The following is a 144,179-nucleotide window of genomic DNA, read 5'->3' on the forward strand; positions in this document are numbered from 1 at the left end:
ATATTATATATGTATGCATTTTAAATAATCTTGATATGTACTATTTGAAGTCTGCTTCATTAACTAAGATTTTTTCAAAAAAAGTTTATATCCATTCATTAGTGCTTTCCCCATATTATTCATATTTTATATAATATGAATAATATACAATATTATATATATTATATATATTATATTTTATATATATTATATATATGAATGTAACTCTAGAAACAAGAAAAACACCAGCTGATTCTGCATTACAACAGCTGTAAAAATATATGCAGGGTATCTTAAAAGATAACAGAAGGGGAAATAACATTAGGGAGTCTGCAAGTTTAATCTAGAAGATTCCTAGAAGTACATAATGAAATATCTGTAATGTTAAAGCAGTAAATTGAATGTAGAACATTAAATACTGAGATGTATTGAAATGCTGGGATCTCAGGGGGTGGTATAGTCTCAGTATGAAGAAATTGCAGAAGGTTTGGTGTAAGTTGGCTGTTGATGTTAAAATGATAGTATATAGGATAAACTGTGTGGCACAATATGGTGATAATATCCTCCCAGATGAATTAATATTGTTTTGTTCAAACTGAATATAAATACTTCTTGTGAATTCAATATAAATATTTTAAAAATCAAAGAAACAGTTCTGCAGGAAATTAAAAGGAAGATTTATTGTCTGTATTAAGAACTTTCCCATTGACATACGACAGATAAAAAAGCTTTAGTATATTTAAAACATATTGTTTAAAAAAACTATTATTGCCATAGTAAAGTTCCTCCTATTGTCATGTGGGCTGAAGTATGGAAGCAGCCTCTCAAGAGCACAGCAGGACCATAGGGCAGGAGCTGAGTTTATCATCTTCCAAGCCAGCCCCTTCCCCTGCAGGTTGAGCCCTTGGATTCTGGGGGTGAGCATGATTTTGTTACATTGGCTAAACATCATGGCTAGTTACTGCTGGAAGCTGGGCTGGTTTTCTGTCTAGCTAGCCCCCTGCTCCTCAGGTTGAGACCTTGGTTTCTGGAGAACAGTAAGGCTTAATTGGATAGGTTGGACAAGCTGAATAAGGCAGAATAGGTGGGATAGGCTGGAACTTGAGGTCAGACACAGGCTGGACATTGTGGAGAGAAACAGATTAGAAGCAGAGGTCTTGGTATTGGTACAGGGGAGAATGAGAGAACTAGATACTAAATAGGCTGAGGACTGGATACTAGAACAGACAAGGAACTGAGGACTGGTTACCGTAACAAGCAAAGAGCTAAGGACAGGATACTGGGACAGGCAAAGAGCTGAGGACGGGATACCGAAACAGGAAAGGAGCAAAGGACTGAATACCGGAACAGGCAAGTTGCTGAAGACCTGATACCGGGACAGGTAAGAAGCTAAGGACTAGATACTGTGAGAGGTAAGGAGCTGATACAAATGTAGGTTGGGCAGGATACAGGGCAGGGACTGGATACATAGACATAGGTTTGAGTAGGCTAAGCAGGGGATGGATACTGGAGGCTGGACTTGGCAGGACACAACAAGGCCAGACAAGGACTGGACTAAACCAGACTGAATAGGGCAGGACTTAGGTAAAGGTAGGAACAGACAAGGACAACATCAAACAGAAAACACTGAGGACCGAAGGCAGCAACACATAAGGTCCAAAAGCCACTAAAAATGAGTCCTGAAAGCCACTAGGTAAGGTAAGACCTGAATAGGCCATGGAGCAAGGTCCAAGAAGACAGAAGGCTCGGAGTTCACAAGGCAAGCTAAGACCTAGGTAGGCCGCAAAGCAAGGAGCAAGATACAGGAAGGCCCAGAAGCCACAAGGCATAGAACAAGGTAAGAGTGGCCAGGTCAGATAGCCAAGGGTGACTCCATGAAACAGCATCTAGTTACTGACATGGCAGGGTAAATAGGGTTGAAGCCTGGGTGTGGTGTGAGCAGCAAGGAAGAGCTTGGCAAGGCTGGCAATGAATGTCGCTGAGGAACCTTGGTGGTGGAGGCTGCACCACAGCCTGAGTCAGGTAGACAGTGAGGAGATGGCTCGGGTAGCTTGGAACAGTGCTCACTGGAGGCCTCTGCTGGTGGGAAGGTGTCATAGCAAACTCTGTCAGAACATGGTGAGGCTGCATGGCAGGCGAAACTGTGACACCTATTCACCAAGGATTTTTTTTCTATTGTAAATACTTTTTTCACCTCTTGTCATAAAGTAGTCCTTTGAAATAGGAAAACTTGATGCTGAAATGCAGAAAACACAAAATTAGTTAATGAGCCACCTATACATCTCACAAAAATACAGGTATGCATTACACTACTTACAGATGGGCTGACCCAGTGGCTCAGTGGCAGTGTTGTATGCTGCAATGTGATGGAACCCTGGTTCGGTTCCTCAAATGGGTCTTCCTTACTCCAGGTCTAGTGGGACTGAGGATACTGTAATGGCAGGATTCATAGGGAAGGCTCCATGGTCATCGAGCAAGCGTAACACCTAGTGACCAGGTTTGGAGCCGACTGCAGGGCTCTGGAAGGATTCCTAGTGCATGGCTCTGGCCTCAGGACTGTTGCTGTAATGACCAGACTATGAACAATGACTGGAAGTGGATCTACTAAAATACAAAAAAAAATCCTAGGGTAGTTGTAAATGAAGGTTCATGGTCCCAGATCCCAGCCCTGATTTCAATAAGCTGGAAGAACAAAGGAGCAGGAGGAATCTACTGGGCCAACATCCCTTTCCCCAACTCTCCCAAAAAACAAGATATACAGATAAACTGATCCTTCTATCCATATCCAGGGAAAATCAGTCTTGTTTTCCTTCAAGCAGAGATTATTGAGATGCAGGGGGACCTAGAAATGTCAATACTCCATTGTGCAGATGTGTGAGAGCCTAAAGCTATATTCTCTACTAATATTTGAGACCTAATTTGTATTCTGGGAGAACTATTAATAAGATTTACTATAATATTTGAAGTCTACATGGTAACAATCTCAGAAAATTGTGTATTAAATGCTGTCATCTTTTCAACTTGACCATGTTTTGACAGTCTGCCTTAGGGGAATTTTTCAAAAAGTTTTTTTTATAAAGTCATCAATGAAACCCAAGTAAATACAACATAGTCCAAATGAACTAGCTGTCATTCAGGCGATACAGTGCTCTCTGGTGGAGCACACTGTTAACCCGCGTTTGGACACGCGTTTTCGATGCGCTAGCTTCACCCTTATTCAGTAAGGGGTAATAGCGTGTCAAAAACGCGCGTCCAACCCCCCCCCCCCAAACTAATAGCGCACGCAACATGCAAATGCATGTTAATGGCCCTATTAGTTATTCCCGCGTGATTCAGTAAGTAAAATGTACAGCCAAGCCAAAGGTAGGCATTAATTTCTGCTTTTCTGTGCACCCCTCCGACTTAATATCATGGCGATATTAAGTCGGAGGTCCCAAAAGTTAAAAATAATCAAAAATTAAAAAAAAAAACAATTTAAAATCGGCCCGCAGCTCACAGGTTGAAAGCTGGACACTCAATTTTGCCGGCATCCGGTTTCCGAACCCATTGCTGTCAGCGGGTTTGAGAACTGACATCGGCAAAACTGAGTGTCGGCTGTCAAACTCGCCGCTGCTCCTGCCCATAAAGAGGTGCTAGGGATGCACTAGTGTCCCTAGCGCCTCTTTTTACCGTGGGCCCTAATTTGAATATTTTTTTTTCTGAAACGCGCGCACAGGAGAGTGGCCTGTACGCGCGCCGGGAGAGCGGGCGCTCGCCCGTTCTCCCGCATTTTTACTGTATTGGCCTGATTGAGAGAGGGCACCCACCACAGATCAGAGAATTTAATGATGAAATAGCTGGCAGTCTTCTTCGAAAACAAAATAAAAAATCTACTTATCCCGCTAACATCCTCCAACCCCATTCCTAACCTCATTCACAACTCCCAGCCTCCACCGGACCAAAACCACGCCCCATCGACACACAAATGGTCCCTAGAATCTTTTGATACCACATCATCCCTGGAAATAGAATCTATCATCAAGAAAATGAAGCCCTCATCGCACACAATAGACCAAATTCCGACCAAACTCCTTCTTACAATTCCTAACATCATCGCCAAACCTTTGGCCGACATTATAAACTGTTCACTCACAAACGGAACAGTCCCAGATGCCTTGAAAACAGCCTCGCTGAAACCTTTACTAAAAAAAACCAACCTGGACCCATCTAATCCCACAAATTTTCGCCCTATCGCTAACTTACCTTTCATAGCCAAGCTAATGGAAAAACTGGTCAATACTAGACTCACAGACTACCTCGAATCCCACGACATCCTATATCCATCGCAATTCGGTTTCAGGAAACGCAGAAATACAGAAACTCTCCTACTCTCATTAACTGACAACATCCTGTTGGGTCTCGACAAAGGTCAATCATACCTTCTAGCTCTGCTAGACATCTCGGCAGCGTTCGACACTGTGAACCACACAATCCTCATCAACCGTCTCATGGAAATAGGTATCTCAGGTGCTGCACTCCTCTGGTTAAAATCCTTTCTAAGCGACAGATACTACAAAGTAAAAATAACCAACAAAGAGTCGCACCTTGTAGCTGCCAAACAAGGAGTTCCCCAGGGTTCCTCGCTCTCGCCGACCCTATTCAACATATATCTTCTCCCCCTATGCCAACTCCTCGATAACCTCAACCTCACATACTTCATCTATGCGGACGACGTGCAGATCCTAATCCCCATCAAGGAACCCGTCTCCGACACGCTAAACTACTGGAATAGCTGCCTTCACGCCATCAACCTCCTTCTTACAAGTCTCTGCCTCGTTCTCAATACGTCCAAGACCGAACTGCTAATCATTTCCCCTAATGATAACAACATACTAGCCATCAATACTAGCATACCTCTAGTAAATCAAGTGAGAGACCTTGGAGCCTTCCTAGACTCCAGAATGAACTTTAAAAAGTTCATCAACAACACCACCAAAGAAGGCTTTTACAAACTACAGGTATTAAAACAACTAAGACCTCTCCTTCACTTTCATGACTACCGTTCGGTCCTTCAAGCCATACTATTCTCAAAGATAGACTATTGTAATGCGCTGTTACTTGGTCTCCCGGCCTCTTCTACCAAACCTCTTCAATTGCTGCAAAACGCCGCAGCCAGGATCCTCACAAACTCCCGCCGCATGGACCACATCACCCCGATTCTAAAAATACTTCACTGGCTACCCATTCGCTACAGAATTCTCTTCAAGACACTTACTATTATCCACAAAACCTTATTTCAAGAATCCTCGCTCCAACTTACCATACCCCTCAAACCACACTCCTCTGCAAGACCCACCAGATCTGCATATAGAGATTCCCTCCAAGTTCCCCCAAAAAAATCCGTTTTTCACAACGCTATTGAAAAACGGGCACTATCAATTGCTGGTCTGCATCACTGGAACTCCCTCCCGCCAGATCTCCGCCAGGAACATTGCCATATCACGTTCAGAAAAAAATTAAAAACTTGGCTGTTCGCCCAAGCTTACCCCTAAAAAAGCCTCAGGGTCACCCACACAGTCTCTTACCCCACGGATGCGTCCATTTCCGCAACTCAAAGGAACTGTTGTCCGACTAATTGCACTATCTTATAATTTGCTTAATTTCATATACACTATGTAAATTTGTACATAATTCTTATCCTGTAAGCACTCTCTCCTCCTTTTGCCCTTCTCTCCAGTTAGAATTTGTTTAACCTATCTTTTTCTCTAACAGCCTAGTTCCACATTCCCTGTTATAATGTAACTTTTGTTTTTGTTTGCTCTGTTAACTGGTTCCCCCTAGTTTACTGTAAACCGGTACGATAAGACCTGGTCTTGAGCATCGGTATATTAAAAGAATTCAAATACATACATACATACATAAATAAATAAATAAATAAATAAATAAATAAATAATATGAGGAATAGAGAGGCTTCCCAAGCCAAAAGTTCCTTCTTCAGTCACAGCCAGATTATACTTAAATCACAAATGAACAAATTAAATAAACCATAAAACTAAGAGATTGCCATTTTTTAATTATTTGTATTCCTTTCAGTTTCCCATTGCCACCACATCTTGTATTGTGACTCTTTACCCTTCTGCCTCTCTTGCTAGCTATCTTTTTTCAATATGCCAACATGTTTCTTAGCTTGGACAACCACTAACCTCTTAGGAGTGAATTTTCAAAATGTTTCACGCATTAGCCTATACATGTGTAAGTAGCCTCTACTCGTGTATTCTATATTTTATAAAAGTAAAAAAAATGCACTTATTTTTACTTTCACACACACATATACGCATTTAAAAACGGGGTGCTCTAGGGGTATTCTGGGGTGGGGCCAACACTCATGCAAGTTGCTATTTTATAAGACACACTTGTACATTTGCCACTTTACTCGTATATTTTTATAGCTGCTAATTATCTGGCATAAATGGTATTGAATGTGTTTATTTTGTAGTAGGGGTGTACATTCGTTTTTGATGAAATAGGAAATAGAGACGATATTTCCTATTTCTTTGCATTTCAGGGGGTGATGAAACGATAAGAAAACCCACAAAATTTTGTGTGGTTTTCATATCATTTTCGGGGGTGGGGGGGTGGGTGGAGAAAGGGCAGATTAAAAAAAAAAAAAACCAAACCTACCCCAACCCTTCAAATTTAATTAATTGCAAATTCCCCCCCTCCCGCCCCCCCCCAAAGATGTACCAAAAGTCCCTGGTGGTCCAGCGGGGTCCCAGGAGCAATCTCCCACTTTCGGGCCATCGGCTGCCACTAATCAAAATGGCGCTGATGGCCCTTTGCCCTTACCATGTGACAGGGGCTATTGGTGCCATTGGCCGGCCTCTGTCACATGGTAGGAGCAATGGATGACTGGCGCCATCTTAAAAAATGGTGCAGGCCATCCATTGCTTCTACCATCTGACAGAGGCTGACTAATGGTATGATAGCCCCTGTCATTGGCGCCATTTTGATTAGTGGCAGCCAACAGCCCAATAGGGGGAGATCACTCCTGGGACCCTGCTGGACCACCATGGACTTTCGGTGTGTCTTGTGGGGGGGGGGGGTCGGGGGTTACAATTAATTAAATTTGAAGGGTTGGGGTGGGTTTGGGGTTTGTTTTTTTTTACAACTCCCCGTTGGAATTCATTAAATCTGAAGGGTTGGGGCGGGTTTTGGGCTTCGTTTCAGGGGGTGGACGAAATAAAATCAGCCCGAACCGCAGGAAAACAAAATTTTCTACGGCGGGCCGATAACAAAGGCCGAACCAAAAGGTTCAGCCGAATCACATCTCTATTTTGTAGTTCTGACTAGTAGGGAGGTCTAGTTGAACTGGCGGAGTTCAGGCTCAAAACCCAGGAAGGTCTTGATGGCTTGGAGAAGGATGAGGCAAACTGGTGGATTAATTGGTGACCTATTAATTTAATTTACATGCGCATGCTTTAAAATTGGCCAACTTACGTAAGTAGGTCCTGCTTTACTATCACAAGTTAAATATACGTGATTATATTTTTTTTTAATAATTAGGAAAAGTACTAGCATTCAAGGTACTGCATGTATTCACATCTAATCCTACATATGCGCGTATGTTGCAGGTTAGAGATAAACATATTTTAATACTCATGGATATCACGTGCGAATTATAAAATACTTGCATGTATCTGCTCACGGCCATATGCGTGTGTGTATGCCATTGCACGCATTTGTTTGAAAGTTATCCTTGCTCAGTATATTATTAAATTTTCATGATATCTTTCATGTGGTGATTTCAAAATCTACTTCTAGCAAAAAAAAAAAAATCACACACAACATCAAAATGTGGTATTAAAATAGATAGAAGTATGTAGATATGTTATTATGGAATTACGATAAATTTGTTGTGGATGAAACAGAAAACTGAAAGATTTATTCTGAAATGCTAAACAAAGTCATCACAGCCTTGTCCCTGGCCTGTGTCCTATAAATCACACCAAAATATTCCAAATGACATCATCACATTAGAGATTTTTTGAGCAACGAACCATGAACACCTTGCAAATTATTATTTTGATCCATTTGTTGAAGAGAATCACAGCAAAAAATGGCACTTTCTACAGCTACTGAAGCAGTGACCCTTGCAGAGCACTCTTTTGTGCTGAACTTTTTATATCACTGAGCCTATTAGTCAGACAGCAGTTCAGACTGATATGCTTTATGTAGTTGATCCTAACCATCTCTTTAATTAGCCAGTATTAAATGATAATTAACACTTTTCACATTACAGTTTAATTTTAAAAATTAAATAGAAAATAGAAATTTTTCAGACAAGGCTACTAGATTTTACAGTGCTTCATTCTGGACACTGAGGATGCAGCAATTTACTATTGACAAGCACAAAAGTATGAGGTCATTTCACAAGCATAGTGTGGACAAAGGTGAACTGGGCAACTGATGAAATCTGTGGCCAAAGCGAAATTGCAATCTCTGAGCCAAACAGCAATAAAGTTACTGAAATGAAGCAATGCAGTTTTCAATGTGGAGTTAAATGGAGGATGTGGAGGCTTTAAACTGCATCCTCTGTAGTAATTAAAATACTGAAATATTTCTTGAAATGAATTGAAACTGCTGCCAGCATCACGGTTCTTGCATTCAAGCCTTCAGGGAACTGAAACAATCACACAAATAGTGAATAGAGTCATGTCAGTATCTGTAGACAAAAGAAGTATATGAAAATAATGCACTTTCTTCTAATGACAGATTCAGTCTATAAAACAAGCATGTAAAAAGCAGAATTCATTACTATTTACACCTCAACAGGAATTTGTAAAATCAATGAGGGTAATACCTGTCATATTATTTTGCATTAAAAAAGGGCACCATGTTTCAACTGTTACAAATATCCAACAATCATCAGTTATGGAATGCTAAACAATTTAAGGCTTGTTATCAACAAGACAAAAAAAAACTAAAGAGACAACTTTCTCTTTAGACCTCTGTGATCCTAGATTGCTATCATCCTTAAGGAACATATCGGATTTAAAATGACACCATCATGTCCAACTTTAGCAGGAACAAATCTATACTTTGGAAATTATAAGCAGATGGATAGACAATGGTAGAAATCCAGGGACAGTTTTTACTAGGAGTCAGTGTGAAGCAATTTCAGATTAAATTCAAGCCCCACCCAAACAAGGAAGGGGGATGGGATAATCAAAGTCAAACTAGGAAGGATTTCCAGCTATATACAGTATAGAATTGGACAGATTTGAGTGAATGTTCAAAGGAGTTCCATGCATAAAAATAGCATATACACTGTAAATGAATGTATGTTAGACCCTTCTTAAAAGCTCAGGACCAGCCTGGTCCAATTTAAGCCTCAGTCAGAAAGGGAACTCCACTCTGAGGGTGTTCGCCTTAAAAGAGGATAAGAAGCTAGGCCCAGGGAGAAAACAAGGGCCCCAGGAAAGAAAAGGAAGCCTAGGGAAGGCTAATACTGCTGAACTGTGAGTTATATTGTTGTCTTTATTTTGTGAACTGCGAGGGTAAGCAGAGCTGTTTCTTTTTTTGTTGTTGTTGTCATTAATAAAGATGTTTATGAGAGAACAGCCAGCCGGAGTCTGTTCTCTGGCTACCCAAAACATGCTTAAGAGGCATGCACATGCATATTTGCTATTTTATAAACCTTGAGTGTTAACACGTATTTTCAGTTTATTGGGCCAGATTTTAGTACCTACGCGCGGGCGTAGATTTGTGCGCGCAACAAATCTGCGCCCAAATAAATATGCATGTTATAAAATCCGGGATCGGCACACGCAAGGGGGTGCACACTTGTGCACCTTGCACGCGCTGAGCCCTAGGGGATCCCCGATGGCTTTCCCTGTTCCTTCCGAGGCTGCTCCGAAATCGAAGCGGCCTCGGAGGGAACTTTCCTTCCGCCGCCCCCCACCTTCCTCTCCCTTCCCCTACCTAACCCGCCCCCCAGCCCTATCTAAACTCCCCCCCTAACCTTTATTTTGGAAGTTGCGCCTGCCTCTGCACGGCCACTGTGCCGGAGGCCTCGGTCCCGCCCCCACCCCACCCCGCCCCTTTCACAAACGTGCGTCCTGGGGCTTGCGTGCGTCACTGGGCCTATGCAAAATAGGCCCAGTGACGCACGAAGGGCTTTTAAAATCTGCCCCAATGTGTATATTTTACTGGGAAAAGCAAAGGGTGGGCTAAGAGCTTTCTGAGGCAGGGTTCAGAAGTCTGCACCACTATACAGTTTATATAATTCTAGCATTAATCTACGCGTGTCTACCTATATGAGCAAATGTTGTACTCTAGATAGGTTTGAAACTTGGGTTCATTGTGAGTCATCTCTTTGGCTTTGCAATAGAGCTGTGGCAGGTCAGTTTATTTTCCAAGGGACCAGCAAGAATCAGGAATTTTGAAAGTGATGTGCTGATGCTCTGAGAAGGGTAGGAAGGTGACAGCTACTAGCTGTGATGGACCCTGCTGGTGTAAGAGTGACGCTGAAAGTTTCAGTCTTCAATAAAACCTTCCCCCAGCTCTCAACCACAGAGGGAATCTGAATTCCCCAGGGCTGGCTGGCTGGCTCATGAAAGAGGTGCAACATTTATCTACATATATGCCAGGTAGGGATTTTTTTTTTTTTTTACTTTCTGATGTGGATATTTTCATACATAGCAATATCTAAGAATAATTTAAATTTGAAACACTTTTCATGAAGCTAAACTGCATGTAAATCTAGCTATTTATTTTATTAACATAAGTTAAACTTAATGTTAGCTGTCCAAGTACACTTAAGTCGTATCTATAGATTCAAAGCTAGATTTCAATAAGGCTAGATATTTTCTCGTCCTCAGTGGAGGCAGTTTTCAGTCATATGCCCCAGAGGTAAGGAGGGCTTCCTGTCAACCTGCGACAGTAACATCTTCTTGCTGCAGCTGTGCAGGGAGGGAGCCACTTCGGGCCTCTCATTCATAGGAACGTTACTGGAACAGCTGGACTAGATGGGAGGGTGTTAAAAAGAGTGGGGGAACCCTAGGTAACTGAACATGAAGTCTTACGGTGTCAGAGTCCTGGCAGAAGCTCTGATTGAGATAGAAGAACCCCCCCCCCCACCCCCAAAAAAAAGAGCTGGAATAATAATACACTTTGATGCTGAAATGTATTTGACCGTGTTTATTTAAGATGCCATCTGAGAAAAAAAAAAAACCAAGATCCTCACTTTAAGAAAGCTTCTGATGCATGTAGATATCAAAGACTGCTCAGAGGATGCTCAGCATTATCTTCACAAGGCTTAAGCGGCATAGAAACTGATCTGAAGGCAGGTAAGGGCAGAAAAGAATGCAGATCTCAGCACTATATTACTCTGAAGATATTAGCATCCTGGACAACTTATTCAGATCGATGGCGGGCTGAGACAAACTTTGGCTACAGATAGGCTGCTGAATTAGTTCTAGCAGAAAAACACCATATACAAAAAGTGTTGATTATGTCAAATTTGTGTGCCCCTCTGGGAAATCCTGGTTCAAAACAGGAATATTGCTGCATCTTCATTTAAAGTAAAGGAGATATTATGTGCCTGTAAATTAATGGCCGACCATGAAAGAGCCAGGGATTACCTAAGTGAATCTTTATTATTTAAGCAAGTGACTTTGTGTATGTATGAATGTATTTATTAATTTATTACCTGCCAATGCTGAAGCTCTCGGCAGCAAACAACCTTACATACATAAAGGAGATTTTAAAAGTTCTACATGTGCTTGAATTGGGGGAGAGAGAGAGAGAACCTCTTTATAAGGCTCAGTCTGATACTCTTTATATGGACCATTCTAAGGGGGCACTTTGATTCGGGGTGAGTTTTCGGGAGGTGGAGTGGGGTTACAGACACATTCAGAGGTATCCATTGTAAAATTGACATCATTAAATAATTTTTGATATAATAAGTGATGAAAATTCTAAAAAGAGGAGTTGATTTGTATACTGCAGTCTCTGCTAGCTGCATTGTACTAATCAACTCCTTTTCATCACTTATAAGGACTAAAATTATTTAATGATGTCAGTTTTACAATGCGTACCTCTGATTGTGTCTGTAATACTACCCCCACCCCCACCCCCCCCAACCCTAACCCACCTCCTGAAAACTCACCCCAAATCAAAGTGCTCCCATACAACAGTCCACAGATAGAATATCAGACTGAGCCTTATAAAGAGGTTCTCTCTCTCTCTCTCCCAATATTCACTGGACCCCTGTGCCTAAGAAGGAGCTGTACCAAAGTGGCGTGCATACAGCTGCAGACATGCACATGTGAAGAGTATTTTATAACCTATGGGAGTAGGTTATGAAATAGCACATTTTTTGTGCATGGTGAGATATGTGCGTTCATGGGCGCAAGCGCGGCCCTTTTAAAATTAATAAATCAAGAGACAGAGCAAAAACAAAACAAGAAAAAAAACCAACTCTGCAAAACAAAACAATGGAGGCTCACTGTGAGATACCATTACAGAAATGCTTGCTTGAACAGATGAATTTTTAACACCTTAAAGCTTTTAGTGCAAGTATATGTAAGTGTATATATGTACACATATTGGGGGTTGTTTTCAAAGCCATTTATGCACTTGTTATAAAATTATGTGGGGACTGTGCACATAAATGTATGCATTAAACACAATTTCACATATACTTTTATGCGTACAAAAACCAGACATTCCATTCAGTAGAACTGGGAAGAAGTTGGTATTTACAAGCATAATTTTTATTTGAAAAATGTAAAAGAAGCTTCAAAGGGGTTTTGCACATTAAAATATGTACATACATTTTATAAATGTCAAGAGTATGCACATTCAGGTAAATTTTTAAAGAACATGCATATTTCAGTATGAGGAGGGAGAGAGAGAGAATCTGTATAGAGTCAGTTTGACACTCCCTCTATATATGTAGCATTCTGGTGGAGCACTTTAATCGGGGTGGGTTTTCAGGACGTGGCTTGGGATTAGGGGGGGTGTTGTTACAGACACATTCAGAGGTATTCATAGTACAATTGACATCAGTAAAGAATTGTAGTCCTTATACGTGACGAAAAGTCTAACAAGAGGAGTTGATTTGTATACTGCAATGCTAGCTGCATTGGTTAAACCTACTTCTTTTCATCACTTATAAGAGCTATAGGGGCAGATTTCCAAAGGGTTACGTGCGAAAGATACGCGCGTAATCCCCGAAAAGCTGCCCCTTCCACCCCCTGCGCACGCCGAGCCTCTCTTGCATAGGCTCGGCTGTGCGCGCAAGCCCCGGGACGTGCATAAGTCCCGGGGCTTTCCTGGAGGGGCGTGTCGGGGGCGTGTCGTGGCCGGTGCGTCATTGGGGGCGTTCTGGGGCGGGGTCGCGGGCGTGGTTCCAGCCCCCAGGCCTCCGGACCAGCCCCCGGCCTCCGGACCAGCCCCCAGACCGGAACATGTCGCGCCGGCAGCCGGCCTGCACGTGCAAGTTATGCCTACCTCGGGCAGGTGTAACTTGTAAAATAAAGGTAGGGGGGGAATTAGTTAGGGCTGGGGGTGAATTAGGGGAAGGTGGGGGGGGGGCAGAAGGAAAGTTCCCTCCAAGGCTGCTCCGATTTCGGAGCAGCCTTGGAGGGAACGGAGGAAGGCTGCGTGGCTCGGCACGCGCAGGCTACCGATTTTGCGCAGCCTTGCTGCTGTGCGCATATTATAAAATCGGGAGTAGATTTGTTTGCACCAGGTTGCGCGAACAAATCTACTCCCACACGCACCTTTTAAAATCTACCTCATAATTCTTTACTGTTGTCAGTCTAAATAGTGTCCCACACACCTTTTACAGCGTAAATATATCACTTAACAGAGAAGCTCTTACTGATACTGACAATACAGAGGAATTTTAAACACAAAAAAGCATGCCAAAAGAGAAATAATCATGTAATCCAAAACAGCCAATCAAAGACTGTAGTGAAGTGACCAATCAAAAAATAGGGGTTACAAAATCATAGAGTTTAAAACTTAAGAGCTCCAAAAGGAAAATAAGAATGTGATCCATACAGTTAATCACTAACAAGGGTTACAAAACCTTACATACAATGCTATGTATGAAAAGCAATGACAGTCTCCCTCGATATCCCAGTTTTAAACATCAGGGGATAAAGAGTGAAAAAGTAAGAAATATCACAAAAAATAGACCGGTCAATATCCCGATTCAGGCCATTGGGCAATAAAGAGTGGAGTTCGTGAATCCAATGTTATTCCCTGCGTGTCAGTAGTTCAGAAAAATTGCCTCCTCTAGAGGAAGGGAAAACCATGTCAATTACAAAAACTTCTAAATCTGCAAGGGAATGAGAGGCGTCTGAGCAGTGGAACAATAAAAAGTGAATTTTGAAAGCCTGGCGCATGCATTAATTAGGGAATATGTGAATGTCAGACTTGTGCGCACTGAGTCGATCTTAAAAGCCTGCGAGATATGTGTATATCTCCCGCAGCGCACACATCTAGAAAAGTTTTAGAAAAGGGTGTGGGCATTTCAGGGTGTGAACCTAAGAAGTGTGTATAAATACATGATCCGACATGTGCTGAGGCCCCCTGCTGCATAACTTTACACATCATCCATAGCAGAAGTAAATTAAGAAATAAAGAAAAAGGGGCTGATTTGCAGGGTTTTAAGAGTCGAGGCTTAATGGGGGGAGTGAAAGCTATTAAACTAGGGGGGTTTGGAGCAATCTTCTCTTAACTGGGCATAATGAGGATGAACTGGTGAAACTGGGAGTAGCGTCAATGTGTGCCCCTTTTAAAATCCTCCAATTTATGGGGTAGAAGAAGCATTTGCACACATATATACGACCCTCCTACAGTTTGATGCATATGTCTGCGTAGCCAGGCTATTTTATAACATGCATGCATATATGGGTGCAAGTTATAAAATAGCCACATCCCTGGGCACAGGCCAACGCACACGCACACGTATGTCCACGTCCCTGGGTACTTAAACATGGGCAAGATAGGTGTTGAAAAATACAAGTTTTAAGAGATCGTGAAATTTTTCCTATGTATAGCAGGGCACAGGAGCAGACAATAAAATGCACTACTCCATTTGAGGCCCAGATAGAAGAGTGCTTCAGAGGGTATACCTACCTGGAGGCAGGATGTGATAAGACAGTAATGGAAAGGAAAGAGGGACGTGCTGAAAAGTGACCACATGGCTGGTGCCATGAGAATGGGAGAGAATTCAGGGCAGTAGGGGAACGGAGTTCAGAGTGCACAAAATGATCCTGTACATTTTTACCCCAATGAAAAGCAAATTGAGGCATTTCACCAAAAACGGTATGTGGTATGCGATGTTTGATAACAGAGCAAACTTTTCCAACCCAATTGGAGAAGGGGAGGGGCATGTCATGCGTAAAAGGAGGAAAATAGCATCAGTGTATTATAACCAAATCAGTATCATCTGCTTGAAAGAAAAGGGATAAATAAAGGAGGATTAAAAATTGGCAACAAATAGGAAGGTTATGTTGGGGAGCCATGGTTGCACCAATGGTCGTACCCTTAATTTGCTGGTAAAAATTGACCTGAAATACAAAAACGTTTTCTGTCAAAGCAATAATTGTGAGATCTACCAGAAAAAGAGGTGGGAATAGATGGAAGAGGGGTAGATTGAGAAAGGACTGATTCTACCGGCTTCCCTCTGGGGGATGTTAAAATATAAAGAAATAATATCAAGGGTAACAAGAAAAAAATGGGGGATTAGATAAGGAAAGATCCTGAAAGAAGGTAATCAAATGACTTGAGTCTGGAGCCTAGAAAGGGCTGAGTGGGACAAAACTTTGAAGAAATTTGTCAACAAAAATGGGCAGAGGTTCTAAGAGGGAGCCAATCCCCGATACAATTGGCTGGTCAGGTGGGCTATTAATGGATTTGTGAATCTTGGATAAGGCAAAGAAGGTTGAGACTACCGGGTGTTTTTCAATGAGAAGTCTGCTTCCTGGGAAGTTAAAAAATGTCCCTGCTGGACCAAAGTCTGTATAAGGGCATACAATCATGGAGTAGGGTCAACAAGAAGAGTGTGGTAGAATTTGGTGTTGGACAGTTATTATTCAGCTTCAGAAATATTGCTGCAATCTTGTATAATGTCGGTGCCACCCTTATCGGCTAGTTTGATTATATCATTTGAATCTTTGGTTAAAGATGTAATAGCAGATCTTTCACCTTTTGTGAGGTTGTAAAGCATTCACTATGGAAAGGATTACAGGAGATCCAGATCATTGAAGTTAATCCACTGAGCTAGTGGATATCCATAGGGATTTGCGGGAAGCCCCAGAGTTATCAGAGACAAGAGGATGAAAAAGTAAAAAATAGTTTGATCTTCAGGAGATGAAAAAACTGGTGAAGATGTGTGTGTATCTCAAAAGAATCATATATTATTGAAGGAACAAATGAGACTCATTTTTATAACAGTCTTTCATCATTGATGGAGAGGGGTCTTGCAGATAAATTGAAGACTAGCCAAGGGGAATCCCTTGTGGTTACCAGAGGCTGGACATTGACTGTTGAGAGCTGAGGAAAAGATGATGAATAAGGTTATACATTCTAAAATTTTTTGGTTTGGTTCTCTCTCATTTCATGTTTTTGGTTTTTTTTTTTTGTTTGTTTACTGAATTTTTATGATTCAATTTATTTCCCCAAATTAAAAAAAAATGACGCCCCCCCCCCCCCTACAAATTTAGATCTGATTTTAAGGCATTCAAATTTTAAAAATTCCAATGCAACAAGTCTGATTATTCTAGAGGATTTGTGGATTTGTTTATCCCTGGATGCCAACAACCTTGTCTGATCTGCAAACAAGTCATCTATAAACATTCCTCATCTGATGTCTCTTCAGATGACAAATCATGCTTTTTGGCTCCAGCAACTCTTCCTTTGGAAGATTGACTTTTTCCTTCCAATGTTTTGTCATCTTCCTCTTCATCATTTTTTAGATTCACGCAGAAACATCAAGCCATCGGAATCTCAATACCCACAGAGCCGCTCAAATCCTTTGAGCCCACAGTTCTCTGCCAGGATCACTCACTCTCAACAGTCAATGTCCGGCCTTGGTAACCACAAGAGACTCCCCTTCGCTAGTCTTCAATTTATCTGCAAGACCCCACTCTGTTGATGATTAATGACTGTTCTAAAAAGGAGTCTCATTTGTTCTTTCAGTAATAAATAATTCTTTTGAGAAGCACACACATCTTCACTGTTGTTTTAGTCTTCTGAAGATCAAACTATTTTTTGCGTCTTCATCCTCTGTCTCTTGTGAAACATGCATTCAAATGTTCTATTTATGTAATCTAGGATCTTTTATTCACTTGGGCACCAATTTTCTCATCGGATCTCTTGACGTGTTTTCCCTTTCTCTAATTGGATTGGACAAGTTTGCTCTGTTATCAAAGATCATTGGTCAATCCTTCACCCACATACCATTTTCAGTGAAATGCCTCATTTGGGTTTTCATCAGGATAAAAATTTACAGGACCATTTAGTGCACTCTAATCTCCGACCCCCTACAGACTCACACTCCCTTCCATTCTCAGGGCACCAGCTGTGTCGTCACTGTTTAACATGTCCTCCTTCCCTTTCCATTACTGCCTTTTCATATCCTGCCACTGGGAAGGTATACCCCCTGAAGCACTCTTCCACCTGTGCCTCAACCGGAGTATGCTATAGTCTGCCTCTGTGCCCTGCTGTACATTGGAAAAACTACACAATATCTTAAAGCTCACATTTTTTAACACTTTTCTTGCATCTGAACTGCTTGTGTTGAAGCACCCCTAGTGTCTCACTGGTCAGATGCCTCTCATTCCCTTGCAGACTTACATTTTTTTTGCAATTGACATAGTTTTCCCTTCCTCTAGAGAAGGCAATTTTTCTGAACTACTGATATGCAACAACATTAGCTTCACTGACTCCAATCTTTACCTCCGAATGGCTTGAATCGGGATATTGAGTGACCCACCTTTTTATGATATTTCTTTCTTTTTCACTCTTTATCCCCTGTTATTTAAAACGGGAATATCAAGCGAGTCTTTCATGTCTTTTCATTCCTTTTCATTCATAGCATCATCCGTATAGTTTTATAACCCTTGTATTGATTGGCTGTTATGGGTTCCCATGCTTATTTTCCTTTTGGCACACTTTTTATTTCAAACTCTGTATGGTTTTGTAACCTCTGGTTTTTTTTTGGTCATTTCACTACAGTCTTTGAATGGCTGTTTTGAGTTACATGCTTATTTCTCTTTTGGCCTGCATTTTTGGTTTTAAAATGTATCTGTGTTGTCAGTATTAGTAAGAACTTCTCTGTTAAGTAATATGTATATGCTGTAAAAGGTACGTGTCACCGCTTAGCTTACTTACTTATTATGTCTAGTGTCCCCTTCTATAAATGTCTTCGCTATTAACATTTTGTATTTATCTTTATGTTCTAGCTTGAGCTGTTTGCCCTTCAGTCCTTTCTGTCACAGCCTCCGGGCAAAACATGGGTCCGTGTTAAGGGACTCACTGCTTTATGTCACTATTTTGAAACTTGCTTATTTGCAGTTCTTGAATAAACGTTGTATTCATGTCTAATCCACCTTTCTGACTGTGGTGGACACATCCATTTTATCAACTTGCCATTTGAGCAGCACAGTTTTTAAAATAGCAGCATAATCTTATGCATCTTGTTGCTCACACAAAGTCTGTATCACAAGAAGGTTTGAAAATTAGGCTCCCACTGCGTAAATGAACTTGAACAAGCTATACCCTACCCTACAAAGAGCAAGTGTAACTTTGCAGGTAATTTCAAAAGGAATAATGCGCATAAATGTAACATACTATTATGGCAATTTTTAAAAGCCATTTATGCACTTACAGGTAGAGATGTGATTCGGCCGAACCTTTTGGTTTGGCCTTCGTCATCGGCCCGCCGCGGGAAATTTCGTTTTCCCTAATTTTATTTCAGATGCCCATGAACCGAAGCCTGAAACCCACCCCAACCCTTCAAATTTAATTAATTGCAAACCCCCCACCCTCCCGACCGCCCCAAAACTTGCCAAAATTACCTGGTGGTCCAGCAGGGGTCCCGGGAGCGATTTCCTCCTCTCTGGCCGTCGGCTGCCAGTAATCAAAATGGTGCCGATGGCCCTTTGCCCTTACCGTGTGACAGGGGCTATCAGTGCCATTAGCCGGCCTCTGTCACATGGTAGGAGCAATGGACGGCCAGCGAGATCTTAAAAAATGGCACGGGCCATCCATTGCTCCTACCATGTGACAGAAGCCGACCAATGGTACCGATAGCCCCTGTCATACCTTAAGGGCAAAGGGCCATCGGTGCCATTTTGATTAGTGGCAGCCAATGGTCCGAGAGGGGGAGAACGCTCCCGGGATCCCGCTGGACTACCAAGGACTTTCGGTAAGTCTTGGGGGGGTGGGGTCAGCGGTTGCAATTAATTAAATTTGAAGGGTTGAGGTGGGTTTGGGGTATTTTTCTTTTTAATGTGCCCTTTCTCCCCCTCCAAAAAAAATGATAAAAAAACCACAGGAAATTTTGTGAGTTTTCTTATCGTTTCGTCATCCCCCCTGAAATGCGACGAAATAGGAAATATCGTTTCTATTTCCTATTTCGTCGCAAACTAATGCACATCCCTACTTACAGGTGAATTTTAAAAGCTTGACACTGCATCAATTAGGGGATGTGCAAATATGTCAAGCTAACAATTGTAAAGCAAATTTTAAAATCTGCCCAGATACGCGCATTTTTCCCACTGCGTGCACAAATTAAAAGTTTCCAGAAGAGGGTGGACCATGTGCTTGCTCTGGGCAGGGCATGGGCATTCCTAGATTTAAACCTGAAATTTGCATATAAATACTTACACACACTGATGCAAACCAGGCTCCCCTACCGTGTAATTTTACTTCTGTTATTGATGATGGCATGTAAGTCCTAAAACAAAAACAAAGGCTACTCAGCAGGGTTTTAAGTGTAAGGACTAACAGGGTAAAAGGTAGGCTAATTAATTAGGGGGTAGAAAGTCTTATCCTTGACTGGGGAAACTAGGAACGAACTGGGGAAACTGATAATCACTTTGATGCGCGTCTACTAAAATCCAAGAACTTACGAGATAGAGGCAAATTTTATATGCATGTGTTCATATAAAATTATGTGCACATGTACTTGCATACAGCCTATTTTGTACCATGCATGCATATATGCACATATGTTATAAAATGGCCACGTCCTTTGGTGACAGTCAGCATACGCGCGTGCATGTGCGCCCATTTAAAAGTTACCGCCCCTGCATACAAGTGGACTTTTGAAAATTTCTATGATATATGCTACTAAATTGTTAATGGGTTTTTTGAGTGTAAGTGGGCTTTTGAAAACTACTATGATATATGCTACCTTTATGTGCATAAATCCTTTTGCACAACTATCCTCTACAATTATAAAATTCAAACAAATGTGGGTGGCAGTCAAACACATTTAATATCAATTTCACCAGATAATTAGCAGATGTAAAAATTTGAAAGTTGGCAAATGTATGTGTGTGTCTTTTAAAATAGCAACTTACGTGTGCGAGCGCTGGCCCTGACCAGTGCCATCCCTAAATTGCCCCTTTTTTACATGCACAAATGTGCATGCAAAAGTGAACATATGTGTGTATTTTTGACTTTTATAAAATATGGGATACCCACATATATGCTAATTTTTATGTATGAACAGTTTTGAAAATTCATCCCCAAATTTAGGCTTGCAAGTCATTTACCTAGATTTATACACAGGGATGGCAACTTTCAAACAGGCGTGCGAGCACACATATACACATGTGCATCAGTAGACCCAGAGACGCAAAAAATGTATAACATGCGCGCACATATTATAAAACAGCCTAGGTGCGCATATCTGTGTGCCTATTTTTAAGCTTGTGAGTGCTCAGCAGAGTAAATCGGCTTATGGATGCACAACTGGCAATATTTATAACAGATGAGGGCTCAGCTGAGGATCAGTTTCCCCAGTTTGTCTACCAGTTGCCTGCTAGGTTCTCCCAATTCCCCTGGTTCTTTAACCTGCACTCCCCCCAGGTACCCAGATCCCTCCAGTACCTCACAGATGCCTATACATTTTTATTTTAAAATCTTACATTTGCTCCATAGCAGAAGTAAAGTTACGCAGCTCTGGACCTGGGCGCATGCCTAGACTCATAGGTACTTGTGCATACATCTCATGTATATATATGACATATATATATATATATATATATATATATATGTCATATATATATATATATATGACTAATATATATATATATATGACTAATATATATATATATATATATTATATATATTTTTTAATTATTTTTATACACCGACATTCATCTCAATTGAGATATCACACCGGTTTACATTCAGGTACTGTAGGTATTTCTCTATCCCCAGAGGGCTTACAATCTAAGTTTTTGTACCTGAGGCAATGTAGGGTAAAGTGACTTGCCCAAGGTCACAAGGAGCGACAGCGGGACTTGAACCTTGGTCTCCTGGTTCATAGTCCACTGCTCTAACCACTATAGTGCTATATGAATGTTAAGTAGTAGTAGTATACTAATAGTAGTAGTAGTAGTTGTAGAGTATACTACTAGTAGTAGTAGTAGTAGTAGTGCGCACATCTGGCGCACATCTGGCTAACAAAATCAGGTGGACATGCGCAATTGCCAGGCGTGCGCTCATCTCCCAAATTCGGCAACAGCCAGCTTTTAAAATTTACCTTTTAGAACTTTAAATCATTGCTAAGTCCCTAATTTATTTTCTACCCCCTGACTACATCCACCACAGAGGCCACTATTTAGGGTCCTAAATTTAAACACAGTGAAAATAAGACTCACAATTTCAGCATCAGCATTAATCGATTTTCAAAAGGCAGATTTAGTATCTTACTTCCAAAGGCATCTAAGCCCTTTGAAAACATTGACCATGTTATCTATCCATGCACAGAATTGGAAAAAATGGCCTACATCATCTGTAAGAGATAGAAGATCAGAGTCATTCATTAAATACTCCATGCCACTAATAAATTAGTCATCCTGGTCCTGATTTTGTGAAATGGGTAGGGAAAGAACATCAGGAGATAGAGGGGGATAAAAGAGAATGAATGAGAACAGAACCCCTCATTTATCAAAATGTGCAGAGGCATTTTTGCATGCATTAAGGGGTGGATTTTAAGAGCCCTGCTCGCGTAAATCCGCCTGGATTTATGCGAGCAGGGCCTTGCGCGCCGGTGCGCCTATTTTACATAGGCCTACCGGCGCGCGCAGAGCCCCGGGACTCGCCTAAGTTCCGGGGTTTTTCGAGGGGGGCGTGTTGGGGGCGTGTCGAGGCGGGGCCGATCGGCACGGCGTTTTTGGGGTGGGGCGTGGCGTTTCGGGGGCGGGCCCGGGGGCGTGGCCGCGCCCTCCGTAACCGCCCCAGGTCCCGTCTCGGCGCGCTAGAGGCCCGCTGGCGCGCGTGGATTTACTTCTCCCTCCGGGAGGCGTAAATCCCCCAACAAAGGTAAGGGGGGGTCTAGATAGGGCCGGAGGGTGGGTTAGATAGAGGAAGGGAGGGGAAGGCAAAAGCGAGTTCCCTCCGAGGCCGCTCCGATTTCGGAGCGGCCTCGGAGGGAACGGAGGTAGGCTGCGTGGCTCGGCACGCCGGCTACACGAAATCGGCAGCCTTGCGCGCGCCGATCCAGGATTTTAGCGGCTACGCGCGTATCTACTAAAATCCAGCGTACTTTTGTTTGTGCCTGATGCGCCTACAAAAGTACGCGAAGGCGCCCTTTTTTAAAATCTACCCCTAAGGGCTTATTGCATGTGAAAAGCCCTGTTAACGCATATGATAAGCCCTTAACACATGTGAAAACGCGTTTAACGCATGTGATAGCACCATATCGTATGGTGCGATGCAAGTCCGAAAAAGAGGAGGAGTTAGGGGTGGGGGTGGGCTGGGTTTACCATTTTGCTAAGCCCTATCACATGGCTTTAACGCCGATTTTAGCTACAACGTTTTCAGTAGTGTTATCAGGTAGAGAGTCCATCAAGCTAGCTTGAGAGAACATTGCACAAATCTCATCTTTGGGTGAGTGTCCTCACTCCGAGGGTCATCAAATCTTCACAAGAGAGCACTGTTCTGTTCGTATGTCTCATTTTGAATGTCAACGTGGCCCCTAACCCCTACATAATACCTAAACCTCACCTCAAGTTACTTGGTGGGCCTCTCTCTCACTCTCTCTCATCCCCCCAGAGGTTGTATGTAGGAAATACCACATTCTGGCACTTATCTGAAAATATGAAAAAGTTAATGCAATTTGCTGTAACTTAGCTCTTCACATAGCTATTAGTGCAAATTGAGATAAAGTGCCTATTACCATAAAACACACCATTTTGATAAATCCAGGCCAGAGTAAGCTAAAAAGGAAATGGAATAAGATATAGCTGATTGGGTGGGAGGAAGAAGAGCAAAAAAGAAGATTCAGAGGAAGGAGTACTGAATATACAGAAAATGGATAACATGAACACCCAGGACTGACCACCACACCACTTCACAATGCATTGCTAAACATCACACACCAAAAGACACAATAATTTGAATAAACAAGGACCACAACTTTATTTGAAGTAATGAATATATAATGTAACCACCTCCACCACAAAACAGGCCCTCTTCATATCATAAGCTGTGTCCCCCATCAGGTATGACTCCCTTGATCACACCCATCCTGCTGTTCTCAGTATTACAGCTCCCAAACTGCATTTCCATTTTATGAAGGGCTTAACGGAAACTGCTGACAGCTGGGCAAGAAAGCTCAACACTGCCCAAAATTAATAAACGCCTCAGGTAAACCACTTCAAACAGCTGAAAAGCTGTAACAGTGAAACAGAAATGTCATATACAATTAAAGAAAAAAGCATGGGTGGAAGAGCCACAAATCACTGCCATGTGCTAATATCCTTTATACCCTACAAGTAACATTGCCCACCCACTCTCAAATTTCCCCCCAAATCCCTACCAAGCAATGCAAGGAATTCTGTCTTGTATTTCAAAATAACTCACATTGGGTTGTAGGGTACCAAGTAATGCTCCCCGGCATCATCCCCCGCCCCCCCCCCCCCCCACACACACACACACACACCAATGCAAGTGATGGAGTAGCAAGCTGTGTATGATGGCAATCAGCATCGTGTTATGTATGGCAGTTCTAGAACCAACCATGCTGCCTCCCCAGAAAATGTGATAGATCAGAAAAAAAGCAATCAAAAGTTAAAGAAAGCAGACAAAAGAAATAACGAACGCATCGGGGATGAAGAAAAGAAGCTCGTAAAAGGCCATGTAAGTTTTGTTCTACAAGAAAAAGATTTAAAAAATCTAAAATAAGTTAATGCAGCTAATAACAGTCATCAAAATATTAGGGGGAAAAAAAGATCCAAGATACAATTCTGAGGCACACATTACATCATATGCAAGACTCTTCACATATGTAGACACACACGTACAAAATTCACTCTAAACAATAGAGGAAAAGATAAAAAGCAAACACTAAGCACTGCTACCACAGTCACTGCACCGTGCACTAACAAAAACCTAAAGAAACAAGAATCAGACCTAAACAGAATCAAGCCCAAATCAGGGATACTGGTCAGCTTTGGCTTTCTTTATTTTACTCTCTCTAAATGCCTTGTTCATAGCTGGAACATGAAGAAGATAATTCAGCACTATAGACGTTGATGCAGTACATTTGCCCACATGTTCCTTTCTCCATTACTGCATCTTTCACTCTTTCTGTCCTATGTATTTTAGAATAAATGAAGTCTACATCTACGTGTAAGACATCAAGACGAGTAAAACTTTTCATTAAGCTTAGCACTTAATGAAAAGCTCTGCAAAATGTTTCACTACCGTCTTGAGAATCAGAAATCCAACCCATGGACAACCTTTGGATAGGAATGATTTCTAGTTTCTTTGACAGCACAGATTCCCTAACTGATGTACATCACCAACATTAAAACTGTAATTATGTTTAATACTAGTTTCATGTTGCATCAAAGTACAAAATCAATACCATTTGCCGGCATACAGGAAAAATGGAATCTATAAATTGCTCTTATTGAGTAATTAAACACCTATTATTGTCATGAGCAGTGAAACAATGAATTTGATAAGATGCTTTTTTTCCCCAGGAACATACTGCAGTGATTAATACTTCCTTAGGTATTAAAATGACTGTCCTTTGTGCCGTGGTGCTGGCAGAAGAACAGGAATAAGAGAAGTAGTTGCCACGGTGCCACAATAACAGACTAACCTTGAACTGAACTCCCTTCCTCGAGAAATTAAATGCTATAGCAGGACTTTAAATCCCCTCATTTAGAGCTCATTTATGTTCCCAGTCACCTGCAGTTTCTTAAGCGAACTCATTATTCCTAAAAAGAAAAATCCTTGTATAATTTCTTTACAAATCTGAATTGTGTTTCTTCTTCTCTTCAAGGTATTTTGGTCTAAAAAGATGAGAGTAATAACATGGAAGACAAGGCAAAGACATAGAACCATTAAGGCAGTTTCTACTTTCCAGCTTTCAAATAAAGAATACAATCTGATATGAAAAGCTGAATATCTGAGTGAAATGTTATCAGTACCAAGGCATTTTTTTTTTTAATATGCTGATTGATATTAGAAAGCTTTGCTCTTTTTGTTGCTGTATCTATTTTTTTCCCCTCAGGTGGACCTTCTTTCCCTATTCTTATTTTTCTTTTCTACTTAGACCGAGGCTGTAGGAACAACTGGAGTACAAAAGATGAATCCATGGATGTGACACTTGTAAAGGGTAACCCTATTTTGCAGTTGAGATGGGACAAAAAAAAAGAAAGAAAAAAAAAAAAAGGCCACAGAAGCAATAACTGCTCACCGAATTACCATTAAATTGCAAGATTTACAATGCGAACTACAGTAAGCGCATATCTAATAGAGCTTGTCCTCTAAAAGAATATAAAGTAGATCATTGCAGCTCAAGATCTGTTCAGATTATCCGATTCTTCAAATTTCACTAAGAAAGTTATTTCCTAAAGAGCAGAATAGATGCAACATTGATCTAGCATTCAGAGAAATTAAGAAAAGTATCTATGTTTTATAAATATGGAGAATATATTTATACTAAGATTAAGGTGCACATATGCAGAATCATGCTGTCAGAGAGTATGTGTGTGTGTGCGCGTGTGTGTATGTATGTATCTCTCTCTCCCTCTATCTATCTATATATATATATATACATACATACATACATGCACTTTTCAAATAAAGAATTTAAAATATTTTGATAGGTAGTTATAGCCTACTTACCAAATAGAATATAAAAGAATACAATGCTGCGATTTTTGGGACCTAAATAATTTTAATAGTGGTACCATACTAGAGTATAATTGACAGATGCCTTAAAAAGCACACTTCATTTCCTCATTAATCTATAATTATTAAATAAGGGTTATATTGGTAAAAGGAACACATTTTTTATTGTGACTTCCTGATGTAAAATAGCAATTTATGTAGCTGCCTTTATTGTTTGCATTCTGTTCAATGGGATGTATTTACTAAGTCAGCTAAAACAGTCAAACAAATGCAGTCAAATCCTCCTAGGAAATCCCTTACATTTTTGGCTTACTGTGTACATTTGTCTTCTGCAATACTCATAACCAGTGTTTTCTGTCGCCTGAAGGCAAACTGTCACCTGGTTCAACACGTGATTGCTTGTGCACTCAGAGCTACAGTGATATATTAGTGAAAAAAAAAAAATGAAAGTTTACATTGGTCCACAAGATCCCAGTAGTTTGATTTATTTCTAAATGGAGCATTTAATTTACTTAGCCAAACTACAACATTTTCAGCATCAACAATATTAAGAACACTAACAAATATTCAGATTATTTTAAATTGTATCTTGTGAGATTACCCAGAACACTAGAGGGACAGATATGTCAGTGCGTCCTTTATACCCTCATGTTAGCCTGATTTACTAAGTCTTTTCTGCCGTTCTCTGTCTACGGGAAAAAAAAAAAAGCTTAGCAAATCAGGCCCTAACCTAAATCAAGTTCAGGAAAGGTGAAGAAGTAGAAATTATCAAGACAAGTGGTAAGTCATTCAAGTTTGCAGAGAGCTGCTGTGCAGACGTCTCTAAATAAACAGCAGAAGAAAACGTTGTTTCAATTTAAAATGTGATATGATGTGATATTTCCTTACTACATGAACATGCAAAAGTAATTATTTGTCTAGAAATAAATCATCTAAACCCCATGAATATGAAACTTTTCAACACGAGATCACAATCAATTGACCATTTGATAGTTTGACAGTGGGGTGATAAAATTAAAGAACTGTACTTTGTGCTGGAAGGATTATTTTCTATAGTTTGTACAAAAAAAAAACCAATCTTGGCATGCAGGAAAATATAATGAAGGTTACTATACTATTATATGTAACTGCAAGCTTATTCATGAAGATGAAAATCCAAAAATTGGCTTTACATACCATCATAGGGGTTGATCTTTTTCCACCTTGCTGCCGCACAAACAAGCTGTTTTGCTAACCAAGTGGTCAGCTTGGGCACTTCTACGGCTTCTCAGTAGGTCCACAGACGGCAGTTTCCCATGCAGAGAATCTCAAGCTCCATTTTCCAATCTGATTACATGGCTACTTATTCCAACAAGCCTTAAACCTTCATGGCAGTTTACCAACATTTTCATCACTTTTTCTTTTACAAAGCAAAAGAACTGATAAGCTTTCAGGTACCCAGGATTTTTAGAGTCGATGGCTGGCAGACAGCCAGCTTTCCTTAGCATACAACTGCACTGGGCCACAATGCAGAAAACACATAGTTTAACTGGCAGCAGAAAACTGTTTGAATTTTGTCACATATACAAGCAAGAGGTGGGTTTTTATCTTTGCAGATCAAAATTATTTTGTCTAGTCCCAGCTAGTACCTTCCTAGCATCTAGAGAAAACCAAAAGGTATATCTATTCAAAAACTAAATGAATGAATTGAATACTTGTCTATAAACTGAGTTTTACACAAACCTAAATGCCTAACAGGCAAATCACAGACAATCTACTAGTGCGATGGAACTCATTAACAATGAGACCCATCACTGTTGAGGACACATTAATACCCTACCACTAAATTTACCACAGGTAAATAAATTGCCTACTCCAACCACATCTGAAAGAGACTATACAATTAAAAATTTGCTCTAACAGCATTTCTGATAATTAGATTAACAGGATGTAGCCTAGATTTTTCAATGTATACTAAAAATCTCAAAGAAATAAAATAATGTCCATCAATAAACCACCGTCCATTTTAATAGATTTCTCCCTTCTTGTGCATCAATGACAAAAGCCTTTAGTGACCAGCAATTCAATTTATATTGCCACTAAATACAAATTCATAAACCACCTGAACAATTTTCTGCATGTTTTAGCTAATGTGAAACTTACACACTGTAGTGTATGCAAACAACAAATTCCAACTTTGAATTCTCCTTCGTTTCTACACACGCATTCTTGCAACATGATTCATAGCAGTCACAGATCAGTCCATAATAAGGAATTTTACATGTGAGACTGAAACAATTTGGGTTTTATTATAAAAGCACTGTCTCTTTTGCAAAAAACAAATAGTCTGTGCTAGGTCCTGAATTTTACTGAGCAATTTACAAAGCTACAATTGATGACAGAAAAAAAAAAAAAAGATAGCAAATTATGAAACAAGGGACCCAAACCGGTGCAATGGCTCAATAATCTAGATCACTGACCCTCGACATCTCCAAGTCTACAGATTGAGGGCTCTGAGCTCTCAAATACTGTTGCGGGGAGTTTCAGGATCTTGAGCATGCCAAACTGAAGGGTTATTTTCCTGTGTGAAGAGAACAATGGTCGCCCTCTGGGGGAGGGAAAACTGGATGAGTGGCTGTTGCACAATTCAAGCAGTGAACATGCTGCTGACTCAGGAAAGGACACAGGCAAACTCCACTGTTTCAAGTCCAGCCATTCCCAGTAGGAGTTGTTTTAGGTCACTAGTGACAACAGGTACAAGCAAAAAAAAGTTTGATAATGTGCATGTGTGAATGAAATGGCAAAAGAAAAAAAGTGTTTTGTTTTTCCAAGTCTATGTAATTTTTACCCTAGAATCAAATAGGCATTTTATGGAGGCTTATCATGGAAACATCCTCAAAATGGAAGAAAACATGATTGACAAGGGTGTAGCTACAGAATGAAAATATTTTAACCTATCAAAGTTACATTTGAAGTATAGCAGAAATGTTTTCCCCGTAATCGGATAACTGTAGGTCATATCTGTTTTCTGAAAATTTCAGCTAGTTCAGAGGCCTGTTCTCTCACTAGCATTTTATTAATTAATTTTTTTATCTGGATTTGTTACCTGCTTTTTTAAATACACAATTCACCCAAAACTGTTTACAGTATATTAGAATAGCAGCATATTACAAAGGTCATGTGTAGCTTTACAATATTACTTGTATAACAGTTTAAATAGTTATAACAGTTTAAATAGCAGCAATCACAATTTACTTCACAATTCAAGATGCACCTTGGGACTATCGTTTATAAAAGAAACATTAGCTAAACTCTACAACATAAAGGAGAAATAGCAATGATTTACTCGAGCTAACTACTGTGACAATAATATTTGTTCAGGAATGCATTTAAAGCATTTTAAATAGCATGAATGTAGAATAATTGAAAGTATTTTCATTTCAGGCTTGGTAGCAAAAGCTTGACAGAAGAGTCAGATCTTTAGCTTCTTTCTAAAATTTCTCAGAGCTATTCTGGGAGAGAGTTTCAGAGACTGGGTGCTACTTCTGAGAAGGATCTGTTTCGGGTATCAATTCTTATGATATCATTTGTTGATGGGATTGTCATAGAAGATCCAAGTGGGGATCTTAGTGCTCTGGATGGCTTATACATCATTAGTCTCTCACTCAGATAAATAGAACCTTTCCCTTTGAGCACCTTAAGCATTAATAGCAGCATTTTGAATTTTGTTCTGTATGGGATTTGTAACCAGTGTAGTTTTTGTAGGACAGGTATGAGGTAGGGAGTTTTTTTTTTTTTCATCTTTCTATCATTCGTGCAGCAGAGGTTTGTATTATCTACAGTGCAATACAATAGTCCAGCCATGTACTGTGGCATAAACTATTGTAAGTAGGTTAGTCTTCTCAATGAGATGGTGCACTTCCCCTAAGAGTCTCACAGGAAATACAAGCTAAAATTGGGGTAAAGTTGAGGCTGTTCCCAAAAGAGATGATCCATGTCAGTATGCAGCAAGTAAGTAAAAAACTCCCTTTCCTCTAAATATATTTGCAGTACTCTCCATACAGTCACATGGAGCTGAGGGAGAAACCAATTGTTATGGCAGTAATGAATATCTTAAAAGAAAATTAACAGCTCTCAAGGAAACCAGTCTGTTTTGCTATATGACTCCCTACAAACAACTATTACAGTGGGGAGTCTCAAAAGGCTCACTGTTATCTCCTCTTCTTTTTAATATCTACCTTCAAATGTTTGGAGATATTATTAATAGTTATGTGATACTATATTTTATATACACATATGATGTCCATTTGTAGCTTCTTCTGGCAGTGGACCATGGAGCTGTCACAAAAAAAGTAAACATTTGTTTGCAAGAACTATGTGTGGCTGCATATACACGCACATATGGCCTTGTGGATATCTACTACTGGATTTCATAACCTATGTGTATCAAGGAGGTGCAAATTATAAAATATGTGTATGTCTATCCCATATAATACTTGTGCATGTTTCCATATGCATGTATAACTGTAACACATTGAAAACATTGATTTTTAACTAATTTAAAAACATACTCCCATAAATTTTACACAAAAAAAATTGATTTGCATTCATAAAACCCTGTTTATGTACAAAAGTTGGTATATTTTTAAAAATGTGCAAGTAATTTAAATCACAGTTTGCCAAAACCTCCATCAGATCACCATCCTTCTCCAGGTCATCCAGACCCTCCAAGTTCTCCACTTTGAAGTCCCCCCAGTTCACCCATACCTGCCATCCAACCAAAAGTAAACAATAAACAAGTCTGATATCAATTGCATAAGGTAAAAAATAACATGAATAAGTTGCTAAATGTGTGCGTAAGTCTTTTAGAAAATAGCAACTTGCCTGTGTACCTGTTGGCTCTACCTCAAAACACCCCTAAACCACCACTTGTTTTCAAGGGTAAATGTGTGCACAAGACCAAAAATACACATGTACTTTTGATGTTTATAAAACAGCATGTATGCAAGTACAAGTGACATATGAGCAGATATGCTAGTTTTATGTGCATAGATGTTTTGAAAATTTACCCTTAGTTTTAACCTAGCAAAATAAGAGACCCTTTGGGTTGGACAAAACCCATTAACATATTCAGAAGTTATATTACTATTAGATTCTGAAGTTAGATTACTATTAGTATGCTCAGTTTAGGCATTATGTTAGACTACTCCCTTTCAATGGCGGTTGAATGTTGCGTTCGGACTCAGACGGCTTCGACCTCTGTGCCTCATCTTTCTTCCTTCTCTCTCCTTAAGCCTTGGGAGGATGGCTGCTGCCACGTCTTCATGCTGCTCTCTCCGGCGTCCCCGGATCAGCAATGGCGACTGTGTTTGCCATGATTTCCTGAGGGCCTCCTAGAGTGCGCGCGCGCACGCCACCCACGTCTATATCCACGTCATGGCAGGAACCTTGGGGACATCTCCTCCGAGTGACGTCATCACATCCTGGTATTTAGCCAGCACTTCGTTTCCTAACAAACTGAGTTAGCAAGGATCAGATCGGATTGGATTGGATAGGATTGGACTGCCTCCAGTCTAAGCTGCTCTGCCACTTCCAGCTGCTGCTGGAAGCTCTCTCTTTGCCCTTCGGGGTAATTCATCGCTAACCTGGGTACTCGCTCCTCGGGGACCCTTCTGCTCTCTTTCAGGTACCTACCTGGGAAACCGGGTACTCGCTCCTTGAGGACCTGCTCTCCCTACTCTGGTGCCTAGCCTAGTACTGCGGTTCCTCACGGGGCTCCTCCCCGTGCAGGGGGGTTACGCGCGCCAAGCCTATTTTGCATAGAGCTAGCGACGCGAGCAAGGCCCGGGACATGTGTATGTCTCGGGGCTTGAAAAAATGGGCAGGGTATGGGCGGTCCAGGGCGGGGCAGGGGCGTGACCAGTGGCCTTCGTAGGGCCGCTAGACCAGGGGATCGCGTGCAACCTACTTCTGCCTGGAGGCAGGCGCAATTTCTAAAATAAAGGTCGGGGGGGGGGTTAGGAAGGGCTGGGGGGCAGGTTAGGTAGAGGAAGGGAGGGGAAGGTGAGGGGTTGGAAGGCACAGGGGCGGCCTCGGAGGGCACAGGGAAAGCCATCGGGGCTCCCCTAGGGCTCAGCACGTGCAAGGTGCACAAGTCTGCACCCCCTTGCGTGTGCCGACCCCAGATTTTATAACATGCGCATGGCTGCACATGCATGTTATAAAATCGTGCGTATGTACTAAAATCTGGCCCTATGTGACAGTTTATCCCTTTTATTTTGAGACTGCACATTTCAAAACAAGTTATGCATGCATTTGTGCTTTCAAAGCTTGATACTAAAACATCCTTTATGTGAGGCTTCTAAAGAAATATTATATTAAAGCTTTAAATTATTCAAAATAATGCTGTTTGCATGATTTTAAAGTAAAAATCAGAGGGAGTTACTTCCATGTCTTTAGAATTACATTGGCTTCTGATTATATATTCAAATCAATTTAAGATCCTGTGCTTAATATTTAACGCCCTCTATGACATGAGCACTATTTACTTAAAGAAATGTTTGAACTCATATATTCAAAAAAGAACTTTAGAATGAGTTGATGGTTCCCTCTTTGTCTTGTATAACACTGATAAGTACCAGGTATCAATCATTTTCAGGTCTGGCTCTCCAACTAAGGAGAGCCTGTAGAAGCCATTTTGGAACCAAGTATTTTATTGTTTCTGTCATTGTATTAAGATATAGCTTTTTCAGATGGGTTTTAATTTTCAATTTCATTGCCTTTATATTTATGTTTTCACTGTTTTTTAATTATTTATTTGCTGATAATTCACGCAATCATTTTTTACAATTAAATATTTTAATCTGCTTATTTGCTTGCTATTTTATGTATTTGAAAGACTATTCTCTGATTTTATTCAACTTTTCTATTCTATTTATTTTAACAATGTGTGTGATGTAATATGTATTTTATTGCTTACCTATTAAGAGGTGGATTTTCAAAGGTGAGCGCACATGGACGTGCCAATTTTACAACGTGTGTGCGTCGCCACGCATGCATATTGGGACAGATTTTAAAAGCCCTACGCGCGTAAATCCAGGTGGATATACGCGCGTAGGGGGATTACGCGTGCCGGGCCTGTTTTCAAAGGGCCCGGCGATGCGCGTATGTCGCTTTTCTGAATGGGCGGGCAGGGGCCGGGACGAGGACTGGGCCAAGGACTCCGGCACAGCGGCCATTTGCCGCTGTGCCGGGTGATCACGCACCAGCACTCGGCCTCTGGCAGGTGTAATTTCCACAACAAAGGTACGGAGGGGCTGGGGGGCAGTACGGGGAGGGGAAGGTGTGGGGGGTGGGGAAGGAAAGTTCCCTCCGAGGCCGTTCCGATTTCGAAGCGGCCTTGGAGGGAATGGGGAAAGCCAGCGGGGCTCCTCGAGGGCTCGGCGCACGCAATTTGCACTAGTGTGCACCCCATTGCGCGCATTGACCCATGATTTTATAACATGCGCACAGCTGAGCACGCATGTTATAAAATTTGGCGTCATTTTATGCATGCCGGGTTGCGCGCACAAATGTACGCCTGCGCGTATTTTTTAAAATCTGCCCCATTATAAAATACGATACCTGCGCACATATGTGCACCCAATTTTATAACTGGTGCATGCATGTGTGGGCAGGTGATGTCATGCGTGCAAGGAGGGATTTAAAAAAAAAATATGCGCGGCGATGCAGGAAGGCTGTTCCCACTTCCCTCCCGGTCCACTCCACTAAAAGTGCGGAATAGGAAGGAACTTCCCTAACCTTAACCTTCCTCCCTCTTCCCTCTCCAACCCCTAACCTAACCCTACCTAGCCCCTAATTTTTTATTTTAATATTTACTGTTCCTCTGGAGTAGAAGCATCTTCCGCGTGTCAGCCGGATGCCAGCACAAGCTTCCCTGGGACCGCTTCTTATGGTGCAGTCCCGGCCCACCCCCGCCCTTCCCCTCCTCAACCAGACCAGGCCCCCAAGCTAGCCCCTTTTACTTGGCCTGGCAATTCTGTGTGTAACAGGGTTACGCACATGGCCGGGTCCTTTGTAAAATGTGCACAGTGTGCACAGGGCTCAGCCACGTATGTAACCCCCGATTTCTACATGTGCGGGCCTTTTAAAATTGGCACGTATATTGCTAGCGAAACGTTCCCACTACTGCTCAGGAAGTCTGGCCTTTAACAGCCTCTGTGGGGGGGGGGGGGGTCTGTGACTGTGTGCATGTGTGTGTATCCTCTGCCTGTTTGTTTAGATACCTGTGTGTGTGTGTGTTTTGGAGAGCCTGTGTGCATGTATACCTGTGTGTGTGGGATCATTTGCCTGTGTGCTTGTGTGTGGGTGTGTGTCTGCCTGTGACTATGTGTGTTTGCAGGTGCCTGCCTGGGCAAGTGTATGGGTGTGCAAGCCAACGTGCGCATATGTGGGAGCCTTGCATGCATTTATGAGGTTTGCTACACTCACTCAAGCTTGTGTGCACTTCTTCATGCATGAACAAGCTTGTGTTTTCCTCTGCATGCCTGTAATGCGCAAGCTTTATGGTAAACTTTAAAACATGCGTGGGGTCGTCCATGTGCATGCGGTTTCTGGCACGTGTGCATGTTAAAAAATCTGCTACCTTAGCGCACAAGTGCACGCGAATGCCAACGCACGCGTAAGAAGGGGACATTTCAATGCATGAGCATGGTGATGTGGCAGGCCCTAATCCCAGTTCTCTTCCAGACTGCTCCAATAAAGTAGTAGACCAGGTGGAAACTTCCTAAACCCCCTACCTAACCTGCCTTTCTTTCACCCTATCTGCCCTGACCCCTTAAACCCGGCTAACTAACCTATTTTTTTTTGTTTTAAAACTTACCTGCTCTCTCTTGCAGAAGCAGGTTGCGCAGGCCGGTGGGATCCCGACACATGCTTCAGCAGGACAGTGTCAATGGCATTGTCCTGGCCTGCCCATGCCCTACCCAGACCCCACCTTTTGTAAAAAATTATTTCTGGGCATACCGGGAAATATGCGTGTGGCCGCAGGCATTTGAAAATGCCCACAGTGCGCACGCAACCCAACCCAGCGCATATCTCCAGGTTTTCAAGCATGCCTGGTTTTTAAAAATCAACCTTTTGTGCGCCTGTGTGTGTGTGCCTTTCCCTGTATGTAAGAGAAAGAAAGATAGGGCTTCGCAGACAGCATAGTAGTGAACATTACCCACTGTTCAAATTGCCTGATCAATAACAGCCTGTGTGTTTGTGCGCTTGTCTGCATGCATCTGTTTGGGGGAGCATGTGCCTGTGTGAATGTGTCTGTGTGTGTGCGCTTGGGACAGCCACTATATGTGTGTGCTAGCCAGTCTGTGTCTATTTGCATGTGCATGTGCACCTGTCGATGTTTGCCTGTTTGTGTCAGTGCTTTACAGAGAGAATATATTCGGCTGGATTTTAAACCGGCCTCGCGCGCAAATATCACTACTTATGCATGTGGCTGGGCCCTGTGCTCGCTGCGCGCATTTTCAAAAGGGATTGGCTAGGCACGCCATGGTGATACGCACAAAGTGCTGGGCCCTGAGAAAGGGGTGGGCCAGGGGGCGAGGAGGGGAGGGATGGAGGCTGGCCGGGACAACAGCCATTAGCTACTGTCTCGGGGAAGCGGGCACCGGCAGCCGGCAAGCGCACGTAAATTACTTCTGCTCCTGAGGAGCAGCCGGTAATAAAATTAAAACATTCCTGCAAGGTAGGTTAAGCTTTAGGGGTTGGAGAGGAGAGGGGAAGGAAGGTTAGGCACGGGTTTAGGGTAGTTCCCTCCCAGTCTGCTCCTTAATTGGAGCGGACTGGGAGGGAACTGGGGAAGGCCCGATTGCAATTTCCACACAGCGACACAAAACTTCACCCTCCCTTGTGCGCGCCGCCCTCACATGTGTGTGCAGATTATAAAATCTGGTGCACATGTGCGCCCAGCCAATGACTCTTATAACATGCACACGCTGGCGCTGGTGCATGTTATAAAATCAGTGCTTATTTTGTTATACTGTGCTCTGGGCAGGTTGTTTGGTTTTTTTTTTGGGGGGGGGTAGAAAAAGCCAGTAGTTAAAGCTTGCACCAAAATAAATAAAATGTGCTGGCTATATTATACTTCAGCCAAAAATGCTGATGTTAGGAAGATATAGCACTGCACAGACATGAATAGCTCAGCAGTGCAAGAATATTTCCTCTGGTTTTAAATTAAGGAAAAACAGTGCAATATTAGCAGCTGATGCTAACTGGTGGAGGGGGGCATTTTTTTTGTCATACTGCAAATAGGGACAGTAACTTTGAAACAGGCACGTGTATGCTGGCTCGCACCAAAGGGTATGGCTATTTTTTATAACATATGTGTGTATCTGCATGCATGATATAAAATAGGCTGTATGTGTGTGCACAATTTTATGAAGATGCATGCATGTGCGCACAAATGCCCCCTCTACCACGTAAGGGAGGATTTTAGAAGACATGCTCATTGACACAATTACCAGCTTACCCAGTTTGTTTCCAATTCGCAAAGATAAAGGATAGGACTTCCTAACCCCCCTAGTTAATTAGCCACTAGCATCTACCCTTAAAACCCCCACTGACTAGCCTAGATTTTTATTTTAGGATGCCATCCATAGCAGAAATAAAGTTTCGTGGTAGGGGACCGCAGTGTTTGCTTTTGCGTTAGTTTATTCAAAAGTCCTGAAACACTCATGCCTTGCCTAGACCTCACCTGCAACCATCCCCTTTTTCAGAAAAAAAAAATGTGTGCGCATATCTGGAGTTAATCGCATACACGTGCACCTTTTAAAATCCATGAGGTGCACACTGGCCGGACTTCTGTACATATCTTCCACCTTTGGTGTGCGCCGGGCTTTTAAAACTCACCCTATACTGTATATCTCACTGAAAAGATATCATCTTGCAAAAACATTTGCATAACTATAGATACTTCTTCTCCTCTTGTTTTGATATTAAGGGTATTGGCAATATATCAACATTTTCTCTAAAGAGAAACTATTATGAAACAAGTAATTCCATGTAGAACTAATATCTATTTCCAAGATACAGGCACATCTGTGCATGTAAGGAGATCCAAAAAAACAACACTTATCAGGATTCCCTTGGACTGCCCGACATCTATTGAAAATTTGGCATGGATAGAACACTCAACACAAACGTTATTAGGACACACACACGCACAAAGATACGGTGATCTCATAAACCTTCTTCCCTTCAGAAAATAGGCTAAAATAAGCCAAAGTAAAAGTATCTTACATGGAAATCAGATCATTATCACATTGATGTGGATTCCTGCTAATGATAACTTTCAGGTTCAAGACAGAGCTTTTATTTTCAACATAGGGGTAAGCTTATGCAAATTGCATATTTATATTTTCCAACTGTAGCTTATTCTTAATCTCTCCTCATCACAATTGTCTAGAGGGTTTATTCTGCCGAATATAAAAATTTAAAGCTGCATAGGCAATACCTATTTACACACAGAAGTATTTTATGTATTAAAGCTGCAATTGCAAACTAGAAAATGTGTCCTATGAAAAAAAAAATCTCTCTACAAAAAAATGATACATGCCCAATATTTAACAAATATTTATTGCCTGCAAATAAACTGGCACTTTCAAATGTTGTGTGAGAAGCTGTATGTGAGACTAAAAATATTTCAGTGTTCAGGATTTCCTATTCCTTATCTCCACTTTTTTCCTTGGATGCGATTACAACAGTTCAGTTCGGTCTTGCAATGGGCTCTGACGAATGCACATCAAAGAGCTGTAATGAAAGGCAGGTCACAACAAACCATTTAAATATATATATATATTTTTTTTTTTAACTCTTTGCAGGGTCATTTTTTGCAGGTGGTACTTTTTGGGTGCTAATCTCCCTCCCCTGGGGCATATTTGCTCTGATAAAGCAATGCTGGCTATTTAATATATCCTGCTTCTTTTCCCCTCATTGCCAGTTGCTCTGCTTTCTTTGGAATATTCTCATAAAGGCACAGGGCAAGTGGTCACATTTTACCCTTCATTTCAGGAGTTATTTATTTATTTATTTATTTTATAATGCCAAGATGTATTTTATAACACCAGCTTTGTTAAAGTCTTCCTACATTTGCTGTTGCCATTTGCACCAAGGCCAAGACTTGATGCATCAAGCCCAATGTGAACACAAGTTTTTCGGAGAGATTTATAACCACATATTGTACATAAATCAGAAAAAAAAAAAAATCAAGACTCATTAGTATATATTCCCAGAGAAGGTGCAATATAATAAATCTGTATTTCAAGTAGCAAAATCCATACACAATGATTGCAGTCTCAATATAATAGTGCTATCTAGTAGAAAGAACGAAAAGGAAATCCAGAATTCTCTCTCTTTATACACTATAGGAGGCACAGTATGTGTGGAGTCTACTGTCTGTACAGTTTAATTACATCATATAAGAAATAAAGTATGGATGCCAAAACACTAGAGTTTTGTTTGTATTAGACATTTTTGAGTGAATGTGAATACTGGATGTGTTTTTCTGTTCGTATTTACATGCAGTACACTATAAATGACTGCTAAATTCAAATAATTACCTCTAATATGCATATTCTAACGCTACTAAAATAAAAATAAGAACATTTTAAGCATCTTATAGTCCTAGTACATTATCCTCTCGAACAATTTTAAATAAACTATAATGCTCATGCTAACTATGGGGATTTTTCACAAGTTACTGGATGTGAAACAGGCACACTTAAGCTATACTTGTCTGTATGAATCAGTAATTTTCATGTTTCTAATTAAAATGTAAACAGTGTAATAAAGACATCAGGTTTTAGGCAAATGTCTCTCCTACTGCCACTTGGGGTATGGTAATTACAGGATCAGATCTGTGGATGTTTCTGAATCCTCTAGAAGTCCAGATTAACAGCATTACTGCTAAACCTTGCCTTTTACACCAGGGAATTATGTAGTCTAACCTATTCCCAGTTTGCTTACAGATGCATATCTGCAATACCCTTCTTAACTGGTCATAAAAAAACAAAACAAAATGTAACTTTATTCGATTAATGAAGCAATTTGTTCTTAATGCAATAATAGGCAAGTTTTCTATTAGGATTATGCAAATGCATTTTTATATTAATGCAATGCTCAATAGCCACCATCCAAAGCAGGAAATAACAAAAATAATATTCACTGTTGAGCACACAAGATTTGATATTGCCAACTTCAACAAGTACTTTTCTCAGAAAGTTGTCATAACAGGTTTAGATCATAAAAATATGGATTTAAAAATATTTCTCAACATATTATTTAAATGCTTGTAACAATAAATTAAAGGAATAGTATTTTTAATTGAATTCTAACAAAATGTAAAAATTATTTTTATTGTAGATGTCCATCTTTAATAAACAACATTTATTTTGATATATTTCTTAGAATACTGATTACTATTAATCTAACCTACTACTAATTCTAGCTTCTCCACTGCAGCTTCTCCTAAATAGTCCACGTAAAGTACCATATTTCATCTACATATTTGTAGTTAAGTGCTTAAAGTGCCTTCTATTCCGAGCATGTGTGCTATTTTGCTGTTAATAACACATTCCCTTATGCTACAGCAGTGGTGTCTAAATCCGTCAGGAATAAGATGGGGTCTACAATAGTAGGTAAAGAAAGATCTTCTTTTTATGGTGTGAAAGTCCAGATTCTGGCTGGGCTGGCTAGTCTTGATTTTATTTTTACATAAATGCCAGACAAGCATGTCTGCTTAGCTAACCCGAACTGTGCAAAGAAGAATGTACAGGACATTTACAGAAAGGAGATGCTGTGTTACACCATGGTGTTCTCTTATCAAAGAGACACAGGCATAAAGGAATATTTCCTGACAGTAAAACAGTGTTAAGTTTGACCATCAAAATTCTCTCTCGTCTTCAGAATTTTGCAGGTAAAATTAAATTAGAGCAGAACATTACACTGATGCAATTGCATTGTGAAGCCTGAGCATTTAATAGCATTATTTCAAATGTGAAATATTTCTATAAATGGTACTACTGTACAATATTTGTAAAGGCTTTATTCTGAGATAGCTATTTGCTTAGACGGTGGTCAAGATTTCAAGGATATACCTCGCTGCCTTTGTTTTCAAGGCCATCATTTTAATAGGGGATACTACTTTTTAGTGAACAGTGGTGTCTCATGCTACTCAGGGAAAATATTTCATCCTAATGTTATGCACTTAAAACAAATGTTTCAATCATATCGTACGCTAACCTTTCTAAATATGCAAATTAATGGTTTAAATGAGATGGCTAATGAGGAAGGGGATGTTCCAGCCCTAAGCATGGCAAGCTATGTATTTTTAAATTTGTCTATGCCAGATGCTGTCAGTCAGAACAAAAAACTGTCCAAGCAGACAATCTGTGCGTCTGAATGTTGATCATGTTGGAAACTAAAGGGGGAGGGGGGAAGAGTATGTCAAGGATTCATGGTCCTTCATCTTTGCAGTAGAGCAAACACGTCTCTCAGTATAGCGACAGACAGCTGCTTCCACTTTCTAATGTGCCCTAACTTAGATCACTGAAAGAATTGTCAGCACTCAGAGAAACACACAAAGATAACACAGCCAGCTGCCATGAAGGGGGGAAAAGCACAGCTCAGAAGAAATGGGATTTGTTCCATTTGTACGATGCTGGCTCCCTTGGGCCTCCTTCCTTTCAAATCCAAAGCATAAAAGACAACACTTAACATATTTGCTTAAAGATGACAACCTCATGTTGATTTCATTTGGATGTAACAGTGTCAGGATTACAGATATAAGAATATATTATATCTCTAGCAGAGAGTGAGACTGACAAATGTACCCATCAGTGAAACTGTCTGATTCATCTGCTTATACAGCTATTTTACCATCCCAAGGGTACCATCTAAATAGTAACTTTAGAAGAATGAAGGTCTAATTTTATTGCACCACATTTCAACCTACTAAACAATATTATTTCTAAAATAGATCATTTTTATTGGAAGTCTCCCCAATGAAAAATCCACTAGACACTAGAGAATTTGTGAACTGCATGGGTCCTTTGAACTCAATATGCTGCCCATTTTAAGCAACTTCTTATATACTGTCAAAACCTAGGATCAAATAATAAAAACAGCACAAAAAAAACAAACAACATATCTCCTAATTTAATGTTACGTTTCAGCTATCACCAATTTGAATAGTCTTTGCTTTGCATTCTTTAACAGGTCACTTTTATGTTTTGCATGGAGTCCTTAAAAAGGAGGATCCAGAGTCAGTTTAGTGGCTCAATGGCAAACACTGTGCACAGCTATGTGAAAGACTTTGGTTTCATTCTGCATCCTCGCTTCTGCTTCCTAGGCTGTATGTGGCTGAGAATGCTGCACAAAGCTGTCCGGGGGAAAAATGTCGCAGCCATCGCTCAATGTGAATGGACTTAGGGTCCACATTAGCTAGGCTTCAGAGGGAGCTATGGCTTCTGGCCCCTGCAATGGTTGGACTATAAACATAGGGGGAAAATCTCTACATAGCTGTGAATGGAGGCTCATGACACCCCATACCAGCCTGGATTCTGATTGAGCTTGAAGTCCAAATGAGCAGGACAAAACTGATGGACCCAAAAAAAAAAAAAAAAGGTGGTGGAGGAGGGGGGGGGCGAGGTATCCTACAACTTATAATTCTCAATTAAGATTAAACAGAAAAACAAAAATGTAAAAGTAAAATAACCACTAAATATGCAAATAAAACTCTAAAACAGAAAGACACTGCAATACAAAAACAGACACTGCAATACAAAAACAGACACTGCAATACAAAAACAAATCTGCATGTTTTTAGGCTACTTGTGTCTGCATAATTTGATAGATTTGATGCATGTTAAAGTCAACAAATTTGGACTGTGTAACCATTTAGCCTGTATTTCGAAATGCATTACTTTGGTTTGTTGGAAAGGACCTCTCCCTATCCACTTCCCCCTCTCCAAGCAACTCTTCATAATGAAACACTGACTGTTTATGCTGCTTCATCCAGAAAAGCTCTAAACTACTTATTAGCTGCTAGTACAGAAGGACCGGACTGTAAACTCCATAGACTGTAGTTCTATAAAATAAAGAAGAGTTAACTGCTTGTATGTAAAATTTAAGCACAGCAAATGGCAGCCAATCAGTATTTTCAAATTATTTGTAAGTACCTCAAATGGAAGACAGTACAGAGTATGAGGTAAACGGCTTAGAATATTACTAGGGTTATTACTGATTTCCTAAATTACAGTAAATCTATACAAAAATAATTTGCTCTCACTGTATATTTTATACATACTGCATACACACTCACATGCATACATGCTTGGAAAAATATATCCATTAAGTGGTAATCCCCTAATTGTAAGATGTCAAATGCATTTGAAATATGGGAATTAATTGTAAATCTCTGTGTCAAATTATTGTCTAAATTCACATGTTTGCCATCATTCAAGCTGAAATCACTTTGCTTGCCTGTAAGTGGCTCAGTTGTCTGACTGGAAAAGGGAATGGAACCATTTATGGACAAGTGCACTCGCTCAGAAATTAAGCTGTAAATATCTGGGTAGGGCCATTATTGGAGCTTGGAAACATCTGGGGCTGCCGCCCAAACCCAGCCCCACTTCCACAATGTCGAGGTAATTGCTTATATGATTTACAGCTTGCTATTTCTATTAAAAATGGCCTTAAAAGAAACATTTGGAGGGTGAAGTCTGCAATAAAATAACCAAGGATATGAGGCAAACTGACTGTTCTAAGGGAAGAAATCAGCGTTTCTTGAAGGATGGAAATAATGTTTATAAATCCAGAGTAAAAGCGCCATATCATAAAAGTGACCGGTACTTCACAAACATACACACAGGGACAGTAATTTTCAAACTGGCACACATGTGCGCACATGCATCAACCCACGCTCAGGGACATGGCTATTTTATAACTTGCACGTTTATATGTGTGGTTATTAAAAAAAGCCAGGCTATGTGCACCAAATTTTAAGTGGGAATGCAAATCCCGCTTCTACTGCGTAAACCGGGGGGATTTTAAAAGGAGCAAGCGCAGATGCTAATCCCAGTTTTAACAGTTCATCCCCATTTCACCCAGTTAAGAGATAGATCCTCCAAACCCCCTTGATTTAACAGCCTTCACTGTTAGCCCCAACCCTTAAAACCCCGCAGATCTGCCTAGTTTTCTTTACATTTTAACTTACGCTGCATCTATAGCAGAAATAAAGTTTCGCAGCAGGGGGTCACAGCGCACACCAGATTGCACAAGTATGGTTCACGCCTCAAAATGCCCTAAACCACCCAGGCCACGCATTTTTTGAAAACTTTCTAGATGTGCGCGCTGAGGGATTTTTGCATGTAACTCACTGGATTTTCAATTCTACTCAGCATCTGCAAGCCTGACTTATTTGCACATCCCCAGACTAATATGTGTGCTAGGCTTTGAAAATTCACCTTAAAGAGGTTAATTTTCTAAAGGATGCATGCACTTAAAACTAGGTTTACAGATGGTAACTTTTAAACCGACACGTGAGCACATGTGTGTGCGTTCGTCGGCCTGCACCAGGGGATATTGCCATTTTATAACATACGTGTACATATGCACACATGGTATAAAATAGTCTGAACGCGCCTAAATGTGCATGCAATTTTAAGTGGACACATGCCTATCAGGTATATTTTATGAACCCTATGTGCATCAAAGCTGAGAGATATGCGCAGAAATCACGGCTGCGTGCGCTGCGCAGATTTTTAAAGGCACACGAGTCTACATGTATCTCCCAGTATGCACACAAACTCGGGAATTTTAAAAAAGGAGTGGGGTACCGGCAGAGTCTGGGCAGGGCATGAGTGGGACAGGGGCATTCCAGATTTTTAACTTGAGGTATGTGTGTAAGTATTTACATGCACAAGCACATGCCGGGGTCCCGTCTGTGTAACTTTACTTCTGCTATGGATGGTGTGTAATTATTAAAATAAAAAATACTCAGCGGGGTTTGAAGGATTGGGCTAATAAAGGTAAAAGGGAGGCTAACTAGGGGGGTTAGGAAGTCCTATCCTTTACCAGGGTGAACTGGGAATGAACTGGGGAAATTGGTAATTGCGTCAGTTCGTGGATCTACTAATATTTCCCCCACTTATGCGGTACAGGCAGCATTTGCACCCACATGCACATGTCCATATAAAATTGTGGCACATATATGTGCGTACAGCCGATTTTATAACATGCACGTATATTCATGCGTATGTTATAAAATGGCTATGTCCAATCACGTGAGCCAGTATATGCGCGTACATGTGGACCTGCGCGGCTGATTGTTACCATCCTCACGTGCAAATGCTGCTTCTACCACATAAGTGGGAGGATTTTGAAAGCCACGTCCATCAATGCCATTAGTTGTTTATCCATTTTGTTGCCATTTTGCCCAGCTAAGGGATAGGATTTCTAAACCTCCCTAGTTTAATAGCCTCCCATCTCCACTGTTAGACCAGCCTTTAAAACCCTGCTGATCTGACTAGATTTTTTTTTTTACAACTTACACATTCTCCATATCAGAAATAACGTTACAGATTGAAAAAATGGTTGTGGTAACTAATATTTATATATGCAGAAATTTAATAAAGACATTTATGTATTATTTTAGAAAATCAGATAGAGGGCCAACTCAGTAGTTGTGCTGAGTGTCACCATGTGAAAGGTCCCTGGTTCGACTCCCAAATCAAGTTAGCTGGGGTTGGGGATGCTGCAGAGGAAGCATTCACAGTTCCTGTGGAAGGGAGGAGTCATGGTCATCAGTGAGGGTGACTCTTGGTGTCTGGAATTAGTACTCATGATACAGGATTACAGAAGGAGCCCTAGTGCATTCCTTCTAGCCTCAGAACCACTGCTGCAACAAATGGGATAGGAGCAGTGGGAAAGAGAGTCTATTAAGGCAGGAGGAAAATCCCTGCGTAGTATCAAATGAAAACTCATGATACCAGAATCCCAGCAATGTGTTTGATCAAGCTGGAAGAAAAAAAGAAGAAAGGAAGAACCACAAGGCTAAAAATAAAAACAAAAGGCTGATGCAGCACATGGCACACATTTTTAGAAATATACAGAGAAGACACATTAGGCGTTATGGGGGTAATTTTCAAAAGGATTTACACGCATAAAAGTAGGATATATCGTAATAATTTTCGAAGATCATTTACATGCTTAAAGGTGATTTTTAAAATAGTTGTGCATGTAAAAAATAAGCCCATGAGTAAACAAATAGTGCATATTCGCACACATGCTATTTCATAAACCTCATGCATATATGTGTAAGTAATGGCGCACAAATACATTTGCTCATATAAAAAAGGGGTGGGCTGGGGCGTGGCCAACATTTACACATAAAAGGTGCTATTTTATAACCTGCGAAAGCGATGCACGTACAGCTGTTACCTGTGCAAATTTGCAACTGATAATTATCAGATGTAAGTCAGAATAGCAGTTAATGGACTTCTCCTCCAAGAACTTATCCAAACCTTTTTTGAACCCTGCTACACTAACTGCACTAATCACATCCTCTGGCAACAAATTCCAGAGCTTAATTGTACATTGAGTGAAAAAGAATTTTCTCCGATTAGTCTTAAATGTGCTACTTGCTAACTTCATGGAATGCCCCCTAGTCCTTCTAATATCCGAAAGTGTAAATAACCGAATCACATCTACCTCATTCAAGACCTCTCATGATCTTAAAGACCTCTATCATATCCCTCCTCAGCCGTCTCTTCTCCAAGCTGAACAGCCCTAACCTCTTCAGCCTTTCCTCATAAGGGAGCTGTTCCATCCCCTTTATCATTTTGGTTGCCCTTCTCTGAATCTTCTCCATCGCAACTATGTCTTTTTGAGATGCGGCGACCAGAATAAGGAAAATATACCCATTACATTTCCACGTGTAAGTGATTAAAATTAGGAGCACAAATATGCCATGAATATTTAATTAATTTATGTCATATTCCACAGTTCTAAGAAAATTCATTGCATGGCAGTTGGCTGCCACTTATCCAGATAAATTTTGACTTATCCAGCTAAATGGTGGCATTAGCTGGATAAGTCTTAAAAAGTGCAATTAGCCAGATAATTAAGATAGTTGAATAAGTCTTCAAACACTAGTTATCCATCTTATCTTACTTATCCAGCTAAGTAGTGTTTTTCTTTTACTTATCTGGCTATCAGGGACAGTAACTTTCAAACAGAGGCACATTTACATGGCTGCATCAGCGTGTTTTATAAGCACTTAAATGTGTATGTTATAAAACAGCCTAGGCATGCATATGTTTGCACCTAATTTTGCAGCTGAGTGTGCACAGCTGTATAAAGTTGGGTTTCAACCACATAAGTGGGGAAAATTTATAACAGGCACGCATCCATGCCGTAACCAGTTTCACCAGTTCATCCAATAGCGCGCCAACTTTATAGCTAGGCACTCTCAACCCCCCTGGTTCTTTAGCTTGCACTCCCCCAGTTACCTCAGACCCCTTAAACCTGTCAGGGTTGTCTCTATTTTGGTTTTGCTTAACTTACACCTCCTCTGCAGCAGAAGTTAATTTACTCTGCACTGGACCTGGACGTGCACCCAGTCATGTAGGTACTTGCATGCACATCTCTTGGCCATGCCCCGGAATGTCCATGCCCTGCCCACAACCACGACCCGTTTTTCTCCGATGCAAGATGTGCATGCATCGGCACATATGCACGCATCCCCTTGCTTTCTAAAATTGGGTGCACACTTGCATGTGCCAAATGCATGCCCATTCCCTGATTTTGATGCTCGTATCTCTTTTAAAATGCACATCTTACTTAGCCGATCAGCCTTAAACAGCGCTATTTAGCCAGACTTTTGTCGCAACTCAGCCAGATAAGTCTAAACTTATCCAGCTATGTTTAAAATACATATGTATTTTTTGATATACAAATATGTTGTTAGGTAGATTTACACATATTTTAAATAATATGTGCATTTGTGTGCAGGATATAAAATATGTGGGGCAGATTTTAAGAGCCCTGCTCGCGTAAATCCGGGCGGATTTACGCGAGCAGGGACTTGCGCGCCGGCGCGCCTTTTTTCCATAGGCCTGCTGGCGCGCGCAGAGCCCCGGGACTCGCGTAAGTCCCGGGGTTTTTCGAGGGGGGCGTGTCGGGGGCGGGGCCGATCAGCGTGACGTTTTCGGGGTGGGGCGCGGCTTTTTGGGGGCGGGCCCGGGGGCGTGGTTTCAGCCCGGGGGTGTGGCCGCGCCCTCCGTAACCACCCCCAGGTCGCGTCTTGGCGTGCTAGCGGCCCACTGGCGCGCGGGGATTTACTTCTCCCTCCGGGAAGCGTAAATCCCCCGACAAAGGTAGGGAGGGGTTTAGATAGGGCCGGGGGGGTGGGTTAGATAGAGGAAGGGAGGGGAAGGTGAGGGTAGGGCGAAAGCGAGTTCCCTCCGAGGCCGCTCCGATTTCGGAGCGGCCTTGGAGGGAACGGAGGCAGGCTGCGCGGCTTGGCGCGCGCCGGCTGCACAAAATCGGCAGCCTTGCGCTCGCCGATCCTGGATTTTAGCGGCTACGCACGTATCTACTAAAATCCAGCGTACTTTTGTTTGCGCCAACAAAAGTACGCGAAGGCGCACTTTTTTAAAATCTACCCCTGTGTGCGCTTGCATATCCATATAGCTGTTCTCATGTTTTAAAGTTATCCTCAAGCACACTTATGCACATAAAACCTATTGACAATTCAATAGAATATACTGTAGCAATTTTCAAAAGTGCACGTGCATACGTAAAGTGAATTTTAAAAGCCCTATGTGTGCCAAAGTCAGGAGATATGTGTGTGTCTTGGGCCGGAGCATGCCGTGCAGATTTGAAGAAGCACCCGAGGACATATGTTAAAAAAGGGGTGGGAAGTGAGCATGGACTGAGTGGAGCATGGGCGGGACATGGGCATTCTGAGAAGGTGACTTGAAATGTGCATGTATATATTTATGCACACAAGTGCACGCCAGGGGTCCCCTACTGCATATCTTTAATTTTGCTAGAGATGTCATGTAAGTATTAAAATTTAAAAAATCAGGGCTAATTGGCAGGGTTTGAAGGTTTGGAGCTAATAGGGTAAAAGGTATGAAGGTTAATTGGGGGGTTAGGAATTTGGAAGCTTTTACCTGGGCAAACTGGGAATGGACTGGAGAAACTGGCAATTGCATCACCTTGTGTATCGTATAAAATCCCCCCACTTACACGGTAGAGCCATTATTTGCGTGCACAAGCCCGTGTCCATACAAAACTGCATGCACATGTAGGCACATACAGCCGATTTTATATCATATGCGCATATGCCATAAAATGACCGTGTTCATTTGTGCAAGCTGCCTTATGTGCATACATGTACCCCTGCTCTGTTTAAAAGTTAACATTGTAAACTGCATTTACGTGCTTAAAGGTAAATTTTAAAAGCCCGGCATGCGCCAAAACCAGGAGATATGCAAATATGTCAGGCCGAACAGGTTTTTAAATGTGGCCATGTGCACAAATGAAAAGTTACGAAAAAGGGGCGTGTTATGTTTGGGCAGGGCAGGGCATGGGCATTCCTGGATTTTACATTGAAATTACCACATGAATACTTGCGTCTACAAGCTCACGCTGGGTCCCCTGCCACATAAACTCCCATATCTATATAATCTAGGGATGTACATTTGTTTTGGACAAATTAGACAATTTAAATGAAATTGTCTAATTTGTTCTGGTTCAGAGGACCCGAAAAACAAACTCAATTTTTCTGAAATTTTGGAAAAATTAATTTTTCAGGTTAGCGTGCGCTAACCCAAAAATCGTGGTCCCTGGGGAAAAAAAGCCCGAACCGCGGGAAAAATGAAATTTCCCATGGTGGGCTGAAAACGAAGCCCGAACCGAATGGTTTTACCACTGCACATCTCTAAATAATCAAACATATCCTAAAAGAAAAGATTTCAAAATACAGTTTTATGCAAACATGTTTAACTTATTTACTTGATAGAAAATGCCCAGATGCCATCCAGCCTGTTTCACAAAATCAGTACTATATCAGAAAACAAACCACTCCTGGGTGTTTATTCAGTAAATAGAAACTGGAGTGTGTCAAACTAGTGCCTGGCTCAGCCCGGGGAGAGAGAGTTCCCAACATAACATGCCACAATACCACCCTACTGGAGCAAATATAAGAATATGGCAGGATCTGTGTTTTAATGAAGAGAATAGAAGCATTGTTACTTCTCAAAAATGTTCTTCAAACTTAGTCCACAGATAGTTCTTGTTGTTCTAAAACAATCTTCTGACTTCTCAAGCACTTTTTCTCTGATTTACAAAGTGCTGTTTCTTCTTTGGAAGCAGATTAGAACAGGTTCATTGCTGAATTAATCTGCCATTTCAAGCAGCCAAGAAACAGAAACAGTACCAGTATCCTAGAATAGTTTGCATTCATTAGTATATTGTATTAGGCTAGGAATTCAACTGTTTGAAGTCTAGCTAGTCATTGTCTATGCTAGATAATCTGCCCAGAAAAGTTTATTTCATTTAAGAAGTAATTTCATTGCATAATGCAGCAGAGGGAAGAAAACTATATTTACAAAAAGCACATTTTAAAATTCTCCCTCAGATAATTATCCATTTTGAATGCAAATTTTTTTTTCTAAATAGAATGTATTACCATTCTATTCAATCATCTTTGCAAGGATCAACATCTACATGGCAACCTTGACATGAGGCAGGTGGCACCTTATAGACTAAAATATTTGAGTCATGAGCTTTCGAAGACAAACGTTTATGTTGACATATGCATGACAAAGTGGACTCTGTCCTTGAAAGCTCATGCCTCCATAAATTGGTTAGTCTATAAGGTGCCACCCACCTTGTATCATTATTGCGACACCAGACTAACATGGCTATCCCTCTGAATACAAGACAACCTATAAGCTTTGCTTACTTATAAGTTGGAAAGTGCTTCTATATGCATAGTACAAATTACATGAGGTTCTCTCTCTCATCCTCTCCTCCCTTCAAATCCTCCACTCTCTCACCTTATGTGGTGCAAGGCAGTATACCCTACTGATCCAAGTCTCATTCCAGCAGAATACCTTCAATGTGAAGAAAAAGCCAAGGTGGCCAAGGCTGCCAACAACAAACTGGCCCAAGCCCCACTAAGATCCAAGGAGCTGCTGCCAGCCAGACAATATCCACGTAGGGATGGTGAGACAGGAAATGCAGAACAGTGGCAGTTGAACAGGTGGAAGTGGAACCTTTGACCCCACCTCATCAAGTATCTCTGTCCTGTTTGTAAAAGGGTATGCTCATAATTTTGAAAATTCTAAATTAAGTGCAAATTTCCCCTCCCCATCACAACAACTCCGCTCCCAAAGATGCCTCCACTCAGCCCACACACACAAGTTTATCCTCATATCGAGCAGGCAACTTTTCTAAAAGGCCATTTCCATGAGTTTTACTGGCAGAAATGCCTTTGAAAATTACCCTCTAAATATCATTGCTCTCTTTCTGAATGTGTATGCAAAAGCTGATATCTGGAGTCACATCTTTTTCTCTTTCTCACATTCTGTATGGAACTCCTTTTTAATTAAACCTGGTCGTCATTGCCCTGGTCAAGTTGTACTATTTGAATGCCATCTTTTACCATGATGAGTAAATAACCAGACTAGAAATATTTACTTTCTCCTGGAATCCAAGAATTTTTCTAGTGAGTCATTTCTTGGTTTTCTCCAAATTCTGAATATTATGCTTTGTATTTTCTTTGGAAAATAAATAAGGTTCAGAAAAAAATGTAATTGAAGGCAAACACTTTAAAAATTCTTATTAAATTCAGTTATCTGATCAGTCTCATCTATATAATCCATAAAGTGAAAAATAATGTGTCTGTATACCTCCAATCAATTCCAGGAAACATCCCTATAATTTATGGTCCAATGAAAATTACTGACCCATAAAAGAAGCATGAGAGTAGGAAAAATAAAAGAGAACAATAGTTTTTAGAACGATAGCTTATATATATAATATTAATCGTAAGAAAGGTTTATCTACTTACATGTAGATTAATTATGGTACAAGTGTTTAAGAGCCAAGAAAAATGAAATACATCAAATAGATTTTATGATACTATATTTTGTAATCGGATTTTAAATTATTGGCACTTTTATAATTTTTTTTATCCATTTTAGATATTTAATGCTATTTTATGTGCCCTGATGTAAACCATTGTGATTGTAAATAACTTAACAATGGTATAGAAAAACTATTAAATAAATAAATAAATAAATAAATAAATCCCAAAACAATAGTGTTTCAATTAGAAGCAAAGTCTAGCTCTCAGGAAAATAAATCAGTGCAAAAAAAGCAAAAATTTGAACTAATGCAAAAGCTAACAAAAGCTCACATGCAAACACGGTCAGCATTCATCCAAACCTCTCCTCAATCGGACAGACACCTTCTCTCATCCATTCATCTCAGACTAAACTTCCTCCAGAACTCCACTCATCATGCACACTTACAACATCCCAATCATCCACTACCAAAGGAGAACCCCTTCAGTTAACACCATCAATGTCACACGAAAAAGAATTATCCCTATCATGACATCTCCATTGAACCAACTTCTAGGCCTCACGCTTCTCTCAGTAACCCTCTTCAATGCGCAATCCTTAACTAAGAAGACACACATTCTCAATGATTACCTTTTGGATTCCAACCCAGACATCTGTGCCATCACAGAAACCTGGTTAAAAAACTCGGACATCGCCTTAACCAACCAACTACCCATCCAGACCTATGACATCTTCACCTTCCATAGACACAAAAAAAGAGGAGGCGGACTTCTTCTAGCCACCAAGAAAGAACTCAGACTGACCGCACATTCAATCAAGACAGAGTCCAAACTGGAATTGGGCCTAGTCAAGTCAAAACATCTACAAATACTGTTAGTCTACGCTCCTCCAGGAGTTCTAGAAACGGACCCCTCACCCCTCATAGAATCCATTGTGAAACATATCAACTCAGACCTTCCAACAATGATCATGGGGGACTTCAACCTCCATACAAACGCAACACCTCGCTCTGCGAACTGTGAAGCCCTCCTCACCTCCCTTGGAGCTATGGGATTCACTCAGACCATCAACAGCCCCACTCATAAAGCTGGACACACGCTGGACCTAATATTCATCAACGCTAATTTCACCAGCACAGTAGAACCCACCTGTACTCCAATCCCCTGGTCAGACCATTTCCTGATAGAATCTTCCTTCTCCACACACAAACAAACACACACCTCCCCACACCTTTCTACCATCCAATTCAGGAAAGCATGTCCAGCTGATACACTCAGCGATCAACTCTCCAATGAACTCCCTAACTTAGACCTAACTAACCCTGACTCAGCCCTATCCTCTTGGCAAAAGATCACAGAAACAGTTGCAAATAAATGGTGCCCAATAGTCTCCAAATCAATCAACCCAACAAAAAAGGGAAATCAACCCTGGTTCAGCACTGAACTTAAACAGATGAAACAGGACTTATGACAAAAAGAAAATAGATGGCGCAAAACCCCTAACACAGCTACCCTTGCAACATACAAGGGATTCTTACATCACTACAGGACTGCCATTCTACAGCAAAAAAAGGAATACTATGCAAACAAAATACACCATTTCCAATATGATGCCCAGGCCCTATTCGCCTATGTAACACAAATCACTAAATCTACCCCCCCCCCACCTATCCCAGACGAACAAGCTCTTTCCAAGGCTAATGAGCTCGCTTCTTTCTTTCAACAGAAGATCTTAAATACCCTCACCCTCCTTCCTCCAAATACTACTCCTCCCAAGTCAGGCGAGAATCACCAGTCTCTTACTAGACCCAAATTTGACAGTTTTGAATCAATCTCCACTAAAGAGATTGAATCCCTTCTAAAAAGACAGAAACCATCTAGCCATCCAGCTGATAACATCCCATCGAGACTCCTGCTTCTCATCCCTGACACGATCTCAGGACCTCTGACCAGCATCATAAACAGCCTTCTAACACAAGGAAGCTACCCAGACAGCCTCAAAACCGCCTCACTCAAGCCCCTCCTCATGAAACACAACTTAGACCCGAATGTACTAGCTAATTTCAGACCCATCTCTAACCTCCCCTTCGTTGCCAAACTAACGGAGAAACTGGTAAACACCCAACTTTCTGAATATCTAGAAGACCACAAGATCCTATACCCTTCGCAATATGGTTTCCGTAAATCACGCAACACGGAAACCCTCCTCATTTCTCTTACAGACCATATTATTATGGGGTTAGACAAAGGACACTCCTTTTTACTAGTCCTGTTAGACATCTCGGCGGCATTCGACACCGTCAACCACACCATCCTGCTGGATCGCCTAGCAGATATCGGCATCTCCGGATCTGCCCACAACTGGTTCAAGTCCTTCCTCAACAATAGGACTTTCAAAGTCAAAATCAACAATAAAGAGTCACCCCTAACAAAATCAACTCTGGGTGTACCACAAGGCTCCTCCTTATCCCCTACCCTCTTTAATATATACCTCCTCCCCCTCTGCCAACTGTTAACAGATCTCAACCTAATTCATTATCTGTACGCAGACGACGTGCAGATTCTAATCCCTATAACAGAATCAATATCAAAAGCGCTCACTCACTGGAATAACTGCCTTCTTTCCATCACTAATCTACTCAACAGCTTAAACCTGGTTCTCAACGCCTCCAAGACAGAGCTGCTCCATATCTCCTCAAATGAAAACAATATCGCCCCACCATCACCACACTCTTCTCACATTACCTGCAAGCAGGTTAGAGACCTTGGGGTAATACTAGACAATCGACTAAACCTAAAGAAAATGGTCAACACAACTTCCAAAGACTGTTTCTACAGACTACAGGTTCTAAAACGACTTAAACCACTCTTATTCTTCCATGACTTCAGGACAGTCCTCCAAGCGCTACTATTCGCCAAAATAGACTACTGCAGTGCCCTTTTCCTAGGCCTCCCCAAATCCACTACCAAACCACTGCAGATGATTCAAAACGCGGCAGCAAGATTGCTGACCAGTACCAGCCGCGGCGAACACATCTCACCCATCCTCAGGAACCTACATTGGTTACCAGTTCATTTCAGAATTCTATACAAATCAATCACCTTAATTCATAAAACCATCCATCATCATCTTCAACTCAACCTGCAAATCCCATTCAAACTCCACTCCTCCAACAGACCAACTAGGGATATTCTCAAAGGCACTCTGAAATTTCCCCCCACTAAAGCCTCACGCCTCTCTACAACCAAAGACAGAGCTTTTTCGATAGCTGGCCCATCTATCTGGAATAGCATCCCATCAAATCTCAGACTGGAGCCCTGCCTTTTAACTTTTAGAAAAAGACTTAAAACCTGGCTCTTCCTCCAAGCCTTCACCGAACCACCAGACATTCACTAGTTTGACCTCACTCTTACCCGACCTGGCATTTACACTCAAGAATGGACTCTTCCAGGTTAAAGCACCTATTAAGCATTTAACCGTACACCCTACGGTAACACTTTATATTTCTCCTGCCTTATCTTCCTTCCAGCTTGTCGCAAGCTTCCAAGTTCTCTTTCCCTGTTGATTGTAACTTTGACTTATTCCCTCCTATTGTTTAGCTCTCGTTTACTTGAATTGTTACTCCAGTTATTCCCTGTTAAATGTAAACCGATCCGATATGGTTATTACTATGAAGGTCGGTATAAAAAACTGTTAAATAAATAAATAAATAAATCATACATCCAACAATCAAATATTGAACAAGAATTTACACCCAGATATGAAGAAGCTTCCTTTTGCGCCTATGCATGTGCAGTCTACAAATATACATGGATATGAAAAGAAAAAAAAACACCTAAGGACCATAAGAAATTGCCATGCTGGGTCAGACCAAGGGTCCATCAAGCCCAGCATCCTGTTTCCAACAGAGGCCAAACCAGGCACAAGAACCTGTCAATTACCCAAATACTAAGAAGATCCCATGCTACTGATGCAATTAATAGCAGTGGCTATTCACTAAGGGGCGGATTTTCAGAGCCCTGCTCGCGTAAATCCACCCAAAACCGGGCGGATTTACGCGAGCAGGGCCCTGCGCGCTGGGAAGCCTATTTTACATAGGCCTACCGGCGTGCGCAGAACCCCGGGACTCGCGTAAGTCCCGGGGTTTTCAGAGGGGGCGTGTCGGGGGGTGGGCCCGAACCGCGCGGCGTTTTCGGGGCGTGTCGGGAGCGTTCCGGGGGCGTGGCTACGGCCCGGGGGCGTGTCCGCGCCCTCCGGACCCGCCCCCAGGTCGCGTCCCGGCGCGCAGGAGGCCCGCTGACGCGCGGGGATTTACGCCTCCCTCTGGGAGGCGTAAATCCCCCGACAAAGGTAAGGGGGGGGTTTAGACAGGGCCGGGTGGGTGGGTTAGGTAGGGGAAGGGAGGGGAAGGTGAGGGGAGGGCAAAGGAAAGTTCCCTCCGAGGCCGCTCCGATTTCGGAGCGGCCTTGGAGGGAATGGGGGTAGGCTGCGCGGCTCGGCGCGTGCCGGCTATACGAAATCGATAGCCTTGCGCACGCCGATCCAGGATTTTAGCGGATACGCGCGGCTCCGCGCGTATCTACTAAAATCCAGCGTACCTTTGTTTGCGCCTGGAGCGCAAACAAAAGTAGGCTATTCGCGCTCGTTTTAAAATCCGCCCCTAAGTAAACTTGATTAATAGCCGTTCATGGACTTCTCCTCCAAGAACTTATCCAAACCTTTTTTGAACCCAGCTACACTAACTACACTAACCACATCCTCTGGCAACAAATTCCAGAGTTTTATTGTGCGTTGAGTGAAAAAGAATTTTCTACTATTAGTCTTAAATGTGCTACTTGCTAACTTCATGGTGTGCCCCCTAGTCCTTCTATTATTCGAAAGTGTAAATAACCGATTTACATCTACTCGTTCAAGACCTGTTATTATCTTAAATACCTTTATCATATCCCCACTCAGCCGTCTCTTCTCCAAGCTGAACAGCCCTAACTTCTTCAGCCTTTCCTCATAGGGGAGCTCTTCCATCCCCTTTATCATTTTGGTTGCCCTTCTCTGTACTTTCTCCATCGCAACTATATCTTTTTTGAGATGCGGCAACCAGAATTGTACACAGTGGGGTAGATTTTCAAAGGGTTGCGCACGTAAAACCAAAAACCAACCCCTGCCTCCCCATGCACATGCCGAACCTATCTTGCATAGGCTCATGGCGCGTGCAAGCCCCAGGACGTGCGTATGTCCCAGGGCTTGCAAAAAGGGGCGGGGCATGGGCAGTCCAGGGTGGGGTGGGGTGGGGGTGGGGCGCGGTATGGCCTGGGATCATGGACCGGCCGTTGGCCAGCAGGAGTAACTTCTGCAACAAAAGGTAAGGTGGGGTTCTAGGTAGGGCTGGGGAGTGGGTTAGGTAGGGGAAGGGAGGAGAAGGTGCGGGGGGGCGGAAGGAAAGTTCCCTCCGAGGCCGCTCCGATTTTAAAATCTGCCCCAGTATTCCAGGTACGGCCTCACCATGGAGCAATATAGAGGCTAGGGATGTGCAGCAGGGATGAATTTGCCCCATTCAGGATTTGGATTCGTAGGGGCCCAAATCCGTTGCACCTGTTCTCGGGTGCCCCCGATCCGTTCATATGTCAAAAATACATTTGTTCCCCCCAAAAAACCCCATCCCAACCCTTTAAAGTTATTTATCTACAACTCCCCACCCTCTGACCCCCCCAAGACTTGCCAAAAGTACCTGGTTGTCCAGCGGGGTTCCTGGAGCGATCTCATGCACTCGGGCTGTCAGCTGCCGGTATTCAAAATGGCGCCGATAGCCCCTGTGACATAGTAAGGGCAAAGGCTATCGGTGCCATTTTGAATATGGCATATATGTTACGGATTCACAATATGTCAAAAACGAATGCACACCCATAATAGAGGCATTATGACATTTTCTGTTTAATTAACCATTCCCTTCCTAATAATTCCTAACATTCTGTTTGCTTTTTTGACTGCTGCAGTACACTAAGCCGACGATTTTAAAGTATTATCCACTATGATGCCTAGATCTTTTTCTTGGGTGGTAGCTCCTAATATGGAACCTAACATCATGTAACTACAGCAAGGGTATTTTTCCCTATATGCAACACCTTGCACTTGTCCACATTAAATTTCATCTGCCATTTGGATGCCCAATCTTCCAGTCTTGTAAGGTCCTCCTGTAATGTATCACAATCCGCTTGTGATTTAACTACTCTGAATAATTTTGTATCATACACAAATTTGATAACCTCACTCGTTGTATTGCTTTCCAGATCATTTATATATATATATTGAAAAGCACCGGACCAAGTACAGATCCCTGAGGCACTCCACTGTTTACCCTTTTCCACTGAGAAAATTGACCATTTAATCCTACTCTCTGTTTCCTGTCTTCTAACCAGCTTGTAATCCACGAAAGGACATCGCCTCCTATCCCATGACTTTTTAATTTTCTTAGAAGCCTCTCATGAGGGACTTTGTCAAACGCCTTCTGAAAATCCAAATACACTACATCTTCCGGTTCACCTTTATCCACATGTTTATTAACCCCTTCAAAAAAATGAAGCAGATTTGTTAGGGTAAATCCATGTTGACTGTGTTCCATTAAACCATGTCTTTCTATATGCTCTATGATTTTGATCTTGAGAATAGTTTCCACTATTTTTCCCGGCACCTCTTTAAAATCTCATAAGCCTTCTTTCCCTTTGGGAAGTGGGCTAAAAACTGTTCTAAAAAATGACACTAGATAAAAAAAAACCCCATGAAGCATGTAGGAAGGTTACATAACAGAGTTAAGGGAAATTGCACATCAGAAAAGTTTCTTTTTAATGCAATGTCGACTATTGTTTCATATGAATTATAATTGCTAGTAACGAGCCAAGCAAGTCTGCAACCATAAGACTACTCCTGTTGACAAGTTCATCTTCACTTTACAACATCCTGAGCAGTATTACAAGGGAAAGCTAAAGGAAAATAAATTGTTACATTAAAACTTAACCTTTCATTTTACTTCCACTTACAGTATTTTGGAAATATAGCCATATAGCAATGTTTTGACGATTTCAGATTCAATGTTTTTAAGCATGTATTCACTACTTTATGCTACTGGCCATGCCCATTTTTGAGTATTCTAATCACAAGCACAATCCATCATAAAAAATATTGGAGCTCATTTACAACATGTGAGGGCCAGCAATAAGGGCGTAGTACTGGCTTCGGCCAGACACCATATTTACAAAGCAGTGCTAACGCTTTTAGCACTGAAAAGAAAAATACAGCACCAAGTCAAAATTAATAGCACTGTTTTACCAGCTAAATGCTAAATGAATTCATTTCCATACTTATTTATAATTCAAATTTGGATTACCTATTTCAAATCATGGACCCCCAAAATGAAAATGAAGGTATGCAAAGTGCCAAGCTTTCTATGTGAATTTTAACAAGAAAAATGTGCAACTTACCAAGGGCTTTTACACTCTAAATTTACTGCAGCTGGAAAGCAGGGCACCTTTGGTCCTATTCAAGCGATATTCAAAAGATCAGGTGCCCAATTTAAGGAGTCTGGAGCCTAAATCTCACTTAAATGAAAATGTTTCCCCAATGCGCCTCTAAATTTAAGTGCGTATTTTTTACTAGGCCCCTAAATTTGAACACTTAAAAAGTGGGTGAAGTAAAGGGGAAGAACTAGGTCAGGAGATGTAACAGGGTCATTCATCAAAATGCATTAGGACGTTATTGCGGGCATTAGGGCCCTAACGCCTGCGAAAATGCCATAACGCATGTGCTCTGCACCCAGGTAGAGAGTGCATCAAGCTAGGGTGAGAGTACATTGTAGAAATCTCATTTTTGTGTCCCTTTCCTCACTCCAAATCACATCAAATCTTCACTGATGTGTACTGTGCGCTTTTTACCTCTGATTGTGCCTGTAAAACTGCCCCCCAAACCCTAGACCACCACCAAAACCTCACCTTGAGTTACCAGATGACCCTCCTATAGTGATATAAATAGATGACTAATATGAGAGCCTTATGAAGAAAGAGTCTCTCGCTCTCTCTCATTATTCATAGCATTTTGATGAATCTAGGGGTAAGTTAGGCAGTCAGCGCTGATTTCAATTGCTAGATTCCCAACTTAGGAGCCTAAACACAGACAAATAAATAACAAGGCCCAATTTAAGTGCCTCAGAATTAAGCACCTAGGTTATGTGCTAAAAATAGGTACTTAGATCCCTAAAGTTAAGAGCTTAGGTTTTTGAATATTAGTCTGCTTATTTTTTTTTTTTGAGTGCCTCAGTTTTGAAGACATCTATAATTTCTTTTTTTATAGTTTAAAATTCCTTAGAAAACTGTTCAAATTGAGATAGTTTTGTTGGCTTCTAATCTGGTTAGAGAATAGTGGGCTGAGATTGAAGCTTGCACTATTTATGGAATCAGCATCAGATCCAGTTCTTTCTAAAGAGCACATAAACTGCTATGCAAATCATTATTTTACCTGTAAATACCTCTGGTGTAAGATATGCATGCTAGAGCAAGGCATTTTAGCCCTAATGTTGAACCAAATAGCACTCTATTCTGTAAATAAATCTCAATATACCACAAGAGCTAATTCTCCTTCATACTTTGGTATTATTTTTCTGCTACTCTAACAACTACAGTCCCCTCTCTTCATCTTAACATAGGAGGCGTTTCATAAATGCATAATTCATGCATAACTATTTAATCCAGTACACGTGATCTATCATAGTTAATTATCCTCTTCCAGACTATTAAGTCACTGTACTCAGTCCAATATGAAATTATCAAAGGCAGGGAACAATTGATTTGTGGTGATCAAAAATTTGGAATAAGATTTGCAGCTAATTTACATTTAAATAGACCCTATTTTATAGGTGTGCATGGCAAAACATTTTGTTTAGTTTTACTTTCATTTTGTATAATTTTCAAGTTTAAATTTAAGTTTTGTTTTAGTAGGCACTAAATCAAATTACTGTGCACTAACTTAAATAGAATGTACTAACTAGAAAGTTGATTTAGTGCACATTATTTGAGCTCGTGCACACTATACAGTGAATTTTCAAAGGGTTTAAGGTATAAAAATAGCATGTAGATGCATATATGCTATATTATAAATGTCAAGGTATGCATGTATTTTCACTTTCAGTTGAATATTTTTTCCGGGAAAAAAGGGAGCAGTCTGAGTTGGGATTCAGAACAAAAGTACAAACGATGGGCCGGATTTTAAGAGGTACACTCGGGCGTACATTTGTGCGCGCAACCCGGCACGCACAATTGTACGGCCGATTTTATAACATGTGAGCGCAGCCGCGCTCACATGTTATAAAATCCAGGGTCGGTGTGTGCAAGGGGGTACACACTTGTGCACGCCGAGCCCTAGGGGAGCCCCGATGGCTTTCCCCGTTGCCTCCGAGGCCGCTCCGATTTCCTTCCGCCCCCCCCCCACCTTCCCCTCCCCTCCCCTAATTAACCCGCCCCCAGTCCTATCTAAACCCTCCCCACCTTTGTTTAATAAGCTGCACCTGCCTCCGGGCAGGCGTAGGTTGCGCACACCGGCCGAGTGCCAGCGCGCGATCCCCCAGCACGGCCGCTGTGCTGGAGGCCTCGGTCCCGCTGTGCCCCACCCCTTTCACAAAGCCCCAGGACATACGAGCGTCCTATGCAAAATAGGCTCGGTACACTCAGGAGCAGTTACGCTTGTAAATCCTGAGGATATACGCGCATAACACTTTGAAAATCTGGACTGATATTTGATATGTTGTAAGAGATTGCATGTATACATAACCAAACCTATTCATAGACTTTTATACCTGCTAATCAACTCTCCCAATAGGAATTGGAAGATCTGGGTAAACTGGTGGAGGTTCAGAAGTGCTAGAGGCTCTAGAGATGAATTAGAGAAGGCCAGGGTGAGTTAGTGGTGGTATCAGCAAACCAGTGATTCCAAGTACATGCACAAGTAAATATGTTCAAAAACAGTACAGAAGTAATTTTCAAAGGCGTTACACATGTAAAAATAGCATGTATTGTAGCAATTTTCAAAAGTCAATTAACTTGCTTAAAGTCCATGTCCATGGCTAACATCTACTCCTAAAACCTTTTTGAAAATTCATTGAAATTTCAAAGGATTGCAAGCGTAAAAGTATCAATTTTCAAAAGTTGTTTTACGCAAATAAGACATTTTGAAAAGTATCTCCTATATGCACTTACTTTATGAAATACCTGGCTCGACATTTAATTCTTAGTTTTTATTTGTGCATTTTCATGATTATTTCACATGTAAAATATATGATCATATGTTTAGAAATGCGTAGAGAAATTATGCAGCTTCCTGCATTGAAAATATATATACACACTGAAACATACAGCCATACTTTCAGAGCAGAAATAGATGGTATTTTATATATTGTACAGCTCCCACTGAATAGTTTATAAAATACTAGCATCAATCACTTTACTTCCACTTACTCAAATACTGAACCACAGATAGGATTGAAAGTTGGGTTTTATTTGAGTTAGTGCACATTGGGGTAGAATTTATAATTCTACGCGCGCGCGTACTTTTGTGCAACTTGCGCACGCCAAGCCCTGCGCGCGCTGCCCGTTCCTTCCGAGGGAACTTTCCTTCCACCCCCCACCCCGCACCTTCCCCTCCCTTCCCCTACCTAATCCACCCTCCCAGCCCTATCTAGACACCCCCCCCCCACCTTTATCTGAAAAGTTACTACTGCCTCCGGGCAGTAGTAACTTACGCGCGCCGGTGCGGCAGGCCCAGACACAGGCCGCTGTGTCGGGGCACTCTGCCACGGCCCCGGACTGCCCACACGCCCCCGATCCGAAACCATGCCCCCCTGGCCACGCTCCCAACCGCTCCTTTTTGCAAGCCCTGGGACTAACGCGTGTCCCGGGGCTTGCGCGCGCCGCCGAGCCTATGCAAAATAGGCCTTTAAAAATCCGGCCCACTATGATGGTAACTTTTAAACCGTCGTGTGGTTGCACATGTATGTGCATTTGTCGGCCTGTACCCAGGGTCATGGCCATTTTATAACGTGCATATATGTGTGCATGTTATAAAATATCCTGACCGCACAAGCAGTTTTAAGTGGTCGTGTGCCTATGCATGCAAATGGTGATTCTACCACGTCAGTGGGGGAATATTAATAGATGCGAGGCAAAGCCATTACCAGTTTTCCCAATTTGTTCCCAGTTCACCCAGGTAAGGAATAGGACTTCCAAACCCCCCTAATATAACAGCCTCCCTTCTCCTCTGTTATCCCCGACCCTTAAAACCCCACCAATCTGTCTATTTATCTTTATTTTATAATTTACACGTCAACCATAGCAGAAGTAATGCTATATGGCAGAGGACCCTGGTGCAAGCCTGGGTGCATAAGTATTTATGTGCTAATTTGAAGTTGAAATCCAGGACCAACCATGCCCAACCCACACCCCGCCCCTTTTTGGACCTTTTCATTTATGCACACAGCAGGAGATATACACGCAATCTGGTGGGCACACGCTAGCCCAACTTGTGTGCATAACTCCCAATTTTGGTGCATGCCGGGCTTTTAAAATTCACCTTTTCGTTGGATTAATAGGCACATTTTGAATAGTGTAAACTAAAAATTAAAAAAAGAAATAAACAAGATGTTTTGAGACTTTTTGGTCATTTAGTTTAAAAAGATGATATGAACCAATATGGACAATGTCATAGACATTGTCTATGTTGTTTGAAGCAAATGCACATCCCTCTCCTATTTGCCAAACAGGGTTCCAGTACAGGCTGAAAAAAAATCTAAATTCTTAATCAACATACCTGAGGACACCTCCAGAGAAAGTGGCCTGGTAGCCAAAATTTTGAACTTGGCCTGCATAACAGCTTCTAAAGAAGAAAGGCAAGAAGGAACAATGATGTTAATTTTTATTGATGTGCCAATTAGATTTAAGAGAATCAAAGTGAACTAAAATGACTGGACCAGGACCACGTCAACTCTGTGCAAGAACAAGTATCAGACACCATTCAGTTCCCTGATAATTAACCACTGGACTACATCTTTATTTCCTTTCACAAAGTTAGGATTCTTGGTTTGTATTTCACTAACCTATTTTTTTTTTAATTGGCAGCTACTAATTCATTGTGGTTTGATTTCAAAATTTTGCAAGTCTGATTACTTAAGAACATAAGAACATGCCATACTGGGTCAGACCAAGGGTCCATCAAGCCCAGCATCCTGTTTCCAACAGTGGCCAATCCAGGCCATAAGAACCTGGCAAGTACCCAAACACTAAGTCCATTCCATGTTACCGTTGCTAGTAATAGCAGTGGCAGAAATCTGAAATATTCACAAACTGGTTAAAATATGCAAGGATGACACTTTTTTTTTCCCTTTCCTTTGTGTAATCATCTTAAGGGACTATTAATGGGCATGTAATACCCAAGAGCCTGTGCAAAGCGTGTTACCACACAATACTAAAATGTGCATTGTTACTGCTGGTTCCCTGGCAGTAACAATAAACTTCATGTAAATGACTCAAAAAATACATTTAAAATTACCTTTTGAGGTATTAATGCTGCATGCCCATTAAAAGGCTTGAATCAGTTTACTAATGCAGCTAAAGTAACTACAATTCAGGAGCTGAAGTTAAATAGAGCTGCCTTAGTAGGTTAATGTTAACATGGCTCTCTGCCCCCTCCCCCAACCTCTGGAATCCTCCTATCCTCCACTCACCCTATAATCAATATTAGAGTTCATGGCCCTCTCCTGCTAAATATTTTCGTAGGGGGGGGGGGGGGTCCATATATCAGCAAATATGTGGCTATCTTGGGGGTGGGTGGTTTTGGTGCCCTCTCACTCTCCAACAGATTGTGTTTGAGTGGGGAAGTGGGAGGGTGGGGATCTCAGAGGTCCAAGCATTTTCCAGGGTGGCTGGAGAATGACCTGCTGTTGTTCCAATCAAGGGGGTAAAGGAGGGCCTGGGTGCCCAAATATTTTCAAGGAGGAAGTAGGGGAGAAGGAGAGAAAGTTTTCTCTCCATAACCGGCTCTTTCATTTTGAGTTGTTTAGCATGGAGCATCCTCATGTGCATAAAACAGCCATGATTACCATGACCAAATTGTCTTTAATGCAACCATGGTAATGCTGCTACATTCTGCATATCATTACTTGCATACATCAAATGTTAAAACCCGATGTAATATCAGCATTCAAACTGGTATGAAACACTTTAGCATGCTGGAGTGCTTTAATATGTAGACCCCTCAGACTTTATTCAGTAAGCCTTAGCTGTCAGATCACCATTTTCCAGTTCAAAAGCAAGACTTAAGTTTCTCAACAGATATTAACAGATGTATACCTTATTCCTACACATTTATATGTTAATTGCTTAAAGATCCTTGTATGAGTTATTAAGACCGCATCCTATACAAGGCTTTTACTCTCTTTCTTTCGTATACATAAATACTAGATCCTAACACTGTGTCTTTCATATTTAAATCCCCTTTCCTCTCAATACTCTGGAGTTTCAGATTATGCAGACAGCTAGAGAAAGTGTATGAATTATGCAAAAAGATTTCAAAAATAAAAAATTATATAATTTTGCAGTTTATTTAAAGCAAATAGATATGTTGACATCACTGGGAAGAATAATCATACTACCGGCATTCACCGATAATAAAAAAAAAATTAAAATCCTTCTATTCCATTCTATTAAATATATCAGTTTATGTACTGTAAAAGGACTAAAATAAACAGTATTAAACAAAGTACTTTTTCTCTTAAGCATGTTGAATAAGAAATATTCTGCAATTACAGCAAAATACTTCAAACCCATCTCATCAGTCAGATGTGAAAAGTATCAAAGTGAGTATTTGAGAAGTAGTTCTAACAATGGTTAGTAATATGATAAAGTTGATGACATTCAAACTAAAATAGCAGAAATAGAGAGGATACACTTTAAACATGTGTGAGTTTGCCCATAAATGCAGTTATATGGATGCAAGCGCGCATGCACACATTTCATATCATGCGTGCATACTATATAATAGGGGTGTGCATTCGGATTGACCGCATTAGTAAAACGCAACTCATATTTTTTTTTTACTTAAAAAATTGATTCGACATAAACGATCGGATTTCCCACATATCGAACATAGATATGTTCGATATGTGGGAAATCGCGATTGTTGAGCCAAAATAAAAATTTAAACCCCCTCACCCTCCTTAATCCCCCCCCCCAGACTTACCACAACTCCCTGGTGATCGAGCGAGGAGTGAGGACGCCATTTCTGCAATCCTTGGCGAGAAGCATGTGACGTCGGCGGCACGTCGAGTGACGCCGGCGTCACGTGATTCCCGGCTCGTTCGCGCCGGACGGCTCGTTCGGCCCAAAAAGAACTTTTGGCCAGCTTGGGGGGGTCAGGAGGCCCCCCCAAGCTGGCCAAAAGTTCTTTTTGGGCTGAACGAGCCGTCCGGCGCAAACGAGCCGGGAATCACGTGGCGCCGCGTCACTCAGACGCGACGTCACGTGATTCCCGGCAAGTTCGCGCCGGACGGCTCGTTCGGCCCAAAAAGAACTTTTGGCCAGCTTGAGGGGGTCAGGAGGCCCCCCCAAGCTGGCCAAAAGTTCTTTTTGGGCCGAACGAGCCGTCCGGCGCGAACTCGCCAGGAATCACGTGACACCGCGTCACTCGACGTGCCACCGACGTCACATGCTTCTCGCCAAGGATTGCAGAAATGACGTCCTCACTCCTCGCTCGATCACCAGGGAGTTGTGGTAAGTCTGGGGGGGGGATTAAGGAGGGTGAGGGGGTTTAAATTTTTTTTTTGCACATATGTACATATACCCAACTCATTGGATTTTTTTTATGTCCATATTGGCCGCAAGTGGGACCCCCTTTCGGACATAAAAAATATGAACATAAAATTTTGCTCTGCACATCCCTACTATATAAAATACATGTAAATCTTTCCAATAACATGTTCATGTATCAAAAGTACTTGATATGTATTTTAAAACATAGCCACATAAGTTTTGACTTATACTAGTAAATGGTGACAAATATCCGGCTAAGTAGTAGGGATGTGCAATCGTGTTTCCCAAATGGAATGGTTGAGGAGAACAGAAAAATAATTTAATTTTTTCTGAAATTTCGGGGAAAAATCATTTTTAAATTAGTGTGCGCTAACTCCCCGTTAGCGTGCACTAACTCTGCCAGGTTAGTGCTTACTATCAGGAGTTAGTGCGCACTAACCCGAAAATCAGGGGCCCCCCAAAAGAAAAAACCCAAACCACAGGAAAAACGAAATTCCCGCAGGGGGCCCTGAAACGAAGCCCAACACAAAAGTTTTACCCGAAGCACATCTCTACTAAGTAGCACTGTGGCAACTTATCTGATCATGTAGAGATGTTTAAGATTTATTCAGCTAAGTAACCCCTAGATTCTATAGGAAGGCCAGCTAATAGCTGGAGGCGAGGTGTTGGTAGTGATTTAGGGTTTAGGGGCCAGTTTTACATGGAGAGTGAGTCGTACAAACAGCACAGTACACCTCGGTGAAGATTTGACATCATTTGGAGTGAGGAAAGTCTTCCAAAGATGAGATTTCTACAATATTTTCTCTCACCCTAGCTTGATGGACTCTATAATAGGGCGCTATCAAGCTAGGGTGAGAGAACATAGATGAAATCTCAACTTTGTGAGACTTTTCTTACTCCAAATGATGTCAAATCTTTAGCGAGGTGTACTGTGCTGTTCGTGCGTCTTACTCTGCGTGTAAAACTGGCCCGAAAACTTTAAACCACCACCAACACCTTACCTCGAGCTATTAGCTGGCCCTCCTATAGAGATATAAATAGTTGAATACTGTGAAGGCCTCCCCAGAGGCTCTCTCTCTCCGCCCCCCCCCCCCCCCAGCCCAGAAATAGCCAAAATGCAATTTACAATCTTTAACACAAATTGTGATATGGCCGTTTCAGGCATACTGAACAGCTTAACACCATGAAAAAAGGTGTACTTATTTCTGGCATTAAAACCATGTAACAGCATGTGTTATGCTATTGCACGGTGCAATTTTGCCCCTCATTTTAATTTATCCTGCCCAAACCCCTTCCTAATCCCACCCCCTTCTAAAAATGTGTATTTGTGCCATGCAGTAACACAATTATTGCAGCATTAAGGCATTAACGCATTATTGCGTGCATTAACACCATAATGCATTTTGATGAATGCCCCTGTAAGATAGCTAGATAAGTAAAAGAAAAGCACTACATAAGCAGATAATTAAGATAGATGGATAACTAGTGTTTGAAGACTTATCTGACTATCTTACTTCCCTGGCTGTAGAGATGTGCTTCGTTTTTATCTGCCAGGTCGGGCGACCCGTGGAAAACGAAGTTTTCCAATGGGTCGTTTTTTTTTTTTTCCTCGGCAATTTTCGCCGGAAACCCCCCCCACCCCAACCCTTCAAATTTACTTAAATGTAACCCCCCCACCATCCCGATCCCCCCACCCCAAGCAATGGATGGTGCAGGCCATCCATTGCTCCTACCATGTGACAAGGGCTGACCATTTGCACCGGTAGCCCCTGTGACATGGTAAGGGCAAAGAGCCACCGGCGCCATTTTGTTTACTGGCAGCTGATGGCCCAAGAGCGAGAGATAGCTCCCGGGACCCCGCTGGACCACCAGAGACTTTAGGCAAGTTTGTTTTTTTTTTTTGGGGGGGGGGCTGTAATTAAATTTGAAGGGTTGGGCAGGTTTGTTTTTTTTTTTTTAATAAATGTGCCCCTCCCCCCCACGCTAACCCGAACAATGAATTTTCCCCGAAGTTCTGGGAAAATCCATCTTGGGATTCGGGCACTCCGACCCATGCTGAATTGGATAATTTCTTTGAAATTTTCCAATTCGGCAAAATCGAATGCACATCTCCACTATTTAGTGTTATTTAAGGCTTATTCGGATAATTTTTCACTTACCCGGATAAGTGTTAGACATCTGCCTTGCACGTATATTTGTGTTCCTAATTTTAATCACTTTCAGAAGAAAATTTAATTTTTGTATTTTCTTTAGCACTTGTTGGCTTTTATGATTGTAATTTATTAAATTTTATAACATGCACACATGAAGGAAATTACCAGTTAAACCAATTAGTCCACCAGTTTGCCCAGTCTCTCTTTACATCATTAAGATCCCCCTGGCTCTTCAGCCTGCAGGGTCCCAGGTTACCCAAACCCCACACCCAGTCAGTATTTGCATATAAATGCCTATAAAGAATTATATTCTGACTTACACCTGATAATTAGGAGGTGTAAATATTCACAGGTAACAGCCATACATGTGCTGCTTTCGCAGGTTATAAAATAGCAGCCTCCACATGTAAATATTGGCCCTGCCCTGGAACACCCCTAGCCCACCCTTGGCCTACCCCTTTTTTAAACAAGCAAATTTAGTCACATACCATTACTACTGCATGTATGTTTGAGGTTATAAAACAGGAGTTTCATGAATATGCACTATTTAGGGATAATTTTCAAAACTATTATTGGAGCAATTTTCAAATGCCATTTACCTGGATAAAATGCACTTATGTGGGTAAATCATATGTACAATTCAATGGCATATATTGTAGCAATTTTCAAAAGCCCATTTACATGGGTAAAGTGCATTTACATGTATAAATCCAATTTTAAGCATATAACTGCTTTTTAAATCCAGGTCCTTTGTGTGAACATGTGCTCATTCTTACATGTACAACTCTTAAAATTATCCTTTAATTGAAAGGGCAATTCAAATATTTCATTAGTACCACACATGCAAGTTAATTTTTAAAGGAATTAATTGCATAAAATTAGCATATACATGTGTAAGTAGTTTGTACTCTCATACATGCTATTTTATAAACATCAAAAGCATGAACATATTTTCAGTTTCATGCGCACAATTATCTGCACAAAAAAAAGAGGCACTCTAAGGGTGTTTCAGGACATGACCAGTAGGTATACCTTTTTCCTGCGAGTTGTGCCTGTGTTAGCTTACTGGCTGAAAATGTTTTTATCGTGAATTGCGGATTCAGGGAGGGAGAGGGGAGAGGGAGGGGAGGAGAGAGAGAGAGAGAGATAGCCTCTGTGGAGGCTCACTTATATCTGAACTTTTTATAACACTGTAGGAGGGGGCACTAGTAACTGAAAGTGAGGTTTGTGGGGTGTGTTAAGTTTTGGGGGGCAGTTTTACATGCACAGACACTCATACGAACAGCACAGTTACTAGGGATGTGCAGCAGGGACGGATTCGTCCCATTCGATATTCGTTTTCGTCAGGACCCAAATCCGTTGCATCTGTTCTCAGGTGACCCCGATCCATTCATTAGTTCCATATGCATCTGTTTCCCAAAAAAACCCTCCATCCCAACCCTTTAAATTTAATTTACTACAACTCCCCCCACCCTCCTGACCCCCCCCAAGACTTGCCAAAAGTGCCTGGTGGTCCAGTGGGGGTCCTGGAATGATCTCCTGCAATCAGGCCATCACCTGCCAGTATTCAAAAAGGCGCCAATAGCCTTTCACCTTCTATGTCACAGGGGCTACCGGTGCCATTGGTCAGCCCCTGTCACATGGTAGGAGCAATGGATGGCTGGCGCCATCTTGTGCTCCTACCATGTGACAGGGGCTGACCAATGGCACCGGTAGCCCCTGTGACATAGAAGATCAAAGGCTATTGGCGCCATTTTGAATACCAGCAGCCGAGGATGTGAGTGCAGGAGATGGCTCCCGGACCCCCTGCTGAACCACCAGGGAGTTTTGGTAAGTCTTGGGGGGGTCAGGAGGGTGGGGGGGGTTGTACTTAATTCAATTTTAGCCGGGAAACGAATAAGAATTAACGCATGTACGTATCGGGGGCCCCCCTTGCCAAATGTAACATATCTGCCCCCCGACGAATACGAATCCCGAATGCAACGTATGGCATCCCTCTGTACATCCCTAGTAATGTGTATTTTGACCTGTATTATTTCATTTTTTTAAAGTCGAGATGGGCACAAAAATTGTGATGTAGGATTAAAATCCCAAACCTCTGTTCTAAATGCAAGAGTTTTTTTAGTATGTGTGATGGCGTGGAGGGGTGGCTTAGGGCTTAGAGCAGCTAGTTGAGAAACAGGGAAATAAGGGTTCAATTTGGCTGATGCACCTTGTGACTTTCAGTGTTACTCAATCCTCCAATGCCTTAGGTAAAAATTTATAGAGAGATTTACTAAGGCATGATAAGGCTATAATGCACAAAAAACAGTATTTATCACACATAAAAGGCAATTTATTGCACGAAATAGTCATATCACTGTGATATCATGCAATATTGCATGATATTTTGTTAAAAATTCTGCCTCCTATTGAAATTAGCTGCTTTGCATGTATTTACATGCATAAAATGTACTAATGCATACAAAGCAACCAATACATAAGTAATCCTATGCTAATAAAATAACGTGGCTTACCACAGCCACATTATATGCCAAAAAATTAGATAAAACACAAGAATTGTAGCTAATTTTTTGGCAGAAGCATCAAGTTTATAACATATCCTGATTCTCCCACATTGAAAAAAAAAAAAAGGCCACGTGACCCAAAATGCTTCCCCCATATGTGAAAATACCCATTGGGAGTCTGTACAGACCTTCACCTACCTTTCAATGCATGCTGAGATTGCACAGCAGTAGAATAGTAAGAAAACTAACATTCAATGCCCTACAGCAACACCCTGCCCCTTCCCAAAACCTCTCCCCTTTCCAAAAATATTCCCCCTTCTGGTTCTAAACCCCCAAGGGCTTCCTACCCTACACATCCCAGCACCCCCCCCCCCCCCCATAATTAATCACAAGTCCCAGTTGTCCATTGTCTCCCATATCCCAGATCCCCCTTTCTTTGGATTACGTCCTTGAGTAGTGCCTATGAAAGGGTCTGGAGCGGTAGGGTAAGAAATCCTTGGGGGAGGGGCATAAAACTGGAGGAATATTTTTTTGAAAAGTGAAAGGTTGCCTGACATTTCCTTTTTTTGTTTTACTGTAGGGCCACCTTGATAGGAGGCAGAGGTGGGCGAGAGTCTTCACAGACCCCTGGAAGGTATTTTGGCATGTTGGAGGGGTTAGGGCCTATGCTGGCCCTATCAGAAGATGACAGACAAATGTAAATGGGGCTGCCATTGTATATTTTCACCCTTCCTCTGTTATATCTTTTCTCCCAGAATTTTTTTGCAAGCAAACATATTGCAGGGAGCCCACCACAATGATTTTCTCATAGAAGGGGTGAAATATCATTGGAAACCCCTCTGATATTTTGCCTGTCCTGCAGTAATATGTCACGGGTTGATGAATCTCCCTCTTATAGGGTCATCCATCAAATTGCATTAGGGCGTTAGCTTGGGTGTAAGGGCCCTAACTGCCGCAATAATGCCATAACGACCATGATAAAAAATGCATCACGAGATGCGCATGCAAATGTTTTTAATTTTAGTCAAAAGGGAAGAGTTTGGGCGGAGTTTATGAAAATGAAGGGTGTTTAACGTCGTGTGTGATAGCGTAAAACATGTTATAATGCCGGGAGGATAAAGCTCAAGCTTCCTTACCCAGCAAGATAGAGGAGGCGACTCACTGCTTTTTTTTTTATTATTATTTTTAATTTTCACTCAAAAGATTGCTCCAGGGGAAGCTGAAACTGGAGCACGGAATAATCGGCAACCCATTTCTTATCCACAGGCTTTCAATTCATTTTGCATGATTCGGCAGAATTTTCTGGCCCTAAAATCGAAGAGTCTAACATGGGCCCTCCAGCCTATCACAGGGCAGATGACCAAATAACACTTTTATTGCAAAGCCAACTGATAGAAATATATTCTCCTGAGACATATGCACAGGTCTCCATTCATTTGTCTCCTGCAAGGCCTGCACTAAATCACTAAACAGCTGGGATCTGGAGTTTCCTGCCATAAGGTATTACCTATGAAGAGGTTGAGGCTGCTTTTTCAAGACTACCTTCCTAACTTCTAGGAGGACAGACCGTAAAATTCATGTCTTTGTTGGTTGCTGTCTGAACTGGATTTGGACTCTCTGCATCCATTGACTCTGATCTCCCCAGCATAACGAGCCACTTGCCACCTCCAGGCTCCTCATAAAGAGCAAGCCGTGAGCCTTTGTTGTTCCTGCCAGCTCCCTCATCACCGACAGCCTTGCGCCCTGCCCCCCTGATGATGTCTCCTGATTGGGGGAAGGGGGGGGGCTGTTCACCGGGGGTGCATGCACTCAGTTGCGCTTGAAAGAACAAGACAGAGGAGCTCATTTGTGCACTCCTTCATGCGAGCCAAGTGCTGCAGAGACCTCGGCAACTATTAGTAATGGTCACAATTCTCTCTCTGCTGCTATATCTCCCATTGTTGGTCAAGGAAGATATGGAGAACACTTCTCTTATCAAATTCACGAACATTTTCATCCGCCATCTTGCCTCGTTCAGGTTCCACTGTCTACGCTGCATTCTGAGCCTTCTCTTTCAGATGTTTCTCTTTCTTTAATTACTGTGCAATCTATCAAAAGCAAGTGTCAATTGTTATATGATTTTTTCAATAGAGACCAATTGGATTGTTACTGCTTTACTGAATCCTGGTTATTAAATTCTGACCTTATTGTTTAAATCAAATCTGTCCTCCAGGCTATTCCTTTGTTTCACAACCTCATCCCAGAAGACGAGGTGGGGGTTTACTTATTGTTTATAAAAGCACTTGTTGCATTAAAACTGAACATCTTAATGGCAACTCCTCCTTTGAAATGTTAGTTATCTCCTCAATTCACTTGTCTATCTGTTTTAGGGATGTGAATCTTGTCCTCGATCGTCTTAACGATCGATTTCGGCTGGGAGGGGGAGGGAATCGTATTGTTGCCGTTTGGGGGGGTAAAATATCGTGAAAAATCGTTAAAAATCGAAAAATCGAAAAACCGGCACATTAAAACCCCCTAAAACCCACCCCCGACCCTTTAAATTAAATCCCCCACCCTCCCGAACCCCCCCCCCCCCCAATAACTTAAATAACCTGCGGGTCCAGCAGCGGTCCGGAACGGCAGCGGTCCGGAACGTGCTCCTGCTCCTGAATCTTGTCGTCTTCAGCCGGCGCCATTTTCCAAAATGGCGCCGAAAAATGGCGGCGGCCATAGACGAAAAAGATTGGACGGCAGGAGGTCCTTCCGGACCCCCGCTGGACTTTTGGCAAGTCTCGTGGGGGGCAGGAGGCCCCCCACAAGCTGGCCAAAAGTTCCTGGAGGTCCAGCGGGGGTCAGGGAGCGATTTCCCGCCGCGAATCGTTTTCGTACGGAAAATGGCGCCGACAGGAGATCGACTGCAGGAGGTCGTTCAGCGAGGCGCCGGAACCCTCGCTGAACGACCTCCTGCAGTCGATCTCCTGCGTATGGCCGGCGCCATTTTCCGTACGAAAACGATTCGCGGCGGGAAATCGCTCCCTGACCCCCGCTGGACCTCCAGGAACTTTTGGCCAGCTTGTGGGGGGCCTCCTGACCCCCACGAGACTTGCCAAAAGTCCAGCGGGGGTCCGGAAGGACCTCCTGCCGTCCAATCTTTTTCGTCTATGGCCGCCGCCATTTTTCGGCGCCATTTTGGAAAATGGCGCCGGCTGAAGACGACAAGATTCAGGAGCAGGAGCCCGTTCCGGACCGCTGCCGTTCCGGACCGCCGCTGGACCCGCAGGTTATTTAAGTTATTGGGGGGGGGGGGGGTCGGGAGGGTGGGGGATTTAATTTAAAGGGTCGGGGGTGGGTTTTAGGGGGTTTTAGTGTGCCGGCTCACGATTCTAACGATTTATAACGATAAATCGTTAGAATCTGTATTGTATTGTGTTCCATAACGGTTTAAGACGATATTAAAATTATCGGACGATAATTTTAATCGTCCTAAAACGATTCACATCCCTAATCTGTTTAGTCTATACCCCACCTAAACTTTTACTTACTGACTTATCGCCATTCCTTGAGCAACAATTACTTTCCAGATTTGATTTGAACAAAATGGTCATTCTTGGTGATTTCAGTTTACATATTGATGTGATTACCAATCATACCCACTGTGCTATAATTTTACACATATTATCTTCTCTTGGGTGGCATCAAATCATTCAAGTTCCCACACATAAGTTTGGTCACACTTTGGATCTTGCATTTGTTAACAATTCCTCCCTATCATACTGTTCGCAAACCCTACACATTTCCCCTGTTCAGTGGTCTGCTCATTTCTTAATCAAATTTCAAATTTATATTTCTGAACCCAATAATTGCACTTTTCTTACACCCCCTCAATGCCCTCGGCGAGGCATGATTGTTGCTTCTCTGTTTAATTCAACTATCACTCCTCTCCTTGAAAACCTGTCATTTGAAAATTTTTCTGATGCATTACTACAATGGAACAATACTCTAGAATCTGTGCTTAATGAAATATCTTCTTTAAAAACTCTCAATTCCAAGAAACCAAAATCTCCACCTTGGCTTATGTCTATTTCAATCAAAACTGCCCGTCAGTCTCTTAGGAAAGCAGAACGTCTTTTGGAAGAAGGCTCCTTCCTCAGACCATGCACAAGCCTTCTGCTCCCTCCTAAAAAAACTACCAATATCTTATCAATCTTGCCAAAAAAGAACATTTCTTACAACAAATTCATAAAGTAGGTTACAACCCTAAAGTATTATTTGCCATTGCTAAAAGACTAAATGACCACTAACCCATCTAATACCATTCCTATTGATTCTTCTTCTGCCGAGTCTTTTCTCATTTTTTTCCACTTTAAAAATTGAAAAACTATGCCTTTCTTTCTCTATTGTGCCTAATTGGCACACCAATGCCTTTACCCAATTCTCTTCTCTTTGGGAAATTTTTAATTTAGTTTCATTTACAGAAGTTGAGAAATGTTTATCAAAACCTAATGATACCATATGTCCTTTAACTCACTGCCCGTCTGCTCTTTTCAAGATTACAAGAAATACTCTATCCCCAATTTTTTCTAAATAATTTGTCACTTAGGGTCTCATTTTCTAAAGTATCGCAGGCCTGCGATACTTTAGGAAATGAGGGGCGGGGTGCTGAAATGGGGGGAGGGCCTGCACTAGCCAGCAGCGATCGAACCGTCGCGGTGTGATTGCTGCCGGTTTTGCACCCAATAGCGCCACCATAGGAGGTGTAGCTATTGGGAGCGAAATAGGACGCAAAAAGGGCCTTACCTTTTCGCTGTCCACGGCGTTGGCACAGAGTCAGCCCTGGTGACGCCCTGACTCCTCCTCTTTCAGGGCAGACTCCGCCCCGACTCCACCCCCATCCTGGTATCGCACGCGATAAGGGACTTTTCACATGCGAAAGGTCCCTTATCACGTGCGAGCCGCTTAGAAAATGATGCCTTTAGTGAAGGTGTTTTCCCCTCGACCCTCAAAAGCAGACAAATATCTGCTTTGCCAATTGTTTCCAAAATTCTTGAAACTGCTGTTTTGTGCCAGTTAGCTGAACACATTGAGAAATGTGACTTTTTAGATCCTCACCAATATGGTTTCAGGCATACCTTAAGTACAAAACTTACTACTTTCTCTCACAGATACAATAAAGCGAGACATTGATTCCAGACAACAATTTCTTCTCATCTCTTTAGACATTTCTTCTGCTTTTGATACCATTCATCAAGATATTCTTCTAGTCTGTCTTCGAGTGTGGCCTCTCTGGTAAAGTTCTCACCTGGTTCTGTTCTTATCTCTCTAATTGGTCTCAGTCTGTTAAATTAAAGAATGAATTCTCAACTGTTTCTACTATTAAAACTGGGGTCCCTCAGGGATCTGCATTCTCCTCTGTCCTTTTCAACATTTATTTAGTTCCCATCTGCAAAATTCTTTCTAACCTGACTGTTATAAGCTATATACCGACGAAATACAGTTCGTTCTTCACATCCGTCCATCCTGGCAAGATACTATTGATCATCTCAACATTTGTTTTTCCACAATAAAGAACTGGTTAAAACTCAACAAACTTTCATTGAACATGTCTAAAACAGAGTTCTTAGCGATTCATAGCCCACATTCGTCTTTTAACGAAAGGATCATAACTTTAGATAAATTAATCTTTTCCAATTAAAAGTCACATTAAAAGCCTTGGAGTTATCTTAGATAACTCTCTCTCTTTTTGACCCCATATCAAACAGGTCATTTCTCATGGCTTTTACAGACTCCGTGTCCTTGCAGGCCTCAAGAACCTCTGACACCTGCCAGAATTTCATACTGTTCTTCAAGCATCAAATTTTTCACATTATTGACTACTGTAATAGTCTCCTCACAGGTATTTCTCTCACAACTCTTCAGCCATTAAATTGTTGCTTAACTCTACTGCTTGTTTATTATCAGGACTAAAATGAAGGAACCATATCACCCCCACTTTAATTGAACTTCACTGACTCCGCATAAATGAGAGAGAGTCAAATACAAAATAGGCATGCTCATGTTCAAATTACTTAATGACCAAAACAGTCCTTGGGCTAACACCATACTAAAATGTTATCAATCCACTAGAGCCCTGTGCTCATCACAGTGTAGATTGCTTGAGATTCCTTCACCTAAAGTTGCATGTATACATAGGACATGAGAATGCACCTTCGCTGTTGCTGGCTCCACTCTCTGGAATTCTTTTCCAATTGAAATTAGATAGTGTGATTTAGTAAAGAACTGCAGAAAACAAGTTAAGCCAATTTAAACAAAAAGGTGTTATTTCTGAATTTTAGGTTTCAGTTATTTGTTTTATTCCTATTTTACTAAATATGCCTTTTTATGCTGATTTTATTTGCATTAATCTATGTTTTATGAGTGAGTTTGTTTTTATTTTATGTATTTACTTTTATATTGTATTGATGTTATTTGTATTATTTTATGAATGTATTCTTGTTCATTACTTAGATCTATTTGTTTAGTGTTAAGTGATTCATAAATTCCAATAAATGTAAATACACCTTTTTTCTTGGCATTATGCCTGAAACGGGATCTGTGATATCACAAGGAGGGGGTGAGAGAGACAGACAGACAGACAGAGAGAACACACACATACACACACTCTGAAGTGGCACACCTACAAGTCAACTATTTATACCACTGTAAGAGAGTCAACAGTAACTCAAGGTGAGGTTTTGGTGGTGGTCTAGGGTTTCTGGGGCAGTATTACAAGCACAGTTAGATGTACAAATATCACAGTACACTTCAGAGAAAATTTGATGTGATTTGGAGTGAGGAAAGATACACAAAAGACGAGATTGTACATTATATTTGCGACCTCATTTGATGCACTCTCTACTTAGCTGCTATCAAGCTAGGGTGAGAGTACATTCTACAAATCTCATCTTTGTGTACCTTTCCTCACTCCAAATCACATCAAATATTCACTGATGTATACTGTGCTGTTCGTACCTTTGACTGTGCATGTAAAACTGCCCTCTAAACCCTAGACCACCACAAAAACATCACCTTGAGTTACTAGTTGACCTTCGTACAGTAGTATAAATAGTTGACTAGTATGTGTGCCACTCCAGAGTCTCTCTCGCTCTCTTTCTATCCCTCCATAGCCATAAAATGTGTAAATATAACCATGCCCCCCTCCCTTTATTTTTAATCACAGGCACTATTCATGCAAAATTTGTAGCAAAATGACGAATCTAGGTCTTAGATTGTAAGCCCTCTGGGGCAGGGAACTATTTTCTATACCTGAATGTAAATTGCTTGCATTTGGAAATGCAAGTAATTAAATCTAAAAAAAAGAAAAATTACAATTTATAAGATTGCAATAAGAATTCTTGAAATCTTGGAAAACAGGCAGTTGCTGGCATTCAAGAATTTTTCTGATTTTCCCCAATTTCAAAGATTCTTATTATCATAATCTAATAAATCCAGCCAGGAAAAAGAACCCTGGATAAGTGAATGGCTTTATGAGTATGATATTATAATGCAATATTTTTGCCATATCTAATAGCAAGTCTCTATTTAAAAAACATACTTAAGTCAACCAACTTTAGTGCCAGGTTTAAAAACCTCTCTCTTTTACCCTACCTGACCCAACCCTTAAAACCCCACTGGACTAAGCCTATTTTCTTTTTATTTGTTTTAAAATTTACACGCCATCTATAGCATAAGTAAAGTACACAGTAGGGAACCCTGGCGTGTGCTTGAGCGCATAAACACTTATGCGCTGGTTTCCACTTAAATTCCCGGAATGCCCATGCCCTGCCCAGATCACGCTCCGCCCCTTTTTTGGACTTTTTCTTTTGAATGCGTACCAGGAGATATGCACGTCCATAGAAACTTCTTAAAATACGCGTGCAGGCCCGAGAAATGCGAATATCTCTCTGATTTGGAGCACGTAGGTCTTTTAAAATCTACTCCAAAGTGAGGGGTCCAGAGCAATCACTACAATTCCTCACTCAGGAAAGCCCAAAAAGCACTAATATATGCCATAAATTATATCTGCTTTACAAAGAATTGCCCCCAAGCTACAGAGAAAATACATTTTTTAACCGTTCTTTTTGCTATGGTGTATTCAAGAGTATAGTGCTATATGGTGAAACATTAAAAAAAAAATACTTATAGATAACTTTATATTGCATACTAGAGATGTGATTCGGCCGAACCTTTTGGTTTGGCCTTCATTCTCGGCCCACCGCAGGAAATTTCGTTTTCCTGCGGTTCGGGACAATTTTATTTCATATGCCCACCCTGAAACGATGCCCAAACCCACCCCAACCCTTCAAATTTAATTAATTGCAATCCCTCACCCTCCCAACCCCCCAAGACTTGCCCAACCCCCCTCCAAGACTTACCGAAAGGGGCTGACCAATGGTACTGATAGCCCCTGTCACACGGTAAGGGCAAAGGGCCATCGGCGCCATTTTGGTTAGTGGCAGCCGACGGCCCGAGAGGGGAAGATCGCTCCCGGGACCCCGTTGGACCACCAAGGACTTTCAGTAAGTCTTGGGGGGGGGGGGGGGGGTCAGGAGGGTGAGGGTTGCACTTAATTAAATTTGAAGGGTTGGGGTGGGTTTGGGGTTTTTTTTTTTTTTAAATATGCCCTTTCTCCCCTCCCCAAAAACAATAAGAAAACCACACAAAATTTTGTGGGTTTTCTTATCGTTTTGTCACCCCCGGAACCGCGACGAAATAGTAAATATCGTCTCTATTTCCTATTTCGGCGCAAACGAATGCACATCCCTATTGCATACTCAGGTGTCTGACTGGATATGGACAGTTATCTTTAAATCCATTCTGCAAAAATTCATATTATGTACCAACATTCCACAGAGACTAAAGTTTATTTGTCATTTGTGGAAAGCAGCAACTACCACAGCATGACAGCTGTGCAGGTTGGTAGATAATGATGGTAACTTTCAAATGGGTGCACATCTACCAGTTTGCTTCAACGCACACCCAGAGACTATAACATTCGCATGATATAAAATATCCTAGGCATGCGTATTTGCGCACCTAATTTTAGGCTTGTGCGTGCCAGCAGCGTAAGTCAGGTTTGATCCATGTGACGGAATTTTATAACAGGTGCACGTCCATGCCATGACCAGTTTCACCGGTTTGTCCACCAGTTCACCCAGTCTAGAACTAGGTCATCCATACCTCCCTGGTCCTTCAGCCTGCACTCCTCCCAGTTACCCCAGACTCCTTTAACCAATCACAGATGCCTGAAAATACTTGTATTAAAACTTACATTTTCTCCATAGTAGAAGTAAAGTTACGCAGAATTGGACCTGGGCATGTGACCAGGCACTTGCGCACCCATTCTCTTGGTCCTGCCCTAGCACACACCTGTCCCATACATACCCCACCCACATTCTGCCTCTTTTTGTCCAATGTGAGATATTCACGCATCGGGACTTCTGCGTGCATGTGGGCAGTTTTTAAAATCAGGTGGCATGTGCTTGTCCTATATGCACGCATAGCTCCCGTTTTTGGCATGTGCCCAGCTTTTAAAATTCACCTTAATGATGGGAGTTATTGCTACCAGTAAACAGACAGTACATCTCATATTAAGAGAACAGAATAAAAAATTTAGATGATAAGCATCAGCACCAAAGACCACATTTTTGTATGATTGCTGGAAGCATAATTATTTTATCAATTACATTTCTTTGAATTGTCATATAAATACAATGAAACCTTTTTGTTAGAACCAGTTTGGGGTTAAATATTTCAGGTCTTTAAGGGCATGTGGTTTTTTATGCTGACTTTACATACACTATTCAGTGTGTATGTGAAACAAACTTTTTAAAGGTCATAGTTCCTGAGAACAACTTAATACAAAGAATAGATTACTTTTTTACAATATTCTTATCCATTTGTCACAATACTAGCATGATGACGTTTTAATTGCCAGGTAAAGCCACTCCTCACTTCTAATTCAGGATTCATGGGTGCTATTATGCCACCGGATAGAACAAAGGCATGGTGCTACAAATTTGTTAACGTACTATAGATTCCAAACTACAACTTTCTATGTTTTTATTAGAAAAAATTATAAGTATCTCTCAGCAATTGTGGATTTAGGAGGGCAATGAATTAAAACTTGCACTAAATTTGCATGCCAAAATGCCACTTAGTGGAAGATGCAGAAAATGTTTTAGCACACACTCTAAAATCAACAGTCAAGTGCATGCACGTTAACACAAAATGGTAGACACTCTAAGCACTTATTAGTGTGGCATGCTAAATAGCACACAAGATAGACTAAACTGTGTAGATGCTAAATTGAGCATGCTCAGCTCATATTTTCTCATTGTTCCACCCCTTCTTTTGAAACTGTATAAAAGTAAGCCTTGCTAGCAAATGGTAGCTGGTTGTTAGTGCTGTGAGGAAAATCAGAAAAGCATATGAATCCCAGTAGAGGAGGGGGACAAGAGTCTACAGAAAAAAAAGAAAACAGATCAAATAGACATTCCTTAGATCTCTCACCAGCTGGAGGAGGAAAAGAGCACAAGAAAAGGTGGAAAGTGCTGAGGAAAAGGGAGAAGAATTAGAGCTAGAAGCTTGACCAAGCCCTTCAGAGGCTGATGCATAGCTGCTGCAATTAATGTTTTGCTTAACGTAGCAAGAGATCAGAATTCTGCAGCTGATACTCAAAATCTCTACTGTATTGGTGAAAAAAAAAAAAAAAAGAGACAGCACTATTTTTTTCATTTATTCTGTTTTTCTCTCTTCCCAAAAAAAGAAATTGTGCTCAAAATGGTGAACTGCAAATATATTAGTTGAAGAGTGTTTAAAGTAACAAAATTGGACTCCACCCTATAAAATCCCAGAATGAAAAACACAAATTGCGCATAAATTTCTTCAATTAATGGCACAGGCAATACTGTGCCCATGCTTTAAATAGCTAGAGAAATTCTAGCCAGATAATAAAACCCTGCTCTACATACAAAAATAAATTTTAAAATAGGAAAAACGAAAATCAAAGCAACTTTAAACTAGGTTTCATCTATTCTTTATATAGGTCAATAATATTGTAACCCAAATATAAAACTGTCACACCCCATACAGAAATAACCTAATCTGTACAGGAGTAATTTTATGGCATGTGATTTTGTAACTTCCCGCAGGGAGCCCAACTTTCAAACCTATTGCAGTACAGTATTTGCACGCCTAAGTGGATGTGCGGAGATTAATGCTGGTAATTTATAATCTCGGCAATGGGAGCTGTACGGTTTATAAATACCACTTATTTCTGCTCCAAAAGTATATTTCATTAAGGGATGAATTTTTATTCCCCTGTGTGCGTAAAAAACGGGGGTTGCGCGCGTGGCCAGGCCTTCCGTGTGCCGTATGCGTCTTCAAAAGGAACCGGCCATGCACATACCGCCCGTTATGTGCCAAAGTGCCAGGCCCAGATAAAGGGGCGGGGCGGTCGGTACAGCGGCCATTTGCTGCTGTGCTGGGAAAGCGCGCGCTGGCAGCCTGCCGGGGCGCACAAGTTACCACTGCTCCAGAGGAGCAGCAACTTAAAAAAAATAAATAAATAAGGTAAGGTAAGGTAGGGTAGGTTTAGGGGGTGGGGAGGAGAGGGGAAGGGGAAGGAAGGTTAGATAAGAGGGTAGGAAAGTTCCCTCCCAGTCCACTCCTTAATTGGAGCAGACTGTAGGAAACTGGGGAAGGCCAGGATGTGTCGCCACGCAGGAATTTCCTAAATCTCCCCCCCCCCCTTTGCATGCGCCACCCACACATGTGCACGCAGATTACAAAATCCGTCACATATGTGTGCGCAGCCCAACGATTTTATAACATACACGCGCATGTTATAAAATCGGCGTGTCGATGTGTGCGCGCAGGGTACCACGCATGCATACATGGACGCGCGCTTCTTTAAAAATCTACCCTATGTGCATTTACTTTCATTTCAAGAAAAAGTAAAATTTCTCTACCCACTTTATAAACATATATTTTGCATGAGAAATAATTGTCACACTGTGCAAATAAATAGCCAGAGGCAGGTGTTTTATAGAATATGCAGGAGTACTTGGAATCACCAGTTCGTCAATACCTGCACCAATTCACCCATTCTTCCTCTAGTTCACCAAGAACTTCTAGCATCCACCCTGAATCCCTACCTGTTCTCCTAGATCTCCCACTCAAAAACCACTGACAAGTCCAATTTCACATGTGCGAGTCAATTAGTAAGTTTAAAAAAAGTGTACAAATATGTTCAGTAAAATATACATCTACCGTGTAAAATCTGAATCCCATCCCATCATATCCCTAATCATCCCCTTTTTTCCCCCACTAAAGAGCACACGTGAAACCAAAAATATATACGTATACTCAACATTTATAAAAGTGTACAGTATATATGCACGAATTTACTACTTACATGCATATATGCAATTTTTATGTGCAGAACCCCTTTGAAAATTCATTCCATATGGGCTGATTCAGTAAAATGTGCGAGAGAGCCGGGCCTCCGAGGCGAGCGCCCGCTCTCCCAACGCGCTCCCAGGACACTCTCCTGGGTGCTCAATTTTGTATGCAAATGAGGGCCCGCGCGGGACACTAGCTCGTCCCTAGCGCCTCCTTATTGGCAGAAGCGGCGACTGTCAGCGGGTTTGACAGCCGACGCTTAATTTTACCGGAACGGTTGTCGAACCCGCTGACAGCCATGGGTTCAGAAAATGGATGCCAGCAAAACTGAGCACCCATCTTCCAACACGCAAGCTGCGGGCTGATTTTTTTTTTTTTTACGATTTTTTTTTTTTGGGGCCTCCGACTTAATATCGCTATGATATTAAGTCGGAGGGTGTACAGAAAAGCAGTTTTTCCCCAGTGCCGGCCGAAATTAACGCCTGCCTTTGGGCAGGCGTTAATTTCTGAGAGTAAAATGTGCGGCTTGGTAGCACATTTTACTTTCTGTATGGCACGGGAATAACTAATAGGCTCATTAACATGCATTTGCATGTTGCGGGTGCTATTAGTTTTTGGGGGGTTGGACACGCATTTTCCTCACGCTATTACCCCTTACTGAATAAGGGGTAATAATAGCACGTCAAAAATGTGCATCCCGATGGGGGCTAATGGTGCGCTCGGCCTGAGCACACCATACTGAAATGGCCTGTTTGTAAGTAAGGTCTGCTACTATAATGTACACGAAGATTTTACAGAGAATTTTCAAAGAAAAATTAGAGATGTGTTTTGTTTGAAATGACAAATATTGCCAAGGACATTTTCTTTGTTTCATATCATTTTTAGTAAGAAAAAATGAAAAACACACAAAAAATGTTGATGTTTTTTTCTTTTTCTTTTTAAACAAAAATTTTTAAGAAGCAAACTAAAGAAACAGTGTTTTATGCATGTAAGTCACTTAAAAAAAATCAGGCCCAAAGTAGCAAGGTCTTCATCTACATCTGAACCCCGTCAAGTTCTTCAATAGCCTAATCTCTCATGGAAATTTATTCCACAGCTGGGGAATTTCACAAGAAAAAGCTTTGTCTCGTGTCTTCACTAGCTTCCTGTTTTTCACAGATGGCACACAAATCAGAGCCCCATTTTCAGACCTCGAGGAATGCTTCAGGAGATATCCCACCAGTTTTTCTTTTTAATAGACTGGACTTATGCCCTGAAGTGTTTCAAAAGCTATCACTTGGGATTTAAACTGAACATTAGCTAGAATAGGTAGCCACTGTAGTTGAGCCAAAACTGGTGAGCTATGCTCTGTAAATTTACAACCCATAAGGAGTTAGGCTGCAGAGTTTGGAATTAATTGAAGCCTATTTAATAGCTTCTTTGGGATCCCCCAAAATATGCCATTATGATAATCAAGCCTTGATAAAACTGCAGCACAGATAACAGTCACAAAACGGTTCTGATTAAAAATGTACATATGATACAAAGTTGATGCAAGTAAAATTAATAGTCCTTAACAATGAAATATGTTGTTTTAAAGAAAGTCCAAAGTCAGTAAGGACTCCCAAACCACAAACCTCATTCTTTCACCACTAAAAGCATCCTATTAAGCAGACAGATGGAGGAGGGAATTTATAATTTTTTTTCTCACTTACCTTTGCCTTTTCCAGAATCATCTTCAGCCTATTCATGTGCAGCCAAACTGCTGTCACAGATATGGAATCATGTAACCAAAATATCCTCATGGGTAAGGCACAAGTGGACATCCAGTTTATATACCACTTACAAATAAGAGGGTATTTTATTCCAAATTTTTAAAGATTGTAATCAAAGGGTAAAATATCAAGCAAGAGGGAGAAAGCAGAGAACCCTGTGGCAACTTGCAAGTCACCTTATATGTACTGGAAGAATTAATATCCACATTTACAAATTGATATCTTTCAGCAGGAAAAGACTAACCATATGAGGGCTAGATGCGTAGTCAAGAAGCACATTTACAAAACAGCAGCCTCTGATGTTAGCAGCCTAGAAGCAGCCCATAGGACTAAATACATCAAAGCATTGCTATCAAGACATCAAAAGATCTAGCAAGATCAGTGTATTTCAATGGAGGGTGGAGGGTGGAGGAGACGCATCTGTCCCAGTCACCCGATACCACTGGAACAACAACTCGCTGAAACCATATTTCTCACTGTTGTTGACATCTTTGAAGAGCCAAGGAGATGGCATCACCAAGGCATCAGGAGTGAATTGGTGAGTTACCTGCATGACTAAATCACCAATTAGGAATACACAGCAAGGGTACATTAATGTTGATTGCAGGGATGTCTTTCAGACTCTGAATGGTCTATGGAATTTGCAGCTGGTAACAGGCCTAATGGATGGAAGAGCTTTGTAGAGTTGGGGTCATCTTGGCTATGATCTTTTAGAATGGTTGGGGATTTTGTGAGTCATCTACATAAATCAGGGAAAAGGAGTTGTATAGTAGGCAGTTTGTTGTAGAAGTGCCAGACTTCAATTTGCTCATCTTTGTTTATCTTCTCAGGTCCACTGAGACCAAGTACTGCAGAAACAGAACCTCACTATTGGTATATAGCTACTAGACCTGGAGCATGGAGATGACATTCTGGTCTTGCAGCCTGAGGTATGAATGCCAGATATTATCACCCCAGACCTGCAGAAAACATCCAACTAAGTAATTCAAGAAGGAGAAGGAATGGGATTATAGAGTGCTATAACTAGCTCCAGCAGATTGATCCATTTGACACCAGCAAAGAATTTGCCAACATGAAGTCATAGGAACATAAGAATTGCCATGCTGGGTCAGACCAAGGTGCATCAAATCCAGCATCCTGCCTCTGACAGTGGCCAATCCAGATTGCAAATATCTTGTAGATCCCATAAAGTAGATCTATTTCCAGTTTCTCACTCCCAAGAATAGCAATAGGTTTCTTTAGCCTACCCAACTAATAAAAGAACTTTTTCTCCAGGAACTTGTTCAAACCTCTTTTAATCCTCGCTATGCTAGGCACCTTGATCACATCCTCTGGCAACAGATTCCACAGCTTGATAGTTCACCGAGTGAAAAAGTACTTTCTATGATTTGTTTTGAATGTGCTGTTTGCTAGTTTCATGGAGTGCTGTTTGCTAGTTTCATGGAGTGCTGTTTGCTAGTTTCATGGAGTGTCCTCCATTATTTGAGAGAGTAACCAGGTAGTTATAAATAGATTAACTGTAGTCTCTGAAAGATCACTGACAAATACAAAATAAACCTCTAGATTAGAGTGGCTGGGGCTTGGGCTGCTGAGGAGAAGGCTGTGCTGGGGCTGAGGGATATTGGCTGGCCATACTGAGGCGAGTGCAGGCTGAGATGGGGCTGCTGGAGGGGACAGGGCAGGCTGTACTGAGGCTGAGGCTGCAGTGGCAGGGCAGGCTGTGCTGGGGGACAGACAACAATTCCTAGGAGCCTTCTGGGAATTTCCACGGGTGTCAGCTAGTACTGAATATAAGAAGGTAAGCACAGGGGAAACAGGTCAGATAGTTGACTAAAGGTGTGCAAAACTGTTCAGTTTATAGAGAACTTCCCAAATAACTCTGAAAAATGTGTTGGGAATATTATTTGAGAGAGTAACCAGGTAGTTATAAATAGATTAACTGTAGTCTCTGAAAGATCACTGACAAATACAAAATAAACCTCTAGATTAGAGTGGCTGGGGCTTGGGCTGCTGAGGAGAAGGCTGTGCTGGGGCTGAGGGATATTGGCTGGCCATGCTGAGGCGAGTGCAGGCTGAGATGGGGCTGCTGGAGGGGACAGGGCAGGCTGTACTGAGGCTGAGGCTGCAGTGGCAGGGCAGGCTGTGCTGGGGGACAGACAACAATTCCTAGGAGCCTTCTGGGAATTTCCACGGGTGTCAGCTAGTACTGAATATAAGAAGGTAAGCACAGGGGAAACAGGTCAGATAGTTGACTAAAGGTGTGCAAAACTGTTCAGTTTATAGAGAACTTCCCAAATAACTCTGAAAAATGTGTTGGGAACTGGAGCAAATTTGTTGCCCAGCCTTGAAAAGACTTCTTACTTTTTTTTATTTTTTTTTTTTTATAATTAAACTTTTATTGAGCCTTTATAATTATCATGGCAAAATGACTGGGGGCTTCTCTTGACCTGAAAAAAAAAATTGAGGCAGGACTCACAAAACTGTCAACCTGAGAATATTTTGATAGACTTCCTGCCTGTTTGTCCTTTCCAGGAAAATCTCTTTCAGCATCCAAGTCTTTTATAAAAATTCAGCCACCAGATTCAAATTGGAAATGTATCTTGAATAGTACATTTCCTTATTGTTCAAGCAATGGATGACCATGGGGTAAATAACAAATTAGTTGCAGCCTAGGCAAACCCATGGGACACTTTCACCCGTGAGGTTTGCTGACTCGTTTTGCTTTACTTCCCCATGAAAAGTAACTACACAAATCCATGCCTGCTTTTATACGAGTACTTTTTTGGGCAAAACAATGTGGGTAGTTTTCATTATTCATAAGTGCCCACATAAGTGCTTCCCCTGACCTAATACTACCCCAGGAATGCCTCAAAAAATATAAAGGGAAAAGCACGTGTGCTGCTGACATAAATGGGTACTTTTCCCTGGTTAGAGGGCAGGCAATAATAAAAAAAAGCCTATTTCCATGGGTAAAACAATATTTTACCCTGGAAAGGGCTTTCATTATTGTCCTCCCAGTCACTGAATACAAAAGTACTCAACCCAGAACAATGTAGCACTTAGTGCTAGTACTGATTTAAGATGTGCCTCCATGATATATGGGCCCCTTTGTGTTGTGATCCTCCATAGTGTCAAGAGGCCATCTATAACACAGCCCCAGAGGTATCACATCTATCTTTGATACTCAAATAATTCAGTCACTGTTTTGGGATATCAAAATATTAGATTGGCAGGTGGTGAGGCCATGAAAAAATATCTCCATATGCATTTTATAGAGCTGATGAAGCATTCAGATATACTGTTTTCCGGCAGGATATTGAGACATCACATTTTTAAATTTACAGGATGCATAAGATAAAATTATAATGATAAAGCCTCAGATTTCAAATATTCCTACATTTGATACACATGAACTCATGACCCACGCACAATCTACCATTCATGAGTTATATTTCCCTTATAGATTCATAGAAATATAATTGAAATCTTCTCTCACACATATAAACACATACACTACTGCATATCAGTTATGCAGAAGTGTGTCTTTAATAAATGTGATAGATTAGAAAATTTTGGAAAGAAAGTCATGAAATCTCAAATTTCTTAGAAAAATACTAGATTAGAAAACTATGTAGAGCACAGAGCAATTCATTATGCATGTAATTAAGCTGGTCTCATTTAAGTGTTTTATGTGATGTGTTTGTTTGAATTATTTTTATGATTGTATTACCTGTACATTGCCTAGTTTGTTTTAGGCGGTTTATAAAATATAAATAAAGATAAAGATGTGAAATGTATCTACACTGAAATTGTAAACCATGTCACACTGTGCTTCTATGTTATGCAAATCATGAAAGCAGTCAACAACATTTAACACAAGTAAATATAGTAAATGAAGAGATAAGTGAATGCATAATGAAATGCATGGAAACTAGGTGCTTGTGATAAGAGGAAAGAGTAGAAAAACTGCAAAACATGAAATATTTATATTAACCCAAAAGATCAATGATTTTTATGATTATATCTACATACACACACTATATAGCCTAAATTCTCACAATAAGGGATTAAAATTAAGTTAAATTATTTTCCTATCTCAGAAACAAACAAACAAACAAATCTTGTAAGCATCGAGTTCCCAAGGACATAAAAAATATCCAGTTACATTTCTGAGCTCTTTTGATATGTCTGTTCATGGTGGAGCAATCTATGAGCAATGTAAAAAAAATATCTTTTGAAAAATAAAATGGTGCACCTTCAAGTGCATTTAGATACATTTTTATTGCACCTTCCAGTATACCTCAGGATTGATTTGAAAAGGAATGGTTGATTTATAAAATTTGTTTCAGACATCATCAAGTGATATGTTGGTTCGATCTCGAGAAAACCAGTGCTCTTAGCACACACAATAAATAATACATAAATGTGTGCGGGGGTAGGGAGTGGAAGACCCTTGTTATCAAAGAATACGCTAAATTAAGTTTTAAACTTTGGGCATAAAGGCAAACCACTCTCCACATATATTTATATTAGTTAAACCATTTGCTTTTAATAATTAAAATATAAATATAGAGATAGAGATTTAAGTGTAATTATAGGAGAATTTTCCCTGGTCTACTTCCTTATTACTTTTTTTTTTTTAAACAGCTGATGTTACTTTTTAAACAAAACCTATTACTGTGTCTCAGAAGACAGTATGATACACAACTATGGCCATCAGATGGACAATGCCAATTTCGATCTTTGTCTATACAATCACAAAAATATTAATGCAGTTTTAAAAGAGACGCACCAATAAAAAAAAACCCAAAATGCATCTTCTGAATATCACAGGTGGCTTGATTAAAAATGCAAAAAACATAACCAAAATGTAACAAATCCCTCAGAAGTTGACCATCCTTCAATAAATGAATGAGGTTTCTTATATCATGACCCACTGGCCAGGATTAAAACTAAACAACAATTTCATACCCTTTTTCGGCTATAAAGAAAATCTACCAGGCCCTTTCTCACTGCTTTTTTTTCCCTAGCATTAGAACCTTTTGCAAATAAATCACAGGAAAATATTACTACTGGATTTTGTCCTAGAAGTGTGCAACTAACGATTTCCATCTATGCTGACAATATCTTAGGACTTATGAAAAATACTGGAAATGTTTGTGGCTCAGTTTATTAACAGATGCAATGATTTGGAAAAATTATTGATTCTAAAATAAATTGTGATTTTTATTTTATCCAATTGATAGAGATATCTTCAGCCTATTCAAAGGTGTCCATAATACTGAAATGAGTAATGCATTTCAATAGACAAAAGATTTGAAGAACATTTTTTTTCTTTAATGTTATTGCAATAGCAAACAGAGGAAAATTTGAATAGTGGGATAACCTCCCACTTACTTTGACAGAGAAAAAAATGTATAAAAAGGATTGTTCTTCCCATTCCATCACCATTCCTGAAAAGGTATTTAAAACTGTAGCTGAGAATATCCTTCATTTATCCGTGCCAATAAAAAAATGCAAGACAGTCTAATTGCATTACAGAAATCTTGGCAGAAAGGAATGTTTAAATGTACCTATAGTTTAAGTTACATACTTCGTCTGCACAATTAATGCATATAGCTAAGTGATTTAATAGTGATTCCATGGTACCAAATAATTTTGATTGTCTGTTAATTTCACGTTACCTTATAAAAAGGAAGTACAAATATATACAGATACCAATATGGCTTTGTCAATTACAGTTTGGGAACTTCACATTTTTAATGGAAGAAAACAATTTGATAACAATGCAGACGCGCACTGTAGAAAAAATATAGTTCCAGATTTGATTAAACTGGAAGGTTGTGATCTGTGAAAAACAAAAGGCTCAACACTAGAAAATTATATTCCAAAGCTCCTTTAGAACCTTTACTGAAATACAAGAGGATTTGATATTCCTTCTATTCATTTCATTTTTTTCTTAGGTAGTTCAGTTAAGACACGCTGTCATTGCTAGAATGGGTTATCTGAATTCGAGACCTGTGACTACGTCAACCTCGTTTGAGATACGAGGTGGTCTAAATAAGTTTCTCTCAAAATTTGATAGTGTGATGAACAATGTGATGAACAATGTAACGGCAGTGCTCCTCTTAAAGCTTAGAGTAAAATGCTAAAGCTTATAGAACAAATTTGAATTAGTGCCAATCTTAAATTAAACCACTTTAAAATTCTTACACAGATGTTATTATTATTGTCCATTAAGTCTCTACACAATGCTTTGTTTGGTTTTTTTACCTTCCTCTGTGTGGCAAATCTGAGAGAAGAAAGAAATCATTTATATAATTTAGCACTATGTTAAAAAAAAAGAAATTCTGGGCTGAGGTACTTATAGTTGAAAGTTTTAATAATTTAATTTTAGCACTACTCTTTGTTTACAAAGCTCATCTGAAATAGTAACCTAAAAGGACCAAATATGATATTTGTCAATGCTATCCTTATTTATTAGAAGAATATCCTTAAATTTAAAGGACCTTTTGCCACTCTTGATAAAAGATTGGTATGATTTAAATTCTACCTATGGAAAAGGTCTGTATATTATAATAGAGATTCTTCTGATAAATTCCAAAATGGAAGGAAATTATTATGTTTTCCCTTTTTTTACCCAAACATAGTAACATGAATAGCATATAAAGACCAAAATGGTCCATCTAGTCTACCCAGTGCTGTTGAGGATCATAACCACTCCTCCTATGGATTACCCCTATACAAACTATCTGGAATCACCAGCAATATACAAGACAATAGCTGTAAGTTTTAAGAACTCGCATTGTGTTATAGATTATCTAAGAAATTATACTGACTTCATTTCTTCTATAACTATACAAAGCAATAAAAAACAATTATAAAAATAAATCTTCAAAAAGTTAAAACATTTCTTATGTTCCTAGTATGTATCACTTGACATGCAGTTTTAACTGGTCTAGGAGACAACAAATATGTGTATTAAGTGAATTGGTTACAATTTGGCTACCCTTAATGCATAGTACACAAGAATCACTTTAGAAAAAAATCTGTTTAATAGCCAATATATTTAATATAGTAACCATTATTACATACAAAAAACACAAATTCCAAAACAAATAGGTAGGTACTGCAAAGCAATGCAGTTCTTATGTATTAACCAGTTTAATTCCGCAAAATTAACATGAAAATGTAAGCAAAATGATGCAAGAGTAGACTACCTACTACATTGTAAAACCTATTGTGCTAAAATTAATTTATATTCTTTGATTATAGATTTAATTTAGCTTTTTCAAACCATATATCAAGATTAAGGTAAAAAAAGCTAAAACAGTGCCAATCCGGATAAATTACATGAACATGACAAGCGTAAAAACAAACAGACAACAACAACAACAAAAAAAATTGATCCTATATCCCATCAGGAATGCAGAGAAGAAAAAGCTCACAGCCAGACCAGCATGCTTATGAGCAGCATTTCTGGAAAAGTCTGCATAACATGCACATACTGAAACAATTAGTTCACATTATCATATTAGCACATTCTAACCACATAAATTAGACTTATGGTATATATTCAGCACATTTACTGCTTATTGACATACAAAAAAGCATTTAATACTAACCGTGATAATAACAAGCTATTATTTCAGATTGACTTAGAACTGTGTCCTGCTAAAATTCAAATATCACTCAATGGAAAACTTGTTATCATGATAGCATGTTACAACAGTTGTCTAAATAGCACTTTTACTGCTATTTAGAGAAAAAGACATGGCATGAATGCTAGCCTTTAAATGTTAAATATGGCTTTACAATCTAGCAGGCTACAATAATATGAAATAGAAAAAATAAACTTTATAGCAAAGAAGGATGCAATTTACTTGGATTCCCCTATGTAAGCAATAGAGTAAAAAAGCATTGACTAATTCTGTTTGAGTAGTACTGCATTATGTTAAAAGCCATTTTCAAACAGAATGCTTCATGTTGTAAGGATGCATTTGGAATGGACTCAGAATGCAACAAACACTGGGCTTGCATATGACATTAAACACTATATATTGGCATTAAATTATATTCATGTTCTATCTGTCAAGTATGGAAACAAAACTAAAAATAGTGAGAAAAACAAAATGTAGCCATTGTAAAACTTTGGTCTGGTTCCTCAGGAAGGCACTTTGCTATAACCATCATAAAATCCCAAAAAAAGACAGAAAAGGTGCTTTCTTAAAACTAGTTGGCAAGAATGCCATCATGAAATCATCAAACCTAACGTTTCCTACAGCTTTTTTCTAGGCAGTAATTTTCATTAATTGTATGTCTAATCATATGGAATTAAAGCATAAGTGAATATAGGGGTTAAATTTAATGTTAATTTAGAAAAAATGTAATCATACATATTTTTTTTAATTGTGAATTTGTAAACTTAATATGGACAATACTTTTTTTTACCTTTAATGTGTCTCAAACCCCGTACACTGAGCAGCTAAGCTGAAGGTTTAGCTTTCAATCAGGTAAATATAATAACTTATAGCATTCAACTTTTTAAGCCTGTCTTTTTTCAGCATTAAAACCTCAAGAACATTATGCAAATAGTCATCTTTATATTGACATAGGAATCAAAATAAAATTGGAGTTAAAACACCTATCAAAATGCATCCAGAGACAAGAAGTTTTGTTTTTTTTGCCTACATTTTCTTTTTTTAATAATATGGAGGTGTGAGGCATTGGGAATATGAGGAAAAGAAAGGGTATACCCAACCCTTAATTTTGTATCCTTTCAATTTCCTTGTTCATAAACAATATTAAAATTTAGAAGCATATTTAGAGAAATGTAGTCATTTCTTTTTCTTGCAATATTAATAGAGACCAGAAAGAAATGGACACTGTAGCTTTTCTAATTGCTTCCCTGCACATTGTAAAGTCAAATATTACCTGGTCCATCTAGCTTTAGGTAAATGCATTTATCAGTTTAAAAAGACACTCTATAAATTAGGGATTATGTAATTGGGAACATTTGTCACACTTTATATCATGTAAAACAAACTTCAAACCATTGAATCACACTGTTCTTATGAAAGGATTTTAATATAATTTGATTAAACAGCTTTTGAGTGACAAAAAGCAAAGCCACAACTATAGCATCTTCTTTTACAGCTTATTCAGGCCCTTTTCTTGTATTTGAGTATCAATGACTCAGGAAAACAAGATATGCTGATTAATCAATTAGGCAAGTTGTATTGATCAGCAGCATACTTCAATACCTCACATAATGTCTGTGAGACTATCACACCGATAAAAAAAAAAAAAAAATCAATTCACAATCCCCAGTAATTACATTTATCGGCTCCATGTCAATAAACTTAATACTTTCAAAATATGTTATGAGAAGTTTGTACTCTTACAGGGTCTACTGATCGAGGGCAAAGTAGCAAGTATTTATATTTAAAGCGGTAAGAATGCTAGATCAAATGAGCACAATAGAAATAGCAAGCATGTGTACCATGCACAGAGCTAGCATGCTGATTGTGTTACAATTAAAACCACCCCTGATATGCTAATTAACAGATTAATTGATGATTAGGAATGCAGAAAGATCAATCATATTATCCATCAGCATAGGAATATCCAATGCTGATTGACTCTGACAGCTGAGCAAACCAGTCAGATTTTCTTACACAAAACCACTACATTCAGAAACATGTCACTCAAATGACTATTTTTGTTAACCACTAGCTACAAACTCAAAGAAAATGCTGTTCAAATATTAACAGATTATTATAGTTTAATTTTTGCCAGCTAGGGATCCCCATGATATTAAAACAAGGTTACAGAATGAATTTAAAAAAATTATACCAAGAACAGAAAGGATGATATATATTTTCTATGTCAATGAAGCACCACAAAATATAGACAGTTATTTGATCATAACAGTGAAAGTAAACAACATTGTATGCTAAAGGACATAGATTTATAGCCTGCAATGAAATTAATCTTTAATTCCATTCACCAGCCATTGAACAAATGCAGCTAGACATAAGAAAAGTTATATCATGGGGTTCCCAATGACATTTAAAATGCCTATATTTTTACAGTTGTATAGCTATTCTATAAAACCAGAAAATTAAACAATCTTTGACAATACTCCAATGAACTAATTGTTCCATATGTAAATATGTTTGTACCAGAAACATCTTTTACTCAGAACTAACTACATTGTTTAACTATTAGGATAGAAAGATTGTTATATTAAGGATGAAAGACATCATTCTAGCTTTCTAGCAAAAAAGTGCTCCTATTGATCATGCAAATAATCGGATCCTATATGTGTCCTGTTAGGAAAAACAACTTTGTGTAGGAGACATAGCCCGGTCCAAACATCAAGCAAACTGAGGCCTTATTAGTGTGCTGTGATTTCTTCATTCCAATCATGATTAATTAGCAAGTAGAATACTCATGTAAACTCCCACCACACTTCAATTTGCCTGCTTGTAGACAGAGCTATATAAAATAATAAGCAACCATCAGCAGTGTTACTGCTTTCACTTCCGTTAGGGAAAATATGGCAGAAGGGCAAACTCCAAGTAAAATTTCAGTCTCATTTCAGGCAGGGTTCTAGATGCCTATTGACTAAGCTGAATCCAGTTTATGATTTTAAATAATTTCAAAAGCAATTAAAAAAAATAAAATATTAATGAATCATTGTATAATTAAACTCAATAGAAAAGGACATACAAAAAATAGATATTTACTTTCTAATCTTCCCAAGACTGCTGACAAGGCACCCTTCTGCTATGCCTCAACATCGTAAAAGTGTCCTTGATGGCTACACCTTAGGCACTATTCATGACAAGGCGTAAAACATTATTAACAACAACAACAAAAAAAAGGATAAGAAAAGTTCTACTTCATTTTGCAAACTATAAAAATATTACAAAACCATAAACTCACATGACAGTGTAGGAACAAATGTTGCTGCATGGAGAAAGGCCATATTTAGCACTTAAAAGGAGTGAAATTAGGATAAGGTTTTGTTTCACTATTTTAACACCAGCAAAAACAGAAGAAAAAAAAAGGCTTTCACGTCACAACCTGTGCAATGCCAACACTAATACTATGAAGCATGAGACAGAACAGGAAGGAACGAGAATGCAAAATATGCTTTAACATAAGCATATCTTTATATACACATTGCATGGATTTAACTATACATCAGGAGAAAACTTAGCATTTAATAATGGAAAGATTTTGCTATGGAGAAGTAAAAACTTGCAAATTATCATCATTGATTATTTCACATATTAATGGCGATAAAGCTATGGCAGGGACTGCTTAAAAATATATAATAAACATTATTTGGTTGATTGTTCCTTCTTTTTTTCATTTTTGTAGATGCAGGATAAGGAACATCAAAGCAGTTTCTACTTGGATCTAACTTTTAGAGGATCAGTGTGACAAGTTTCTATTTGATAAATGTTCTGTTGATAAATGGCTTGTTCAAAAGAGACATTGTAGCTTTCATTTCCTGGCCACAACACACTTTTAATTTGCAACAGCAGAGCTGCTAGAGTGTGACTTGTTCCCCAGTTTCCAGCTTTTGGGGGCTAGACACTGATACAGGCCATGTTTCCTAGCAATACATAAAAAGCCAAAAGCCAGAAAGACAAGCACATTTCCAAGTGGTATCAGTTAGAGGAACTATATCTGCCATGCATTAGAATAACGATTGATACATATATTCACATATAATAAAGCTATGAATTTACTTTTGACTAGGGAAGGATGGATGAAATATAAGCAAGGTAATTGTAATAGTACATATTTTATTGTGTATTTGTATTAGGGAACATATGCCTGGTTAACCCTCAAAATGTGCATTATCTTGTATTAGTATTATTATACAGAAATCATATAGCAATAGGACATAGTTAAAATATTACAAACCATCCAATTTCAGCTCCCAGCACACAATCCAACCCCCGATTTAAAATTTATAAATGTAATATCCTCCTCATCACTAGCAACAGCCCAATCTGCCTCTGAATATATATTACAGCTTTAACATCAACAGAGGGAAATCTCCCATCTGGCAATCACATTCGCTCCAATAGCTCCGGGAAAAAGCTTTGCTCGCCTTAAACATTTGTCAGTTGCAAATTATGTGCATCCAAAATAAAACAGTCGCCTTATTGATTGCTTCAAGGTCAACAAGTTCTAAATGCAAAATTCATCAAATCATCTCCATAGTAAATGAGCATGTATGCTTGTGTATACAGTGTGTATTCACCCAAAAGCGTCAAACCATAGAAGTACAACTGCTGTTCAATTGATTTATCCCATTCTAATTTTGTAATGACAGCAGCACTTCTCCAGACCCCTCAGTTGCTTCATCTTCCTTTTATTTCTAACCCAGATTCTTGAAATTGTAAACAATGTTGCTCAACAAAATACTTTACATTCTTTGTGGTTCACAGTCTTAATTATCTTGAAGTATATACTGTACTCCAACTAAATCCACTGAAAAACCTACCCACCCCCCCCCCCCCCGCTCCATTTTATCTGACCTTTTTGGAGAAAGGGAGAGAGAAGGGATTGGGGGAGGGAGAGAGAGAGGTTAAAATCAAGTCAGTTTTAGTACCTGATTATTTCATTTCTGTTTACAAATAAAAGTACAGCAATATCAAACACACACTTAGAAAATAACCTGGATAACAGACATTAACACAATTGATCAAATGTATTTTTTGTTTGCAAGCAAAATAATTCCAATCATAGCTAACCCCCAACAGGAAGTGAATGCCCATGAAGAAAAAAAAAAAAAACAGAAACAAAACAAACAAAAAACCTGGCTACGATGCAGAGATTGAATTAATTTTAACTGAGTGAAAATTATATAGCTCTTTCTCCATTAGTAAGCGTTTTTTTCTTCTGCAGTCACTGAGTTTTACTAATTTACATATCATTTGGAGTTCACTGCTATGCACAGTGCATGTAGCGAGTAACTTCAGGTTTTCAGCTGTAATCAATGCAATAAGCGGAACCAGCATTCTAATCATAACAGAAACAATAAGCAGCACAAGAAAAATACGCTTCCCCCACTTCAAGATCTTACCATAAGCTGTAGTCATTCATTGTTGCACATGTAGACATACAACAGCCTCAGTCGTGGATCATGCTATTAAATGTATCCTTGCTATTTAGATGTAAAGAATGTAAGACCCCAAAACTGACATACCATAAACACTGGTGCTACTGATCATTTCTTGTTGGCAACACAAGAAGCGGAATTGGATTTTTCACAAGCTGGAATTCCAAAGGTTGCTTTTCATTAAAGCCACTTTTCCTCTCAGCTATCAAATGTCACTGCCTTGAAACGTGGGACCCTTTCGTCAGGTATTCATTAACCTACATGCATATAATTAAGTGGGAAGCAACATCAACAAAAAGGGGATCTCAGATCACAAGAGAAGAAAGAAAGGGGGGACATAAAAGCACATGACCAGGAAAGCAAGCTTAAACTAACAAGAGCTCCAGGGAGGATAGTAATAGGATCAGTAAATTGTATATACCATTAAATTATACATCTTTCTCTCCCCTTCTACTCCAACAATACGCCCACCATGCTGCACCCCCCTCCAAGAGGATGTGCTTATATTTTCACTGCAACAGACCTTCTAACATTTTCTCATCCTATCCCCGTTAAATATTACCAATTTCAAAGCTCAACTTTTGTTTTTTGCAGGATCCATATTTGCACGTCATATTTACTTAGAAGTTAGTTTCTGAAGAAAGTCTAAACCCCCCACTCTTCTTTCACTTTCTCATTTTTAAATTATAAAAAAAGATCTAAAAAGGAATAAGCACGAAAGATTTTAAAACCACTAACTCCTAAATCTCATAGTACTGTTGGCACTGATCAAGCAGAAAAAATATGCTCTGATATTCTAGATTTGTGCATTAAAATAAAGCAGCAGATGGCCCGTTTGAGGTAAATAATTACACAGGCAAGTAAATATTTACAACCGATAAGCCGACGATGTTTGGTTAGGTTTTTTTTTTTATTGTGTGCCTCCTCTAATCTTACCAATTTTTAAAACAATTTCAACAGATCGAGGGAAATTACAAATCACCTCTTACCTGGATGCGTGGCCAACAGCCCGATAGGTTAGCGTAACATCGATCCGATGTGTTAGCTGATGAAGGGGAGCTCAGGTTTAAAGTGAAGGTGCCTGAGATTTGAAATCATTCCAAGTTTTTGAAGGGAAGACTGACTTGCAGCCTCTGCCATGTTGGAATTTCAAACCCAAAACAGCTTGCTCTGAAGGAGCCAGCATGCCTGCGCTGTGCGCATGCTTCGGCTCTCCACCGTGCCAAATTCAAATCACTTTCACAGTCTGTTAGGCGGATGAATGGCGCTTGGGTTGGGGAAGTCGTGGCTCGTTTAGAGCCTAAGGTCTCACTCTCACCGCCCCCCCTCTAGCAGGGATCAAACATGGTTGGGAGGGGATGGGGGGGCTAATGAAAAGGGTGGGTGAAGAGAGATGGTTTGCAGTTTTCAACCAGCTCCAGCAGGTTAGCAGCAAGGGGTTAGAACAATAGGAGGGGAGGATAAAAGGGTCAGCACGGAGCCACTGTGCTCACAGAAGGGAAGGGCTGCTGGGATTACACATTAGATGGTGAGTTTGATACAAATACATGGAAAAATCGGTTATTTTAAGTACGGGCGAAACACGCAGTTTTTATGGATACTCTGGGGTTGCGGAAGGAGCATATGTTTCCGAGAGGAGTTAGGGGAGTTGTTGCCCTGTAATATCTTGGTAACTTTCATGGGCAAATAAAAACGTGCGGGGAGTAATGTGATCCGTGTGGCAGCATTTCCCCCCAGTACTGGTAGTCGTGGAGAGGCTGGCCAAATAGACTGAGCAGTAGATAACTTGGGATACAGGCTAGCTAACACATGGTAGTAATTCAAAAGGTCCGGGCTGAAAGGTTTGCTGATATTCCTGTGGCCAGTAGAAAGCTGCCATAGAACTTGCCTGTTGCTGAGCAGTTGCCGCAAACTGGTCTGGCTGGGTGCTATCCTCTTCTGCCACTCGTTTCTCTACCCATTTGTGCTGCGGCTCCCTCTTACGTCATTCCAGAGTCGGGTGGATGCTGCCACTCATTGCTCTGCTCCCTGCCACTAGTGATATCTGCTTCTTTTGTTGTGATATGGTATGAGCGGTTACTTTCTTTGGTCCGGATTTTGTAAAGCTTTATTTTCCATTCTGTCTATGCAAAAAACAAACAAACAAAAAAAAAACTTAGTTAATCAGGCCTTTACTCTGAAGATGTAGTTACTCCAATATAACAAGAGCCACAAGTACCAACACAACCAAATAGGGTTGCTAGATGGCTTCAGTATTTCGGGACAGATTGATCCAGTCCCTTGGTTTACTTCACCGCCTGGGTGGCAATTGTAGTTTTTGGGTGTTACTGATTTCCCTAAATAAGGCAAGACTGCAAGTTTATGCAGGTAGAAGGGTAACCTGGGACTGACTCAGCCTGTCAGGCAATTGGGAGACCTGCTGCTCTGGAGCTTCCCTTCTCCATGGACTCTGAGCAGGGATTGTCATTTTAGTGTAAGGTTTTTAGGAATGTCCGGCCCCACGCACACACACACACGTTTACTGAGGAGGGATCCTGGATGAAGTTTTGTTGCTGTCTTCCTCTTACCCAAGGTTACTTTTTGTTCCTTTTATCTTTTTACTTTTATTGTAATTAGGTGGGGGTTTTTTTTCTTAGATCAGATGCCTTTGGGTTACAGCAGTGGCTCCAGCTTACTCCCCTTGCTCCTTCTCTAAAATGAAGGGGACTCTGCTGAAGGAAAGGAGAGTGAACTCTCTACAATCCAGTGGATTGCTTGTCCTGAGGCAGCATGGATTCACCAGGGGAAGGTCTTGTCAGACAAATCTGACTTTTTTTTTTATTGGGTGACTAGAGAATTGAATCAGGGAAGAACGCTGGATGTGATTTACTTGGATTTTAGTAAAGCGTTTGATATAGTCCCACATACAACAAAATGAGAAACTTGAGAGTGGATGCCAAGGTAGTAGTGTGGATTGCAAACTGGTTGACTGACAGGAGAGTAATGGTAAATGGAACTTACTCTGATGAAAGAACGGTATTAAGTGGTAGAGATGTGAATCGTGTCCTCGATCGTCTTAACGATCAATTTCGGCTGGGAGGGGGAGGGAATTGTATTGTCGCCGTTTGGGTGTTTAGAGTATTGTAAAAATCGTTAAAATCGTGAACCGGCACACTAAAACCCCCTAAAACCCACCCCCGACCCTTTAAATTAAATCCCCCCCCCCCAAATGCCTTAAATTACCTGGGGGTCCAGCGGCGGTCCGTAGCTAAATCGGGGGAAGGGGGAGGGCAGGAAAACCGGCACACTAAAACACCCTAAAACCCACCCCCGACCCTTTAAATTAAATCCCCCACCCTCCCGAACCCCCCCCCCAAATGCCTTAAATTACCTGGGGGTCCAGCGGTGGTCCGGAACGGTCTCCTGCAATTGAATCGTGTTGTCTTCAGCCGGCGCCATTCTGCGCCGCCATTTTGCAAAATGGCGGCGGCCATAGACCAACACGATTCGACTGCAGGAGGTTGTTCCAGACCCCCGCTGGACTTTTGGCAAGTCTTGTGGGGGTCAGGAGGCCCCCCCAAGCTGGCCAAAAGTCCCTGGGGATCCAGCGGGGGTCCGGGAGTGATTTCCTGCCGCGAATCGTTTCCCGTACGGAAAATGGCGCCGGCAGGAGATCGACTGCAGGAGGTCGTTCAGCGGGGGTTCCGGACCCCGCTGGACGCGTATGGCGCCAGCCATACGCATATGGCCGGCGCCATTTTCCGTACGGAAAACGATTCGCGGCAGGAAATCGCTCCCGGACCCCCGCTGGACCCCCAGGGACTTTTGGCCAGCTTGGGGGGGGGCTCCTGACCCCCACAAGACTTGCCAAAAGTCCAGCGGGGGTCCGGAACGACCTCCTGCAGTCGAATCATGTTGGTCTATGGCCGCCACCATTTTGCGCCGCCATTTTGCAAAATGGCGGTGCAGAATGGCGCCGGCTGAAGACAACACGATTCAATTGCAGGAGACCGTTCCGGACCGCCGCTGGACCCCCAGGTAATTTAAGGCATTTGGGGGGGGGGGGTTCGGGAGGGTGGGGGATTTAATTTAAAGGGTTGGGCGTGGGTTTTTAGGGTGTTTTAGTGTGCCAGTTTTCCTGCCCTCCCCCTTCCCCCGATTTACGATTTTTTTTGACGATAAATCGGGGGAATTGGTATTGTATCGTGGCCCTAACGATTTTTGATGATTTAAAATATATCGGACGATATTTTAAATCGTCAAAAAAACGATTCACATCCCTATTAAGTGGAGTGCCACAGGAATCCATTTTGGGACCAGTTCTTTTCAATATCTTTGTGAGTGACCTGGCGGAAGGGATAGAAGGTAAAGTTTTCTATTTGTTGCAGATCTTAGACTCATATGCAGAGTGGACATGCCTGAAGAAGCAGAGAGAGTGAAAAGTGATTTAAGAAAGCTTGAAGAGTGGCTGAAGATTTGGCAGCTGAGTTTCAATGCCAAGAAGTGCAGAGTCATGCATATGGGGTGCAGCAATCCAAAAGAGCTGTATGTGATGGGCGATGAAAGACTAATGAGCTTGGACTGAGAGAGGGACCTTGGTGTGATTAGTGCTTGGTAATATGAAGGTGGTGAAACAATGTGACAAGGCGATAGCTAAAGCCAGAAGAATGCTGGGCTGCATAGAGAGAGGAATGACCAGTAAGAAAAAAGAGGTGATAATTCCCTTGTACAGGTCTTTGAGGCCTCACCTGGAGTACTGCGTTCAGAACTAGTGCCTGTATCTCAAAAATTCTAAAGACAGGCAGAAGCGGTCCAAAGAAGAGTGGTCAGTATCGGAAGACTTATGAGGAGAGGCTGAAGGATATGAATATGTTAGGGGTGTGCATTCGTTTTGAACTTAAATGTAAAACGCTACTTTTTTTTTTTTTTTACTTAAAAAAGTGATGAGGCGAAAACGATCGAATTTCCAACTTATTCAACATAGCTATGTTGAATACGTTGGAAATCGCGATTGTTGATCCAAAATAAAAATTTAAACCCCTCACCTTCCTTAATCCCCCCCAAAGACTTACCACAACTCCCTGGTGGTCCAGCGAGGAGTCAGGACGCCATTTCTGAACTCCTTTGCGAGGAGCACGTGACGTCGGCGCCACGTCGGAGTGACGCGGCATCACGTGATTCCCCGCGGGTTTGCTCCGGGACCCTCGTTCGACCCAAAAGGAACTTTTGGCCAGCTTGGGGGTGTCAGGAGGCCCCCCCAAGCTGGCCAAAAGTTCCTTTTGGGTCGAACGAGGGTCCCGGAGCGAACCCGCGGGGAATCACGTGACGCCGCGTCACTCCGACGTGACGCCGACGTCACGTGCTCCTTGCAAAGGTGTTCAGAAATGGCTTCCTGACCCCGCTGGACCACCAGGGAGTTTTGGTAAGTCTTTGGGGGGGATTAAGGAGGGTGAGGGGTTTAAATTTTTATTTGCACATATGGACATAGACTCAACTTATGGAATTCTCCATATGTCCATATTGACCGCAAATGACCCCCCCTTTCGACTTATGGACTTATGAACATAAACTTTTGGTCTGCACATCCCTAGAATATGTATACCTAGGAAGATATGATACAGACCTTCAGATACCTGAAAGTTTTTAATGATGCACAATCATCAAACCTTTTCTGTTGGAAAGAAATCAATAGAATTAGAGGTCATGTAATGAAACTCCGGGAGGACAACTCTGAACCAATGTCAGGAAATATTTCTTCATGGAGAGGGTGGTGAAGGCCTGGAATGCTCTTCCAGAGGAGGTGGTGAAGATGAAATCAGTGAAGGAATTCAAAGAGGCATGGAATAAACACTGTAGATCCCTAAAGGCTAGAAGATGGAATTAAAGAAAAGAGTGCATGGGGTAACTTGCTGGTGTGGCAGTTGCTACTAGGGATGTGAATTGTGTGCCCGATCGTTTTAACGATTGGGTTCGGCTGGGGAGGGGAGAATCTGATCGTTACGAGATGTGAATTGGAATCGGTTCCGATTCCAATTCACATCACTAATTTTCTTTAGTGAGGCCCGCGCCGATTTAAAAAAAAAAAAAAAAACCCCACCCCGACCCTTTAAAATTACCCCCCCGAAAAAACTTTTTACACATACCTGGTGGTCCAGGGGGGCCGCGGGCAGCGATCTCCCGTTCCCACGCTATCAGCAGTGCTAAAAAAAATTGGCGCCGATGGCCCTTTGCCCTTACCATGTGACAGGGCAAAGGTAGCGCCGGCGCCATTTTGAATATTGGCAATACGGCCCGCTTGCAGGAGATCGCTCCCGGACCCCCGCTGGATCCCCAGGGACTTTTGGCCAGCTTGGGGGGGGGGCCTCCTGACCCCCACAACACTTGCCAAAAGTCCAGCAGGGGTCCGGGAGCGACCTCCTGCACTCCGGCCGTATTGCCAATATTCAAAATGGCGCCGGCACTACCTTTGCCCTGTCACATGGTAAGGGCAAAGGTAGTGCAGGAGGTCGCTCCCAGACCCCTGCTGGACTTTTGGCAAGTGTTGTTGGGGTCAGGAGGGCCCCCAAGCTGGCCAAAAGTCCCCGGGGGTCCAGCGGGTGTCCGGGAGCGATCTCCTGCAAGCGGGCCGTATTGCCAATATTCAAAATGGCGCAGGCGCTACCTTTGCCCTGTCACATGGTAAGGGCAAAGGGCCATCAGTGCCAATTTTTTTTAGCGCAGCTGATAGCGTGGGAACGGGAGATCGCTGCCTGCGACCCCCCTGGACCACTAGGTATGTGTAAAAAGTTTTGAGGGGGTGTCGGGAGAGTGGGGGAGGCTAAGGGGGTAATTTTAAAGGGTCGGTTGGGTGGGTTTTTTTTATCGGGCCATCGGCACCATTTATATTAGTGGCAGCCAAAATGGCGCCGATGGCCCGAGAGCGGGAGATCGCGCCGGGACCCCCCCACTGGACCACCAGGTAACTTAAAACATTTTGGGGGGGTTCGGGAGGGTGGGGGATTTGTTTTAAAGGGGCGGGGTGGGGTTTAGGGTTGTTTTGGTGTGCCAGTTTTCCCACCCTCCCCTGATTTACGATTTTTCACGATAAATTGGGGGAATTTCTATTGTATCGCGACTCTAACGATTTTTGACGATTTAAAAAATATCTGATGATTTTTTTAAATCGTCAAAAAACGATTCACATCCCTAGTTGCTACCCTTAAATAACAGTATCAAAGCTTAATGCAACTCCATCATTGCTCTCTGCTTCAACGGTAGTGGGAAAAGGGGAATTAGATTCAGACAATAAACAATGAGGGCCGTGACCTTTATGCTTTGGGGGATAACTTGCAGAGGTGGCTTTTACTACCCTTCCTCATTAAGCCTGGTACTTTTGATATGGCTCCATCATTGCTCTCTGCTTCCATGGCAGGGGTAAGGGAAATTTTGGATTTGGGCAGCATCTGAGGGTCCGGACTCTTACAGTCTGGGAAACTGCTAAGCATGGGGATAACCTGCACAGTGCAGCAAAAGCTTGCTGGGCAGACTGGGTGAATCATTTGGTTCTTTTCTGCCATCATTTCTATGTTTCTATTGGTTATTTTTTTGTTGGTTTTGAATGTTTTTTTCCTTTTTATTTAAAGTTTTTCCTCAGAGATGTTGTTTCCTTTCTCCCCTTACACAGAGGCCCCATCCTGACTAGGATCCAACTAAGGAAGGCTCTCCCCACTGCCCACTAAGGCCTACATGGCCTGTGCTTACTTCCTTTTTGCTCTCCTCCTCCTCTCCCTCCTCCCTGTTCCTTAGTCTCTCTGTGTTGCCCTCCTTCCTTGCTTGATAACATCCCTTTTTCTTCACCTCAATTGATAATCATTTTTGTTCTACTGTTTTTTACTCTTCACCCCTTTTTTAAAAATGTTCTTTGCATGCACACACAGGAATCTATATCAGTATCTCAAGGTTGTTTATAAGAAGGTGTTAAGGTCCCCCTTATCTTAGAATACTTTTGAAAACCCTCATGCTTGATGAGGGTCTAGTAAGGGAAGGGCAGAGCAATGTCAGACAGAAACCTGCCTCGGTCTCCAGATCAGATTCTGACCACTCAGAAGGTCAAGGAGTCATCCAATGGCCCCTCTCTCCCCTGTCATTTGAAAACACCACCTATACAGGTCTTAAGTACAATGAGCCCACTGGAAAGGGACCTCAAGGTGCTTCCAACCACCCCTAGAAGTGAGGACATGGTCTGAAGAGTTAATCCTGGCCCAATAGGAAACAAAGCAAGCAAGTCTGGAACAGATACTGCAATCAGCATGAGGGGAGAAACTGGAGAGGGGCTACAACACACACAAAACTCAATCTGCAGCTGTGATTCCAGGACTTGAGCCTCAGCAGAGTGAGAATGCACAAGTCATGGAGCTGTTACTTATAGGGGGTGGGAACAAAGAGGAAGGGGAAATGCGCTTGGGTTATCTCTGGAGGGGGAACGGGTGATGGGGGGGGGGGGGGGGGAGGTGGAAGAGAGGAAGCTGTTACATATTATTCCAGGGGTCAGGAACCTTTTTGGCTGAGAGAGCCATAAACGCCACATATTTTAAAATGTAATTCCATGAGAGCCATACAATATGTTTAAAACTAAATATAAGTAAATGTGTGCATTTTATGTAAGATCACACTTTTAAAGTACAATAAGTCTCTGAAAATATTACACCAGGCCTTAAGACACCAATACATCTCCTATTAGGAAAACGGACCAAGTCAGGCTGCTATAGAGTCCTACACAGAAACTACACGCCAGCAGAAAACCTCACCTGAATCACGTACTGTCCCTCACCTAACATAGAATAAAGAGACCAAAACGCATAACAAGAAGCATACAGAAAAAAATGAATTGGAAACTGCAACAAGCCAGAGTCTCTGTATGCAGTGTAACAAAGGAAAAAAGAAACATCACCCATCCTTATAAAACAAATCAAGAAATATAAAATCATCAGCAGTAAAACTGTACTAACAAAAAGAACATATTTCGAAACAGCTAATGAGTGGAATATCCAATAATTAAAAACACATATAAAACATTTCCAGATACCAACAAAATATTTCAAAATAGCAGACACAAAGACCCAGTAATGAAAAATAATGATACAAACATTTTTTTGCTCTGCATACCTGGGAACATTTGATATCCAGGTGTCCTGAGATTGTTCTGAATTAGCAGGAGGCGGGGTGGTTTGCTTGGAACTTTCTCCTCTCTCAGTCACATACCAGCGCTCTCTCTCTCACACTGGCTCTCAATGACACACCTATACACACATGCTCTCAGTACTCACATATACACGTTTTTTCTCACTCACTTATATAGGCTCTTAATTACACATTTACACACATGCTGTCTATCTTTTCACGCTTACACACACACACAGGCTTTCAATCACATAAATACATGCTGTCTTTTTCTCTCACACACAGACTCATTCACATGCTTACAAACATGTCCTCTCTTTCTCTCATTTACACACAGGCTCTCAATCACATACTCACATGCTCCCTCACCTAAATCAGCTCTCAATCACACACAGACACACATGGTCTCTCTCTCTCATTTAAACACAGGCTCTCAATCACATACTCACATGCTCCATCACCTAAACCAGCTCTCAATCACACACAGACACACATGATCTCTCTCTTACTTATACACACAGGCTCTTAATCATACATACACATGATTTCTCTCACACACAAAGGATCTCAATCATACACACATACTCTTTCACACAAACAGGTTTTCAATCACAAACTTACACATACAGGTTCCCAATGGTAAACTTACATTCATGCTCTCTCTCTCTCTCACAGGCAGGTCTCTCTCTCCCCCACCCCCGGGGACTCGCGTCAGCAGCAGCAGCCTCCTCCCAACGCTAACCTCTTCATTTTCAGCCCTCGCGGAGGCGGAGTCCCATCGGCCGCGGCTGAACCTCTTCATTTTCCTGCGAGCCACGCTGCAGTCTTCTTTTCTTTGGGCCGATGCCGAGCGCACTAGCGTGGCCTCTTCTTGCCGCGCAGGCACCCGATACTCTTCACTTCCTCTTCCGGGCCGCGAGGGGGTGGGGCGAAGAGAGCACGCCGGTGCCGCTGACTCCAGCTGTCCTGCCGCGTTCCGCCCGGGCTGACAGCATTTTAAGCCCGGGCGGAGGAGGACCGGGGAGCAGCTGGGTCAGCGGGAAAGTGTGGCGACTGTCTGCGAGCCAGATGCAGCCCTCAAAAGAGCCATATCTGGCTCGCGAGCCATGGGTTCCCGACCCCTGTATTATTCCATTCCTTTTCCCCTCTGCTAAACAATAGCAATCTCAGGGTGATCACAACTCAAAAGGTTCTCAGGTATGGGAATCAAATGGCATCCTCCTCTATAGTAAGGGAAAGGGCCACCCATTACCCATCAGAGGATGAAGGCCAGGGGAGAGTGCAGAGTCAACTAACCTCTCAGAGCTGCTCAGCACCCTGCCTGAGCCAGCCCCCTTCATTTTGATAGAGAGGGTAGCTGGCCAACCCATCCCAGTGGGATAAAGATAGCAAGCCAATATGTCATGAAGAATCCCTTTTGAGCTCCCCCCCCCCCCCCATCCCCCATGTGACATCTGAAACTAGCTCTGGCATTTAGCACTTTGAATGTCAATAGCTGAATGAGAGGTCTCCTCGGGCACTCCTTCAGATGAAAGGGGCTTACTCGATGTATTTCCACTCCAGTGTTTGAGCAATTTGGCTCCTAGTGTGGTGTAACAGGGTTAAGCTCAACCACTCCATCAGCAAGACCAGTTGAATTGGCATTGTGCCAGTAGAATCCATGTGAGCCAAAGTACTGGATTCCAGATCTGTCATGTGGGGCTAGAAGTTACATTCTCAGGTGTGACTCAAGGGTTACATGCTTAATCTAGTTAATATGTATGTTCTTTGTGTGTGATTTGAAAGGCAAACATTCTTCCACCAGATGTTGACTGTTTGAACAGTCTGCATGCCAACTGGATTGTGCTCAAGGATGACTTCAACTGCACCCTTGAGTAGCACAACCATTTGAGTAAGGACGGTCTGCTGGTTAGCTGTTCTGGGGGAGGTGATCTGCTATCTTTCCCTGGTCAATATCTAGTGAAGGCATCACCTGGGACATCTCATGGCAACAACTACAGCAGAGTGCAGTTCAGACAGGTGTCTCTATCTTGGATTGACCTTTTATTACTCCTTCGGGGCAACCTTTACTGATCACTATGTCGTGATTCACAGGCTTGTCCCTGCTTACCCTTCTGTCACCTGCTGGTATTTCAACAACTCAATTTTAGAAGAGAAACAGCTCATGACAGCAGGCTGGGAGTTTCAGAGGGCCTGTGGCAAGGTTGAGGTGGATTTCTCCTCTCACCCTGTGGTGGGACATGGGAAAGATCTGTCTCTGGTTTCTGTCAACAGTCCACCAAAGACAACAACAGGAATCTGTATCTTCAGAAGGAGTAGCTTGAGGAACTGCTCACTCTTAAGGTGAAGTTCCCTGCTGCCTAGGAACAGACACTGCAGATGGAATACAAAGAGAAGATATATATATATATATATATATATATATATATATATATATATATATATATATATATATATATATATATATATATATAATATCCTCTTTAATACTGAGGAGCAGTGAGGCCAAGGCAGGGTTTTTTGTTCACTTGCTAATCCATTTTCTGTGTGATATAGACTGCAACTTGTGCTTCTTCTGTGCATTAAAGGAGGGGGAAGAAGAAATGGATATCCTGATGCTGGCTGCTGATGGAACATTATTCATGGAATGAAAAACCTGGTGTAACTGGTGATCCAAAACAAATCCCAGTAACAAAAAACTGCAGATAATAGGATGTCTTACATGACCAATTAGATTGTGAAGACCAGCATATTGCAGAGCTCTGTCTGTTCACTTAAAAGCATACAATAGGAACAAAGCCCTTGGAGTCTACTTAAGCATGAAAAATAGCTCACCGATTTAATCATATGTCTCACAATAATTTTGATATAACTCTTTGTATTGCAATTAAAATCCCTGTAACTAAATCACAAGTACTTACATTTTGAGGCTTAAATTCTTTGGTTTCAGAAGATAATCAGTTGCTGCCCTTTACCACCAAAGCTCATAGAATTTAAGCCTCATAAGATAAGTGTTTGTTTGTGATTTAGTTGTTGCGGTATTTGCAATAATACAAAAAAAAAAAAATCAGACCTATTGTGTGACCTGTGAATAAATCGGTGAGCTATTTTTCATGCTTAAGTAGACTCCAAGGACTTTGTACCTTTTGCATACTTTTAAGTGAACAGGCAGAGGTCTGTAATATGATGGTCTATACAATCTAATTGGTCATATAAGATGTCCTATTATCTGTGGTTGTTTTTTTGTTACTGACATGCATGAAGCCAAAGAGGATCAGAAAGAGAGCATGACAATTATATAGCTCTCTCTTCTCCCATGTCAATCCCAACACAGGTTGGGTCCTGTGAGATGAGCTTGCTATGGTCAGTGTGAGAGGGGGAGACTGGAAAGCCCCTGTGTCTAGTTGACCTCACTGCCAAACTGAGTCAGATGTCCAATAACAAAATGCTGGGCATTGATGGTCTGACCCTGTTGGCGTGCTCCCATTTCTTTTATCTTCTAGGCAATGGGATAAAACCTGCACCTGGTCAGCCTGTCCTGAGAAGCTGGAGCCAGATTGTTACCCTCCAAGTGAATTGATAGAAGGAAGGAAGGATAACTGAGAAAAAATGGAGTCTGTTTCAATGGTGGACTCATGAGAATAAACTGGAGGGGACACACTCAAATGGTGGGAGAAATGTGTAAGTAAGGAAAACAAGGGGGGAAAAAACCTGGAGGAGAGAAACCGTAAGGATAAGTGAAATGAGGGGGGAGAGGAAAAACTGGTGGAGAAAGAAATGGAGATAAAGGTAGTGGATGAGATTGTTTAAAAAGGCATTGAAAAGAAAAAATGAAATAGAAAAAGAAAATATGCAAACAAAATATCCATATACACAGTTTGTTAGAAAGCTATTTCAACATTTGAAATTTAATTGTTTTTGTATACCAACTGATGCAAAATACGTGAAATTTAAAACTCTGGACTGGTCATGAAGTACATGATCAAACTTTCATTTTAAATTTAGTTTAAAATATTTATAGGCCACATAATCAAAGGTTCTAAGTGGCTCGCCATAAAACATACATAATTTAAAATATAAAACAATTCTTTCTGAAGTTCCTTAGGTAAAGAAATCCATAGTAAAGGACTAGCAACACCAAATATATTTTCTCAAAATTCTGCAATGTGAACTAGACGCACAGAGGAGCCAATGGCCAGCAGACCTTAGATTTCTGGTTGCCCTATAGATTTTTAAAAGGAACTAATACATAAAAGCTGTTTTGTTGTGTTTTTTGGTGTGACATTTTTTTGTTTTCGAGCTTTTCATTTAATTTTGTTAATATTTTTTTTCATTTTTGGCAAATAATGCACTATTTGACAAAAACAAAAAACTGACAAAATAGTTTTCATTAGTTTGAAACAAAACAGAATGTACTCATATGTCATGTTTTTACATTTTCATGTCAAACAGATGCATATTCCTACCATAAATAATGTGATAGTTGTATAGGTTCAGTCACATGGTATGGATGCTATTCCCCGGAGCTTAAAAGCCAGGTCTGAGCATGTGGTACAGGGTAGATGCGGTTAGGTGTCAGGTGGTACATGGTAAATCTGGGGGAACTGAACTTGGGCCCTTCAATTTCTGCAGCTGAGCAAACCTTAAAGTAACTTATTTGGTACAAATTAGAATTAAAAAGCCCCACACATACACACATGGTGAAAACAACTAAAATCCCTGGTATTGCAGCAAAAAATCTAAAGCATTGAATATATGGCAAGGCCTAAAAATGTAGCTGGTATGCTAGTAAATGAGAGCTGCTTAGAAAAAAGTTTTATTTAGCTTTTCTTATCTTCAACCTCCACAACTGTTTGCTGCGGCGCACATAATATAACACAATTTTTAGTTTGACAGATGTATTACATTAAATAACAAAATAAATTCAGGTATACAAAAAATGCACATAATTAAAAGCAAGTGTAAAATAAAAACCTTTAACATGCTTTCTAAACTTTTTCTCTTTGATACAAAAAATGTCTGCTGGTAAAAGATTCCACAAAGTAGAGGCCAAATGAAGAGAGGCCTTTTTGCGAGGAGTTTGGAATCTACAACCTTTTACAGATGGTACTCAAGAGTAAATTTAGATCTTGAGTTTTTTTGTCTCGGAGAATTTATTTTCATGGTGCATCTACATTTAATACAATTACCACAGTCTTAAATTGTGCTTTTCACACTATGGCGAGCCAGTGTAATTCTTTTAGGTCTGAAGAAATATGCTCAAATCTGCTTGTTACAGTGAAGGAGATAACAAGACTCAGGGCACTTAGGAAGCAGCTTTTCTCTGTTATAGGACCAGAACTGTGGAACTCAGCAGCAAAAGAGTTGTGGATGAAGTTAAATTTCCCGCTTTTCCGGAAAAGGGTGAAATCTTAGCTTTTCCTATGTTGGATTAAAATGTTTTATTAGTTTTACAATTTATTGCCAGATTTTAAAGGCCAATGCACGTGGCCGGGCCTCTTAGAAATGTTGCATGGCGCGCGCAAGGCCCGGCCACGCGTGTAAACCCCGGTATGCATACAAGGGCCGGGACAGTGCCATTGAATGCTGTCCCAAAGATTTGCGCACCAGCAGCCAGCCAGCGTGCACAACCTACTTCAGCTCGGGCCCTGAAGTAAGTATTAAAACAAGGATTGATAGGTAGGGTTTAGGGGGTGGAGAGGAGAGAGAGGAGGTTAGGGAAGCAGACTGGGAAGCTTGATTGAGTCACCATGTGGAAATTGCTAAAGAACCCCCCCCCCCCTTGCCACCCGAACATGCATACAGCCACCTGATTTTATAACATGCATTCGCCGGCACATACATGTTATATAATTGGTGCGTCCTTGTGTGCGCGTTTGTTTTAAAATCTACCCCTATGATTTGTTTTGATATGTTGTACTGCCGAGAATCAGCTTGGATTTTCAATATTATATTGTTTAAAATCATACAACTTTATTACTCAATATAACTGAACTATTTTTTATTACAGAGAAAAGACCTCAGCATTGGCAAGAGATCCGAAAACTCGGAAACTGCTTGAAAGCCAATTGTTTCAGTCACCTGTCTTATATTCTCTTATTTTTATATTTAACTTAATAAAATTATTCAAAAACCTCCATTTTTGTTTATATGGTGTCACTTATTTTAATGTTAACCTATTGTCTGGTGAACTGTTGGTATTACGAGATGGTACATTAAATAAACAAGCACATTCAACCTTGTACAGTATGGCAAAAAATCAAGATTATGTCATCAAACAGGCGGACAAAGAGGGTTCCATCGTTTTATTGAACAGGGAGGATTATATTGAAGAAATAGCAAGACAAATGATGATAATACATATGTGAAATTGATTGCCAATCCAACAATTCAATTACAAAAACAGATTAAGAAATTGTTGGATCAAGGCAAAGAAGCAGGTTTTCTAACCTTCAAAGAATACAATTTTTTGAATGTAAAACATCCCAGTACTCCTACAATTTATGTCTTGCCAAAAGTTCACAAGACATTGGTCAACCCACCGGGAAGGCCAATAATTTCATCCAATGAATCTTTACTGGAGCCACTGTCTGTGATCAGACTTTGGAACTTAAAGAGTACATGTGTACACAAACACAATACAGATATAAATTATATAATTTTACAACATGCCAAACTGATTTTGTGGCTTACATTATAACCTGCCCAAGCAACAAAATCTATGTAGGGCAAACAAACAGATCTTTCAGATTACGAATAGGAGAACATAAGAGCTGCTTAAAGAATAAGAAGATAACAGCTCCAAGTTTGACACACTGTATTCAGGAAAATCATAGCATTTAAGATGATATTAGATCATATCAAGCAAGATCAAAGAGGAGGTAATCGAGAAGGCATTTTGTATAGGCGGGAACAAGAGTGGATTTTTATATTGCAGTCAGAAGAACCAAATGGTTTAAATTCAAAGATTGAATGGAATTGTTTAATGAATTAAGAACAGAACACACTGGCACTATTAAAAAAAACTCCATCATAGATTATCCTGTTCCATTAAATCTAAGCAGTGATGCGAAAAGAATATACATGGCGAGCATTATTACAGATCTTTAAACCTGATGTCATCACGCTGAACGTGATGTTGGGGAAATGGTCAGTATGCAGGTCCTTTAAATGTGACATCAGCACGTATCCAATCTAAGCGTTATGATTGGTGCATTCTTAAGTCAATCATTGGTTTAAATAAAGCGCGGCCATGTTATACGCAGCTTTAGTCTGAGCCCGACACCTAAAGAAGAAGGAACACTTTAACATCGTGAGTACTCCGTACGAAAATTTTGATGTGAATTGTTGTCAGTAAACAGTTACATGATTTATGTTTCTAATTTCAGAATCCGCCCTGAAGCAGCGTTTTCCATAGCGAAACGTCGATGTGGTCAAACAGATCTTTTGAATTGGAGGCACGGCAGCGCAGCAAAACAAAAGTTTTCACATTGCAAGCACCAAATAAGTGCTCCATTTATAAAACTAAAATTGGTCGGGATTGATTAAAAGTACTGACAACGGTCAAATAGACCTTTTGCGCTGGAGGCTCAGCAGTGCGGCTCAATCAAAGTTGCATATTGCAAGCGCTAGACAAGTGCTCCGCTATAACAGTAAAAGTTGGGTTTATTAAGAAGTATTGAAAAATTGGACTTTAGAACGTGTTTTACAAAAAGAGACATTGTCTATTGTTGAAGTTTTGAAAGAAACTCATAAGAAGAGGGCTATCAAGAAAGGATTTTAACAAGTGTTGCAGAGAAAATTGTTGAAAGTTATCACTTTGGTCAACAAGCTGGTGATGAAAAGGAGTACATCAAATACAATATTTAGCATTTAAAGATAAGCATTATAATCATAATATTTAAAGAAAAAAGATATTTTCAAGGTTAGAGACACAATGAGACAGCCATGATTTTTAGAAAAATATGATTATTCCATAAAAATTCATGTGAAGTTAATGGCACTTAAATGAGTCTTTGGATATGATAGTCAATAACAATTGACATTGCTAACAACAGTTCACCAGACAATAGGTTAACATTAAAATAAGTGACACCATATAAACAAAAATGGAGGTTTTTGAATAATTTTATTAAGTTAAATATAAAAATAAGAGAATATAAGACCGGTGACTGAAACAATTGGCTTTCAAGCAGTTTCCGAGTTTTTGGATCTCTTGCCAATGCTGAGGTCTTTTCTCTGTAATAAAAATAGTTCAGTTATATTGAGTAATAAAGTTGTATGATTTTAAACAATATAATATTGAAAATCCAAGCTGATTCTCGGCAACCCACACATAGCTAGTTATTCTTTACCATTAATTGTATACTAGTTATTTCCCAATAATATTGTTGTTTGATCTACACCATACCAATTAGGGTTTCTCTTTGTGAGCAGTCTATAAGAATGAATGAATAAATAGATATTCTAGCAGCTGCATGTTGTAATAACTGACGTGCATGTCTGTTTTCTTTTCTTTTTTTTTTTTTTGTTGGCAAGCTATTATATAAACTATTATAATTGGTTTGGCCGAATAACAATGCTAACAGGACAGTTCTAAGTAGAATAAGGTTTAAGAGAGGTTTTAGAAATATCATCATTTTTAATCTATAAAACACTACTTTATTACCCCAGGTTGCCCAAATTGTAGTGACAATTTAATCTCTAAGTACTCTTAAGTTCTGTTTCAAATACCATTAGCAATTGAGTTCCTGCAAAAACTATAGGAACATTGGGATCCGGGGGAGACATTTTATCAATCCATAGTACTGAGATCTTAGCTACATTGAGGACTAAAAAGTTTAGCTAACAGCCAATCATTGATCTTCATACATTGCTGAAATAATGCAGCAGCTATATGCATTCTTTGACTTGGATATATTATTGTGTTGGATGTATTAGTTGACTTCAATGTGCAGAAATAAAGGTCAACAAAATAATATAAGGCAATTTCCTAGCGTGTAACCAGATGGACTCAGGACCAATGGGTATAGTGCTCTTCTGCTAGCAGATGGGAGACGGAATCAGATTTCAAAGCTGACATCACTCTAGATATACCCCTGCAGTAATCTCAGCTCTTCAGTATCTCTCCGTCTCCTAGCAGATGCGGACACTATCCCACACTCTAGAATAGTGTTAAGAATTACAGCAAAGAAGAAACAAAATTTACCTTAAGGAAGATCAAGCCCCACTCTCCTGTGGTGATACCTAAAGGTCCCTCCCCCAGTTGAGAACTACTGAGGCTGATCTCCGATATCCATCAGAGGTGAGTCTTGGTCTGGTAGCCGGTTCCCAGCGTGGACTTAGCCCCCCAGTGTGGCTGAAAAGCAGCGGGTGCAGAAACAAGTGTGGCAGTGAAGGTAGCTTCCTCTCCCCCCACAGCTGGAGACAGTCTGGCACACGATCGGTAAGCGCCGAGACCAGGTAAGAAAAAAATCTTTCAATTCAGGTCTCCAGTCTCCACAGCTTGGATTGCCGTACTGAATCCATCCCGGCGAGCACCGATCAGGTTGAGCAGCCTTGTTTAGGCTAGGCCCCGATCTGTTGCAAGGGTCCACACACATGAAGACCCTCGGGGGGGGGGGGGGGGCACCATCTTACTCGTGGGTTTGTTGGCGCCATCGTCCCTTCTCACCGGCAGTATGTGCGGGGCAGGCTGGGAGGCTGATGCGCTTAACTTGCGCGCGTCCAATACAGACGCGCACATTTGGTGCGCACAACTGAGTGCACCCCGTGCGCAAAACTACACGCACAGCTGGGTTTACAATGGCACGCATGTAAACACATAGAAACAATGGCACCAGTGCCCAAGAAGGCCGGAAGGCACTTTCTTTGCACAGCCTGCCTTCAATAAAGTCAGCAAAACTAACCCAAGTGAGAGAAAGGGCTTTATCATAGGCTGGGCCCATACTATGGAACACGATGCCCCCTGAAATCAGATTACAGAATGATCTCAAAACTTTTAAGAAAAATTTAAAAACATGGCTCTTTTTAAAAAAGCCTTCACTAAAGAGTCTGGAGGGTAGAGAATGAAAGTACAGGGAAACGCAGATGAGAATGAATTTATTCAATCCTACTTCTAAGAAGTAATACTTCAAAGAGATAGTAACTCAATAATACACCTTGGCTAGACAAACATTAATCAAATATTGATTTTATTGATGAAATTGTAACCGAACTTTATTGGTACCTGTTAGGTATGTAAATTTAGGTTATCGTACATTCTTAGTCTATGTGCCTATTTGTAAACCGTTGCGATGGTATATAACTTAGTGACGGTATAGAAAAGTTTTTAAATAAAATAATAAATAAATAAGAGCCGCTCAGCCTGAATTAGAGTCTTGCCTGTGTCAACATTGCGAAGAAGCACAGGGAGAGCCAAAGCCTGGTCCCTTACTGTCGGGAGATGGTTCTGGAACTACTGAAGATAGCTACCCAGACCTTTGCATCTCCGAGATGGCTTCCCCACAGGAGGGCACCTCTGGGGCCCCTATTCCAACTCCCCCTGGGATTAACATGGACCCAGGGACCTTCTCCTGGTTGGAATTTTTATAAGGACTGCAAACATTTTTCAGGCACAATCACCCCCAGCTGCACCCCAGGCTCAACCCCTGCTGGAAGCACAAGATCTTCCAGCCCTACTTGGATGCCTCGAGACATGCCTCTTCCCTAACAGGGACCCAGACACCTCAGATGATGAGAGTGACTCCCTGGAAGAAGAAGAAATCCCTCCAGGAATGGAACCATACCAAACATGTTTCACTTCTTCCACAAGGATTAATTACCAGCCCTCGTTTCCCAGACTCTGAAGACGCTGGATATTCCTGGCATGGACCCTATGGCAGAACCAAAGAAGAACCCTATCTTGGTGTCCCTTCGTAAGGCCTCATGCTACTTCCCAATGATGGAAGCCATCCAAGAACTGAATGACCTGCAATGGGTAGCCCCGGAGGCGATCTTCAAAGGGGGCCGGCCTTGGAAGCCCTATATCCTCTAGAACCAGCAACCAAGGAACACCTGTGTTTCCCTAAAGTGTACGCTATGGTCTGTGCCATCTCAAAGTGAACAACAATTCCCATTGAGGGAGGGGCTGCATTGAAAGACACTCAGGATAGATGATTAGAATCCATCCTTAAGCAGGCCTTCGACGCAACAGCAATGACATTGCAGATTGCTTCCTGCTGCGCACTGGTGGCATGTTCCTGCTTGCTCCTCTCGAGAGAGGCATATAACTCCGAAACATATACCGGTGAGATGATGGAACCTGCAGCAGCCTTCCTCATGGATGAAAGCTCAGACCTGGTATGCACCTCAGCCAGGGGCATTGCCTTGGTAGTGGCAGCCAGAAGACAGCTATGGCTACGGAATTGGTCTGTAGATGTGACATCTAAAGCAAATCTCACAAGAATGCCTTTTAAAGGATGTCTCTTGTTTGGAAGCAAATTGGAGAAGTTAGCCAGCAAATGGGGTAAATCCCCAGTGCCTTGGCTACTGAAAGATAGGAGTAAAAGATCTCAGCGTCCCTCCCCCAGAAGAACCAAGGGCAGAGGATCGCAGTGCTTTAGACCATACAGGAACTCGCAGTTCCAGACACCTCATCCCTCCAGAAGGTCCCAGCCCTTTCTGAACAGACAGACCAAGAGGGGAGCAGGCTCGGGGGCAGGCTCCAGCCATGCTCCTCAATGAGAATGGGCTGACCCATCCACAGGAAGAGGATATAGGGGGTCGACTTGCCCATTTCTACCAAAGATGGGTCGAGATAATGTCAGACAAATGGGTTCTAAACATCATTCAAGTGTTGCATCCATCCGGCGGCTGTGACAGCTCTGCCTCACCTCTTTTACCTTTCTCCTCCTCCTTCGGGAAGATGGCTGCCTCCACTGCTGTTTGTCAAACCCCTCGGCATCTCCGAGCCAGCATGGGGCATCCCCGTCTGCCATGCTTCCTCCTGAGGCCTCCAAGGGCTAGCACGCGCACACGCTGCCCACGTTCTTAAAGCATGTCATGGCGGCCCCACCGCATGATGTCAGTACCTCCGGGTATTTAAACCTCCGCTCCACTCAAGTACAATGAGTTAGCAAGTACTTCGGTTTTGCTACTCTGACAGCTTCTAAGCTGCCCGCTTGGATTCCTCACTACCCTTTTGGGGTATTTTGCTACCTACTGAAGCTCTGGGTACCCGCTCAATGGGGGCCCCTCGCTTCTACTCGCCCTCTGGGTTATTCAGCCTAACCTTCAGGACACCTGCCCCTCGGGGGTCTTGTCTACTTTATTCCAGGTACCCTCAGTGCTCCTAGGTACTTGCTCCTCGAGGGGCTATCCTGCACCTTGGACCACGGGTCCTTCTCTTCACTCGACTACTGAAGAAAGCTATCATCGCTGCTACCCTGTGAGCACTACTATGCTCCAAGCTCTCCTCGCTCCACCCTTCAGGTTCACAGCCTATCCTACACCGCGGAACACTGCTGGACCTTCACTACATCTGGGTGAGATCAGCAACTACCTTACTACTGAGACTATCTGGAGCCTTACTGTGATATCGCTGGACTACAGAACTGTCCGTTCCTTGGACAAGTATCATCTTCATCACAGCAATATAATAAAGCTTTCTTTCCTCTTTGTCCGCTTGCTACTGAGTCTAGCCTATCGCTGTGGTTTCCCAAGGGGCCCCTCCCTGTGGGAGGAGTCGTGGCCACTTCGACCAAGAGTCCACATTATGCCACAAACCCAAGATCGAGAAGGAGTTCCGCAGCATCCCTCGAGACAAATTTATGATGTTACCCTGCCACTCCCATTCCAAGATACTGGCAGGAGAAACCACTCTAACAAGACTACTAATGATACTGGCAGGAGAAACCACTCTAACAAGACTACTAATGATTTCAAGCAGCCAGACACTGTGACAAACAATAGCAAGAACCAGTGCAATGCTAGGCTGCAAAGGGAGATGTGTACCAACAGACAAAATGCTGGCAATCAGGTGCTTGATAGCGATTCCGCTAGACATTATCGAGAGCAGCCACGAACAGCATCGCTGGCAAACACACCTGATAGCCTACATAGCGCTCTATGGCCTCGAGGGCAGCCCCACAACATGATGGAATCGAGGGCATCGATGGTGACATGGCACTTGATGACAGTCATGGTCCCCCATGCGGTCCACGCTGTGACACTAGAGGTTGGTGCCACTAACGTACTGCATCAAGGCCCATGGCACTTGATGACACTCGGTACAGCGGGTACGCTCAGGTACAGAGAAGGGCAACCAAAATGATAAAGGGGATGGAACAGCTCCCCTATGAGGAAAGGCTGAAGAGGTTAGGGCTGTTCAGCTTGGAGAAGAGACAGCTGAGAGGGGATATGATAGAGGTCTTTAAGATCATGAGAGGTCTTGAATGAGTAGATGTGAATCGGTTATTTACACTTTCAAATAATAGAAGGACTAGGGGGCATTCCATGAAGTTAGCAAGTAGGGATGTGAATCGTTTTTCGACGATTAAAATTATCGTCCGATAATTTTAATATCGTCTTAAACCGTTATGGAACACAATACAATAGAGATTCTAACGATTTATCGTTATAAATCGTTAGAATCGTGAGCCGGCACACTAAAACCCCCTAAAACCCACCCCCGACCCTTTAAATTAAATCCCCCACCCCCAAATGACTTAAATAACCTGGGTGTCCAGCGGCAGTCCGGTACGGCAGCGGTCCGGAACGGGCTCCTGCTATTGAATCTTGTTGTCTTCAGCCGGCGCCATTTTCCAAAATGGCGCCGAAAAATGGCGGCGGCCATAGACCAACACGATTCCACGGCAGGAGGTCCTTCCGGACCCCCGCTGGACTTTTGGCAAGTCTTGTGGGGGTCAGGAGGCCCCCCCCAAGCTGGCCAAAAGTTCCTGGAGGTCCAGCGGGGGTCAGGGAGCGATTTCCCGCCGTGAATCGTTTTCCGTACGGAAAATGGCGCCGGCAGGAGATAGACTGCAGGAGGTCGTTCAGCGAGGCGCCGGAACCCTCGCTGAACGACCTCCTGCAGTCGATCTCCTGCCGGCGCCATTTTCCGTACGGAAAACGATTTGCGGCGGGAAATCGCTCCCTGACCCCCGCTGGACCTCCAGGAACTTTTGGCCAGCTTGGGGGGGGCCCCCTGACCCCCACAAGACTTTCCAAAAGTCCAGCGGGGGTCCGGAAGGACCTCCTGCCGTGGAATCGTGTTGGTCTATGGCCGCCGCCATTTTTCGGCGCCATTTTGGAAAATGGCGCCGGCTGAAGACAACAAGATTCAATAGCAGGAGCCCGTTCCGGACCGCTGCCGTTCCGGACCGCCGCTGGACACCCAGGTTATTTAAGTCATTTGGGGGGGGGGTTCGGGAGGGTGGGGGATTTAATTTAAAGGGTCGGGGGTGGGTTTTAGGGGGTTTTAATGTGCTGGCTCACGATTTTACGATTTTTCACGATATTTTACCCCCCCAAACGGCAACAATACGATTCCCTCCCCCTCCCAGCCGAAATCGATCGTTAAGACGATCAAGGACACGATTCACATCTCTATTAGCAAGTAACTAAATCGGAGAAATTTCTTTTTCACTCAACGCACAATAAAGCTCTGGAATTTGTTGCCAGAGGATGTGGTTATTTATTTTATTTAAAGATTTTTTATATACCGGGGCACGTTAAAAACATCACCTCGGTTCACAATGTAACGTAACATAGCAACCAGCTTTACAATAATTTAATAATTTAATAATTTAAGGTTAGTGCAGTTAGTGTAGTTGGGTTCAAAAAAGGTTTGGATAAGTTCTTGGAGGAGAAGTCCATTAACGGCTATTAATCAAGTTTACTTAGGGAATAGCCACTGCTATTAATTGCATCAGTAGCATGGGATCTTCTTAGTGTTTGGGTAATTGCCAGGTTCTTGTGGCCTGGTTTGGCCTCTGTTGGAAACAGGATGCTGGGCTTGATGGACCCTTGGTCTGACCCAGCATGGCAATTTCTTATGTTCTTATGTTCTTACTCAGTCTGAAGGCAATAACTCCAGTTCCCATGCCCCAACAAAATACAGGGCGATATTCCATCTATTTTATTGTTCCCAAGAGGGAAGTATCTTTCTGGCCCATCTTGGACCTCAAGAACGTCAACTGTCATCTGTGGGTTCTACATTTCTGTATGGAAGCTCTTTGATCTGTAATAATGGCAGTTCAACCGGGAGAGTTTCTAACCTCCCTGGACCTTTCCGAAGCCTACCTTCACATCCCAGTCCATCAGAATCTCCAGCGCTTCCTGCACTTTGCAATACTGGGTCACCATTACCAGTTCCAAGCACCACCCTTTGGCCTAGCAACCGCCCCCAGAACCTTCACCAAAATCATGGTGGTTATGGTGGTAATACTGAGGAAGGAAGGGATCTTGGTACACCCTTACCTGGATGATTGGCTAATCAGGGCAAAGTCTTCGGAAGAGAGCTGGCAGGTGACCAGCAGAGTCAAGAGCCTACTGCAGGAACTCGGTTGGGTCATGAACACAGGCAAGAGCAGTCTGCAGCCCTCTCAATCACTAGAGTACCTGGGGGCCCATATTGACACAAAACAGAACAAGTCTTCCTCCCTCCCCTGAGAAGAAGGAAATTGATGGAACAATTACGATTGATGACCAATGCACACCCCAAGGTATGGGACTATCTTCAAGTCCTCGTCCTCATGGCATCAACCCTAGAAGTCGTCCCTTGGGCAAGGGCCCATATGTGACCACTCCAGTGCTCCTTACTGTCACAATGGAACCCACTGTCCCAGGACTACTCAATTTGCCTCCAACTACCAGCAGAGGTACGTTCTCAGTTCCAGTGGTGGCTACAGGAAGACCACCTAAGCAGAGGAGTAGGCCTATCCCCACCAAACTAGATCTTGCTCACCAACAGGATATGAGCCTGCGAGGGTGGGGAGCCCACTATCAGGAACTGACGGCCCAGGTATAATGGGACAAGGAAGAGGTGGAATGGAACATAAACCTCCTGGAAGGTTGAGCAGTCAGTCTAGCGTGCCTGCAATTCAGCCACAGACTCCGAGGCAAACCAATTCGAGTAATGTCTGACAATGCAACAACAGTTGCTTACATCAACCGCCAGGGAGGAACCAAGAGCCAACAGATGTCTCTGGAGATAGACCCTCTCATGGCATGGGCAGAGATAAACCTACAAGGGACTCTGCTTCCCACATTGCAGGAAAAGGCAACATCTCAGCAGACTTCCTCAGCAGAGAGAGCCTGGACCCAGGGGAATGGATGCTGTCTACTACAGTCTTCCAACTGATAGTAAATCACTGGGGCCTCCCAGCCCTGGACCTACTGGCCACCCGTCTCAGTGCCCAAGTCCCCAGGTTCTTCAGCCACAGACGAGAGCCGCAATCTTAAGGAATCAACAGTCTCTCTTGTCCAGACTTGGCCAGAGGAAGATCTTACTGTATGTCTTTCCACCCCCCCCCCCCCCCCCCCCCACACACACACACACACAAACCCCCATGGCCACTACTGGGAAGGATCATCCTCAAGATAGAACATCACAGGGGACTAGTTCTACTAGTGGCCCCGGATTGGCCAAGACGACCATGGTACGCAGACATGCAAATACTTCTTGCGGGGAACCCTCTGTGCCTACCTCCACACAGGGACCTTCTCCGGCAGGGCTCGATTCTCCATGAAGATCCATCTCAATTCTCTCTTATAGTCTGGCCCTTGAGAGGACTTGCCTGAAGAAGTGCGGTTACCCAAAGGCTGTAATTGACACCCTACTCTGAGTGCACAAGTTCTCCACATCCCTGTCATATATTTGGATCTGGAGAGTATTTGAAGCCTGGTGTGAGGATTCTCCCGCAGATAGTCAAGATTCACATTATTCTGGAGTTCCTACAGGACGGTATGAAGAAGGGGTTGTCGCTCAACTCCCTCAAGGTCCAAGTAGCTGCACTGACCTGCTTCAGACCAGAAGTGGATGGTATCCGGATAACAACCTATCCAGACTTGTCCCGCTTCCTGAAAGGGGTTAAACAACTCCGATCACCCCTAACGTGGCTGGTGCCTCTATGGAATCTCAATCTAGTATTAGACTTCCTAGCTGGGTCTTCCTTCAGACCAACACACGGTCTATCACTACACCTCTTAACATTGAAGACGGTGTTCCTGTTGGAAATATGTTCAGCTCGTCACATCTCCAAACTACAGGCTCTATCCTGTTGGGAACCGTTCCTCAGGTTATCACCTGGAACCATACAACTGCGCACTGTCCCCCGCCTTCCTTCTGAAAGTGGTTTCCGAGTTTCACTTGAATCAAACCATCTCGCTACCAGCTCCGGATGAACATAAGGACTCGGAAGACTCACGCCTTCTTCGCCAACTGAATGTCGGCAGACTTCTGGTGCGATACCTGGAAAGATCGGAACCGGTGCGCAAAACGGATCGCTTATTCGTTCTTCACAGCGGGAAGAAACAAGGAGAAGTGGCCTCGCGGGCAATCATAGCCCGCTGGATCAAAGAAGTAATCAAGGCAGAGTACATAGAGGCAGGAAAGCCCTTACCTCTACAGGTTAAGGCTCATTCTATGAGGACCCAGGAAGTCTCCTGGGCAGAAACCAAGCTGCTGTCCCCGCCGAGATCTGTCGGGCAGCGACGTGGTCCTCCATACACACCTTCTCCAGGTTCTACCGCCTGGATGTTCAGGCCCAGGAAGACGCAGCCTTCACAAGGGCAGTATTAAGTGGGCCACGGGCAGCCTCCTACCCTGTCCAGGAGTAGCTTTTGTATATCCCATTGGTCCTGAGTCTATCTGGCTACACGTTAGGAAATGGAGAAATTACTTACCTGATAATTTTGTTTTCCTTAGTGTAGCCAGATGGACTCAGCATCCTGCCTATGGCTGCCCCAGAAAAGGAGAACCTTGGATAATAAACCTCGAGACTAAGCAAATACGGGTACGCCAAGGTCTACCCCTAGTTCAAGACACCCACAGTGTCAGAATTAATTGGTTGAGTGCACTGGCGATCCTCAGTTTGGAATTTAGTTGAACCAGTTCAAGTTTTTTACTCAAGTTTAATCAAGTTATTTAAGCAAAGATATATGGCTTTTCGAAGAGAATACTGAATAGCTGAGGTTACTGCAGGGGAATATCTAGAGCAGTGATGGCCAACCTTTTGAGCTCAGTGTGTCAAAATTCATAAAAAACCCGAGCATAACTTGGGTGGTGTGTCACTTCTAGAAAAATCCATAATTTTGTGATATTTGTAGCTCTAATTAATAACAAAGTTATAATTTTAATATACGTACTGTATTTATTAATAAAGCAAAAACAAATAATTATTTACCTTACCTGCTTAGTGACTTTTTTGTTGCTGAATTTCATTGGCTAAATCTTCAATTGAAGGTTGGTATTTCGTACACTTCAAGCCCAAGCAAGAGTTACAAACTTCATCTGTCAGTCTGTTTCTTTTATTGGCTCCCATTCATTTTCTCACCACTCCCTCCCCATCCCCCAGGCATGCACACATTCATTCTCACACACACAGACCCCCAGGCAGGCACCCATGCATTCACACACATACACCCCCCAGGCAGAGTCCCATTCATACACATGCCACACACTAAATGCAGACCCCCCTCTCTTTTGCCAGCAACCTCGGAACCTCTCTCATTCCTCTGCTGCCACTGTCACTGCTGCCACATGGCTATTGGGGAGGTGCTGATTGCTGCTACTGACACTGAAGTCCATTCTGTGCCTCCTCTGTGCAGGCCCTGTGGGCTTCCACTTTCTCCATGCTGATCTCGTACATTGTGAGATCCGTAGAGAAAGTGCTATAGTATTCTTGCACATTCCCAAAGATTACATGTGCCAATCACTAAAAAGTAATCTATTTTTTTTTTTTGCCTTTGCTGTCTGATCTTAGTTTTCTAATTGGTTGGTCACAGGCTTTTTTTTTCCACCTTCCCTTTCTTATTTTTTTTGCCAATTCCTTTTATATTGTCTTTTTCTCTGTTTCTTTTCTCTCCATCTTCTTCCCTCAACACACAGTCAGGTTCTCATTCTCACATGCATTTCTCTCTCTCACACACACACAGGCTCTCACTGTCACATGCTCTCTCATACAATCATTCATACACACAATCTCTCACTGGCACATGCTGTCTGACTTACACACCCAGGCTCTCCCTCTCACTCACACATGCTCAAGCACAGGCTCTCACTCTCACATGCTCTCTCTCATACAATCATTCATACACACAGTCTCTCACTGGCACATGCTGTCTGACTCTCACACACAGGCTCTCTCTCTCTCTCTCTCTCCCACATGCTGTCTTGCTCAAGCATATGCTGTCTCTGCAAACATTCAGGTCCTCACTCTCAAACACAATCTCTCAACTCATCTCATACACGCGCACACACACACACTCTACAGACCCTCAGCCTCTCTCTCAACTCTGGGCCTCCTCTTCGCAGGTCGCCGCAGGATGGGCCCTGCAGCGGCCCTGATCTTCTCGGGCCACAGTGGCCCTGCTACTGGGCCTCTTCCTCTTCTCGGGCCGCTGTGACTTGGAATTCGCGGCTGCCCGTAAGCACAAGTGCTGCTCCTCTTCTGCACGCGCTGATGCTTCACCTCCTTCCTGCCCACACTGCTCCGGCAACGTTTACTACCGGGGCCGCACAGGCAGGAAGGAGGAGGAGCAACAGCGCGTTTAAATGTGATCTGTTTCTTTGGGTCATGGTGACATGAGCTCCACCACGGCCCTGCCTATCGCTGCGCCGAATGAGCCTCCGGGGGCATTGGGGAGGGGGGGGTGGAGGGATCCGGAGGATGGGGGGATACTAAAAACCTAATTTTAAAGGGTCGACGCAGCCAAAAAAAAAGGCTTGGCACAGCCGATAAAAAAAAAAAAAATTCCCGATAGTCCATGAAACGCTGCGCATGTCAGCAAAAACGTCTCGGCATGTCACCTCTGACATGCGTGTCATAGATTAGCCATCACTGATCTAGAGTGACGTCAGCTTTGAAATCTGACTCCATCTGTCTACACTAAGGAAAACAAAATTATCAGGTAAGTAATTTCTCCATTCCTTTTATATTGGACTAAATACAATTTTTTACTAGTTTTTGGGAACCAACACTCCTTTAATCAATTCAAAACAAAATGAGATGGTCAAAGTAAAAGATGACAGTGCTCAAACATGCAAGTGAATGGATAATCAGTTTGATACAGTTTTAACCTATCATCTTTGAAGTTAGTAAGCTGTTAATTATAACTTCTTTTTTTTCTAATAAGTGATGCCATCCTTGAAACACTTAAAGGTGAATTTTAAAAGCCCTTTGTGTGCCAAAAGTGGGAGATCCGTGCACATCGATCAGATTTTAAAGCTGCCCAAGTATGCATGTATCTCCCATGAATGAAAAGTTCCAAAAAAGGGACAGGCAGTGAGTGGAGCATGGGCATTCCTGGATTTCATATTCAAATTAGCGCGTAAATACTTGCACGCACCGGGGTCCCCTACTTCTGCCATGGATGACACATAAGTTATAAAATAAAGAGAGAGAGATCAGTGGGGATTTAAAGTTGGGGGCTAACAGAGAAGAAGGGAGGCAAGACATACGCTTGGCTCATTCGTTCCTCACTCTCAATAAAACAGCAAACACTTTCTGGCATTTCAAAAGGCCGCAGTTTATTCTACAAAACCCGAGCCCAAACAAAAACATTTCTGATCATAACAATTATGAACAAACCCCTCCCTTCTCTTCCCTCCTTGGCACCTCTACCACCATGTTCCGGTGGTAAAGCATACAATCCCTCCCCTTCCTTTCTTATCCCGCCTCGTCCCAGCGAGGGTAAGCCGTGGCCTTGAGCTTCAGCCCTCTGCTCGCTGGCCATCTCATATAGCAGCCCCCCAACTACACAAGATGCACCCCCCGTGCCATTTTAACAGTGCATTATTGACAAATACAACTGGGGCTTGGGTTTCCACCAAGGACGGCCAAGGTCGTCCTTGTTCCCCCACTGCAGCCCTTTAGCGTTCTCCAATCACTTTCTCCAATCCTTCCTGCAAGGCATTGTTGAACAGATCCAAGCCCCTCGTCTACATCCCATGCCCACTCATGCCGGACCCAAAACCTCCCTTGCAACAGCACTCACCTGCCTATTTGTCTGTTCAATTTCTTTACCCCCCCTTTTCCACAAGGGCTCTTTCCTGCATTTCAATTGTACAATTATGTCAGACCATCCAACCCTAGCGGTTAGGGATGTGAATCGTTTTCCATATCGTCTTAACGATAGAAATCGTGTGGCAGGGCAAGAAAATCGTCTTAGGCACGATTTTTTAGTTAAAAAATCGTTAAAAATCGTTTTTTCCGATTAGTGCGCACTAACTCGAGTTAGTGCGCACTAACGGGAGTTAGTGCGCACTAACTGGGAGTTAGTGCGCACTAACTGAAAATGATACAATTTGACACTTTTCAGGTCAGTTAAGGTCAGTTTAGGAATGAATATGTATTCCTATTGGCTGCCCTCTTATTTATTCATGTTACCAAGTTTCCTACTGACAGTATATGGGGGATGGGAAATGGAAACAGTTGGTAGCTTGACAAAACAAGTAATGTGATCAGTCAATGTGACTAGAACTTGTGCCCTAACCCTGATACCAGGGGTATTGTGATCTTCCTGCACACAGTGCCCTATCCCTATTAATACCAGGAGTGTTGTGATCTTCCTGCACACAGTGCCCTATCCCTAATACCAGGGGTGTTGTGATCTTCCTGCACACAGTGCCCTATTCCTGATACTGGGGGTGTTGTGATCTTCCTGCACACAGTGCCCTATTCCTGATACCGGGGGTGTTGTGATCTTCTTGCACACATCCCGGTATCAGGGATAGGGCACTGCATGCAGGAAGATCACAACACTCCTGGTATTAATAGGGATAGGGCACTGCATGCAGGAAGATCACAACACTCCTGGTATTAATAGGGATAGGGCACTGCATGCAGGAAGATCACAACACCCCTGGTATCAGGGATAGGGCACTGTGTGCAGGAAGATCACAATACCCCGGAGGAGTGAGGGTCAGGCAGCTCCCCCCTGTCTGTGAAGCCAGCCTCTCACTAGTAATGCAGGGAGGGAGCTGTCTCAGACTTCACCATCCACCCCCCCCCCCCCCCTCACCCACACACCATTCACTAGCTGGGACATGGGGGAAGTCAGGAGTGAGGGTCAGGCAGCTCCCCCCTGTCTGCGAAGCCAGCCTCTCACTAGTAATGCAGGGAGGGAGCTGTCTCAGACTTCACCATCCTCCCCCCCCCCCTCACCCACACACCATTCACTAGCTGGGACATGGGGGAAGTCAGGAGTGAGGGTCAGGCAGCTCCCCCCTGTCTGTGAAGCCAGCCTCTCACTAGTAATGCAGGGAGGGAGCTGTCTCAGACTTCACCATCCTCCCCCCCCCCCCTCACCCACACACCATTCACTAGCTGGGACATGGGGGAAGTCAGGAGTGAGGGTCAGGCAGCTCCCCCCTGTCTGTGAAGCCAGCCTCTCACTAGTAATGCAGGGAGGGAGCTGTCTCAGACTTCACCATCCTCCCCCCCCCCCCTCACCCACACACCATTCACTAGCTGGGACATGGGGGAAGTCAGGAGTGAGGGTCAGGCAGCTCCCCCCTGTCTGTGAAGCCAGCCTCTCACTAATAATGCAGGGAGGGAGCTGTCTCAGACTGGTATCAGGGTTAGGGCACTGTGTGCAGGAAGATCACAACACTCCTGGTATTAATAGGGATAGGGCACTGTAAGAGATGACTGTAGTAGATTGAATAAAGATCTGATGTTTCTGCTCTCCTCACACCAAACAAAAACAACACACAAGCAGAGAAGCCCTTCTTACAAAGCTGAGCTAGTGAGTTAAGTAGGAGGAAAAGTAAACATACTGGTGCCAGTGTGGCTACTTAAAAAATACACTTACCAACAATCAATTACATATATTTGAACTGTGTACAGTTCCAGCCAGGACCACCTTTCTAAAATGCACAGTGATTGGCAAATTCAACATGCACTAGCATTTCAGGTGCCTGCTAACAAAAATAATAAACAAACAAGTTCTAGTCAGGTGAGTGCTGATCATTACATTACTTTTTTTGTCAAGCTTCCAACTGTTTCCATTTCACATCCCCCCAACCATATTGGTAACATCAATAGATAAGAGCACAGCCAGCCAATAGGAATACATACATACATATTCATTCCTAAGTGACCTTTACTGACCTGGGAAGTGTGAACACTTTGTTTCATTTTCTGTTGGTGTTCGTTAGTTTCCAGTTCCATTTCCCATCCCCCCAACCATCACCTCAGTGGTAACATCAATAGATAAGAGGGCAGCCAGCCAATAGGAACACATATTCATTCCTAACTGACCTTCAATGACCTGGAAAGTGTTTTATTTGTATCATTTTCAGTTAGTGCGCACTAAATCGAGTTAGTGCGCACTAACGGGGAGTTAGTGCGCACTAACTCGAGTTAGTGCGCACTAACACGATTTAACGATTTTTAACGATAAATCGTTAGAATTTCTATTGTATCGTGTTCTATAACGATTTAAGACGATATAAACATTATCGGATGATAATTTTAATCGTTGAAAAACGATTCACATCCCTACTAGCGGTAGGCCACGTAATCATGACCCTCACCAAGTCCTTCCTCATACTTGCTACCAATTCCCTAAATGAACCCCTCCCTATATCGTTGCCTCCCAAATGTATTAATATGATTTTTGGCACCCCCACAAACATCCACTCACTCATGCAGGAAGGGATACCAGCTCTGCCCATCTCATTCCCGTCTGACAAACCATGAAGTCCTCCAATTCCACCGCTCCAGGTCCAGATGCTCCCTGTAAGGTCTTCGCAATGCCCATCGCTGTGCCCAGTGGATAAAGGAGTGACCCACAACCCAGGCACACCCCTGCACTCTTAAGAACCCCCCTTAACTCTGCAAAAGAAGAGAATCCACTTAATAACCAGTATGCTCCCCCCCCCCCCCCCCCCCCCCGGTCGCTTATTTTCTCACATAGTACGAGAAGGCTTTAGACTTCAATCTCCCAATGGCTTTGATCCCAGCTTCTGACATGCCACTTTCAGCTGCTGAGGTTGCTGCCCCAATACGAAAAGAATGAGAGCTATAACATCCCACCTCCCACCCCAGTCTGCTCACTACCATTTTCAAAGCTCTTGTAAATTGAAAACTGGTTAGTGGCGCACCATCTTCGTGCACTAGGAAGGAGCCAGACACTTTTTGGGGCGCACCTTTGCATATTGTGTGGTCTGCACCGGGCACACCAATGCCTTCTCTGCTGGGATTAGCATGATGACTCGACCCTTCCCCTTTTGATCGTTTTTTGTACGTACATTGTAACCGTGCCACCCTGCACTCGCACCTGATGGACCATGAGCCCGGTACCCGCCGCATTGGCCTTGGAACTCGCCATCAACTCACTAATCCTTGTTGCCCCAAAGAAGGCCAATGAAAAGGCAGCATCGAATAACCTTGTAACTTGACCAACACACCGATGCTAGCTGTTCTGTCAGGTGAATCAGTTCTGTATACCAGATGGGTCACTTTTTTGTCACCTTCACTTCCATGATCCCTCTGCCATCCCCCAGCACCCTTTTCACAATGAAGCTTAGCACCGGGTTCCCCCAATCTCTTAACGTCTGGAAAAAAGAAAACCCCGTGACCTGTGATTTGACCGAAGACAAGGAATAACAGTTGTCCTTTGCCCACAGTATAAGCTGCACCACCAGCTCCTCCTTAACTGGCCCTCCTCTCCATCCTGCCAACTGTAGAAAATGAGCCACCACTTCTCTTCCCGCAACATAGGCCGCCCAAGTGGCTGTGGCCACCGACTTCCTTATCAGTCTCCATTCTTCTTCTGACCTAGCCTCCAAAGGTACTCTGGAAAATGCTATGCCTTCCACTTCGCCTGCGGGGCCTATACTCTGAAAACCTTCCATTTAAAATAAGAGGGCATCAGCGATCGTATTTTGAACTCCTGTGACATGCTTAGCTTTAATGCTAACATTCCTCTGCAAGCACATACCTATCAACTCCCGTATCAGTGCCACAACTTTCAAGCATTTTGCTGACAATCGGTTAATCACTTGCACTACCCCTAGATTATCGCACCAGAATACCACACGCTGGTTGCTTAGCTTTTCCCCCAAAATCGCTAATGCTGCTACAATGGGGAATAACTCCAAAAAGGTAATGTTTTTGGTAAGGCTTTCAGACACTCAATCCTCTGGCCACGGCTCCGTGCACCATTGTCCCTGAAAATAGATTCCGAAACTGGTGGACCCTGCTGCGTCGGAGAATAGCTCAATGTCCTGATTCAATATCTCACTGTCCGGTATCATATAAAAACCCCATTGAAAGATTCCAAGAAAACCTCCCAGACCCAATTCATCCTTAATCCTGGGCGTCACACTTATAAAATGATACCATGCGCAAATTCCCTCTGTAGCTTCAGATAACCTCTAAATGAAAGCCCTTCCCATTGGAATGACCTGGTAGGCAAAATTTAGTGACCTGATCAATGACTGCATTCTTCGTAAGGAGACCTTGGTCGACTTCCTCACCTCTTGTACTAACTCGCAACTTTAGCACTTATCTGCCAGTAACCACAATACCATTGCGCTAGAGTCCAACTCTATGCCTAAAAAGGTCAACTGAGTGGAAGGCCCTTCCGTTTAATCCGGCGCAATTGGCACACCCAACTGTCTTGCCACCTCCATAAATCCATCTAGCTGCTCCCGACACTGATTGGACTGACTGGCCCCCAAAAACAAAAAATCGTCCAGATAATGCAGCATACTGTTGCAATGCATGTGACGCTCAATGACCCATTGCAAAAACGAGCTGAAGGCTTCGAAGTACGCACACGAAACCACACAACCCATTGGCAAACAACAATCTAAGAAAAACTGCCCTTCAAAGGAAAATCCCAGTAAGGGGACACTCGCTGGATGTGTAGGCAACAGCCGGAAAGCGGACTCTATGTCCGCCTTCGCCATCCATGCTCCCCGACCTGCTATCCATACCAAGTCCAATGTGGCATCCAATGAGGCGTACCACAATGAACATTCACTCTTGGGAATGAAATCATTCACAGATGCGCTTCGCGGGTATGAAAGATTAAGGATTAGCCTGGATTTACCCGGTGTCTTCTTTGGGATGACAGCCAATGGAGATGGGTGCATCCTAGGAAATGGTGGCTCCTCGAAAGGCCCTGCTATTCACCCTAATCTCATCTCCACCTGTAATATTGCCCTCTCTACCTCTGCTAGCTTCACCACTGACCTAGCATTTTGTACCCTCCCAAAAACTGTAATACAATAAATTTGCCGCCTTCTGATCTGGATAATGCCGTTTACAAACCCGCCTCCTATCCCATGACTTTTTAGTTTTCGTAGAAACCTCTCATGAGGGACTTTTTCAAATGCCTTCTGAAAATCCAAATACACCTCATCTACCGGTTTATCCACATGTTTATTAACCCCTTTAAAAAAATGAAGCAGATTTGTTAGGCAAGACTTCCCTTGGGTAAATCCATGTTGACTGTGTTCCATTAAACCATGTCTTTCTATATGCTCTACGATTTTGATCTTGAGAATAGTTTCCACTATTTTTCCTGGCACTGAAGTCAGGCTCACTGGTCTATAGTTACCCGGTCGCCCCTGGAGCCTTTTTTTAAATATTGGGGTTTCATTGCCCACCCTCCAGTCTTCAGGTGCAATGGATGATTTTAATGATAGGTTACACATTTTAATTAATAGATCAGAAATTTCATTTTTTAGATCCTTCAGTACCCTAGGATGCATACCATCTGGTCCAGGTGATTTGCTACTCTTTAGTTTGTCAATCTGGCCTACTACATCTTCCAGGTTCTCAGTGATTTCATTCAGTTTGTCTGGCTCATCACCCCTGAAACCAACATCCTCATCCTCATTAGTAAACACAGAAGGAAATAATTAATTTAATCTTTCTGCAATGGCCTTATCTTCCCTAAGAGCCCCTTTAACTCCTCGGTCATCTAATGGTCCAACCGACTCCCTCACAGGTTTCTTGCTTTGGATATATCTTAAAAAGTTTTTATTATGAGTTTTTGCCTCTATGGCCAACTTCATTTCAAATTCTCTCTTCGCCTGTCTTATCAATGTTTTACACTTAACTTGACAATGCTTATGTTTTATCCTATTTTCTTTAGATAAATAAAGGATGTTTTTTTTGGCTAAAATAGCCTCTTTCACCTCACCTTTTAACCATGACGGTAATCATTTTGCCTTCCTTCCACCTTTCTTAATGTGTGGAATACATATGGACTGGTCCTCTAGGATTGTATTTTTAAACAATGTTCATGCCTATTGAACACTTTTAACCTTTGCAGCTGCACCTTTCAGACAGCAGAAAAGACTGTATGCCTCATCCAGTCTGTCCATCCATCTAATTAATTTAGTATTATAATTCTCATCACTTCCTTACCAATCCCCTGTATTTATCCCATGCTTTCTTGAATTCAGATACTGTTTTTGTCTCCACCATTTCCATTACCCTCTCTGTAAAGAAATATTTCCTAAGATTACTCCTGAATCCTACCCCCTTTCAACCTAATCTCAAACAAGGGGGGGAGGGGAGGGGGGGGGCGGCGGCACCAACAGCTGGGCTCTAGCACAGGAACCATCACAGCTTTACAATTGGGCAAAAGACAATCTGCTCCTACTCTATGCAGTGCATATAGCAGGGAAGGACAATCTTCAGGCAGACTTCCTCAGCAGGAACATGTTAGATCCAGTAGAGTGGGAATTGAGCCCACAGGCCTTCCAGATGATACTAGATCACTAGGGAGCTCCCAGTGGCAGATCTAATACTAACAAACTCAAAACACCAAGGTAAATGTTTTTCAGCAGCAGGGTAGAGCCAGAATCCAGTGTATAGATGCTTTCCTATGTCTTTGGTCTCAGATAAGCCCAATATTCATCTTCCTACCCTGACATCTGGTGAGCAGGACAATAAGCAGACTAGAAGGCCACTCATCTACAGTGATATTAGTAGCCCTTAATGGACCAAGAAAACTTTGGTATGCAGACCAAGTGAGGCTATTGAAAAGGGCTCTTCAACACTTTTCCAAGAAACAGGGGTTCCTCCTGTAAAGACCAGTTCTAATGAAGGATATAGCTCCTCTTCCTATTACGCCTTAGCCCTTGAGAGGTAGCAATTGCATACTTGGATACTCCCCAGAATCTGGCAGTTGTTTAAAGAGGTCTGCAGTAAGTAGGTTATCTCCCCATGGAAGATAGGTATACCACATATTTTAGATTTCCTACAGTACGCACTGGCCAAGGACTGTCTCTTAGGGATGTGCAGAGGGATGCCATACATTGCATTTGGGATTCGTATTCGTCGGGGGGCAGATACATTACATTCAGCAAGGGGGGCCCCCAATATAGAAACATAGAAACATAGAAACATAGAAATGACGGCAGAAGAAGACCAAACGGCCCATCCAGTCTGCCCAGCAAGCTTCACACGGTTTTTTCTCTCATACTTATCTGTTTCTCTTAGCTCTTGGTTCTATTTCCCTTCCACCCCCACCATTGAAATATCTAGCTTGATTAGTTAGGGGTAGTAGGGGTAGTAACCGCCGCAATAAGCAAGCTACACCCATGCTTATTTGTTTTACCCAGACTATGTTATACAGTCCTTATTGGTTGTTTTTCTTCTCCCCTGCTGTTGAAGCAGGGAGCTATGCTGGAAATGCGTGATGTATCAGTCTTCTCCCATGCTGTTGAATATATACATTTATATGTACATATATTTATATGTACATATAAATGTACATATAAATACATTTATATGTACATTTATATAAATGTATATATACATTTATATGTATATATACATTTATATGTATATATACATTTATATGTTAATTCTTATTCGTCCCGGCTAAAATTAAATGAACTACAACCCCCCCCCCCCCCCCAAGACTTACCAAAACTCCCTGGTGGTCCAGGCGGGTGTCTAGGAGCCATCTCCTGCACTCACACCCTGGCTGCCGGTTTCAAAATGGCACTGATAGCCTTTGACCTACCTTGTCACAGGGGCTTCCGGAGCCATTGGTCAGCTCCTGTCACATGGTATGTGCTCCTACCATGTGACAGGGGCTGACCAATGGCACCAGTAGCCCCTGTGACATAGTAGGTCAAAGGCTATCAGTGCCATTTTGAAACCGGCAGCCGAGGGTGTGAGTGCAGGAGATGGCTCCCAGACACCCCCGCTGGACTACCAGGGAGTTTTGGTAAGTCTTGGGGGGGTCAGGAGGGTGGGGAGTTTGTTTAAATTGGCTCCTTTAGACAGCCAAATAATTTGGCGAAGATTCGTTGAATTCGTGGGGAATCACGATACATTTCACTTCCCCATGAATACAATGAATATGTCCCTATACGTTGCAGATTGCCAATTCGTAGGGAACGAATGCACACCCCTGCTGTCTCTTAATTTCTTAAAAGTACAGATGACTATGATTGCATGCTTTAAGGCTCAAGTCTGAGGTGCCCAAGTAGCAGCGCACCTAGATCAGTTACTGAGAGGGTGAAGAGGGATGTGTCTGTCCTTCAGACTCTTAATCTCTCAATGGAATCTCAGTTTAGTTCTAAGCACCTTAGTCAAGCTCCCCTTTGAGCCAGTTGCTCAGGCCTCTATTAAGGGTGTTTCCCTGAACACTGTTTTCCTGGTAGCAATTTGCTTGGTAAGGCGTATCTCAGAGCTTCAGGTCCTATCGTATAGTAGAGATGAGCTTCGTTTTTTTTCTAACGGGTCATTTTTTGAGTCGGTTGCTTCAGGGTAAAGTTCATTTTTCCTTGGTTAGAATTTTGGAAAAACTAAACGTGGAAAAACGAAACCAGCCCAAAAAACTACGCGGGAAAATGAAGCTAAAAAAACCCACCCCAAGCATTAAAATTCACTTTAATACATTAAATACAAACCCCCCACATCCCGATCCCTCCCCAAGACTTACTAACATCCCTGGTGGTCCAGTGGGGTCACGTGAGGGATTTCTCGCTCCGTGCTGTCTGGCCTGCCTCGATCAAAATGGCGCCGATAGTAGGCCACAGGCTATGTTTGTATGCTAATGCCAGAAGTCTAAGAAGTAAGATGGGAGAATTAGAATGTATAGCAGTGAATGATGACATAGACTTAATTGGCATCTCAGAGACATGGTAGAAAGAGGATAACCAATGGGACAGTGCTATACCGGGGTACAAATTATAACGCAATGACAGACAGGAGCACCTGGGAGGAGGTGTGGCGCTTTATGTCCGGGATGGCATAGAGTCCAACAGGATAAACATCCTGCATGAGACTAAATACAAAATTGAATCTTTATGGGTAGAAATCCCTTCTGTGTCAGGGAAGACTAGTGATAGGGGTATACTACCGTCCACCTGGTCAAGATGGTGAGATGGACAGTGAAATGCTAAGAGAAATTAGGGAAGCTAACCAAATTGGTAGTGCAGTAATAATGGGAGACTTCAATTACCCCAATATTGGCTGGGTAAATGTATCATCGGGACACGCTAGAGAGATAACGTTCCTGGATGGAATAAATGATAGCTTTTTGGAGCAACTGGTTCAAGAACAGACGAGAGAGGGAGCAATTTTAGATCTAATTCTCAGTGGAGCACAGGACTTGGTGAGAGAGGTAACGGTGGTGGGGCCGCTTGGCAATAGTGATCATAATATGATCTGTAGAATAGTGCACTGCATATATCCTGCACATATGTAGTTATAGCACTATGAAGCACTGATCACTGAACTTGCCAGAGAATCATCCAGCACGGATGACATCATTCCTGGAAGGATGGAACTAAGTTTGTTATTCTAACTGATAAGAAGAGGCCTGTGGCCTATAAGTAAGAGCAAGCTAAAGTACACATGTTAACATATATATTGATTGGTTATTAAAGGTAATGGGTGTGGATTATGCAGATGACTGATAATAGCAGACCCCAGACCCTTTATAAGCTGATGCACACGTTAAGAACTCTGAGCAGATTTTAAACAGACTTTGTACACCTTTGCTTGTACTATTTCCTTTCTGTATTTTTCTGCTCCTAGAGGAATTATCCGCATTCCTCTATTAATTAATAAACCCCTTTCTTTATTATCGTCTGAAGCTGGTATTCATTCTGTAATTAGAAACAGGGGAAGCCCCTCTTTTAACAGATCAAATTTGATTTAATGACTGGAAGAGGAACAGAGTGCAAATCCAAGGCTCTTGTGCTAAACTTTCAAAAGGGAAACTTTGATAAAATGAGAAAAATTGTTAGAAAAAAACTGAAAGGAGCAGCTACAAAACTAAAAAATGTCCAAGAGGCGTGGTCATTCTTAAAAAATACCATTCTAGAAGCACAGTCCAGATGTATTCCACACATTAAGAAAGGAGAAAAGAAGGCAAAACGATTACCGGCATGGTTAAAAGGGGAGGTGAAAGAAGCTATTTTAGCCAAAAGATCTTCATTCAAAAATTGGAAGAAGGATCCAACAGAAGAAAATAGGATAAAGCATAAACGTTGGAAAGTTAAATGTAAGACATTGATAAGATAGGCTAAGAGAGAAATTGAAAAGAAGTTGGCTGTAGAGTCAAAAACTCACAGCAAAAACATTTTTAAATATATCCGAAGCAGAAAGCCTGTGAGGGAGTCAGTTGGACCGTTAGATGATCGAGGGGTTAAAGGGACACTTAGAGAAGATAAGGCCATCGCGGAAAGATTAAATGATGTCTTTGCTTCGGTGTTTACTGAAGAGGATGTTGGGGAGGTACCCGTAATGGAGAAGGTTTTCATGGGTAATGATTCAGATGGACTGAATCAAATCACAGTGAACCTAGAAGATGTGGTAGGCCTGATTGACAAACTGAAGAGTAGTAAATCACCTGGACCAGATGGTATAAACCCCAGAGTTCTGAGGGAACTAAAAAAAATGAAATTTCAGACCTATTAGTAAAAATTTGTAACCTATCATTAAAATCATCCATTGTACCTGAAGACTGGAGGATAGCTAATGTAACCCCAATATTTAAAAAGGGCTCCAGGGGCGATACGGAAAACTTCAGACTGGTTATGGTTAGCCTGACTTCAATGCCAGGAAAAATAGTGGAAAGTGTTCTAAACTTCAAAATCAAAAACATATAGAAAGACATGGTTTAATGGAACAAAGTCAGCAGGGCTTTACCCAGGGCAAGTCTTGCCTCACAAATCTGCTTCACTTTTTTGAAGAAGTTAATAAGCATGTGGATAAAGGTGAACCGGTAGATGTAGTATACTTGGATTTTCAGAAGGCATTTGACAAAGTTCCTCATGAGAGGCTTGTAGGAAAAGTATAAAGTCATGGGATAGGTGGCGATATCCTTTGGTGGATTGCAAACTGGCTAAAAGACAGGAAACAGAGAGTAGGATTAAATGGACAATTTTCTCAGTGGAAGGGAGTGGACAGTGGAGTAACTCAGGGATCTGTATTTGGACCCTTACTTTTTAATATATATATATAAATGATCTGGAAATAAATATGATGAGTGAGATTATCAAATTTGCAGATGACACAAAATTGTTCAGAGTAGTTAAATCACAAGCAGATTGTGATAAATTGCAGGAAGACCTTGTGAGACTGGAAACTTGAGCATGCAAATGGCAGATGAAATTTAATGTGGATAAGTGCAAGGTGATGCATATAGGGAAAAATAACCCATGCTATAATTACACAATGTTGGGTTCCATATTAAGTGCTACAACCCAAGAAAGAGATCTAGGTGTCATAGTGGATAACACATTGAAATAGTCGGTTCAGTGTGCTGCAGCAGTCAAAAAAGCAAACAGAATGTTGGGAATTATTAGAAAGGGAATGGTGAATAAAATGGAAAATGTCATAATGCCTCTTTATCGCTTCATGGTGAAGACCGCACCTTGAATACTGTGTACAATTCTGGTCGCCGCATCTCAAAAAAGATATAATTGCGATGGAGAAGGTACAGAGAAGGGCTACCAAAATGATAAGGGGAATGGAACAGCTCCACTATGAGGAAAGACTAAAGAGGTTAGGACTTTTCAGCTTGGAGAAGAGATGGCTGAGGGGGGATATGATAGAGATGTTTAAAATCATGAGAGGTCTAGAACGGGTAGATGTGAATCGGTTATTTACTCTTTCGGATAGTAGAAAGACTAGGGGGCACTCCATGAAGTTAGTATGGAGCACATTTAAAACTAATCGGAGAAAGTTCTTTTTTACTCAACGCACAATTAAACTCTGGAATTTGTTGTCAGAGGATGTGGTTAGTGCAGTTAGTATAGCTGTGTTTAAAAAAGGATTGGATAAGTTCTTGGAGAAGTCCATTACCTGCTATTAAGTTCACTTAGAGAATAGCCACTGCCATTAGCAATGGTAACATGGAATAGACTTAGTTTTTGGGTACTTACCAGGTTCTTATGGCCTGGATTGGTCACTGTTGGAAACAGGATGCTGGGCTTGATGGACCCTTGGTCTGACCTAGTATGGCATTTTCTTATGTTCTTATGTCACAGGGGCTACCAGTGCCATTGGTCAGCCCCTGTCTCATGGTAGGAGCACAAGATGGCGCCAATGGCCATGTGACAGGGGCTGACCAATGGCACCGGTAGCCCCTGTGACATAGTAGGTCAGAGGCTATCGGCACCATTTTGATCGAGGCAGGCCTGAAAATCAGACGGCAAGGAGGGAGTAATCCCTCGCGGGACCCCGCTGGACCACTAGGGATATTAGTAAGTCTTGGGGAGGGATCGGGATGGTGGGGGTGCGGTTGTATTACAGTGAATTTTAATGTTTGGGGTGGTTATTTTATTTAAAAAAATAAAATGTGCCCCTCCCCCCCGTACAAACCCAAAAAACTAATTTTCCTCTATCATATAGGAACCCTTACCTTGTCTTTTATCCTGAAGTAGTGACATTTTTGGCCAATCCCATTCTTTCTACCAAAGGTGATATCAACCATCCTATTTCTCTGCCAGCTTTTTCCAGCAGAGAAGCAAAGGAAAAAGATAAAGACCTACATCATTTGGAAGTATGATATATACTGTTGAAGTACCTAAAGAAAACAAATTACTTTATGGAAATGTATGCACTGTTTGTGTTGTTCCTGGAGAGGGGAAGCGGTTTCCAAAGCTACCATAGACAGGTGGATTAAAGAAATAATCTCTGCAAATATACTATCAGGCAGGCAGGCTCCTTCAGCATGGGCTGAAGCATCGGCAATTTATATCTGGAAGAGGGCTACATGGTCATCTCTGCACTCCTTCACAAAGTACTACATGTTGGATATGCAGCCTTGTCTTCTGCCCACTTCAGAAAGGGAAGCTTTGGTAATTCCCATACATTGTGACTGGTCTAGCAGGAAGTTAAGGAAAATTAATTATGTTTACATGATACTTTTCTTTCTTTGAAGCTTGGTACACCAGTCTAGATCCCGCTAAGGAAGACAAGGACATGGAGGATCAGCAGGGCTGAGTATCAAGTGAGTGGGAACTCCCTCCATTTCTCGTACTTCTGTATACCTCTTTCACCTTCCCTCATTTTGCCTCTTTAATTACTTGGAGCTGTCTTCAGTAATCATACCAGAGACCCTAAATCAGGCATAAGGGATGGGGATTTCCTGTGGTCACAGAGCTTTGACAGTAGGCTATTGGGCTTGGGCTGGGCCACATCCCTTTTTATAAACCTAGAGTGAGGTCATAAAAGAAGTGTGTCCTCTGGCTCCATCAGCTGTTGAGGTGGAAATCCCACAAGTAATGACCAATCTAGCAGGACTACAGGAAAGAAAATTTATCAGGTAAACATAATGTAAACGTTTTGCATTGGCCCATCATAATATTAACATTTTAGGATGTTAGTCCGCATTAACCATGTTATTGTACAATAATACAGATTAACGCGTGTATGAGTATTAAGACGCTTTAGTAAATAGATCACAAATCTTATTTTTATTTTAGAAATTTGTAGATGAACTAGAGAACTAATAAGCGATGACAAGCCTTATTTTTCCACCAAAACAAAGATCTAATTTGCTTTCTGTTTGTGACCAACTGTATGCTTGGATTTAAGTGATGTTTTATGAGTCAAGAAATTAGCAAATTCTTTTTTGAAGTTTGAGAGAGCCTATATGGATACTATTAGTAAAACCATCTCTTACTAATCTTGTTTTATAGTCAGCATCATTTTCTTCTTAACAGTTGTTAAGGACAATGTCTTTGCAGTTTGGAAGGGAAGTCTGGGTGAAGATATGGAACCTTAGAAGAAGACTGATACCAGAAAACCAGATACTGTGGTGGAGAAAACCACAAGAATAACATTGCTGATAAGAGGTGTTAGTACCCAGTGTCTATTCCATGGATTGAATGGAGAAAGCAAAGATCCTTAAATTCCAAAATATGCAAGTAGTGACCAAAAACTGTGGCAGAAAGATACATAAACAGTTCCAGTTACATCGTGTGCCATTGATCTGATTAAGACAATGTTCTAAGCATATCTTGAGATGTTGCCTATAAAGATTATGTTCGATGACCTCGAGAAAGAGGCTCGTTGACACAATACGAGTAGAAAAAAGGGCATTAACATACCCTGGCTTACAAATAAGGTTCATTTCTGTCAATATATGCACAAAACAAACCTTGCTGGAAATACCTCGCTGGAAATACCTCCCCATGAGAAACTATCTTATCACAGTTATGATATATGTTTTTTTTTTAATTCTTTATTTTAAATTCTGTCATAGAACTTGCACAGTTAACAATGAATACTAGAATCATGTTAATCAGAGATTTGGGTTTTTTCTTTTTTTTCCTACATGTTGCTCAGCAAAATTAGTCTAACCATGTAGTTATTTCTTAAGTCCGTTAGCAGATGATGGAGTGCTGTTCTGGGATGGGGATGGCATTTAAAGAAAAAACAAAGTACTAGTATTCAGTGTTTCAGGAAAAGCACTGAAGGGCAATATCTTGATTGTTAAGGGATAGAGGTCTTAAGTTCTACAAATTCCTTAACTCTGAAGACATCGCTCACTGCAATTTTCCTTCTGTAGCTAAGTTTATTTTAATCAGGCTGCAGCCTGGCTGCCCCTGAAGCTAATCAGACAATTGGGGAGATTTTGACTATCATCAACTGTGAGCAGGCAGGGCAGAAATAAGAGAGGCAAAACAGTAGGGGGGGAATCAGGTGATAGCATATCAGGAAAAAAGCTACAGGAGAGTAGAGTTTGGGAAAACTGATGAGCTAAAGGGCCGAAACTGGAAAGACAAGCCATTAGTGCTTCATCTAGAATCCCTCTGCAGGCTCTAAGCTGATTTTCATTTACTTTTAAGATTGCAGTTTACTTCACCATTTCAACATAATTCATTTGAAAGTCTGTTCTAACAAATGTACTGTCATAGTTTTAGTGAATAGCAAACGTTTTAATTCAATATTTACATTTTTTATTTATTCTCTAAGGGCAGCATGTGATGAATTCACATGCTGCCCTTAGAATTCCCCTTACCAATCCCCCTGCCCCACAAGCACACCACCGATCCCCCCCTCCCCTCGCCCCCCAAGCAT

General features: G+C 41.8%; 3 long non-coding RNA genes across 3 annotated transcripts; 2 read left to right on the plus strand and 1 right to left on the minus strand.

Annotated features, from left to right (window-relative positions):
* Nucleotides 1-8,005: 8,005 nt before the first annotated feature.
* Nucleotides 8,006-99,449, minus strand: LOC115093213. The gene is made up of 4 exons (XR_003857228.1): nt 99,306-99,449; nt 98,404-98,573; nt 63,340-63,405; nt 8,006-8,639 (listed from the first exon to the last, which is right to left on the minus strand). It is a non-coding gene; the product is annotated as an uncharacterized LOC115093213 (long non-coding RNA).
* Nucleotides 99,450-99,723: 274 nt separating this feature from the next.
* LOC115093330 lies at nt 99,724-113,644 on the plus strand. The gene is made up of 3 exons (XR_003857293.1): nt 99,724-99,844; nt 110,958-111,135; nt 113,465-113,644. It is a non-coding gene; the product is annotated as an uncharacterized LOC115093330 (long non-coding RNA).
* A 1,081-nt stretch (nt 113,645-114,725) lies between these two features.
* LOC115093215 lies at nt 114,726-115,698 on the plus strand. The gene is made up of 2 exons (XR_003857229.1): nt 114,726-114,766; nt 114,843-115,698. It is a non-coding gene; the product is annotated as an uncharacterized LOC115093215 (long non-coding RNA).
* Nucleotides 115,699-144,179: the final 28,481 nt, after the last annotated feature.

Source organism: Rhinatrema bivittatum, chromosome 6, assembly GCF_901001135.1.
Source record: "Rhinatrema bivittatum chromosome 6, aRhiBiv1.1, whole genome shotgun sequence".
In the NCBI taxonomy this organism is placed as follows: domain Eukaryota; kingdom Metazoa; phylum Chordata; class Amphibia; order Gymnophiona; family Rhinatrematidae; genus Rhinatrema; species Rhinatrema bivittatum.